The following is a 144,179-nucleotide window of genomic DNA, read 5'->3' on the forward strand; positions in this document are numbered from 1 at the left end:
GCTAGACCTGTGAGGGAGAAGCAAAGCCTGCCAGCATGAGGCCTCCAGGGACTTTTGAGCGTCCCTTTGGCCTCACAGACAGGAATGTCACATTACTGCTGCTTTATTCACAGACCTAAGCTGAAGTCAAAAACTTTACATGGTTGACAAGAGGTATCGGTGTCATCACACTCCTGTTGGATCAGTACCATAGAGACCAGCAAGCTCTGCTTTGCGTTGTGTGTTTCTTTGATTTGAGAGGGATGGCCTGAACTCTGGTATCAGTCTCCTGGTAAGATGTAGAGAAGCAGGAAAGGGGCAAAATTTGAAATACTTGTGAAATTAAGTGTCAAGTTCGGGACGTTCTTAAAAATCCGCACTTGTTAGAGATGGGTGCCAGAAGCTCAGGATGTTTTATAGCACACATAGTCCTGGTGGACCAACAGTTGACAGCAGGGAAATAATGAAAAGGACAGTTCAGACATCTGAACAAAAATCCAATTCGCTAGCCCTGTAAAGAAAGAGACCACATCAAAGCCAAGTTCACGTGAGAGCCAGATGCAATCGAACCCAAGCTTGTTTCAATGACTTTGCAGATCCCAACATCAAAGATCATGGGCTGGGCCTGATCTGGCACCAGCTCAGTAGAAGCCAAAGCTGCCGTCCCTGTGGAATGCCTCTGATGCCAGAGCAGCCCGAGCTGCTGCCCAGCCCCTGGCAGCCAAGTGGGTGGTGACAGAGCTGCAGTGTGTTGGGGACTTCTCCAGGTTGTGTCACAAGAGCAGAACAGGCCACATGCGCTGCAGTTCGGAAGGGTTCCATGTTAATGGGCTTCTGAACATCCTGCTGCTTTTTCCCACCAAAATCCGGCTTTACTGGCACCAGTAAAGATAACACAGCTTACAGCAGCCAACTATTTCCGGGCAGCCTGTGACATCTCCTATCCTGGTTTATTAACTTTCTCCTTTCAAGCTGTGTTAGCAGGAGCTGCTCTTTCAGCAGAATCATCGTGTGATGTCTAACCGACCCGTGTTTCTGGTGCCCGTTTTTGTAAACTGCACTAAAATCTCACTGTTGGTTTCCATAATATTATTTCTACTCGGATGAATTTTTATATAGTTCCAGTTGTTCAAAGAACACATCTGGAACACTGTAACCTTCTCCAGATACTTCTCCCTTAAAGTTTTATGGGAATGGGATGAAACTTTGTGAAATGCTGATCTGCCAGAAGCAACGCAAATCAGCAGTTACTGGAGAAAGTCAACAGTGCAAACAGCAAAAAGCTAACAGAGATTCTCAGCCACCAAGTTCTGATTCTGAGTTCAGGTACATGATCCTCTTTAATTTTGAATTAAAACCATATCAGAGTCCTGGTATTAAATCAGAATTTGAGTGGTAAATAATTCTTTAAAAAAAGCAAGCCCTTAATGTTTCTTGCAAAAGACTACGATCGTTGCTCTGATTTATGGATGTAACTTACAGCCCATCAGGTACCCTTTATTCAAGCGTTTTAAGCTTTGTATAGCTTTTCCAAAATTATGAAAAAAAAAAACAGCAGCTAAGGAATAATAACCCTTATTACCTAGTCTTCAAATATAAAAGCAAACTATATTCAACCTAGGGTATACAAACGCCCCTCTTCACCCACTGAGGTTAGCTGCAAGTTCTGTACTTAAAAACTGGTCATTAAGTAAATGCCTTATATATCTTAATTTCTAATGAAAAAATTAAGGCCTTTAATGTTCTTACTCATTTCAACTTTACCAAATAAACAGCCCCATCAAATATCACTGTGAATTAGGCTGCAGGGCTGGTAAAAAAGATGTTCTGCTGCAGGTGCATATAAATGTCCGTGGAAGTTAAGATGAGAAATACTACTACTTTCAGAACATCCAGTTATGATGATTGGCCACGTCATGGAGCACAGACATGCCTATAAGCACACGGTCTTGGATTTATAGCTGCTAGAAAGAAAAATGTATTGAGTGCAGAGTTCAATTCCTCATGTGCTGCTGAACAGTTTCAGATCAATTCTCTCTTCAAAACACATACAAATTCTTTATATTCTGCACAGTCACTGGCTGTAAGCCCACCCGATCCGGTGTGTAATTACCAGTGTGGGTTTTCCTGAAGGACCACTGATTTTTAGGGCACTGTTATCACCCATCCGCACAGGCGGCTCTCCCAACACAAAAATACACCTTCGCTCTTAAACACACAAACCAGGTAAGATGGCATAAGATTTATTAATATTCTCTTTTACTAAGGCACGTGACGTATAGAAATACTGAGGTACAAAGATGCAGTTTCCTGCACATGAGGTTTAAAACCCCATTTTGACAAAGTTGAGCTACATCTCTTCTGCTCAGAACATTCAGCTTTTAGCCATTTTTTTCTTTTGTACCAGTTCAACAAGCAGCTTGTATCTTGCTATGCACTCCTCCTAAAAGGAAAAACAAAACTGTTAATCGACGTTTGATATTTTACTAGTCCTTTAACGCTATACATGCTAGAAGAGTTAGGTTCTGGGGCTCCTGAGGCTGGTTTTGGGGTTTGGGTTGGTTTAAAGTTGTGCACTGAATTTGAGAAGGAGAATCTACATCTAGCAAAGAGTGGATTAGAAAAAATGAACTTGCAGTTTATCACAGAATCATAGAATGTTTTGGGATGGAGGGGACTTAAAGCTCATCTAGTTCCAAATCCCCTGCCACAGGCAGTGACACCTTCCACTAGACCAGGTTGCTCAAAGCCCCATCCAGCCTGGCCTTGAACACTGCTAGGGATGGGACAACCACAGCTTCTCTGGGCAACCTGTGCCAGTGCCTTATCACCCCCATGTTCTTACTTCTTAAATATTTTTATTATACATCTAAATTTACGTTTCTTAATGGATATTTTATCTCTTTAAAGAGCACACAAACCCAAGAAAATAGTTGCCTTGTACTTCTTGACAATGACTGTAAAGGCAATTATGAAACACTTGGATTTTAATATCTATTTCAGAACAGTCCTTCTGGTATAAATGATCCTGCAGGTTGGTGAGGACAAGCCCTAATGGGCACTAACATAGCAGCTACTGACACCAGATACTACTGAACAGCTTCAGAGCCAGGGAAACACTCCCTCCACGTTTCCTGCTCTCACACTGTGTTGGGCACAAATACAGTGGGGATTTTCTGCAGCTACAATGCCTGAGGCAAGCACACTACGCTATCACAACTGCTATGACATCTAGCACAGACCAACTATATCAGTGACAATGCTGTTTGAAAAAGAATATACTTACAAAAAGGACATTAGATTATTGAGCATTTAACACTTGCAGATGGATTACTTATTTTTGTTTGTTCATTGAGTTGGGTTGAGAAACGTAGTGTAAACGTGTAAGCAAAGCGGCTCACCAACGTTTGGTTACTAAGTTTGAATCAAAATTTGTTTTAAAATCTAATTTGTCCTGCAACTGAAGACCTGAAAGGCAGAGGAGAGCGAGGTACTTTAAATGGAACAGGAGGTATTTCAACATCTTCTGTAATAGATCAAGCAAACTGAATTAAGTGAAAATGTATTTTAAATAAAAGCAACAAACATGCCAGTAATGCTTCTTAGGTTGATTCTGTCTGGACCGCTAGGCTAAGTAAAGACCTCACCTTTCTGCACAGACCATAAGTTCTTAAGGTAATCACAAACTGGTAGAAAACACGTTTCCCCTCTATTTACGCTACAATTCAAACAAAGCCAAGTGTACCTTGTTTTTTCCAGGAACACACTTTGCTATTTTATCCCAGCGGTCCGATGTTCCCTTTGGATACTGCTGCAAGGCCATTTCAAGGAGTTTCTGTTGATTTTGAGTCCACAGTTCTTCTGGGGCACGGCTTTTCTCTCTTTTTCTACTCTCATCATCACTCTCTTCCGCTTGCTCGGTGTTACCAAAATCCTTCTGGCGCCTTCCCCTGCCCTTCTCTTCCGGGACCTCTTTTGTTGCTGGCACAGTCATTTCAGGTGCTTTGACAACTTTTCGTTTGCGGTGCCTAGTTTCACCTGCAGTGGTCTCCTTTTGATCTGTCTGGACATCCATCTGCTCTGGAATATGACTGTAGTTCCCCTCCTCCTCCTCTTCCTCCTCCTCTCTTTCTCGCTGGGTGATTATGTGGTCTGGCAAAGTCATGTTGACTTTGACATTCTTGGAGTTCTGGGCCAGCGTTTTAAGCTCGGAGAGCCTAATGATACCTGTTACAAGTATTGTTACACTTGTAGGTAAATAAATCACAAACAAGCAGGGAAGTGCTCAAACAGTAAATACTGGGAATAGTGCAGAGAAGAGAAAAAGATCTTCTGGATTAAGAGCTTAAGGAAAATGCTTATTGACAAATCAAGATACTTGTTATGAAGCAATGAACTTTGCCAGTTCTGAACTTCTCTGGTGTATGTGAAGTACTAATAAATTACCACACTGATACAAAGAAAGATAACAGCCTGAACAAATGAACAAACCCCAAAATAAACTGAGTAAGAAAGCCCGGGAGGATGCAGTTAAAGGGAAACATTCCCTCAGAATAACCGTCAGCTCTTTGCTTCACTCAAAGTAAAGCGAGGAGGCAAAAGTCCCCAAGGAAAGCGTACCCTGGAAGGTACAAAAGCACTACATTTGCACAGTTCTAATCCAAACACAGCGTTTCTTATAAGCATCACTGAGGATCTAGCAGCACACACCTGGTGTATATGCAACAGAATCCTTCAGCTGTTTGGCTTTCATGGTAACCTGCATGAAGACAACAAAAAAAGGGACTATTAAAAATTACATTATGTGGGCTATTGAAGAAGTCATTAGCATTTCACTGCAAAACACCAACATTGCACATACGTTAAAGATGGTGACACTGATGTTGTTCTGCTGGCCTGGTTCAGACATGGATCCCACATTGCCAAAAGTAACTTTCTACACTTACGTCCTTTCTAAAAAACATTCCTTGCTTATTAAAATGATGCAAGCTACACATTTCTATTACTACCACCATTACACATCACAGTCGATTGTTAAACCCTCATTTTCTAACCTAAAAATACCACAAGGAGACAGGGGAAAAGGAAACAAATGAGTTCTATCTATTAGTTTCTCAATACTGAACAAAAGAACAAAATAACCCACACAGGTCTGGGTTATGAAGCACACTAATGGACACAAATTTGGTCCCAAAATAACATGTAACAGTTTAACTGGCAAAACCAGCAGACACCTCCCAAGTCCTGATATTTCAGTGAGAAAAGTTTATTACTGAGAACCCAAAGGATGAAGAGCTGATGCGTCAACCCGTCCATGTACACCAAAATCTGTGTCCTGGGAGAAAAGTAACACCGGATTTAGCATTTTCATTTTAACTTAAGTAACAAACCAGGTTTTCTCCCCACCCAGAATGGGGAGCTTCCCCGTTCCAGGTTTCTAGACCTCAGTGCAGATAACAAAGAAATCAGGCTGCATTTCAAATTAAGATCCTTTTACTCACTTAGCATCTGCATTACATCAAATGATCTAGAGTCCAAAATTCAAGTACCACATAACAGCATGTTAAAATTAGAACTCAAAGAAGGATGCTTTTTAATTCCTGAAAATCTTTTATGAAGAGCTGATTTTGATTTCAGTTTTTTCAATATGAGGTCTTTGTGAAAAAGCTAGAAATTGAAATCAAGTGGTCTGAGCCACCCATATCAAGTAAAACTTACAGGCAGCACTCAATCAGAAACGATACTACCTGGGACAGGTAACCTGTGTTTCCTGCTAGGTGAACCTGGGACTTCAGATGTTAACATCCATTTAGTTTAAGGCAGTCTGCTGCCCAGAGGAAAATCAAAAAAATACAACATCTACAAAGTCAGAAACTCCTCCATGTGGAATCATATTTACCCACCATACGGATCAGTCAGGCCTTCATAGCCACAGCGCAGGCCTCTCCTGGTTTAGCTAACTACACTAACAGTGACCCTCTCTGTAGAGCAGGGGGTTGTACAGCTATTTGCTGGAAGGAGAAAATACAAAGATTCAGGGGTTTTGTCCTATGACAAGATTCATGAGTGAGTACTTCAATAGTTAAAATACTATGGTACCATTTGCTTCAAGTCTGTCTGGTTCCTCCTACCCACCTTTCTGCCTGTGAAATTGCAGTAGTTTGCTCTCAAAACAGGCAAGTGCTGGATCTCCTTAACGAAATGATGGCAAGACTCAACGCGGCAAAGTGGTCTATTTTCCTTACAAATTAAGCCTCATTTTCTGGGATGATTAAGGTTAAATACAAACTCTCTGTGAACAAAGGAAATCCAACTCTAATTAACCAAAACCTTTATCCAGGGGTAAACATCTGGCATAGAAACCGCCAGTTTCTACTGCTGCAGTATGATAAACTTTCAATTGTTAAAGAGAAATCTCAGAATACTAATATGAACAGATCCTTTTACGTGTCACCAACAGTCTGTGATCTGCATGATCCTGACTTTGAAACAGGATGGATCCTCTTTGAAACAGGTGATCTGCTAATAGTAACTGCCTTCCTTGAAGAGTTTATAGTCTAAAATAATCCAAATTAAAAAGTTTGTGTTCCATTTTCATTTTTAGCAGCGTCTCTGTAGGGCCACTGCTTTACAAGGCTTGGTGGAAGGGAATTCATTCTTGACTGCTGAGCAGAACGGACCCTTCGTGGTGCCCTGCTATGCATCTCTTAAATAGAAATTCAGTTTTATAAACTGGATTATAATAGAACATTTTGAAAAGAGAAGATCTTTTCATGCAAACACGTAGCTGATCCTCTAATGCTTACTGCCATGATGCAATGGACTCGTTGTGAATATGAGAAGGCATTATCTATGTTCATGTATTCCAGAACACAGTTTCTAAACCATTGTGCTATTTTTAAGAAGTTCTTTCCAAGATCTACAGCCTACTCGTAAGTCCAAGAAGTCGGGAAAAAGACAGAGGAAAAGATTCCCTGAACAAACCAGAGCAGAATAAATTGCAAACAAAGGCAAAGACAGGCAAACTGACTGGGCTGCTACCTCACTGGCAATGTTCGGTTTTCTCCGTGTTGAACTGCTGACGTTTTTGAAGGTTGGCAATTACCATTTTATCCTTCAAACTGAGACTGGACACCCAACATAAGGGTTGCATTGGAAGTAGTGTGATTCAAGTTTCCTTTACAAGACAGATGTTCCCAAATTAGGTTAGAGTAGGTAGCCCATGATAGATACATATTTTGCTGCATATTACATCTAACTGAATCAGAATCTAAACCAGCCCTCTGCATTAGAACAGTGAAGGATTTTTGTTTATTCCTAGATCCTAATGGCACTTCCATTTCACCATACATGCAAAAACTTCAGAAGCAACAGTCTTGCCACATGTTATCTTATTTTGGATAGCTTCAGCCATTAATAACTTGGTGAACCCAGATGTAGCATTTGTAGGAAGTTACTCCATTTGTCATATCTAATATTTCCAAGACTGTCTCTTTTGAAGGCATTAGGATGTCTGTCTGTATTTTGATGGACTTTCAATTTGAACATTCACCTGGTAAGCTGGAAATAAAAAACGTATGGTTTAGATATTGAAAACCTTCAATTTCAAACACTGAAAGCACCTTCAGTTGACATTAGCTTTGACAACTCATCAAGCTTCTTACAGCTTCACTATCATCATTCACAGGTTACATGAGAATGATTATTTGTCTATTATTGTCTCTCCCTCTTCCTTTTGTCAGATTTCCTCTCCATACAGATGATTTTGCAAGTCCTTTTCCACATGCTCTGTATGGTTCATGTTTACTCCAGCTCTTTGCAATTCAAGTACAGGTATCGCTTATCAGATTTGTTTGTCCATCAGCTTCAGCTGTCATTGCTGTTAAAGATGCTGACACAGGGCAAGAATCATAACATGCCAGTATTAAACTACAAAGGATTATTAGGAATCCAACCTATGGAACATAGGAAATTGTATTTCAATTTGATCTGTTTGAGATTAATCATTTCTCTTGCCACTCAGATTTGCAGACTCCTGTTGCTGGTTCCTCCATACTTTCTGACGTCCTTAATATCAGTTTAAGTTTCCTCTCCAGTGGTGAGCAGTGCTAGCTACCAGCTAGTTTTAACAGTGATTTTAAAAAAATAAATCACTAAGTTATACAACAGAAGCTACTCCACTGCTTTCTCTATTCAATTTCTTATTGTATCTTGCTTGTATTACCACTTTTTCATTAGGTAACAGATAATGTACTTGGCAATACCTTTATTCAAAGTATGATGCAGTTGTAGAATTACTCGTCCAGTTATTACTACTGATTGTTCTTGCATAAAGCTTTAAAAACCACAGTTTTCACGTATATTAAATAATGAGTATTATCATGCTGAGAAAACTCAGATGGAAAAAGGAAGCTTATAGAAGGTGGAAGTGAGGACAGGCGGCCTGGGAAGAATACAGGGACATTGTCCGGGAAGCTAAGGATCAGTTCAGGAAAGCTAAGGTCCAGTTAGAATTGAGTCTGACCAGGGATATCAAACATAACAGGAAAGGCTTCTATAGGTATGTAGCAAACAAAACACAGACTAGGGATAATGTGGGCTCTCTCCAGAAGCTATTGGGAAAACCGGCTACCCTGGATTTGGAGATGGTGGAAGTTCAGATATAGTTAGATATAAAGAAGTTCTTTACTGTAAGGGTGGTGAGGCACTGGAATGGGTTGCCCAAGGAAGCTGTGAATGCTCCATCCCTGGCGGTGTTCAAAGTCAGGCTGGACAGAGCCTTGGGTGGCATGGTTTAGTAGGAGGTGTCCCTGCCCATGGCAGGGGGATTGGAACTAGATGATCTTAAGGTCCTTTCCAACCCTAACTGTTCTGTGATTCTATGACTCTGAAAAACTGTGCTAAAAGCCTGCTGTTGTTGACAACAGCTTTCACCAGAGCATTAGCCAGCCCTTAAGAAATCCTGGGTCTGGGGACACCTTAAATAATAAGGATCAAGGCTGTGAAATTGATTTAAAACACAAGAACAGAAGAGGGCAGATTTCATATTCCTGCAAGTATCTGTAGTGCTGAACAGACACACTGCATTATTCTAAATGAATCAACTTTAAATGTTGCTGTCTCTATGCTCAAATAACCCTGTAGTCCATCAGGGAAAACAGAAGTCACAAATAAGTCAGACAATGCACAGGGGAAGAGATTTTCTTAGACATATAAAAATGACCAAAAAAAAAAAAGAAAAAGGTTGGATGCAAGCAGTCAAATTGCTGAAGTAGAAATCAAACCATCTTACTATGGACCTACAGAAAGAAGCTGCAGGAACAGTTTGCTTCTGATGACTCCCTTCTGAATTCAGTTTCAATAGCTCTTCAGCCACAAAAAGATCTTACTGAAAGCGAGTGGGATCAGAGGGATGATTTATGTGATGAAAGCCAGACAGAGCTGGTTTCCTCCTGGACTGCTGACAATCAGTCCAGATTACTAGACTAGTTGCTACTCAACAAGACACCTAGCAGTAAAAACATTCCTCTTCATGATCATCCAGATATTAAGTCTCATTACCCTGCACACCTGCCAACTCTTTCAGATGGGACAATCAATGCTTCAGAGGTGCACAGGATTAAAAGAAGTATTATCCAGAGTCATGTTAAAAGACCCATCAGCACAAGCAAAAGGAAATTTTGCTATCACATGCATGAGAAGCTCCTTTTCATCCTGCAGGGAAGGCAGGCATAAAAAAAAGCACAGAACTGTGACAGACCTAGAGGGAAAACCCTGTAAAGAGAGGTACAGTGATCTTCCTGATGCCAGAGAAACAGCCCTTTTGCAGAAGATGAAGAGCAATTCATCATTTGCACAGCATCAGCCACCAGCCTTCAGCTGACCCCTCCAACACCCTGACCAGCTCAGCTTCACAGGGCACACACCAACAACACCCTTGGCAATCTTCTGTGGGCAACAATCTACCTTCCTTCTCTGGATAGGATACTACTTTGGTTAGGGTTGCACCAGATAACTACAGAAGGAAGGATGTCACATTTGGGAAGCCAAGTGACATGGGTTGTCTTCTACAAACCCCACATTATTTTCTCAGAACCCAAGAGGTTTGTACTTCTGCAATTCCTTCTTGCAAGGAAGGATGACATGTTATTGTGCTACTGAAAACTGGAGGTCCCGATAGAATGGTTTGCTATTCTTAGCATCTTCCTGAGCAGTTCTCTAAATATTTACTAAAGCTGCCACAGTTTCTCAGCATCTCAGCATCAACTATCAGATATTTGCCAGTCCCAGCAGCAGTGTTCTGTTCACCCTCTTGTTATCTTCCTGCACGCTCTCTGTCCAGTTATGTTGTGCAAAAATACCAAGATCTGTGGGATTATGGAAAAAATGACATGGAGACAGCCTGTGAGTAGTTGAGGCTACTATGAACAGTAAGGAATTTCTTGAATCTCTGAGGCTAACTTGAGTTATAATCCCATCTTTCTCATAAATTGAAAGCCAAGCACAGCAGGATTTTCATGCCTTCCTAGCTGTGTCAAAGCAGTAGGTTTTTGCAAACCAAACCTTCCAGAACAGCAGGGAATCAACTGCCAGATTTGAAGTTCTCCACTTCAAACCAAAACACTACCTGCAGCACTGAGTTGTTCTTCCACTATAGATCTAAATAGCTTTTCACAGCAACCACCGTCGTAACAAGAACTGCTTAACCTAAGTCAGACAACAATAATGACCCTTTATTTTCATGTGACAAACTCAAAATTTGCTGCTTTATAAATTGCCCTCCCTTCCAGACACTAAAAGGGCTGCTAAAATTGTCTTCCAGTACTAACAGATCGGTGAAACTTCACATACTGAAGCATCAAGCCAAGTAATTCTCCATTTTCACAAGTATCCGAATTTGCTTAGACCTCAACTTACTAGACCTCTTGAAATGAGATGTTTCAAATCAGAAGATACAGCTTTGTTTTGGCACTGCTTATAACAGTTTGCTTAGTAGATTGTTACCACCTTTCCCCAAAGTATGTAGCACAACTAGTCTTTATCCATTGTTTAAATTACATGATGAATTTAGTGCTAACACAGCAAACGAGTATTTTAAGGACAATATGCTTTTATTCTCAAAAGAGCTAAGAAACATTAGTAATTTAACTGAATTTGCTTAGACCAACTAACAGCAGACTGCAACAGTACAGTTTTCTTACGGTTATGGATTTTGAAACTCTGTGTGACTCTCAACTGTGCCACAGCAGATGGAGAAGGGAAGCCACATCCTCAGAAATCTCCCAAAACCCGTGAGCTTAATTATGAGGCAGTTTAAGGGGTGGCCTTCAAAAAAGGCAAACTTGGTCTAAATTTTCACATGAGGAACACTGGCAGGTCTCCAGTTTAAGAGCCCAAATACCCAAACAGCTAATTTAAAGCAGCAGCAGAATTGCTCCTTCTTTCAGGACAGCTCCTAAATTCATGAACTTTTACATGTGGATCATTTCTCATATAGATGTATTCTTACTGGAAAGGTAATGAACTTGCATTTGTCAAAAATAGGCATATGAAGTACAGTGAGAGTGAACTCATGCAGTGAGACCTAAAGGCTGAAACTGTTGCTTGGGCATACAAGAGACACCACAAAATAAGCACCCAGACAAACCTTCTGCTTTCAGGTTTCATGACGATTCAGAAAGTCTGCTCAAATATAGCCACCTGTCTATTGTTTTGCTGTCTTACCTTAGTGTTTTTCTATACAGGCAGCAAAACCCAATCAGTCTGGTTTTGCAACACAAATGCATGAGATTAGTGACTGCAAGGGCAAACAGAATCAGTTTAAATCCTGTAAGACAAGTGAATGATATGACTTCACAAGTATGAAACCTGAGATCTCTTTGCCTTTAATTTAAAGAACCTGTACCTAATAATCACATTAAAGTCTGTTTGGCATGCCAGACAGCTTTTACTTCCTCTGTTATTTTTACTATTTGAACGTCCTTTGTAGTTCCTGAAATTCATTTATGCCTTTCAGCAAATATTTTCTTAACTTTTTATCTATAAAGATAGGTACTGTCCAGTACAATACACTTCTTGAATTTCACATCTAAGTGCTTCTTCTCAATTTCTGAATTCAGCAAAAGCTGACAATCGGCATTATAAATCTTCATAAGGCTTAGCATTTGTCAAATCAAACAATGTAATTTTTGCAGAATAGTAGACTTGAAACTCCACTCCATTCACTATTTTTGTTATAGGGTGTGCACACTGCTTAGGAAATTCAAACATAACTTTTAAATTTTGCTTTAAAAGGTCAATTATTTCCTTAAGTACTGGAAGAGAGGAATGAGAACTAACCCTGGAGCAACAAATTCAGCACGGAAAATGGGTCAAAGAACAGATGTTTAGAGGATGACAGAGAGCAGTTGTACAGGTAACCAGGTCAGCAGACAGGAATCCTGATTAGAGTTAACTGAACTCCATTTCCCTTTCATAATCAAAATACTTGAAAATCTAATTTATAACACCAGCCGACTGCAATAAAAATTACTTTAAAAGCTGTAGAAGCTTTCAGTTGTGAAAGCAGTAAGATTCCATTAGAGTAAGCCGGTTGAAAATCATCTTTATGGGAAGAGATTGCTAAATTCCCCATATGCACATATTAAAATGACAATTAGCAATTTAAATAATTAAACATACTGATAAAATGAGCACAACTTAACCTCATCTATTTTGGGTTGATTATTCATTGGCTGTTAAAAGATGTCTTCCTAGAGAGAGACAAGATAAACATATCCTGTATTTAACATGACAAAAATTAAAAGTAATAAGCCTTCTCACAGTACGCCTGCACCATAGTTGCAAGCTTAACCTAGCTCCAAGCTGAAAAGTACAGGAGTATGTTGCAAAGATATTTATGCTGGTATCACATGAGGCAGCATAAACAGAAACAGTAGAGCTGAAAGAGCTCAGGGGCACTACAGCATGGACATAGCAGTTTATTGTTGGATTTTGGCTGGCAGTTTCCCAGTGGCCTGCAGCACACTGTATGGACGTATCTATCTGGACTGGGAATCTGGCAGACATACCCATATAATGGGCCTTATAGTAACCTTTATTTCTGCAGTATTTTGGGAAATAACAATTAACAAACTTCAATGTATACAAAATCCCAATTTGAGTAGTAGTAGAAACAAAATCTGAAAGAACACTTTGTTAGGAATGACTGAATTTCAGAACAGTTAAGCTAAGGTATACTAACCAACAGTCACTAACAGTGACTGTCTGGCTTTAATTTTACATTTTTTTGAATGAGTTCACACATGCTTCCAATTGTAGGGAAGGTCTTGTTTCCTTCCCCTTTCCTCCTAGATAGCTTGCATTTGCTAGTCTAATCATAGACCATATGAGGAGAAGGACCTAACCTCAGGCAGAATCACTACATTGACGTTTCTTGCACATGTTTGCGTAACCTGTTCTAAAGGCCTGCAAATATGGAGACTCCACAGCAGCTTATTCCACTGATACATCGTCTCCATTGTAATTCTGTGCCCCTCCATGTCTAACTCTGGAGCCTGTGATAAAATCTGAGGTAATTACTTCTTACCCTATAAAATAATTACAGTGCACAAGCCCCTTTCTCTTTACGGTTTTCTTTCCATGTAGATGAGTATTTACATCCTTACTACACAGTTTCTTTCAGTTCAACAACATGAATTCCTTCACAGTCTTTCCCTGTAGGTAGCACTTTAGAGACCTGTTATTTTCTTTTATTCTCACCTGGACTCTCTGTATTGAACCGCTGTTTTAAGTGCAATACTGAAAGCTAGAGGCAAACTAAGGATTTAGATACAGGTTTACCATCCTCCTATTTGTATATTCTCAGTAAGATGCTTGCCTTTTTCACAACTATCTATTTGTTGACCTGTATCTAGCTCATTATCACTGCTAATCCCCACATTCCTCCTGCTTTTTAAGTTACCTCTAACCAGTTGTATGGCATCTTTCATTTGTGAACCTCATTACGATCTTGCTGGGTGTCCTGGCATGTACTTACTGTCTGTTTAACTACATCCTATTTTTTGCATCTTATTTTTCCAATTTGTCCTGACATTTCTGAATTCAAATCATCTTCCAATAGCTTTTTCTCAGCTAAGCGCTAATAGTTCCTCTTAGCTATGTAAGATTTACATGTGCTCACCAGATTCTGGGGTATCAAAGCCATGTTCTAGCAAATCAAGGATTTGTTCCAACCTGAACAAATATCTCAATGAGTCTGACACACGAACTTGGGCTTGCTTTGTATGTGAAAAAGCAGTATTAAAGCTACAAGCATTCTAATGAATCCCTTTGCTTCACACTGTTCCAAACCTCATTAACTTGATGGCAGGAGAAAAATTCAGAAATATATTTAAAAACCCTCCAAAAGAAATAAATCCACAAAACTAAGTTAAACCAACACCATGAAGTCGAAAGTTAACAAAAGCCAAGAACACTCTCCGTAAGTCACTTCATGCTGCTTAAAAAACCTGCCACTGGAAGCAAATACAGTTTGATGTAGGAGTTTACTTTTTTAAAAAGAGGAGTTTAAGGCAATTTAAAATGGAATTTCTCTGGGGTGGTTACAAAGAGTGAATTTCACTGACGCTTTTCTGGTCTATATGAATGGTTTCAGCTTATTTTTTAAAAAGTAACAAAATACTTTTCTAACCTTTTTTTGGCGAGGAAGAAAGCTTTGAGACAGAAGCAACAACGGAAAGATCATTTTGGACTGGATTACTTTGAATGTTTTTATTAACACCTATTTAGCTAATCTACTATTAAAATGGGTTTTAATGCTTAAAATGACATGGAAACAAGCACACTGTACCTTGCCAATCCTTCCTACTACAGTTCTCTCAACTGTGAAAGGAAAACCAAGCCTTACTGCTCAATACTTTACAGGAAAAGAAACAAGCAGAAGGTGGTCTTAAGTTTTTAAAAAGTGTTTCCTGTGTCACAGAAAATATTGGAAAAATAAATTCAAATTTGCCCTTTAACGTTTTTCTTTTTTTAAGCTCTAGCGCATTTGCCAGCTAATACACACGTCAAACTCTCTCTGGCTTGACTAAAGTTGCATTAGCTGTATGGAAGGGACTCCCAAACTCTGCTACACAAGTTATTTCAAATCAGCACCTCATACACCACAACTTATCTTCACTGCCAGTGAACCAGGGAACAGTTGTTTGGCAAGGAAATGATGCCTGCACATGCAAGCACCAATTTTTCTGTGCACAAAGTTTAACAAAACCAGATTTTTCTGCAGCTTCAGTGTAATGTTTCTTATTCAACTATGGTGATGCCCAAGCAAAGTAAGAACCCTTGCTGTAAATTTAGATGACTCCCCTATGTCATCCTCAACAATATAAAGGATAAGCTGTCCATCTTGTTCAACAGCTGAATGGATATATCTGAGGTAGTTCCCAGTTTCCACATCTCTCAGATCCAGACAAAGTGCCAGGATGCTTTTGTTTGTGTTTCCTCTTACAACCTAATCACTGCAAAAGTAGCAGAACTCTAATAACTAGCCTGTGTCAGGAAAGCTGACCTAGCACTATCAGCAGTCGGAAATTTTTAGAGAAATAAAAACTTGTGTGGAGAACACTTACATTAATCACATAGTGGGAGGTCAATGGAAGTAAAAAAGCATTACACTCAGACTTTTCTCCACAGAAAAAAACCTGGAAACTCCTTTTTTGTTCATACAGGGAATGACAGCTCTTAGAACATACCCATTTCAATTCTGTCTCCAATTCACTGAAAAAAAACCAAAACATGCTGCTCAAGACTTTTCCCCTTCTTTCCAGTACTGGATGTGTGCAAGTATGGTGGCCAAATATATTATGCAAAGGTTTCTTAATAAAGAACATTTTTACACCTGCATCAAGGAATAAAGCAGAAAATGGGTGCAAATGACAACTTAAGACAGTTTTAGTTTTGTGATCGGTGTATGTGGAACCACTCCACATGTTTGTGTTGTCAGTATTAAGCAAATTAATCAGTTTCTCTAAAGCAATCTCATGTCTTTCCCATGTACACAGCATACTACCAAGCCATGTGAAATATTTTTGCTGTTAATATCTACTTAGCAAAATGTAGCACCTTTTTAATAAAGCACTGCAGTAGTATGAATACTGCAAGGAGTAAAATAAACAAAACTAAACAGGATAAACAAAAAAAAAAGGCAGAATTTCATTTGCATAACAGGTTAGCAAGTTCTTGCTTACACCCACTTAACTGCAAATGATGTATGTTGTTCTAAAACGATAAGAATGCAAATGGCTTGGGTTTTGGTATGTATTCGAACTGTATAGATGCATTAAATCTTTAAAAATAACTTCTGAAAGTGTCTTTTTGTGATGATACCAATAGGGGTAAATAAACCATTTAAGACATACGTAATTTGCCCAGGCGGCTATAATGGGTTACATTTCACTCTAGCCAGAGGCTTTGTTTCCCATTATTTAAGATAATTCCTGAAATATAATAAATAAAGAACATCTAATCTCAAAATGTACATCAACAGATTTAAACATTATTCTCATTAACCCCTACCGAGCCTATAAAATAGGGTCAGCTGAAAGGGCTTTCAAATGGTCCTCAGCAGACACTACATCATGTTCTAGTGATCTATTGCTTGAAAAGGAAAAGTCTTTTACAGCCTAGCCCCTAAGGGTTTTAAGATCATAACACTTAAAATCCTTAAGTACAAGCTTTCTTTGATATCTGGTACAATACTATAAAATATGAATTAACAAGGCTATTAATCATTTTACACAACATTATTAACCATGCTATAATCCAGGAAAAGGGCCTGAAATAGTATCATATGTATAACTTGTTTTAAAGTTTGTAAAAATATTTCAGTTTAATTAATGGAAACCACCTGTCTAAACACCATTAGCTCATCTACATTTTTTAAGGACTGGCTTGAAACAGAAATGTAATCTTTAACCAAGTCACACAAACATTCGCTCAGTGAAAGGAAGTTGCTGCAAAACCTGAAGTGCATTGTTTTTCTGTTATTGGGTTACAGTAGCTCAAGTCTGTAAGCACTAGAATCCCCCATCCAGCTGATCAGTTACAGCTGTTAATTGCGGAGGGAGAGACTGGCTCACATCTGCTTCTTGCATAGTCAGTTAATGGTTCACTTCCAGGTCCTAAAAGGACTGCAGCCTCTCTCAAAAGACAATGTCAGCCCCCATATACGTCTGGTTCTACACTGCCCGTCTTGTTCTGGTTTGTCAGTCTCTACACAATGCAAATCTGAGTGAACTCACATCTGCCACTGATCGACCCAATTCGTGAGCAATCTTTTCCCATCGACCTGGAGTGCCCCCTGGGAACTTAACCATACTTCTTGTCAGCTGGCTGAGGTCCTCCTCTGTCCATTCAGGTGCCTGTAAAACATTTGTAAAACATTCATTACACTGGGATATTGGACATATTTCTGTGAGGTAATATAGTGAAAAAAATAATCTTCAAATGAATTCATCAAATCATGTAATAAAAGTAATCAATAGCTTCAAGTATCTGGGTACCGTCTCCTTGTGCTGTTGCCAAAAATGCATAAAGCCAACAGACTAACAGTAAGATATTAAAAATCCTTAACATTCAAAAAATGCATTTTGTATATTACATAGACTAACACATTTAATTTCTATCAACATTTATACAGTGTACATAATATAAAATACAGCAAAAATAAAAAGCAGTAACACTATTATTAAAGATCATGGGGTTTTGTAAGGAGAAAATTAGAAGGGCTAAACCCCAACTATAAATTAATCTGGCTACTGCCATAAAAGACAATAAAAAAATATTTCATTTAATATATTAGCAACAAAAGGAGGGCTAAGGAGAATCTCCATCCTTTAATGGATGGTGGGATGTGACAAAGGATGAGGAAAAGGATAAGGCACTTAATGCTTTCTTTGCTTCAAACTTTACAGTAAGACCAGTTGTCCTCCAGGTACCCAGCCCCCTGAGAAGGAAGACAGTAACAAGGAGCAGAATGAAACTGCCATAACCCAAGGGAAATGGTCAGCAACCTGCCACACCTCTCAGACACACACAAGTCTTTGGGGTTGGATGGGATCCACCCACCCAAGGGTATCAAGGGAGCTGGCAGAAGCGCTCACAGAGCCAGTTTCCATCGTTTCTCAGCAGTGCTGGGTAACTGAGGAGGTCCCAGTTGACTGGAGGTTAGCAAATGTGACCCCATCTACAAGATGGGCCAGAAGGAGGACCCAGGGAACTACAGGCCTGTCAGCCTGACCTTGGTGCTGGGGAAGGGTATGGAGCAGAACATCCTGACTGCCATCTCCTGGCATGTACAGGACAACCAGGCAATTGGGTCCAGTCAGCATGGGATTATGAAAGAGAGGTCCTGCTTGACCAACCTGATCTCCTACGACAAGGTGACCTGCTCAGGGGATGGGAGACCAAAGAGTGGTGGTGAATGGCATCACATCTAGTTGTGACTGGTCACAAGTGGTGTTCCCCAGGTCTCAGTTATGGGGCCAGTTCTGGTTAATATCTTTATCAGTGATATGGATGAGGGGATCAAGTGCACCCTCTGTAAGTTTGCAGCAACACCAGGTTGGGTGGGAGTGTTGATCTGCTGGAAGGCAGGAAGGCTCTGCAGAGGGACCTGGACGGGCCGATCAATGGGCCAAGGCCAGTGTATGAGGTTCCACAAGGTTTAGTGCTGGGTCCTGCTCTTGGGTCACAACAAACCAATGCAGCGCTATAGGCATGGGGAAGAGTGGCTGGAAAGTTGCCCAGAGGAAAAGGGCCTGGGGTGCTGATTAACAACTGTTGCTGGAAAAGGCTGCCCAGGGCAGTGATGAAGTCACCATTCTGGAGATATTTAAAAGACATATAGATGCAGTGCTTAGGGGTATGGGTTAGTGGTGCCCTTGGCAGTGCTATGTTAATGGCTGGACTCAATGACCTTAGGGTCTTTTCCAACCTAAACAATTCTATGATTAAACCACAGTTTAAGATGCAAAATTTTAGATACTGAGTTACTGCACATGTAAGATTTTTTCCAGCAAAACCAAAGAAAATGTCCTCATTTTTATGTTTTAAAAAGTCTCTAAATAGAACAGTCGTTTTAGCTTTCTGTCCTGTGTTTTAGCATTCTGGGATGATTCAGGAATGAAATCTGTAGATTCTAATATTCCATTAAGACAATTAAACAACACCCCTTCCCCACAGAAGCACAGTTATGCAACAAAACCAAACCGGATGCTTGTACCACCCCATAACCAGAAGACACAACGTAATCTGTTATAAATAACTGTCTTCATAACGGCCATATAAAAGTGAACAAAGCAAGGAACCCACAATTAGAACAGTTTAAGGCATCAAATCACACTTGCCTCAGCAGGCAACACACAGTAACCATCTTTGACATTTGCAGCATCTCTGCCAGTGACCGCAGAGCAGAATCTTTGTTACCATCAGTAGTTTGCCATTTTATTTATTTTTAAGAAATTCTTTATGACATACCTCTTCTAATCACCATTTCCGATAATGAACAGACACGTATCAAATGGTTTGCATTACAGAGCCATCAGGACAGAACAACAGTCAGAGGTGAGTGACCCCAGGGACCATCTCCACAACTACAGCAAAGCTTCTCCCTGACACTAATCCTGCCTGTCATTCTCCCACTGTGCTCTAACCACACTGACATCCGCTTGCCGCACTGCAAGCTTAACGGGGCCCTTCCTGACTTCTTACTGTCTCCCCCAATCAATGGTTCAAGCGTGCTCTTTTCACCATGTCCAAATGGCAGCTTCACTCATAATCAAAGTGCATCGCTCCTGTTAAAGGGCTTCCCGAAAGGCTCCACCATTTGCATTCATTTGCAAAGCAAACTACTTTTATTCACTTTGTTCTGCTATCAAGAGTGTTCCCTGAAGCAGATAAATTGGCATAAATACAACCTGCCACTTAAAAGACAGTAAATAATAGCCAATAGCAGCAAGGATTTCATCAGTCGTCCTAGTTTGGATCCATGTAGTCCTTTATTCAATGCTGAAAGCCTCAGACGTTCATATTTGGATAGTTTATAATACAAGTATAAAATGAATTATCTATGATGATTCAAATGCAAGATGCTTAAATAATGTGTGTGTATGTGAGAGATATCACACATACAATATGTGCATTATCATACAATTACACTCTGGCCTATGGAAGAAATGATAGATACATAGAAAGTCTCCACATTGCACAATCACATTACTACTTTTATTGTATTAAAAATGAAATATAGTTCATATATTTGTTATATCTATATGTAGACTTTATACTATTTCTATGAAATGTTTAGAAGGGAAGATTTGGGGTATTTAACATTCTAGTTAGAATAATTTTCACACTGGAATTTAAATAACCCAAAAATCTTAGCAGTCTTTTCTTTAAAAAATAATAAGATTTCACACCTCAAAAATAGCCTTAATATGCAGTTTGCTATAATTTTGTATCTAATTTTTATTAAAACTTTTGTAGGTATTTGTTGTTGGTTTTGGGGGTAGGGGGAGGTGTTATTTCTTTCTTTCTCTTATTTTTTAAAAAGTAAATTCACAGCTATTCTTTCTTACCATAACCAAAGCATATCTAAGCAATTACACACGGAAATCAAGATGATCTTTTCAGTGATGTGCAGACATCGGAAGCTTGCTGGTAAGTTTTATTTTCAGGCTTTTTCGGTAACCTTTGATTTTCCTACGTGCTTACAACTTTACCAACAATTTGTAAATATAACAAAACTCATAAGGTTATGTTCCTAAATAACAGACAAGATTACAATCATTCTGTGGATGTGTAGCTAATTACATAGCTAATTCACAGCACAAGAATTCACCAGCTATATTAAAATATCAACTTGTTAACCTTATTTCAAGCTGATGATAATTTTAGAATGTGAAGATCTTAAAACATTTATGAACTTGGAAAATCTTTGAAAAAGCTTTTAGGAAATCCACTCTTAACTGCAAAGCTGTAAAAGAGCTTTTGTGAATTTGCAATTCCTCAGCAACAGTTAATTGTGTCTTTAGATGCAACAGCGCCTACTGTGATCCAACTACTACAAGCAGCTACGAGGGTGGTCATGGTGTGAATGTATTCTCCCTGTTCTAATCTGTAGCCAACTGTAACTGTGAGAGTCAAATGAATGCATAAACATACTGCTTTGTCACCTAAAACCATGTGTGTCCAATATTACTGAAACACTGGGCCAAAATTCATCTCTACAGTAAAGCAATGGAAGACACCACATGGTGAGGGGACAGCTGTTGTTACTACACAAGCATTGAGATTTTGCATCAAAAAAGCCCCATTCTGGGATTAACTCCCCATACTGAATACAAAATTAAAAGTACAGAGTTATGGTCTACAGTCTTTAAAATGAAAATAAGCTACAAGTGTAGATATAAAAAATTCATCGCATTCCCATAAATAATAATCCTCTAACATGGTTTATTATACATAGCTGCCAGTATTGAAGGATTAGTTCATTCAAACACTATGTACCTTCTGTAGAAAAGAAATATGAATGTGGTTCATTGTGTGGCATCACTGTTACACGTGCATCTTTGCAGTTTTGTACTACCTCTTCCAGCACAACAGTGTTTTACACTCTTGGTATTTTTTCCTTAAATTTTAACAGCTCTATTTTCAATTACATTAAAAGAAGATTTTTTAGACAATAAAACACTTCAAGAAAACAGTCTGACTTGTTTAGACATGTTAACATTAATAAGTATAAAACAGTGTACTCTCTTATTGATAAAATTGGGAAGTGGCTAGTATTTGAGAGTTCATGAAGAAACTTCTATTTATGCTGATTTGACAATGAGATAATTACATTTTTTTTAGATTAAATTTTAAGTTTGGACCATTTTTTCCTGCCATCAATATACTATAGATTCAATTTAAATCACTGTTGTACAGAAGTTTGGCTAATGTTTTCAGTCTGGCTAGGACTCTGCTTCATCTAATTTTGGTGATTTACTGATCTGAGCATGTCTTGTCCACAATCTTGCAAATAAACCATGAGGCAGCATCTATTTAAAAGTATCTGTGCAAGCATTTGTAGAGCAAGGGTCCTAGTAAAATCCCAGACAGTTTTGCAAATCAGGAAACATTTAACTAACAAGAAAGTGGTGTTTCTATCCAGTTACTGGAAAAATAGAACGTAGAAGTTTTCATTATTTGATTTCTTGCCCATAATGTCTTATTTTTCTTATAATATTCTATATTATTACAATTCTTTGCTTTATCTGTAAGAAGTCTGAAGCCAGTCTTGCTGTACCAAGTCTAAAACACATCTAGCTGGCTGCTGAACCCTAATGATCTTCTGCAGTTCTAAAGATCTCTTGTGAAGATCTGAAGATCTGCTAAAGAGTATTAATGATCTGAAGTCATATTCAGAGCCACATGTTCATATAATCCTTTGGCGCTTCAAAGACCTTGCTCAAATCCAACTTCCATGAGTACTGTTTTTATTAAGTGAGCCAAAAAAAACAAAGACAGCTATACTGTCCCAGAGCAATGGTCAAGGTAGGCCAGTAAGCTCATTATTTGCGTTCAGTGAGTGCAGCTGTAGAAAACTTTACTATATACTTTGTGATAACAAAAAACATTATGTTTATCATTCATCCTTTCCAGTCTTACTCTGCTCTGAAAAAAACAGGAACCATATGCAGATACCAAGTAAAAGGCAGGCAAGCATATAGGTCTTCTATACTTCATCCTATTACTTTCCCAGACTCCAACTGGTTTTTGCTCAAGAAATTTCTCTAGGTTATTTTATCTATTTAGTAACTCCCAGTGAATCTGCCTTTCAGTGTTTATTTCAATCTCCCCAAAACCATGTAAAATTTCTGTATTTGCAGCATCATCTTCTTAGGGAGTTGCACATACCTGCTACCCATTATATAAGGAACCAGCATATTTTGTCTGTTCTGAGCCTGGCTCCTGCTAGCTTTGCTGAGACCTATCTCTTGGCTTTGAGTGAAGAACCAGCAAATAGTCTAAGTCTACTGACTCCCATGTCACTTACAACTTAGTTAAATTAGCTCTCTAGAGTACTCCCCTGTGAATTGTCTGTTCCTGGCTAAAAGAGTCCTAATCCACTCAGGTGCTTTCTCATGTAAAAGCCATTTTATGCATAATACTGCCTATCATGCCTTTTCCTCAACCACCTGCAATTCCATTATAATCAATCTCTTTGAAACAAGGTACAAAACTGCATAATCATAAATCTATACAGTGGAATTCTTCTGGTTTTGTCTCTATTCCCTTCTTAACAATTTGTAACATTTGCACTGGGTTTTGGGATGAGCCAATCTTTTCAATGAAGCCAGTACTGGCAACTCCTAACATCTCACTCCTCAAGGACAGGTCAGAGCTCATCATCTTGTGCATGAAGACAGGACAACCATTCATTGTATCAACATTTGCATCACTTCGTATTTAAATGCTGGGAAATTTTTCTGCCAGTTTACTGCCCAAGCAGTCAAATTCTTAAGATCACTCTGCAGTTCTTCAGGGTCAGTTCTCACCTTCTCTATTCCAAATTATACTATCATTGATAAACTCACCTTAAGGCTAATTTTTTTACCATGTTAGAATTTTTGTTATACATCACAATTCCCAGCAGAAACTCAGCTGAAGTTCACTGATAACCTTGCTCTACTGAAAAGAGCTGTTCCTGCCTCCATTTTCCATCTTTAACTAATTATTTATCTAGGATTTATCCTTCCTCTTATCCTATGACTGTTTTATTTCCTTATAAGCTTACAAGCCTTGTTAAACCCTTCTGGAAAACCAAGCAGACTTTATCAATCAGATAACCTCCCTGCCTATTTGTTAATCCTTCTATGAAGCCCAGAGGGTTTAAGGCAGACTTCACTTTATATAAGAACATTTTCAGGACCCCATGCAAGCCATTTACCTGGTGCAAGCCCAAATCTCCACCAGTAAGCAGCGTGGTCTCTTTAATTACAAACACAGCTGAAAATTTTTCTGCAGTAGGACAGTCTGTAGGAAAACACAGAACTCCTCAGGAGATATTTTTCTAGACCTCTCCTGTTTCAGAATGATTTCACAGACATTTCAATTAGTGCTGCCCTGAAGAATTCTACATAACCCCTTGCAATTCACCACACTGTAGACCATTTCCAGTACTGAACAGATCCTTGCAGATATACATGAAACAACTCTAATGACATTTTGCAGTAACAAAAATGTATCTGTTTCCTGTTCTTTAAGCATTACTCTAAGGACTTTCATCTTATCATTGCTTTGTCTCTGTAAGAAGCCTTGCTGACAGATCCTGCCAAAAGCTTTATAAAACCCAAGTACACTGCAACGCTCTAATAAGGCAGTATAACTTTTCTTTAAATTCACCCTGACTTTTTACTATTATTTTAAAATCAGCACATCTAACATTTCATTCATTTAATAATTTCAAAAACTTACCCAGTATGGAATTCATGCTAACCAGCCTGCACTTGCCAGAACTCTCAGTGAAGCTCAAAAACTGGTGTACAATTGCCATCTCTCATTTCAAGGCTCATTTAAGTATAATTGCTAAAATATTAACAGCAGTATTAAATTGATTTAGGTTCAACTAATGGTGAAGACCATCATTCCAAGCAATTTTTTATTTATCAACTTCAGATGAATGCTTCCACCTAAAACACTCCCTTTTCCACCTGCATTCAACACATGATGTCAAAACTCCCTAAACTCCTTTGCCGTAAACATGGGTGAAAAGGACTTTTAGCCCTAGCAAATTCTTGAAACTGCTTGATATTTTGATCATCCACTACTTCAACAAAATCCTTGGCAGTGCTCCTTCATCTACTTTCTTACAAAAAAGTAAGAATTATTTGGTCTTGGGCTTACCTTATTTTGGATTTACATTTGACTTGAAAAACTTATGCTCTTTTGCATAAGACTTTCCCTTTCTGCAGCTTTTTCCATCCAATTAAGGAGCTATCTTCACTTTTTAGTTTGAGACAAGAATAACTTCATTCCAGTAAAATGAGTATATTTGAGATTCTTCCACTGGCTACCATATTGATTACTCACAATTTTTTTTTTTTTAAACTTCAAGCAGACTGTTAATCCCTCCTAAATGCATGTCAACAGATGACTTATAAACACTACAAAAAAAATCCCAAACCAAAAACCGATTTTACTTTGAGAGTATAAGAATATTAGAAACCAAAATGCAAATTAAGTCCATAACTGCATAATGTCAATAAAACATCTCCCCTATGTTTTTAGGAAAACAAAAACAGTTGCCACCTATTCAGAAACATCAACTAAAATCTTTATTAACAAATATATTTCACAGGTTGAAAAGGAATTATTCAGCTTCCTGATTCCTAAGCTGTGCATCTATATGTACCTATATATATTGCTTATTTAATCTAAGCAGGAAGCCTGAGTGAATAATAAAAGTCTTTCACCACCAGCTTGCGCAGAATTACATGGTGCTGCCAGGCTCCTCCTTGACGTATAATAAGCCACACCTTAAGACTGAAAAGTTTGTGTTGCGACAGACTGACAAAAAGCAGGGGAGGAGGGTGAGAAGTGAATATAAACCAAGTTAAGAACCAGCTACATGAAGCAGGAAGTCATTTAAAGTTATGACTATATTCAGAAAGTTGCAGATATTTGAAAGACAGTAGTAATCAGACACCCAACAGAAAAGGTGGCAGAGTGACTTAAAAATGAAGCGCTGGATGAGCTATATTCTCAAGATGATTGCTATTATACAGCATTGATTCCAACGTCTTTGGGTTTTACTTCTAGCCATTGGCCCTTTTGTGTCTTCCTCCCAGACCAAATGGCCCTTTAATAGCAATTATTTGCTCCCATGAAGGCACCTGCTAAGTTAAAAGGTCACTCTCCAAGTATCAGTAGACACCATTTCCAATCCCTGAGTAATTTCTACAGATTTTCTTTGTGTCTATTTTCTTCCTTTTTCCATGTAAATCTCCAAATTACAAAAAGCTGTTCAGATCTGACCTTTCCTCCCCTTTCTTATTCATTATTCCTACTTTGAGAATTCAGAGCCAAGAGCAGTTTGTATTTTTTTTTCTGTGAAAGTACTCCAGTTCTTCATAAAGAATCTTTAGGGGAAGGCAATTTTGAGCAGTAATTTTCAGATTTGCAGAACAAAAACACCTTAAAAAGCATCTCTAAATTAGTTTAATAAAAATATTTTCTCCTCAACAGAGCTGAAATTGCTCTAAAATAATGCCTTGTTAATGACTAATCGCTGATATGAATGGTCACCTGGTTAAAGCCACATCACCGGGAAAAACAGGAGAGGCAAAAAGCATGATACTTCAGGATCTTATTGCAAAAATATTTAGGAACATGAGAGGAAAAGTGAGAAATTTATCAGATGTTTGTGGGCAAGATTTTGGTAGCCATGGTGGCCTCTCTGGAAATAGGTGAGAAGCTGCCCTGTGTGGGTCACAGCCAGCTCCAACAGACCCACTGCAGGAGACAGCTAAGCCTATCAGCCAAGCTGCTGGCACCTCTGGGGAAGTGTATTTAAGAAGGGCAAAGTGCTGCACAGCAGTGTGAGGAGGGAAGGAAAGTGTGAGAAACAGCCCTGCAGACACCAAAGTCAGAGAGGAGGGGGAGCACCAAAGCAGAGATTCCCCTGCAGCCCATGGAGGAGACCACGCTAGAGCAGACATCCACACTGTAGCCTGTGGAGGATCCCATAACGGAGCAGATGGGTATACCCTGAAGGAACCACAACCCACGGAGGACCCATACTGAACCAGGTTTATCTTGAAGAACTGCAGCCTGTGGAGGATCCATGCTGGAGCAAGGAAAGTTTGAGAAGGAAGGATTAGCAGCAAGGCACTATCAGAGACTGACCAAACCCCCCATACTCCAAGCCCTCCATGCCACTGGGAGCAGGAAAGAGGTAGAAGAATTGGGAAAGACTGAGTGGAGCCGTCACCTTCAAGGGGAGTAAGAGGAAGGTGTTCTAGGTTTTGTCTTCGTTTCTCACCATTCAGCTCTATTTTAACTGGCAATAAAATACTTTTCTCCAAGTTGAGTCTGTTTCCTCTGTGACAGTAATTGATTACTTGATTTCCATGTCTTTACCTTGACTTACGAGCTTTTTCACCTTATTTTCTCCTCCAGTCCTGTTGAGGAGAAGGAGTGAAAGAGTGTCTGGTTGGGCACATAGCAATCAGCCACAGTAAAGAACTAAGCCACTAAGGAACTATGAAGTAACAAATCACAACATCCTGGTTTGTATTTAGGAGCAGTTTTAGGAAGAATTCTTCAGTAATCTCCCCTCAAAACTACAGGAATAGAAGGTAACTGGCACCTACAATTGCTGTTGTTGGTTACAAGATTTAAAGTAAAACTCTGCTAGCAATACAGTAGTCTGCAAATTTACCTCCACAAGAAATAGAAAATTGTTATCAATTAGGTATAACAAAACAAATTGGTTGGATTTTGTATACTAACCAGTGATAACTTTAGGTAAAAGTTACTGATTTCTAAGAAAAACTTACTCCCTCAACGACTTAGGCACTTCTGAAAAAAATATCTTTTCTTTTTTCTAGTTTATAAAAAAGGGAAAATTTTCCATGGATGTCCACATTCTGAAGATGCTAGTGTCACCACTTTTAAATGGCGGCATGTACCGGTTGTCTTCACTGAAATACTGTAGCCCTTTTGTGATCACAAAAGTTCAAAAAGATCACAGATAAAAAGGACAATTTCATAAAACACAGATAAAATGAACACATATGCAAAGGACACAAAACCAAGAACAAAGTTATTAGAGCGTAAATGTCCTCATTTAAAGAATAATTATTCCCCACACAGTCCTCAAATAGTATCAGAAGCCTAAATCAACTAATGAACTTCCTACCCCTGTTTTTTTTTTAATGAGAGGTGTTCTGAAGAATAATTTCTATTTCAGAAGATATAAGTCATAACTAACATTTGATTCATAAGATGTTTCTCTCAGAATACTTTTAGTCAATTAAGACTGACATTACCCTTGCATTCTTTGCAAACGGAGTTAAAGTCAGTGAGCAAATGTATACCACTTAACAGTACAGAATCAGAATAGTTGAGACTGGAAGGGAAATGACTGGAGGTCATCTGATCCACACAGTGCTCAAGCAGGGCTACTACAGCCAGTTGCTGAGAACCACAACCAGACAACTTTTGGATACCTACCTCCAAGGATGGAGACTCCACAATCCCCTGGGCAACCCGTGCCAGTGCTCTCTCACTCACAGTAAAAAAGTGTTTCCTGATATTCAGAGGGACACTCACATTTGTGCCTATTCTTGTACACTGAAGCACATTCTTCTACCATGAATCACAAAGCCTTGTTAAAACAGTTACATTTGAGTAAAGGCATAAGTAATTTATAGGTTAAGAAATTAGTAATAAAGGTAAAAGTTTTTTCAAAGTCATGCTGCTTAAAATTCTACATGGTCTGAGGGAAAAAAAAAAAAAAAAAAAAGGGTTATCCATCAAAGTCAGTGCAGAAATAAACCCAAAAATCCCACAACTCCTCCATGCAGTCACAACATACCAATGGAGGGAAAAAGCCCACTACAATCACGTTGCTGCACTTCAGTAAATTTGAGTTCTCTTTTCAGAGGTCATCCTTCCTATGGTATATGGGACAACATTTCAGGAGCTACAGTTCTCTTAGTACATCTCTCAGTACATAATCATCACATCAGTTATTGCCATCCTTCTGCTTGCTCACAGGCACCAAGCTTTGAAAATCCTAGAAGAAAGAGTATTTTTTTCTTGTATTATACTCTTCCCTCCTTTCTTAAACAGATCCACCACTCATGCTCACATTGCTGTTTGGAGGACACTAAGTTATAAGGTTGGGATAGGAATTGCAAGACTTCTCCAGCAATGGTCTAATTAAAAGATACCAAGAACCCTTCCTGGTACAGAAGCTGCTGAGTCCTCACCAAAATGAGGTATATTCAGCATCTAATCAAGGCACGGGTCACTGCAATACAGGAACTTGTTTAACAGAAGGAAACAACAAGATGCCTTGAGGTTCATTCCAGCCCCAAGATCTAGATTTTCATGAAACAGGATTGGACACCACCAAAAAAAAAGTGGTATTTAGAAACTGTGGTCCTTGGCAAAGATCAGCATCTCCAAGAACTTTATGATAATACAAATGGGATGGCATTAAATCAAGTGCATGATCCTTTCAATTTATATACAGACTGGTATCTTATCAACTGGAAGTGACACAGAAAAAGCCAGGTTTACTCTTATTCAGAGCTCGGAAAAACAAGAGATAATACCAAATGAATGAAATGAGGTCCTTCCAGAGACACAGAGGATCTAGCTTTAGAAAACAAAAAAGCTCAAACATGTTTTTTATGCCAGGTTTTGTTTTGTTTAATCCAGAATGGTTTCTGATCCCGTTCACACCCCTGCACCCGATTACATAAACATAACAGACTAACACATCACAGAAGCAGGACATGAGCACTCAGGTGTTAATCTACCGTAAATCAGAGCTGGAAATTAGAGAACGCTTCAAAGTGATTTTCAGCATGCTAAAAGGACCTGGGGTGACTTGAGTTCAAAGGGGAAGAGAAAATCCTAATCCATTCTAATATGGAGCTTGCTCCAGAGCAAGTTCCCTCTAGTATTAATATAAAAAGACAACAGTTATTTGCAATGCATCAACTAAAATACCATATTCCTTTTAAAATGAGCTAAAGCCAAAAGTAGCAAAGCATCTGTCTCTAGCAATATACACCTGAAAAAAAACACTGCTCTAAAAGAGATGGTTTTGCACTTCAGGTTCTACCAGGCTTTGATTCTAAATATGAAGCTTTTTTAACCTATAGCTCTTAGTATGAACAAATACATTCATGAATGTTTCAATGTCCCTACCTACATTACAATAAAGCACTCCGAATATTCCTCCTATGAAGCAGATTTCAAACAAAAAAATAGATCAAATTATGTCATATTTTTATCTGTCTTTGAAACAAAATTGTTCTGTCATATTTACACCAAATTCAGCAAACCATAGGGGGAAAGAGGTTACTTCTTGCTGCATTTTCAAATTCAAATCTACTTTTTTATCACAGAAGCTAGAGAAAAAAATGTCACAATTAAATAGTTCATAAATATAACACTAAGATTATTATTTAAGTCAATGTAATTGAACAGACACTAAAATGTAGTTAATTGCATATTACAACTTAAATGGTAGGACTTGGCAGAAAGCATTAACTCATTTATTTTTTAATTGTTAGCTGCTTCAAGGCAATTGTTTTAATGCAGAAAAAAGTGAGAAGCTCTACAGTAAATTTGATTGTAGGACACTCAGGCATGCAGATCAAATAAACTATAGGTTGAAGAGGTAACTACGTTTGGCCTGTGATACGTTAATGTGGAGACAAATTCCCAAAGAAAGTGTTTTTCATTTAATTCTCTCTCCAAAAAAATGCCCTATTTGGATTTTTAAATGCAGTTGGAAAAGTATTTCCATTTGATAGAGAACATGAAACTGCAAATCTTCTTGAGTACACATGTCAATGAATTCTTCTAGAAAAGGATTCTGTAACTTTCCTAAACTTCAATATGTGCATAGGGTAGTGAATCCTCAACAGATTGCAGGTGGCAACTTCTTTTGTAATTACTTGATAAATTAAAAAAACTTTGGCCATGCTGTTAAATTCACTAGAGAAGATGAGCCCAAAGGCATGCAGATACATTAACGCATATGATTAGTCTTTATTAGTAAGGAGGGGTTTTCCTTGCAAAGTTATTATTTGTCTCATGAAATACTAAGCAGACTAAACAAGTGTCAAATATTTAACAGCAAAGGGCTGGATACTCTTCTTTAATCTGCTTCAGTATAACATGGCATATTATGGATATTTTGAAAACATTAACATATGGTATTAAAAAACATTCAATACACTGAACCACCCACAGTCTTACAGACTGTGTCGTAAGGAACAAGATTATTACTACATCCTGCTGACTGCTCACAGTGCTGTCCTTTGTTGAGTTTTTCTGTCTTGCTTCCCCGCACACTTTATCATAAGATAGAGATCTTATCCCAATAACTTAGGGATTTCCCCCCCCCCCTTCCACATTGGTCTGTTGCTGGCAAACTATTTCTCCTACCTTCATTCACCTTAAATAGCTTACCCAAAATCAGGTTTTTTTTTGTTGTCCCTTGCCTTTCTTTAACCGACTCCATCAGAAGTATTTCAACACCACAGTTAATGTCTAAATAAATTCTTCCTTACGCATCAAATTTATCTAAATTCTTTCACTGACAATGCTATCTTGCTCTGCCAGTAATCAGGTATTCCCTAAAACAGCCTGGATATTCTGACCTCTGTATTTTCAATTCAACTGCAGGGAGTACTCTGCATCCCCAAAACGCACACACTGCACAATTAAAAAGCAAATATCTCCATCAGTGTTATTCAAATATTTCTTCTATGCAAATTTTCAGTTCTGTTTTCCAACAGCCTAAGTTGCCATGTACCAACATGAGGCATGGGGGGAATCCGAGTTTTCATGAGCTCGTGGAACACAGATCTGTGATGGCAACCTCAAATAACCGCACTTCCAAAAGTAACCCACATTTTAAAATTGCTTATTATCATGAAATCATATGCATGTAATTGAAAATAAGGGCAACACTACTTCAACTGTTTAACATATAACCACTGAATTTACCTATTAAGTATCCAAATATAACCAAAAAGTCTGGGTTAATTAAAAATCAAAGTTAGCCTTCACTTTTTTCATATGCACAGCTTTTTCTTCCCATAATTTGTGGCCATTGGAAAATATATCATTTATGTCAGCCTCATTCTTCCTGTTCTCACTCTCTCATTACTGAGCAAATCTTCCAAACAAGGACAATAATGAAAAAGCCAAAGGCAGTGAAATATCGCTGATACTGGCAGATATCCAGTTTAGACCAGTATAGTTAAACGCCTTTGTCTTGGGTTCAGCTGTAACAGTTATTTTTTTCTCCTTCCTAGTAGCTGGTTCAGTGCTGTGTTTCAGCTTTAGTATGAGCACAATGATGATAACACACCAATGTTTTAGTTGTTGCTAAGTAGCGCTTACACTGATCAAGGACTTTTCAAGTCTCTTGGGTTCCACCAGTGAGGAGGAGCATGGGAAGCCAGGAGGACACAGAGACAGAACGCCTGATGCAAACTAGCCAAAGGGGTATTCCATACCACAGCACGTCATGCCCAGTATATAAACTGGGAGGGAGTTACCCAGAAGGGCCAGATCACTGCTCGAGTCAGTCTGGGTATCAGTTGGCAGGTGGTGAACAATGGTATTGTGCATCACTTGTATTTAGTCTTGTTTTAACTTTCCCCTTTTAGTTTTATATTCTCTTCCCTTGTTATTTCCCTTAAAATTATTATTAATAGTAGTAGTTTTACATTATTACATTACATTTTACATTCAGTTATTGGACTGTTCTTATCTCAACCCGTGGGTTTACATTCCTCTGATTCTACTCACCATCCCACCTGGAAAGAGGGGATAAAAGTGGGGGGGGTGTTAGCAAAAGGCTGCACAGAGCTGAGTTACTGGCTGGTTTTAAACCACGACAACCTTCCACATACACTAGAAGTTACTAACTTACTACCTAGATTCCCTGTTGACATTATTTTCTTTATAGAGCTGTTCTAGTCTGGATTTCCAATGTGAATTACAAGTATCATCTAGCAACCAGTAAAAACTGAAATATTGTTTTCTGTGTTGGGGGGTGTGCGTGTTTTAACAAAGTAACAAATCCAGGCACCCAGTCTATTTCATTATTAGATCGTGAAAAACACTAGGAGAATTCCAGATGGGCAGGATGCTGATGTTCCCTAAAGAGGTCTATGTAAAATATCTGAGGCTATACAACACATCAAAGCTGCTGTGTTTGTAAGTAAATACATGCTGAAGTAAATGCATGCTGTAGATGTATGCTTACTTTTGAAAGTCCAATGGCCGCAGCAAAACACAGATTTTGCATAATACTCAGCTGCATATGAAGCAAGAACCTCCACACCTTCACAATTTGCACCTGAAGGATAGTCACTGTGTTTTAAGATAATCTGCCTTTTGGGAAGAGCCATCACCAATATGACAAACAAGCCTCAACTGCTATGCGCCATTTCTCATATTGTGCCATCATTAGGAGTGCTCTCCTCTTTTGCAGGTTTGGGTAATTAATACATTATCCAGTGGCTTTTTATAAAGAATGGTTTGGGCCAAATAAGTACACTTTGAACTGGATGCAAATTAAATTTAAATATGGACACAACTCTGATTCATTTAAATAAAACGCAACTGTGCGCTCAAGTGTGTTGAACTGAGGGTTTGAAGGGTTCATCTTTTCAAGACTGCATCCTCACTGTCGAAAACCATACAGAGAATGGTTAATAACTAGATTTAAATTCTCTGAAAATTCCTATGTGGCAAAATGCTTATGTCAGGGGTATTAAATCATTCCTTGGCAAGGCAGGATTACATATTCATCTTTACTGGGAAAACAAAAGCCAAACATTTCTCACACTGCTCAGTTTATTTTTAGTTGTTAGAGTTTACCCTAGATTATAATTTCTGGGCAATATCTATAAATAAATTTGGCCAAACCCCACTATAGTCACGGCCTCAGGAAGAAAAGGAAAGCTGCAGCACTGTGCATTGTGAAAGGTAAGATGCTGAATCTAATCAGCTTTTAATTGGTTTGTCTGGTAAAAATGATATAAAAACATTAATATGTATTCACATTTATAAATTAAAATAGATTTAGTTGAAGCTGACTTAATTCTTCAATTTAAAGATAGCTAAACTTATACTACGAAAAGTAAGTAAGTATTTTGCAACAGTCCACACTTTTCAAACTCATGTTAAAAAGCTGAAAAGAGCAGCAGTGAACTGCACTACAGAAGTTGGGGGCCATAAACTGAAAATTCTTTCTGATCCCCAAATTGTGGATCCTGTGAAAATCCCTTTTCAGGGATATTTACCATCCTTGTCTCTCATTTACTGGCAAAATTACGAGGATACACTGTGCTAACACTGGACTACTCTCTCCCTTCTGTCAGATGGGCAGGAGCAAGCAGGGCAAGGTCAAAGTGATTAACCAGCTTTCACATCTTCCTCCAGCTTTTACCCCTTATATGTGCAACTACAGTCTATTCCTTCTGGTTTTCTCCTCTTCCTTTTGTAGTTCAGACAGGAGTGACTTTGTTTTGGGAGGTGACAGGGAGGGAGCACTGCCAAGGAAAATCAGGATTTCCATCACAACTTGACCCCAAGTGCACTAAATTGGAGCAGTCCCATCAGATGCGTTTTCTACCTCTCTCCCAGGCTAAAAGGAAGACAAAACCAGTGCAATGAAGACTAGTGTTTACAAAGGTACTGCACATCTTGCAAATTTATGTAAAATGGATATCAGCTTCAGGACAGAAGAGACACTGCCAGTGACAAGAGTCAGATTTTCAACGGTTGACTGGGAAAGATCGAGTTCCTGTTTCTTCTCACAGGTACGAGGTTTCTCTTATTGTCATTACCATTTCTTTCCGTGATAGACAACTATCATGTAAATCTCAGAACTGAAACATGAGTCAAGACCCAAGTTAAATTCAAGAAGTCCAACCTGAGTTATAAAAGGTATATAGAAGCTATATAACTCTAGTTTGGGCTAAACAGAGGTTACAGTGCTGCCCGGTGCAGAAACAGAGCTGCATTTAAAAAACCCTGTGTGTTTGTCCATGCAGATTAATACTTCAAAAAAATTAACATGAGCTCTTGAGTAGTTTTTCAACTGACAGACTCAAAACACTAAGGAGTACATACAGAAAACACACAGGTAAAACTAGTCAGACAATTATGGCAGCAAGTCACATCAATCCCTTCTTCTGGAATACAGATTTAGTTGAAAAACTACTGAAAGCTAGAATTTGACAACAGAGCACCTATAGCATGGTGCTGAAAACAGTGTATTATTATTACTGTCTACACAAGACAAGAACCTATGATACTATATTAATAGGACAAAGTTCAAAACCTCAATCAAGATCAGGAAGTACCAGGCAAATGTTAACTGTATTGCCTTAATTCAATACATATGCATGGCTGATTTATTTTTTAACTAATGTGTAAGAGCTCATATAACATATTGTTACTATCTTTACAGAACATCCTTAGGGAAAAATATGTATTTGGCTGTTTGTTTCCTTTGCAATCTAGACTGAAACTTGGTTGTGCTGTGAAACATACTGTTTCCAAAAAATTTTTCCCTGGCTGTCATATCAAATAATTTCTCTATATTATTTAGAAGCTTTTAAATATTCTCCTTAAAGGCTCATAAAATTACTTTCCTGCTTACATTGACTAAAAAAACCTCTCCACCCAAACTAGTTGTAGCCAGCCGGAGCGTGATACGTTCAAGAGCATAATATTATTAAATTACATATCCTATGAACACAGCATTACTTTCTACAAATAAAAGAATGAAGAAATGAAAAGTTTCCTGTGCTTTGTTAACCTATTCAATTTAACTAATAGGTTGGAGAGAGAAAGGCAGAAATTCCACATTCTTACATAGCAGTTGTTCAGTTAGTGTTTATTCACAGTCTTGAAATATTCCTGACCTATTTTAGGCAAAACTCCATAACGCTTACTACTTCTGGCATTTGTCCCAGACATAACAACTATTTTCTCTGAATCCAACACTACGAGAAATTATTTTCTTTAATTTGTATTTACAAGTACAATTTGTTCTTTGATGTGCATTTGCCTTAACACTGAGAAGACCAACTTGAGATGCTAGTCGAAGAATATACCACCATCGCCCTATAACTTTATCCTTCCTTAAGAAAAGCTAAGGATTAAAAGCACTGCATGTTTAATACTGCAGATGAAATTAGACTTCTCACCCTAATGAATTGATATTCACAGCTCAAAAGCAGAGGTCTTATTCTAGATCTAAAGATGTGGGTCATCCTCTCCAAGGAAAACTCAGTAATTAAAAATATTTTTTTTTTCTAAATCACATTTATTCTCTCCTTAAAGCTACTCAAGTCCAAAGTAAAGTCCATAGAGGCTTAAATATTTAAGACAGAAACCTGAAAAGAAGGTTACTGTCTTCATTTAAGGAAAGAAGACTCAAAGAGTACATAAATCTACTGTTTCTAAACAAAATAAAAATACACCACTTGAATAGAAACATACTAAATACCCTAATTTGCTAGTAATAGGCTGCTCTAGTTCAACAGTCACATAGAGAGACAAAAAGATTAGCCATAAAACAAACAAAAACATTGGCTTTTTAGTATGATCTTGAAAAATTCAAGGTTTTTCTAGTTTTCTTTTGGTCATTAGGCTGACTTGGTAGGTAGCAAAAAAAGAGAAAGAGAAATAGAATCACTCATACGTATGTATGGGACAAAAATTACATAAACAGCTTACAATAACCAAGGTGCCTGTTTACTGTTTCAGCCCTGTTCCCCACTTCCCACACTGTCTGAACTGGTATCATCAATATTTTATCAGTGTCATTCTGCTGCACAAAAGAAAAATGCATACATTGTTCTGTACCTGTTTCACCAACCTCAGGCAGGAGCCCTAGTATATTATACAGGTAAACTTAAGCACCTGTTTTTTTAAAAGTATGTGTATAGGACAAAAGTAGCTTTTTTATTCACACTAGTAACTCTAAATATGATAGCTGTAGGAGTTACCTATAAGACATGAACTTAGAGTTATTTTAAAATGCAAACCCCAATATAATATTATACTCAGGCTGAGTCCACAACATTCGCAGTGACACAGAGCATAATAACCCAGAGGAAAGCCTGGAGTCTTCTGCCTTAACACTTTCAGTATCAACCTAATGCAGATTTTTGGATGTTTTTTATTAAATGATGTATCTTCCCAGTGACACTATATTGCTTAAAAGTTTGGTAACAGAATACCAAGACTTTCACCTCAGGGTTACTAAATTTAATATGGCTCAGATCAACAGTCACTCAAAGTCATCACCATTTGATGAGAGTTTGGAGCACAGGTTAAAATGTATTATGAGCTTAGACTAGCTTCTAGTGAATAGCTTCATAACTGACACCAATAGGTATGGTTGCTGGCAGTCTCAATATAGAGCCTTAAATTCAATGGGCACACAGAGCGATTTACTTCCTGGAACTACAGCAATCTCTCTGGTTCAGGGCCAAAGTGCACTGGCAGGACACCCATGAGGAACCTCTGACTGCCAGCTGCTCACTTGTACCCATCCCAGGCATAAAAGAGTGTTAGAATACTAATGCTTTTCAGGTACTATTATTTGTTTCACTGCTTAGAAGAAGAAAATTAGTTTATTTCAAAACTACATGACCTCAGGTAGCACACTAAAACAGAATAACCCTTCCCCTCAAAGACCAATTTATTAAAACATTTGGTTTGCACAGTACCTTAATCCTGCTAAGATACAAACTGCTTGCTTAAGGAATTAACATTTTTTAAAAGCCTGGAAACTGTATTCAGGTAATCCATCATATGACGTCTGATTAGAACAAGCACCATGTTATTTGCTACTAAAGAAAAAGCATACTCAGATTTCAAAGCAGCACAGATGTGGGAAGATTCAAGGCAAAAGAGAGCAGGTGGCAGGCTAGCTGGCAATTATGAAATGTGCAAGATTATAAAATGGCTAAGATTTAAATGTCAAAATGATACTTTTTAAACTAACAAAACAATAATTTAGCATTTGTACAGCATTTTGCTTTTTAGTGTTATAAAGCAGCGACCTCCTTTGTCCATTTAAAGTTACTTTATATTATTGTTCCTCACCCAGCTTTCAAATAAAGCCTTCATGATTAAAAAGCTCACTCAGTTATCAATATCCTATCTATGAAACACAGTGGTTTGATGGCCCAGCTTGAGAAAAACAAAACCACAAACTGCATTTTAACCAGAAGAGAGCTCAGTACAAGATGATCACAGCTGACAGTTCAACAACTGGAAAAAATGGTAACTACTGCATTTCCAGCACCAACCAAGAAATTGTGTAAAAACAATGCTTACATATACTTTTGTTTCATGATACTTGTAATAATCCTCATTTAAGAGTAAAAAGTGAAGTCTAGCAAATGCAGGGGTTCCACATTATCTAAGCTTCCCAAGTTCTGGGCATAAAAATAGTTTTTACTACCCCTGCTTTAGTAAAATCAAGCCAGGTGCTCCTGCAGTATCAAAACCACCCAAATGCCAAGAAGTGCTGCAGGATAACATGAAAAACAAAAATAATGAGAAACATCATTTTCTATCCATACATCTCATCCAGCTGGAAGGGATCAGGCACTGTCTGTCTCCACCTTTATCTTCCCTCTACAGACCAAGCAAATATCAAAAGGTCAAAAGTATTCACCCCTCATTGAGGTAGAACTTAGAACTCTATCTTCAAGAAACGAATGAGTCAAATAATGATATGAAAGGAAGAGGAGATACCAGGGGGAGAAAATGAGGAATATATAAACCAAAAGGAATTATAATCCCAGTCCCACTGAAGACAACAATAAATCTCCCATTGATTTCTCAAGGGCCAAGATTTTCATGCAACAGCATCATTATTCACACAAACAATGAACTCTCATGAAAACAATGTGTGTTACAAATCATGTAAAATCAAATCAGAACAAACAATACAAGAGAAATCCCACTGGGAGAGAAATTACTTGGCAATGATTCATCAATAGAAGGATTCCAGAAACTGCAAATATGTATATTCTTGCATGAGTATTTGCAGAAAGGACAGAACAAGATCCGATTTTACAAAGTATGTCCTCCAATAAGTTTCCCTTTTCCTTCCAGTTCCACGTAATACATGGCACAATAGGGAAGTAACGGGTTAATGTAACGCAGTAGTGGCTACAAAACAATGCAATGGTGGCTTAACAACATATGCAAGGCACAAAACAATGCAAACTATTAGGAGTCCATAGCCATATTCCCTCTAAATTTCCCCTAATTCCTGACAAGCATACACAGGACATTTTTTCCAGTAAATTCTTGGTGACAGGTAAAGGAAAAAAAAAAAAAAACTCAGAAATTCAAACTAAGTAAATTAAGCTGCTTATTTCCTCTTAACAACCTGAAAGAGGCTCTGATCTGGAAGTACAAACATTCAGTGGCAAAACAAAAATAATTTTACAAATACACTTTTTCAGTACTTGTTTTGAAGAGCTTTATTATAAGAATGAGCTTTTAGTAATTCCTCTCAGTTTCATAGTCATATGTGGTTTGCATGAACAGTGTAAACAGCACCATATGAATATGCAATATAGTGCTAGGTAAGTGTATGATCTCCTATACTGAAGAAAACCCCTCACGAGTCTCATCACTTTATTTATAGGCTCTCAAATGCAATTGAGTCTGCCCACACTATTTTCAACAGATGAAGTTGAAGAATATGATAGATGGTGGAAGAAAGCCTTCACAAATGGTCCAGGTAACATGTTATAGTTATGTGCATCTCCAGTCTGAATTTAAATATCCTGGCCGCAAACTAAATTTGTATTACTTTCTCTCTGAATTTATGAAAGGTGGGAAGCAATGATAAATGATTATCATTTTACCTAAAATAGCCTGGAATGGATTGGAATAACAATCCACCCAGTTTTTACCCAACAGCTTTCCCTTTTTTGGTCTAAAACTCCACCTACTTAACCTTTCCTCACAAATATGATTTTCTAAATTTATTTTTATTGCTGATGTAGTCTTCTTGTTAATTTTTCTTTCTGAAAAGTACAACAACCAAAATTATACAAAATATCCCAAAGGTGGACAGATCACTACTGCAGAAGTGCAGAAAAATTACTTCCCAGTTCTGTAATAACAAATATTATCTATCTTTCAATAGTTCACTTTCTTTTAATAGTTATTCTAAGTAAAGAGTAACAACGTAAGGACATAAGTCCCTTTAAGGACATAAACTTCATGTGTTTGCAAACTAAGACAGAGGAGTAACTTTACAATGCTGTAAGCATGTTCTAGGCCAGCTATGTAGCCTTATGAAAACACTCCTCTATCTACATCCCTCAGTAGATCATTTTACCTTGCCTAAGAAGGAAGCTGTTTTCTTCTCTGTAGCCTGTTCCTTATCTACTTCAATACTTAAACCCTATGGAAACAGTAATCAATAGTACACTAATAGCTTCCATATCATATTCAGACACCAGATAGAAAAAACCCAAATGTTTCTAAGCAACTACCAATAAAAATTAGTAGACCAATCCAGAACACACACTAGTATGCCTAACTGCATTTTATATTATTTTCCATGCACTTTTACATTGCTGCCATTTCATTTTGAGCTGACAGCCACTTAGTAGGGAAACGCATATATTTTTATTTTCCTTCTTAAAAAAAAAGACAGTGTCTGCTCTTCAGTAGGAATGATACTTTACATGAATTCTGGGGTAAGGACTAGCCTACAGACTCTTCCGAATTTAAAACTAAAACTTCACCTCCCCATTAGAGATGGGGATTCTCATTTCAAGCAATTTTAATTAACCTTTACTTTAGGATCACCTTCAATAAACACTGAAGCAAATTATTTGTTCTATTCCAAAGCTAACCTCAGTTCATGACTAATCTTAATTCCAGCCTTTCTGCCCAATTCTTCTTGACCCATTTCTTTACATCAACATTTATCATTTTCTTCTATTCGGTTACAATATCCAACAGCTTAACTTCTGTCAAGTTGCACTTTATTCCTACACCTCCTGACTTACCCGGACATATCTTCCTAGGCTACCCGAAGTGATATTTGCCTCCAGAGCCACCAATTTTAAATTAATCAAATCCTTGACAGAAACACAAATATCTTTTTTCTTTATAAATTCAGAATTCCGATTATTGTCAACCATTAGTAGAATTTATTTTATGAAGAAAATTGTCGTTATCTTTCTGCAGTGCCAAAGCCACACTCCTGCTCTACAAATAAATTGTAGAGCTTTTATGTAAACTTAATGAAACAATGGTGAGGTAGATAATTCTGAAAGCCATAATCTTCTCTACATTGGCAAATCTACTTTACAGAGCTATTAAGTTTATGATAATGTTACTTGCTAGATTAATATCTGTCAGAAAAATGTTCAGACTCCTGTTAAAGATGGAACAATAAAAATCTGAATCTTTTTTTTCTACAGCTTTGATACATCTAAATTCATAATGTTAGCCTTCCAGAGTCTTTCTTCCAAGGACGCCAAATGTATTCCTCCAAACTGGAGGAAACGTTAGTAAACAGCTTACAGGACTGTAGCCCATGAACTGTTAAATCAGCTTTCAAAAATAATAAAAAAAAAACAAACAAAAAACCACCAAATCAACAAAAAACCCACAAAACAAAACAAACAAAAAAACCACCCCCTCAAAAAAAATTTTAAAAATAAATATAAATAATCACACAGACTGACTAACTTAACGACTGATCATTATGTAATTTTTTATCAAACTGGGCGCTCTGCATGGTACAGCATTTCCAAAACAGTAGCCCATTGATTGCAGGCACCTCCTAAAGTACAAGATGTCAATAGTGCAAAGCAGTTCATGAACAATATTAAATGAACTGTAATCATCTACACTCAGGGTACCAACATCAGGAACAGCAATTCCACTTTATCAAGCTACTTTGATCTTACTACTCAGCAAATGACTCTAAAGCCTCGTTGACTGTCCATAGCCCATATCCCCGAGCTATTATGAAAGAAAATAAAAAAAAAAAAGTAAACCAAAAAAACCCAACAACAGAAACCTACCAAGATTTCTCATGAGTGAAGCATAACAATCCAAAGAAAAAGTCTGATGGCAAAATGATATATGAAAGAGTAGCTTCTTCCTAAGACAAGCAGAACTGAGAGGTGAATGTTGCACAGCACTTTACTGCACACCCATGCAAGAAGCAGAAAAGGGAGGCAGAACAGGGATGCTGTCCCAATTCATATCTATGATGTGTGCTGAAGGAAAATACATCTTTCTAAACAAGAAAATATGTCAAATGACAGTTGGGAACAATTCACTTGTGGTACAACTATTTTCCCAGCGAGCTTATTACAAATCATATGACACAGACATTCTCATATTGACATACAAATGGCTCCTACAAGCTGCTACAGCTGGTAACATATATTTTCCATTTCTATGTACAGTTTATGAATGTGTTTCTCTCCACTACTGTATTAAATGCCGATGTTGCATTGTGGTAACATATTAGCTGTCAAGGAAAGGAAGCATGCCTCATCACAGTTTGTTCAGGTCAAACACTTTACTCAGACAGTACACCTGCAAATTGCCTGTTTGTCCCTAAAATGTTAACCCCATTTGCAACAGAATATAATTCAAAAAATAAACTCATCAATCAAAGTGGTAGGTGCAACACTGAACCTCCAGGTGTGAGCACAGAAAACCAAGTTACTTACCTTTTAATAACAGTTCTCTGATACGTTTTAATTTCTGTGACTCCTGTTTCTGAAATGCTGTAGCTACAACTTGTTCTCTTGGCAGTGTCTCTGAAGATACAACGTCTATATACTCTATGTAGGAGGTGCAAAATTATAGATGACATATGCCCAGTCTTACTCAATTGCTTAGTTTTCATGGAAATCCAAAGACTTGATTTCCATCAGAGGGGAATGTGGACTGGGATCCAGACAGTCAAGCATGCAACCAACCTGAGCTACTGTAAACAAAAATACACCTTTTCTTCTTTAATCATATGTCCACACAGGCTGGTAAGCAAACCTGGTTCACAGGGACGCAACTAACAGGAATCCAATCCATGGACACTTTCTTGAGTTAAGGTAAACAAAGCAATGACTCTACATATGCTCTTAACTCCCAGGCAACTCATCTGTAGAATTAAGGACCCGAGTTCTTACTCTAAGTGCATGAAAATATGCCCCAGCGGTTAAGGATTCAGAGTGCCAATCCCTTACACAAAAGTCAAAAGATAAGCATATTTGCAGAACGGATTTGTTACAGAAATATAACAGCAAACAGAATACAGATGTCTGTATTATTTATACAAAAAGACAAAAGAAACAGCAAAAGAAAGCTGACAACCAGGAAGTCATGAAGCTTAGGAATCCAGTAGTGGTAGATGATTAAACAGGTTATGCAAAATTCTAATTAATTTAGTAAAAATTTAAGGTCTGGCTAAAAATGTGACAATATTTTTCACAGGTTTGAAGGAGGAAAGGAGGAAGCACATCTGCAGCACAGAGGAATCAGACAAAGGGCAACAGGAACTTTTCACTATTTTGACACTGAAGTCAGTGTGCTGCCCTAACTCCGCTCCAAACACACTCATCATAGTCTTCAAAGCAAGGCAGGGTTTTGGGTTAGGAAGGCAATTTATAACACTTCTTTCACTTCTGTATCTCAGTCCTAAGATTAAAACTATACATTTTTCAAGCCTGTATGTTTCAATAAAATTTACCAGAAGATAATGACACTAACCGCCACTAAGAACAGTTATCTCTAAATAGAATGAACCTTAATAATAGGCCGAAGTCAAACTTTTAGGACTTTTCCATAAAGCAGATGAAACACGCAAAGTACATAAGGAGTTCCATGATCCAAAGATACTACAACTGGATATTAAGAGGCAAAGGTTTTTTCTTTCTTTTTCCTTTGCCCACCCCCCCTTCTTTTTAATAGAGAGGAATCTATTCTTGCAAGCAGAATGTTATTAACTGCTATTAAGAGAAAGAACCAAGCTTCATAGAACTTGACAGCATTATGTTCCACTAATTTCCAGTGAACAAGAACAGTATTTATATTGGAAACCATAGAAAGGTTTCATATATTTTAATCAACAACATCGTACTGTAACATTTCCAGTATCGTTATACAAATTACGTTGAACATGGATATAATCTTTTCCATTATGTCTCTGCTAGACAATACTTCTCTAGACTTCAACAGAATATAAATATTGTAGTGGTATACATACAATATTGTATTTTCCTAAGAGGTAGCAAACAAACCAACACTGAAAATATATAATGACATGAAAGATTTTGAACTTACCTTTTTTTTGTGTGTTCTGTTCCTGCCTCCCAACCAATCATCCATCTGTTCCTCAATCTCTTCAATTGAAGCTCCATGATCATATGATGGTATATATGCACTTGACTCCAGAACTGTGTATACAGGGAATTCTGATTTTGGTTTCTTGACTTTAGGCTTCTTCTCCCCTACACAAAAGTAAGAAAGAAGAAAAAGCAATGCTACTAATACTGCAGAGAAGTATAAATGAGGAGCAGGCTTAGCTCTTGAACTCTCTAGAACTACCACAGAGGAAGTGGCTTCAACTTTATTAAGAAGAGAATTCAGAGTTTTACATAATAATTTTGTTTTAATGAAAAGTAAATAGCTTAGCAGTGCATCCACTTAGCTCCTCTTCTATATGAACTATGCTTTAAAGGACCAAACAAGGAGCCTTTCAAAATCATGGTTAGCTCTCATTACTGCTACATCACCTGACAATTAAGATTAGTACAGGCAAAAGCATAGGCAGCTGTTAAAAGATTTTGGAAGTCCAGCTGGCTTCAAAGAAACTGGCAAAGGTAGAAAGGTGAGGTTTAGAGAATTCCATATTACTTTATGGTCAGCTGTGCTGAGTATAAGCTCCTGAGTCAATAGATAACTTCTCTGTTCTCTGATTTTTGTAAATACAAATAGCTCTGTTCTAGTATTTACACATTTAGAAATATTTAAATGTTGGACCTCATTTCTCTGATTACTCTTTCTTGCTCTCTCTGTCCTTCAAAGGATTTTAAATGGGAGCAGCAAACTCAAGAGACAGGAAGGAAGGTCAATAACGACCTAAACCCCAGCAACTGAAAACGTATCTGCTATATATGATGATCTCAAATGAAAGATTCAAGACTGACTGAAAATTGCCAGAACTTCAGGGAAGACAAGAGGATGAGGACAAAAAAAAAAAAAAACAACAAAAAAACCCTGAACACTCAGAAAGTATCCAGAAACCTCAAGTGTGCCAATGACTTTCTCATTTTTTCCTCATTGTTTAAAAAATATGCTGTATTCACAATAACTGGATGCTCCTGAAGATACCACAAAACCAAGAGTTGATCTAACAGCTGGCTGCAGCCAAAAGAGGAAAGTTCTACTCTGCTTCCACTCTTCTACTCTCCACTGTGTGCTTGTGTGCTCCTCTCTCTTCTATTTGCTTCAATAATCATCCAACCACTTAGAAAAGTAATTCAATTCACTAATCTAGTAGAAAATTACTCCTTTACACTCAAATGAAAAGAAAAAATCCAAGTCATTTAAAGGTGATGGGTAAGGAAAATGAGAACCACACTCCTCAGCAGCAGTGGGCCATTAGATCAGCTTATGTGCCTTTGCAACCATGCCCTAATACTTTTTGGAGCATCAGGGGAGAAACTTCTGTTTTTCCATGAAAACCTTCTTGAAAAAAATCCTAAACAGGCCAGAATGACTGCTCCCTATAGGCCCTAATGCAGAATTCCCATTTCTAACAGTGTATATACAGAAACAGCACAGTGAAAAGACTACAAAGACTTGACAAACTTCTAGGAACTGCATATTTAAGAAAACAATAAATGGAGAGAGAACTGTTTCATGGCAACTTCTCGAAGTCCAAAAAGAACAGGAAATTTATATAGAGCTGAAAGGTAACAGAGTGTCTGATGATCTTTCAAGCTTTTACATGTACATTGTTCTGACACTTGTTTTTTTGAAAATCTCTTTGTTTGTAGTGAACAAATTAAATAAATTAAATATTAAGTAAAAACTTGTGCACGGATTTCCTTTTCTTGCATCCTTCTATAGGTATGTATAGTAAATATCACAAAATGATGTATAGTCCCCAAAAAACAAAATTAAAGAAAGCCCAAAGTGTTAACCAGCATTTCTCTGACTGTTCAGAGGCCACTAAAGACAATACTGGTACAAAATTATTTTTGTCTATTTCAAAAGGTGATTTTTATAATCAAATCACATATATTAACTATTATCTAATAACTGCCACATGTAATAGCTTCTGGAGTCAGAGCTAAGATTTGCCAGGGTAAGTTAACAGTGGCTTCACCAGTTATTTACTTGCAAAAATATTTTAGGAAATTACCTTAAATGACAATTTCCACTACTGTATTTCAATCCTGCAAAATAATCAAGCACTATGTCTGTGTTTGCTTGGAATTACTTAACAGCAGAGACACACCAAGACAGTTGGATTTTCCTGTACCTCACATCCCATCAGCTGTTTCCTAATTTTCCCTCTCAAAATATGCAAATAGTTAAAGCCTGAATGAATGTAACTAACACTGAAAAATGAAAAGCCTAGCCTGTAAATAGGTCATCTAGCCTCTTTCTGTAGCTTTAGAAATAATTCTGTAACAGTATTTCCAGAAGACATCATACTGACTTTAAAATGAGATATCAAAGACAATATCTAGGCTTTCTTCAGGCATTTAAGTGACAGAGGAAGACCTAACATAGACAAGATACCCTGCTGTTTGCCGACTATCAAAGTAACAAGAAATCCGACCTAGAGACAATGGCTGTACAACCTCAAACAAGCACTCAACCAGAATTAGAAAACTTGTCTCTACTGTCTCCTGTGCATATACAAATAAGAGTTCAGCATACCCATTAAATACCACAATGGCTGTCTTACTTCATTAAAAAAAAATAAAATTGAAATCACAACACCTTTAACACTGAAAACACTTTCACCTCAGAATTTTCAAAAGCCACTTTTTAGAACAGGGAAGCACATGCAAGTGGTTGAACAGTTATCATAATACAGGATTTTAGACAGGGGATGTTCAGACCACTATACCACAGGTGGGTACCAATATCTAGCAGACTTTAACTATGACCAGAGTTACTAGTGCTCATCCACTTAAATGCAGACAAGAGAAACAGAGCCTCACTTTAAGCTCAATCAGTGAACGAATAACTTGCTTAACACCATTATTTTATGGGAACATTATGTAATTTAATTGCCAATTTACAGTGCAGCAACTTTTCTTGTATATTAATTAGAATAATACAACCCAGGCAACAACAGAAGGTAAATGGATAATCCAAGATCATAACCAGTATGGAAATAATTTTGTATCTACCACTCCAATGTAGAAAAGATGAATATTTTACATGGTTTATGACTTCTACAGTTCTGGTCCTTCTGTAGCAGAAGAAATTTTGGTTTATCACTTACTGAATTCACATGCTGCAAGGATACTACTTTTATGTATTTTTCACCTTTAGAAATATCAAGTTCTTTACCAAAAGACTGTGTATTTAACAACTTCAGAGTTAAAAAAGGAGATATAATTTGTCCCCTACATTTGAACAGCATATAAACATAACTATCACTGGGATGCCTAGACTTTAACAGATAACTATTAGCTAACTCTCTTAAAAGTACCGTACTTTACATTTCTAAAGGCTTCCAATAGTATTCCAATACTATTCTTGCTCTGGCTATACAACAGACTCAAAAGTCTGGAAAAAAACTTGTGCTAAGGTTTTGACAGTTTATTGAAAACAGTGGAGCAAACTATATTCAAACACTCATGTTTAAGAAGCACACATTTCTGTACTCAAAGTCAATGGAATTATATGAAAGCTTCACAAGTTGGAAACAGATTCGTACATCTGCTGTACTGAGACCTAAAAGGTAGTTTATTTTTGAACAAACTGACTAAAAACATGCTCAGTGATGAATATATCAACTATAAAAAAACTTCTCACAAGCTGTAGGTTTTGATCTTTCATCTTTTTCTCTATCTACCCTTCCCCAAACTTTCAAATCCCCCCCCCCCACCTCATCTCCATAATATGAAAAGATTAGAAATAAACCTCCAACATTTGACAGCTAATTTGTCTTCTAACAAACAAACATATAATGAAACACGCATGACTCTTTCAAATAAGCCTCCTAATGCTGTATGTGAGTGGAATACTTTCCATAAAATCTGAAGCAAGTTTTGTAAGGAGAGGCATCAGACAGCCTAGTTGAAACAACTGGAAAAACACATGAGCTTGCAAGTTCAAAATCCTTTTGGCAGGCCTGCCAAAACTATCAGTGAATCGGATGATACTTAGTTTGCCATAATTAGGCTTCAGAGGTAACAATTAAGTGATCAGAACATTCACACCCACACTGACCAAAAAAGGACACATTATATGAAGTAATTTTCTCTGAACCTGCCTGTCAGGAAATCATTACTGAGCAGGCATGTGAACACTGCATTTTGGCAGCGACTAACACTAAATACAATTATCAAATATCTTTGTCAATTATTTAGAAATAAAGTCAGCTTCAGTATAGTGCTACATTACATAAAATGGGTCAAAATGGTTTACAGTGAAGAGGAAAGTACACGAAGAAACAGGAACATGGACTGGCTGGTAGTCTAGGACCAATTAAATCAAAAGCATTTTGTAAATCACAGTTACAGATCTTATGCTGTATCTGCACTGATGATGGACTGTATGCAAGGAACCTCTGATGTAAGAGCTTGCAGTTCTGGCGGTTAAGCAATCTGAAATGAGCTACCAGTGCAATGGAACTAAGGTAATCTGTGATTCTGTAAACAGAATAACTAAAAGCTAAAGCTAGAGAAATTGGTACTGAAATTAAGACATAACTATGCAACAGTAAAATTAATTGTCTGAATAAACCATGAAGAACTGAAGGCATCTCAAGGCTTTCAAATCAATATTGTATCTTGCATAACAAGATTCTAAAAGCTGAAGTATGTCACTGGTACAAGTCAAACAAGACAAGTCACAAGAATCAGTATTTTTCACTGATTTTTACCAGTAAGGGTTTGAAATAAACACATTATACTAAATGATCTAGCGATGTCTTCTATCCCTAGGTTTCATGAAACAATATAAAATGCTAACAAAGGGGCATGCTGTATTCCAAGCCATCTGTAAAGGGAGAACCACTAAGCCTAACCAAACTTGATCAAACATATTATTAAAGGTTTTACTACAGCTCTGGATGTTTCACAGAAAGACATTTCTTCCTATAAAGCCCTATACAAAAATATAAATACCACTACAGCTACCATCATAAAGCCCAAATACAGAAAAAAGGCTTGTCATGCAGCCTCGGGGCTAGTAACTTCGTATTTCCATTAACCCTTGAATGATGGGGGTAAGGAAAAAAACCCAACAAACTACATACTATTCAACATGGTTTATAACTACAAATATGGATTGTTCCAGATGCCTTGTACATCAGGCCAAGAATTCTGGATTTACAATGCAAATATCTTTGGTAACTGGGATGCCAGTGAAGAGTTCACCTGCAATATCTAGCAGGTGTTACTTCTTTAGAAAGGTGTATTTTAAAAATAAGTTTAAGCCTCCATATTGAAGGCCAAGGAAAGCATAAGAATGGAAAGTTAGAGAACTACCAAGGCTAAGTATAAAGAAACAAAAATAGATGTGCTTCCACCCACAAGGGATGTGGTTGAAAGTAGTAGTTCATGCAAGAAGAGGACTGACAGAGTTGCTAGAATTTGTCTTGATAACTACTCAATTTATGTTTAAAAATTAGAGAGCCACCTGTCCTGATAGTGTATGCCTAAGTCTTCTCAGTTTAATGACTACTCAGTTTACTTAATACATACTCTGTTTTACTTTCCATGACTACAAAGAACAGGGCCATCTATTGTTACAAAATTATGCCCTGTTGCAGGGGTTATACACATGTGTAACAATACAGGAGAGGGAGAAACTGAAGTTTATTAATTAAAGCTTTTCCATTTTAAAATAAATTTTGTGTTCTGCTATCTAAATGTGAAAAGGGCATCAGAAAATGTAAGGCAAACCATTTCTACTTTTGCACATAAACCAGCCAGTTATCTGTAATCCCATACAAAACAGCATTTTCTAGAAACATAAGGTCTGCATTTTAAGTTGTTACGTTTTTGTAAGGTAAAGTTGCAGTATTTTTCCTGAGGTAGTAATGACAGTGTTTAATAGATTGACTTATTTTGCCAGCATTTTAGCAGGGTTTCTTATCACTTCTCAAAATTGTGCATAATGTTACCTTGCCAAAAATTACTTTTTCACACTCCTTATCAAATACAGCACTTTAATAACATGCTAATACTGTCCACTCTTTCCTACTCTGCAAATTGTATTTTCCTCCTTCAGTACTCTTTGGTTTTAGTTCAAGCCGCCTACAGAACATTGCACAATTTCAGCAGGGAAGCAGATAGACACGAGGGTAAATTAGTAGTTAAGTCATGAAAAAACAAGCACTGTAAAACAGCTATTACTAACCTGAACGAGCTAAATTTACTCAGATAGATGAAACTGTTACTAACTTTCATTCCATGAATGGTCTCTAAAATTAAGAGGAATGGGGGCAAACAAAATCCACATTTGGTGATTTACAACCTTTCTATGCTAATTGTGAAGTGACAATGCAGAACAATATAATGAGAAGCAAATTTAACAGATGCCTTGCATGCAAGGTTCAGTAAAGAATTATGTAACTTCTTTTGCCTACGGTAACATAGGTGCATCTCTTGTTCCACTTTTGGGAGTCCTATTTCTTAAAAAAAAAAAAAAAGGTAGCCAACAGCTCATTCTACTGCCCATGCAGTGCCTGTAGCACTGCTATGACTGACCAAATTATTTCCATGCCAAATTCCAATCTCTGCTAATTAAAGGTGGCTACTCTCCATCCCTCCTCCCGCTCCCTGCCAGCAAGCCTACCAAGGGAGAGTGGGATGCCAGCAAGACTGGTGAGGACTGGCCCCTGCTCACATGAGTGACACTGGGTCACCCAGCAGACATGGGCGTCATGCTGTGTCACACCCAGCAGCATGACAGGGGACAGGGTAGTGAGAGGTCATCAGTGACCCTAAGAGGAAATGTGCCAAACCCGCATCTCTCACATGTGGGCACTGATAATGGAAGTAACAAAAAAAAACCCAACTCTTGCGACATCTGGCAGACGGGGAATACTGAAAAGTTCACACGTGGTCTTTCAGTCAAACACAGGAGCGTGCACACACAATTTTAATGACTTTTTACTTTCACTTGCACTTCTGTTTCCAAAAACTAATCCTTTTTTTAACAGTAGTTCACAAATTTCAATGCAGAACATATGCCAGCTATTTTGAACAATGGCAATACATTACTACCTGACAATTTAACAAGTTTTTAATAACCCGAGTCAAGACCCGTTTCAAGGCCCATTTTGTGGCAGGTATCTCAAATACAATGGCAGGCCTCCTAACAAGCATTAAATGCACTACTTTGCTACATTTGGCCTGGGTCCACAATGTTCACCGAGGTGCTGAACGTCACCTATTTTCTTAAAATAGATTCAGCTACAGATAAATTGGGAATTATTGCTGTAACTGGGTATATTTGCTGATTTTACAAAATTAAGCTATCTTGTAAATATAAATAATGCAGCTGTATTTTAAGTGCCTAAAGGCTTATGCATACTTAAAGCTAGTAAATTATTATAGGGCACTCAATGCACTTGTCAGAATAAAGGAACTTAAAAGCATGCACTTAAGTACGGTAAATAAAGCAAGCACGCGCATACAAACAAACAAAACTTCTAAAATTGTCTTCAGAAGAGGGTAAGTTTAATCATTGTCAAAAGCAGATAACTGAAAGAAAAGGAAAAGTCACCTATAATTATTCTGAATACTTTATTAAGGAAAATGGTAATTGTCTTCCCTGGTCTTTTATACGAGCGTAAAGACTTTAAAGCATTTATTTCAATAACAGCATGAATCCATCTCTGAAGTCTGCATCCATGCTTTTGGAAATTCAAATTACATTGAATTTCTATCACAAAAATCAACTCAATTTGCAAAACAGAATTATTAAGCATATTTTAAAAAATATTTACAGACAAAGAGAATACAAGAATGTTCAAAATACAAGAGGTCACTTCTGAAAATTTATCCTTCAAAATCTATGCATTTGAGACTTCCCCCTCCTGTAAAGCAACATTTCTAGCAAAGCATGCTTTTGTTGCTGCAATATAACTATCACCTGACTTTCATGCTTCTGTAGGAACAAGCCAGCAGCCTACTGCAAAACTAGACAAAAAATTAAAAGCTTTTTAAAATTTATCCACAGTACAGAAATATATAGAGCACACATTTTAGATATAAAAATGTTCACACACATTCTGTGTAGTAGGTATATCATATTACATCTTTGTTTATTAAGACAGTGGTAAAAACTCACTCTGAAGTGTTTCAAGTTCAGCCTTAGCCAGGGCATCTTCTTTCGCCTTCATTTTTGTTTCTTTATATTCTACATATAATTGTCTGGCATCCTTTAAGAAAATGTTGCAATGGTATTAGCATCCTTATACAAACAAGTTACTCCAATGGCTCTGTTTTAAGTTCTCAATTAACCTTGCAAAAATTTTAAGATACATTTGTTCTCTTGAGTTACAGAAATTGTCAGTATAGAAAGTATTTATTGAGAATGTAGAATTTTTGTGTAATAAAGGTTCAGATGTAATAATGTAGATGTTACAGACTTTGATGCTCACTGACAACCTGAAGAGTAAAATGGTTAGAAAAACATTTCTGATCACTACCTATAGCTTTGTAAGAGGCCATGTAGCCACTTTGCTCACATCAGCAATCTGGAAGTTCAAGGAAGAAAGAAAAGTTTTTAATTAGAGTAGTATGTGGAGGGACAAAGACCATTGCTAGGCAGCAGTCATCTTAGTGTGAACCCACTATGGTAACACTAACCACATGTTCCAAAACCAAGCTTTGTCCCTTTTTATTTATTTCTTCCCCCAAACCAACTTCTAGATAGCAATTAAAGTGTTGAAAATATATATTGTATTTTGTTGGTTTTTGGTTTTGTTCTTTTTTTTTTTTTTTTCCCCAAGGATTAGATTCTAACCTGAAATCTATTTGGCAAATTTACACATAAAAAACTAGACCCCTGTCACAAATCTCCAGTAAGGTACATGCTTCCAAAATCTGATGAATTACTAATTATAGATTTGCATTGAAAGCTTTTCAATATGAACAACCAGACTGCTGAAGTAAGAGACTCACCAACAGTAAATCAAAATTACAGTATTATGTAAACCTAATTTTAGTTCCTTATAGCCAAAACTAGTTTTATTCTTGTTACATTAACAGTCCTGCTTTTTACATATAAAGGGTGATTCAAGTTTTTATGTAGAATGTATTGTAAATCATCAGTAAATATTTTTATAATTTCAACTATAATCCCACAAATTTGAACAAAATCCAGTCTCATTAGACAACTTAATAAACTTTGAAAATGAAAACTGAGTTAAGCAGTCACTGCTACCTCTAATGGTAGGAGTCATCCAAAAACATTGCTTCCTGTAAAGATAATGACAAAAGCTGTTCTTTGCATTGTACTGGCATCTAACCCTTCAAAACTACTTGAGGAAAATGAGAAAACACAGGACAGAACCATGATCCACCTCAGAACTTTGTAATGTTTTGGAGACATCTCACTGATACACATCAGTGTGCCTGAAGAACAACTCTGACAAATTCCCACAAAACATCAGTAAGATTTAATCTTCTTCAAAATACCTCTTACTCTCTAATTTGTCTTTACATTTGGGTACAGGGAATAGGAAGTTACATTTCTCTGTCAGGTTTATGTAGGAGACCACTGTGCACAGAAGAAATTTTAAAGAATTTACATAACTTTACACTGTTGGAACATAACAGATGAGAGCAACTCATCTCACACAACTCACCTCAGCAACACGCTTTCAGTTTTCGTTTTGGAGACAGGGAAGAAGGGGGGTTTGGTGGTTTTTGTAGAATTGGGGCTAAACAAAAAAACAAAAACAAAAACAAAAACAAAAACCCACCAAGTGTAGGTACAGGAAGACTACTGTTAACAGCAGATATGTAGACTTTGAGGAAACACATTCATTTTCTATGCTAGAAAACCAAATTAAAAAACTAGGGTCAGCATTGGTTTCCCTTTTCATTTACCTGAAATATGAATTCCCTACTGTATATGGAAACTTCCCTTCTACTCTCCAGATTTGGACTGCTTGCGTGATTAAGAAACAGAGACAGCCATAAATGTCATGGTTAACTTGTGCTGTAAGTTTGAGACATTTGTGCTGGGTGGCATACACAGGACTCAGACATACTGATATCCAAAAAATGCTTTTGTTTAAGGCTATGATTTTAAAATGGCTACAATTAACTGGCATTTAAATTTAACCCATTTGACACTGAAAGCCAATATTTGATGCTAAATTCTGGTGTAAAATCCATTATTGCTTGTGGGATCTCCAGACAGCAGGCACTAGGGGGTAACTGTCAATCTCTCCAGCATGTCAATCATGGAACAATTGGAAATGTGGCTCAGATGAAAATGAGACACAATAGCTGAACAATAAAGAAAACTATTCTGAAGCACGTAAATGAAATTTAGCAGTATTGTTGCTTTATAGATAAGAAATGGATTATCACTGCAAATGGCGTAATATGCAGGTAACAAAGGCAACATTAGTCTTTTATCTTATTTATCACAGTTTGTTATGGCTGGTACCATAACCACAAAAAAGGGGAGACTGCACATTTTGAATCACACAAAAATGTAGGAAGTAAAGCAAAGAAAAAAGAACAGAAAAAAAATCAAAATGGATTCTGAAGATTTGAAAATTAAATCCTTCCCACAAAAGCCTAAGAAATGGCTCTACAGGTTGTAAGGAGAAATTAGAAGACATACGTGAGTAAAGATTTTAGCCACAGACACAAACTAGATGGGTATTTGACCTTATACGTCAAAATTAAAAACAAAACAAAACAACCAAACCAAAACAAAAACAACAACAAAATCCACTGGAAGACAGTTTAAAACAGAAATTTGAAGAAAACTTCTGCCTAACATTTGTAAGCACATTTCAATATACTCCTTGTTAGTTTTCAATAGTTTCAGTCTAAACAGGAATATTCATTTTCAAGCATATTTGGGTTTGGTAGTCAGAGTATTTCAAAAGAGATTTATGTTCAGAATTTTTACTTTACAAAGTGATAAATTCTAGTAGTCATTTTGCTTCAATTTTAGGGCCCTAAAACCACTGGCAGTATAGGTACAGCCTCTTTCAATCTAAGGCTCCTTCCCCAGGATTCAGTAATAATTTTTCTTTTAGAAGATATTTCCCCAAACAGCTCAAAATATGCACATCAACATTTTAGACCTGATCACCATTAGTTCACCATTAATAGGTAATAAACATTTCCTATTATATAAACACACAGAAAAACAACTAGAACTGTTCTAACTAAAAAAAATCCACCTTACCTAATCAGAAATATTTTGCTCTCATTTGCAGGAGTTTGAACACGGATACATTACTTCTCTTCACCCTCAAAGCAATAATGCATATAATTAAGCAAAAAGAATAGTGAAGAGTGGTAATATGTGCTGGTCTTTTATACCATGATTTCAAATATACACTTTCCAAAAAGGAACAGAATGAAAAAAAAAAAGAGTATATCTGAAATGTAAAATTCTGCTATTAGTATTTCTAAATTGTATTTCAACTGCTGTGTATAGGAAGTTGCTGTGATTACCCTCATGGTTAACCAAAATATTTCAAAAAGTGTTAAAAATAAAAATCAACATACAAACACTGAATTATTTTCAATATTTTAACCATAAGAAAGAATGAAGAACAGTGAAAAAAAAAATCTGGTATTTTAGCTCCTTTTTATTTTAGTATCGTCTTGTGTCAATAAACTTAAGATTGCCAAGACAAAGCTGCGCTTGAGTTATACAGAAATATATAAATTCTAGATACTGGAAGTTTAAGGGTTTGGGTTTTTTTGATTGGGGGTTTGGTGGTGGTGACTGTTGTTTGCTGGTTTTAAATCAACAAATACATTATTTATTCAAACTGTGCTAATTCGGGAATAAAACCAGTTCTGAGTAAGACTCACTCACTTTGGCCTCTCCTTGACTCTTGGGTAGGGTGATGAGGTTTTGTTGTTTTGTTTGTGTTGTAGGGTTATTTTTCCCTCCAGCTAATCTTCCTGGCTTTGTGGTCTACCTCAGAAAGACTAGAGATTAGGAGAAACAAGGCAAACATTGGAAACAACCTGCTGTATTGGCCATATGTGAATCTTCATTACAGATTTCATGATAGAATCAGCTTCACATTTCAGTTCTCTGGGTGAGGGACTGATAAAAAACAAAATTTATCCCCTCAGAATTCACAGTTAACTGGAAACTTTCCCACAAGCATAATTAAAATCAGTATATTGAAATAATTTTATTTGCATTAATTCTCATTAAATTAATCTATAGAATTGAAGAGAAATATCTGTATGAAGTTCCTGAAGTAATTTTGGTGGTTTTTTGAGTAGTGTTCTTATACAATTTGTACGAAACCAGAGAAAATAAGGCAAATTAAAATTACTGCAACATCCACCCTTCAATTTGCTATTTCTGTGCAATAAAAATGACACCCATTATACCACAGCAAAAACACTCTTTTGATGGTTTTATAAACTAGTGATATCAACATGTTCTGGTAAAAAAATAATGTTAAAAGTTAAACATTATGATTTATCTTTATCTGTTGCATTTTTACATGTTTTTCAAAGGTAAACTAGCAAATAAATAGGAATTGCATTACTTCCTCCTTTATAACCATAAAATCATGCTTCGGCCTTGAAATAATACCAAGTGTGGCCAGGATTGTCAGCTGTGTATATCCTGTAGGCAGTTGAAGCATGGTTCCCAAGCCTTGGATGCAGGGTGTGCTCTGCAGCATCTGTTGGGTATTCCACATCCAGAGTGATGGAGCAAAGGTGGGCAAAAGGGGGAACTGAGGCCAGTGCTGCAAGGTCTCCCTAGGACCCATTCACAATCCACAAAGTCTCACGCCACAATAGAACAGCACCATTAATTGAGAAGCAGTATTGTCTCATACATGAGCTACTCTTGGAGCTATGCTCCTCTAATGTGCGTGCTAGGATATGCAGACATACAGTAAGTAATTCAAAGGAGCAGAACAAAATTCTCTGTTACAGAACAGCAAGCTATTAAAGGCCAATTTCTATAGTGTGTTACACTGACTTAAAACTTTTACTATGCAGCAAAGCACGTTTTGTCTCCAGAGTCTCAGTCAGTACTCTGTTAGACACAAATTATTTTTGCTCACTTGCATACACCCAGAATACTTGTTTTATCAATCACTCTCCTCTGACCTGCTTCTAAGCTCCTAATTGACCTCAGGGTCAAGAGCTTCATCCCTACTTTGGTTCTTCCAACAGCTGCAAAATAGCAAGAAACAGAGCAAATAGGCAATCACTCGTGCCACACATCCTGCAATTGCTCCCTCCCCACAATTTATATCAACAATGGTGCTGTACAGTAAGTTGGAACACATTAAAACCCTGTAAAGCTGGGTATTAAGGAGATATTTAACCTGACTTGAATAAATCTTCTCAAAAGATTTCATTTTAGGGCATAAGTTATTAAATGCAGTAAATTTAATTTTAATCTCACACAATGCTTTTATATAAAGTAATATGTGAAAACAAAAACAACCTACATAAATGTTTGCTGCCCTAAATAAATCTTACTTAAAAGCTAACTTTGCCAAAGGAGATGCCCTGCTGGCAAAGCCTCCTGAGTTTAATGACACATTGCCAATCCAGGTCAAAGCTGAACCATCTCTAAACAGGTGTTGAAATGTAATCACGGATTAAAAGAAAACCTGAGGAAAAAATTAAACACCTCTGGGTCACTAGTTTGAATCTATTCCAGGCTACTAAATCAGCTACAGTAATTACCATCTGGTAGTCTACATAAAAATAAATTACTGGCCTTTTTGTTTTAATTCACTTCACACTACACAAAGGTCTCCATAAGCAAAAGTTTCAATTGTAATTGAAAGCTCTGTTGAGAATTTCACTAGGTTATACCCGGTACTACTACGTACTGAGTTTGAACTGCCTTCTCGTTACTGGCAAGCCACCAGAAGTTCTTCCAGAAATTATTTAACTAATACAAAAATATATCATAGTGCTGACTAGTATTAAGTTGGTGTAAAAACGAAGACGTTCATTGCTAGGCTTTACCCCATCAAGGAAGAGAGAAAGTAGTTGACAGAACATTAACAAACACTCATCTTCAGTTTTCTGAAGGAAATATTTTGTGAAGAATAATTAACATTTTTTTAAAAGACTTTGCTTAAGTCTTATGTCTGCACATCCAAAGAAAAACCTCTCGTAAACTGATTTGGGAATAAACTGCAATTTACATATAACCATTCTACCACAAAATGAAAGTTCACTTAAAACAACCGTGTCCTCTGTACTACATTCACCATTTGAACTTCAATTCTTGCACACTATATTTGGTTGGTTAACTTTTTGTAAGAACAATTTTCAGTTCCAATAAGCATTATAATTGAAGTTGGGTGTTTTTTTATTTCTTCTGCTATGTATTTTCTTAAATATATAGACTTCTTCCTGGCCATTCTCATGAAAGAGGAAACTATAAATGACCTTAGAAACAATTCGTATTCTTTCTTTATCTTTTTTCTTGAGCCTACATTATAAGAATTAAACTTGATAATAGTCAATGTAATTTACACTCCACTTAATGTTTCTTTCACATCAGAGACATTTGATTTATGACACATTTTATGTATTCTTTTCCCTTTGCTTCTTAAAACAAGCTTAAAGATGCTGTTTTCACCCCCCAAATTTAACTAAACTAAATGTGTGGATATAAAAACCTATGCAATCTCTCTCAAAATACAATTGTCAACAGTTTAAAAGAAAGAAAAAAAAAACCCAAACCAATCATTTTTTAGTTGCTCTCATCCTCCTCTCACCCATTTTTCTTCCAGTTTCTTGACATAAAATGTAGACTACGATAAAATGGCATAGGCCATCAGAAGGGCATGCAAACAAAGCATTTTTCTTCAGTAAAGGCCCACCTTAATTATTTTAAGTGCCTCCTTCTGAAATCTGACATTTTGAAGAAGGAAGGGAAGTAGGAGAAAGATGCTCAATTGGATAAATGAGAGCCGGGCATGGGCAGAAGCTCAGCAACCTGAATCCTCAGACAGAGCTGTTTTTAGTAGAATATTCGCATTAACTAATGGGGGAGAGAGATGGATGCTAAGTAAAAGGAATCAGTACGAAAAATGAAAAAAAAAGTTTAAATTGATCTCTTGTGTTTTTTGTTTTGTTGAGGGTTTGGGTTGTTTTTTTTGGTTTTGTTTTGTTTGGTTTGGGGGTTTTTTGTTTGTTTCCTTCTTTTTTTTAATAAAGTTTCCTTTAAGGAAGAACTTGCGTACACAGGCAGGTGGGGTTTTTCCTTAATTTGAGTAGTAGTTCAGCAATTTCATTGTCAGGGCTTTGAAAAACTCAGTGGTAGAAGCAACACTACATTAAAAGTATTGCTAACTCTTTCCTGTCCCAAACAGGGTTCATTTAAATATGGATGCATTTTCAGAAGTTAATCTACAATTGGCTGGATTAGTTGTAGATGAATGACAGCCAACTTTGAAAATAATTTGTTTGCTCTTAAGTGACTGAAGAAATTATTTAGATTAACTTGATAAAGAAAAATCTGTAGCAGCCATCCTTATGTCAACCACTGTAACACCTTGTTAAATAATTTGCATGTGTAACTAGTACAAATTACACTACTCAATATCAGCATGAGTCTTATCTTCTAGATAAGCTGCCTTAGTGATTCTATTTATACTAAAAGTGTGAAACACTGAAATCTCAAGCCTATGTTAGTGTATTACTGAAGAGAAAAGCACTTACATTCAAAACAGGACCTCTGTACCAGGTTATAATCATGTAAGAACAGCCACTCTTTTGTTATTACCTTGGTAATTCAATTAAGGCAGAACTTGTTAAAACCTTAAATACAACTTAAAAGAAGCCCAGAGGTGTCCCTGTCCAGCTGGCTACAATATCTATCCTCTGCACTGTCATTTCAGAAAAGTCACCAGCATGAGGTCACTGCTGCTCTTATGCTCTGCAAATGAGGTAATACTTCTTTAAGTATTGTCAGCTAATAAGCTACAGTAATTTATTTCAGTTATCTGAAGTCCTGAATATTCCCAATATTGAAGGATACTTGTATTTTATTGCATTTTAACTTATGTAATTGGCAGGTCACCTTAAACAACAACAAAACAATCCCTAGAGTTAAGCTGTAGCACAATTCATGTACAGGACAGTTTACTCTAGAACCACATCTCTGCATCCTCCTTGCTCCACAGTTGTCCTGTCCTCAATTCCTCTACATCATGCTTCCCCTGCCACCAAATCCCTGCTTGTTGGTTTCCAATTTTCCATGAGTTTAGATAGGGTTTTTGTTTTTTCCACTCCTATTAATTTAATGGATTTAAGATCCACAACAAGAGGTATTGGCTAGGTGTCTACAAAGTGCAAAACCATTTTTGCTGTGTTCATCTTTTCTGCCTATTCTGGCAGAGACAGGATCTGATTTTTGATGAGCAAATCTGAAACCTGTTAAACTGACTTCTTAACAGACTGTTTTAAAGTAAAAAGTGAGAAAACTTCGATTGAAAGAAGTATTTTGAATATTTTACAATTAAGACAAAAAAAAGTTGGATAATTATGAAAATTCAAAAAATGCAGCAACAGCAGTTGCGGAACTAAATTCTTTTCCATCTGATTCACCAAAATGAGGGATTAACATCAAAGCTTAATTTGGACATAACAGTTGATTTAATTAAGCACCATCATTTTTCCTTTAAAAACTTGCAAAAAGGAAAGGTTTCTTTAATAAAATAGCCACACAGTGCTGGTGAAACTTTTAAAAGAGGAAGATACTAACTTTTGCATCTCTTTGCAGGAAAAGTTAAAGACTGAAAGACCAGACTTTATAATTTTTATAAGCCTTTTCCTAACATATTAGGAATTATGAATTATATGCTTTTTTCAGCTTGAACACAAACAGAAACTGAACACTGATGCTATTTCTACTTCAAAATGAATACTAAATGTTTCTGTAAACCTAAGTAAAATCCACCTTCCATTCACTGATCCATATTCATTAGTGACAAGGGTACTAAACCCAAATGGATATATTCAAGGCAAATGAAAAGAAAGACCATGTCATATTAAAAAAGTTATTCTGATAACAGATCTGACAACACTTACACTGGCTGAATATCAACTAAATTTTACAGTTTAGATTATTAAATCAAAACCACACAACCGTGGGCAAATCTGCCACATTTACTTTTATAAGTTACAACTATACCTTTGTTACTTTACCCTTAGTAGTATTTTCAGGTATTGATTTACATCCTTAACCAGTGACTTAAAAAAACTCAATCAGAAGAAGTAATTTCACTGTTCCCCCAAATTTAAATGACATTAATGCTTGCTGTGAAAGCACAGCATTTCCCTATTTGAGATAAAAATATTTTTGTTAACAGATCCCTCATTAGGAATACCAATGTCTTTTTACATGTATATATATCACCCCTCTCCATAATATATTCCTGTAATTTTGCCTAACAGGAACTGCTGCTGAATTCTCTAGCACATTAAGATTAATGTACATTTTGAATATAGTCATATTTTGATGAACTTATGATAATGTATTTGCCTCCAAAGAGTAATTTTTATACATATATATATACACACACGGTATGTGCTTGAGCCAAAAAATTTGTAAAAACAAGTGCTATGCATCTGATTATCCATAATAACACCATCAAGAAAAATAAAGTAATATAAATTAGAATCATTACTATTACCTGGAACAGCTGAGGTAAAGCTTTCACAGTGAGACAGAACCATATTCCCAGCTTGCATGGAAGTAAGTCATGCCACTGTGGTTTGTCCAGTACTCTGCAGTTAAATAAAATTGTGAGGTTTTCATTACTTCCGCACAATCATAAAGCCAGAACTTTACCATATCCTTCAAGATGATTAGCACTTGTCAACTCCTATAAAAGCATGTAGCTACATAATATTAAAAAAAACATTTTGAATATTCAATTAAAAATACGTAACAGCTCACTTCTAATCACCGCTGTATTTTACTCTCTTAAAAAGGGCTTTTCAAGAAGATAAATTCCTAACCCACATAATCACTTTAGTTTGAAACAAAAAAAAAAAAACAACCAAAAAAAATGCCCAACAACAACAAACCAAACCAACCCCTGGAAAAACCTCAAGCCTCAACGAAGTGCTCACAAGTGCTGACAACCAGATATGAAGACTGTAGCATAAACAAAACAATACATAAAAATTAATGTCATTTGCAGTTCACTGGAGCATTACTCACTGATGTCATCAGGAAAGACAACAGGCAGAATGGTCTCTGATCTCCATCCTGCATTGATCCAGTTCATGCCCCTGCTGTGTGAACTATTTAAACCCTTTATTTCTTTCTATGAATCAATAGAAGAAATGGTGGTATCTTTTGGAGCATCCAGAAAGTCACTATTTGCCTATGTGTTTCTTAACAAACAATGGTGTTAGCAGCCTTTACCAACAGGCTTGTTTTTAAATTAATAAGATAAAAAGCATTAAATAAGACAAGCATTAATACCCTATAAAAATTCCTTGCTTGGTATGGTAAACTAAAGCTTAAATAAATTGAAAATTGTTAATTGTAATAAAAGGGAAAAAAAAATCTTCAAAGACAGAAAAAGTCGTAAAATCTTCTAAAATCAACTTGTAGAAATAATATATCCTTCTATAAGCCAGATATCATTAATTCAGCCTTAATCTTCCAATTATTGTTGATCTGCTGAATAAACACCACACATGTATTCCCAAATCAAAAGCTGAGAACACATCTACACTGGCACGCTTTATATCAGCAATTGCTGCTACTACAAATACAGTTGTTTTTCTCATTAAGTATTTCAGAGATGCAAGGAGAACATGACAGAACTAAACCAGCAGCTCATAAAATGATTTAAAATGCAGAAAACGAAAGAGTTCCTTCCCACCTTTCATTTTTGTCTAGAGCAGCAAGTTTGGCTTCATCTGTACCCCTGCCGCCTGTTTTTTTCTTCTTCTCCCTCTTTTTTCTGCCAAGCAGTTCATCCTTGATGCAGAAAGAACTACGGTTACAGGTTATCATTAGCATGTAAACCACAAATGTTACTGGGACTCTTCTGTGAAGGGTAAACAGTAGAGTAGCATTTATGCAAATGTATCTAGGGGTCCCACATGATTAAGTAAAATGATCTATCTTAACAATAACTGTTGCCATGGTATCCAGTCTTTAAACACACATGAAGTCCAGTTCTGTCACTCATGTGTATCTCCATAGCAATCAAAGTTTTCTAAGAGGAGAAAGCATTCAACTTGCCTCCTTTCTCATTCATCAACTTCAATAATGCAGTGGAAAATAAAAAAAAAAAGTAAATAGATGCTAATGTATGAATATTTTTCAAGTTATGCTTAGTTTTTTTTCTAGTCGAACAGCAACAGATCTCTATATAACAAAAAATTTTAAAAAGTCAAAAAATAATGTGGTTTATACTGCTTACCAGTGCCTATCCTGTTAACAAAAAACCCAAAGCAAAAAAGTATTTAGCTAAGAACAAAGGCAAAGCAAGTATGACTTCTAAATGAATGAAAACTCAATATTTTTAAACATCTTTTAGGAAAGCCACAGACATGACTACAGTAGCATACGATTCTGTGCCAAAAGATGGCAAAAGAGTTTTTATTCCTCTTCTTCCTTCCAGTTAAACAAAGACCCATCTCTTGCTAGTAATTACCAACTGTAGAAAAGTTAAGCAGTTTTTAGATTACTATTTCTGTAGCTCATTCTATACTTATCACCATCTTAAATATTTTTTTTTTTTAAATGAAAAATCCAAATTCAAATAGAGGAAGTAGAAGAGATGCCCATAACATGCAAACTTCTGCAGGAAATTCAATACTAATAATTGAAGCAAGTTTGATTTATTACCAATACTTACCAGCTGTTTTTCCAGGTAGATTGACCAAACCACAGCATAATGACCCACTGTGAGTATAATGAACAGGAGTAATGCCAGCTCAGCATTGCTCATTTTTCTCACCCGCCTGTAGTAGAATACAGGCTGTCGCCAATCTGGTAGTCCATTGATCAGAATATCATCATACCTACAGTAGCAAATATAACAGGCTTTCATGGAGAGCTAAAAATTAAATAAGCCAAACCATCCAATTACAAAACAAAACAAATAATAATCCAAAAACAGCTTGAATAATATACACACAAAAGATCATTTGGGTTTTGTTGTGTTTTGTTTTTTAGTTTTGGTTTTGTTGGGGGGCTGGTTTTAGAGCAGTGCCTTGTTTTGTCAGCTGCTAGGCTTGCATCTGGAAACAAGCAGAATCCAGAACCAAATGCTGGGGAAATGTATCTAGTCTTTTGCAATTAAAATAAATAAATAAAGTGATTTGACTGGTCCTGCAACACCCACCCACCCTCCAGCTCATTCACTTCTGAAATAACAGACTCCTAGAAATGTAGCTGTGTTCTACCTGCCTAGTAATCAGTGGGCAGGTCTCCATGATAGAAGTAAATAACAAACCACACACTACTAAATAGGTAGCAAAGAACAAAAGTCAAACACTAGAGAAATCCATTTTTCTTTTACAAATTGAAAGCACAAGTGCTGGGGGAGGGGAGAGGTATTTTTGCTTTCGTTTTGTCCTTTAGTAGCACAATATCCATTAGGTAAAAATGCTGCCAGACTTAACATCAATTCTGTGTCAGATACGAATCTGAAGTTAAAGGCTTGATTTTGATGTTAGAAAACAAAGTTCACCACAGCAAGCTGATTTTGATTTTCTATTTGAAAAGCTGTCGCCAAAAATCAATCTATTTTAAAACTGTTTAATTTTACTAACACCACTGACTGTACAGAAACCATTTTCTGACAATTTGTCTGTTTTTCTTCACACAGATGTCTTGAAATATCTTAGTATGTCTGGGGTCTTTTATTTACAGTATGTTACCATCAATTTAAAAATAAACAAGCCACAGACATGCAAAACAGATTTTTCTACTTGTTAACTTTGAAGAGTAAAGTTTCAAACAAAAATCTCTACAGTAAACTCAAAAACCTGTATGTTCAAGATGCACAACCTGTTAATCTTAAATTGAACACAACTCATTACATATTCTAATCACACCATTTCCAGAATTAAATCTGCACTGAAAGGCCTAATTTGGTGCAACACATTGACCAAAATATTTTAATTAAAAATATTCTGAGTTAGTCGCAGGCCTAATTACAGGAATAGAAATAGAGCCTATATTGTCATGCAGGTCAGTAGAACTCAGTAGTAGGTTTTTCTCAAGTAAATTGACCAATCCAGGAATAATAGCGCAGCTGCTAAACTGCCAGTCTTGACATGTAAATCAATTTAAATGCAACAACTGCACTAGCTACTTCGATAGTTATTAAATTGATACCTTAGAGATGTACTAAAAAAATTCTCCACAAGTAAATTCATTTTTTTAAGCAGAAAAAGAGGCAATGCTTTTCAATTAAAAAAATATACTTTAATTCAGCATATCTAGAAAAGCTGACTTCTGGTAAAACATTTGTTCAAGCTGAACAAATGCAGAAGATTTAACCATGCAGGATTCTTCAGTGCCCTGAATGCTATCAGCAGTAAAATTCATATTACAAAATTCTATCTTCCATGGAAATTATAAGACTACTAAGATTAATATCCATTATTGTAAAATTTGAAGCAACCTTTTTCCTTTCCAGTAAGTCAAAATAAATTAACTACTGATGCCTTAACGCAAAATCTGGTCAGAAAAAAGCCTTATCATGTTACTTCAAAACTGAAACTTCTATGTAACTTTTTGTTCAAGAATTGAGTAAAAGTTTTAGCATTTTAGAAGCAGTAACGCATTCCCTAAACATTGTCAGGATACATGAAAATGTTTTAGAAAACAAACCCATTTTTAAAACACATTAGGTTGATAGATTTCACAACAGATGTTCTTCCTTTGAAAGCTTCAGAGAAATACATGTAAAATCATAAAAAATTTTTAATACTGCTATAAATTTATTAAGCACTTGCCTTTCTTATAATACTAAGGCTTGCTAATTTATGTACTGAAAATGTGGCTACTGATTAAATAAGGTCCAATACAACAATATGTAAAACAGGATTGCAAAACTGACGTTTGACAACCACATCCTATTATAAATTATCTGTTAAAAAAAATAAGAAAGCAGAGTCTCTTGCATTAAACACTTTAAACAGCACTCGGTATTTACTAGGCTACGTCCGCTGTTCTGAACAACAGTCTCCAAGGATTAAGTCTCAGAATCAATGCTCTATTGATTTTACTATCAATGAGCATTATGGCTCACACGACTGGCCATTTTAAGGGAAGATAGCTTCTATTATAACCCACTTTTTAGAATATATACTGTTAAAAGATAAATCACTGCTTTCAATAGTAATTAAGCTCTGTATTTGAAAAATAAAGATATCAATGATTTTCAGGTTTTCAACTGGAAAATGATCCTACTGAAACTCAGAAGCTTCCCATAATTTTAAAATCTTGATTTCCAAATTTAGGACATGGTCTAATTAAAAGCAAGTTTCTCATTAAAGAATTTCTTTATAGAATCCTACATTAGCTACAGAAGATAGTTAGTTAATCCATGTGCATCAAGAACTACATTCGAAATTTAATTACAAAGCATTCTTCTTTCAGCAACCTGTATTAATTGTTACTTTATGTAAGCGGAAAAGAAAAATCAAGCTGAAAAGGAAAAAGAAAGTATACCTGCAGTATTTTTTCCTCAGACATATGTATACAGAATGCAACAAATCTGGCATATGAGTATGCCTGCCAGTTGTCTGAAATGCAGCAGTCAGCAAGCTACAAAAACCCCAAAGTCCCAATACAGGAACAAAAAGACACACACAAAAAAAAAATCCCCTTTAATACATTAAGTTGAATTTATTTATTTTTTTAGAACTGAGTACTCTACAGACTTGTTAGTCTTGTACTCACGAGTAACTAACTGCAGTATTATTAAAATTTCACTCTTCTGTAAAGTTGCATTAAATAGTTTTTAGAGGTCTTAGTAGAATCAATTACATTGCAAGAAAAAAATTCCATTATCTGTAGTAGCTAATTACAATATCATCTATTTTAATATAATTATAATTTACTCTTCCCTCCATGTCATATTTCAAATAATTTAGAGATTTGATATAGTTTATATCCTGTAACCTTGAATTAATGAGATCTATTCTGAACTATGGGAAGACTGCACTGGTATTTTTTCTTTTGGGGCCTTTTTTCCTCAAGATGTCAAAGACATCCAGTGCAACATCAGCCAGAACAGTTTATACCTATGAATACAGACAATTATAATGAGAGCTAAGATAAACACCTTTCTTACTCTAAACAAGTATATCTTGATTCCTTTGCAAATGCTTCCTGTAATCAAGCCCACATTGTTACAGAGAATAGGCCTGGTAACTTATAAAAGCTCTTTAAAATGGTAACAAACAATGAAATTAAAATGTAAGATTTTTGACTAATTACAATTAATAGAAGTGTGTGAAACTACCTCCTTTTTCATAAATTAAAAATAATCAAAGGCAATAAAATTTATCATTGTCAAGTTGATTTACCAATAAATGCCCTAAAGTAAAATGTATTTCAGGAAACACACCTCTGTCTCCATTCCCCAGAGATAAAGTTTTACATAGAATTTTACACACCACGGTGTGCATACCAACATGAAACATGTTCTGCCACATGTACATTTAACTTAATCTTAAACACTTTATATTAAATAATGCTGCATATATATTTAATGTTAGAATATGAGAACGCTTTGGTCATGTATAAGTCAGTGTGTAAGATAAAATTACTAAGAGGGTAATACTATCATACTCTGTAGTTTTACTACTAATATTAGTATATTTCACAAGCAACTATATAACTTTCTCAAAAAAGCAAACCACATTTTAATTTGTAAGCCCTGTATTATAATTGTCACTAGAGGAATTGTGATGTTTTAAGAAAAGCTTCTGCCACCAGATAAAGTAAAAATTTACTGATAAATCTGAAAATACAGAGTTTAGAAAAATAATCACATACAGGTTGCCAACAGATCTGGCTTTTTAGAATGCTGTTTCTTTACACACAGAGTTAACACCTCTGCCATTCACCAAGACAAGGAGGAAAGGTCTAATTAGACACAGTTATATTGTTTCAAAGTGAGTTCATCATTCACTGCAAGAGTGCAGGACCTTATTCCTGCCTTTGCTGGTTCCACTCTGTATGCACATCAGGACCAATGACAGCCTACATCACTTTCAATATGAGCAATAAGAAGCAGGTACAGCTGATTTCACTGTTCAGAAGCAGAAGTCTGCAGCTCACTCTTCTCAAGGTGGTGCAATCCCATGCCCCAGCCCATTTAGGTGTCCAGTTGTGAAAGAATTCCCAGCTAAAATCCAAAATTTCTCACTGACTAATTTGTAAGAAACAGAACTTACTTCCTTCTCATCCCATCAGGTCTTTGAATTATTTCAGGTATAAAAAATACCACACTATCCGGGGTGGGGGGGAACCTGGCAGAAGGCTTTGTTACAGCAGATCCAAGTAAGCATCTCCAAAATCAGGATGAAATTGAGTTGATAAGCTCTGAGAGACAGAGGGTGCGGTGTAGTTTCTTCCCAGTACATGGGCATGACAGTAACCTTTGAGCCTCTTCACTATATCTATCACCTCACACAATGAATAGGCAAGTATCAACATCTAGAGTAGGAAGATCGCAAAAAAAGCAGTAATTCTCCCTTTTCTTCTGCCAAGAAACCCATGAGTTACCTTGTAACACAAACAATATTAGAGAGGGAGCAGCTCCTCGCACACTTAAGATTTGTTTTAAAGACGTACTATAACAATGCCTTACAGGGTACAGGACAGACCACCCTCCATTTAGAAGCTCAACTGAGAGTTTATCATTAAGAATGTCAACTGTGTAATATATCTGACCAATAAAGGTTTTCTCAAAGCAATGACACCATATAGCTATGCTACTGTATATGTTATTTCTAAACTCTGCATATTATTTCCAGAAAATTCTCTGAAGATAAACTATTTAATCAACTATAGAGGCAATATCAACCATGCATCCACACTGTGCAAGAAAGATATGCCACTACGTACAAAACAAGTTATTGACAGTGAACTCAATCTAAGTGAGAACAATCTACCACTGCTTTAAGTTCTCATTTGTAATCACTGTGCTGCACTAATTAACAAGATTCTTGTAAACAAGTTGGGTTAATTCATTCATATTTGCAATGCATGCAAGGCTTAAAAACCTAAGTTTTACAAGCTACTGCATCACAGTTCCATGCAAAAAGCTGCTATTACAGCTGCAAGGAAATTCCTAAAGATGCCAAGCTGGAACTAAGTTCCAGAAAGGCAATATCAGAAAGTAGATGTAAACAATGTTATAAACAAAAAACTGGGAAAATTTGGGGGATAACTCACTTTTCAAGTGGTCTGGAACCACTTAAACTAACATTAAAAAAAAAAAAACCAAAAACAAAAAACCCACCAAAAAAACATTCCTTGAGTAGAACCTCACAATGAAATTCTCTTGAGAGAAAACAAAAAAAAAAAACACAAACCAAAAACAACCCCACCAAATTTCCAGAAGTACTTCTATTAAGTACATTTTCATGACACTTCAAGAGATGATTATCAAAATGTAGATAATCTGTACTATAAAACCTGGACTCCTGCCAAGACATCTACAAAGCCAATAACCCTTCAAGAAATGTCTCGTGAAGCCCTGTTTAAATACTTGTAAGCCGAAAGGTGATTTACTATAACTCCAACCCAAAAGCAAAACTCTTTCAAGTGTCCCAGATAATCACTAAATGCTCATCAGCTCAAAAGAATAAAAAAAAATTTTAAACAATCATCCAAAAAGCAGCTCAGCCCCAGGTTCTCAGTGCCTAATTCTATCTCCTCCAGGTACTGCTGCACACACTCCTGAAGCAGCAAGGACAACTATTACTTATTAAAAACTTATGCTATTTATACCAAAGTTTACAGTATTATTTATAATACATCTGAAAGAAAAAACAGTTAACTAAGCAACAGAAAACAATGCTGAAGATGTACACTGGAAATAATCCCTAAATATCATGCTACAAACCTCAAGATATAGATTTTATTAATACAATGAGATACAACTGTCAGCTGAATCAGTGGCCTGTATTTTCAACCATTTCATTGTTTTAATAAAATAAGCAATGAGAATTAACACAACTCAACAAGAAGTGATATAATTGAGTGTTAAAAAAACTGCTTCAAATAACAGCAAGCTTCTGAAGTTGAGATACCAGTTCTAAAGGAGTATAACCAGTATATAACACAAAAATAAACACCATCTTTCACTTTAAGCTATGCACAATCTTTAATTAAACCTAAGAATTGCAAATGTAAATTATACAAAAAAAATCATCTGAAGAGTTACAATTAAGTCAAATAGGACTTATATATATCACTGGCACAAATGCTTTATTTAAGAAACTGTGTGAATTAACTCACCTCTGCCTCCTTTCTTCATCCTTTAAAACCTCATAGATGGCCACCAACTAAAACAAAACCAGAAAAAGGAAGGGGGGGGGGGGAAATCACACACACGAAATACTTTACAAACTTTGAATAGTAGTATCATATTTTATGTTTGCCAGCTAATGACCTTTGCCAATTTTCACATGCCCCTGCAACACTGAAAAGCAAACTCAATATGCAAAAGAAACAGTGACATATTCATACACAAAGTATCATCAGATACACAAACAACTCCTACAGAAGCCTTGTTTTTTTCCCCTCCTTGCATCTGTCAAACTGAGTCTTGCATCAGTTACATCTTAAAAATAAAAGGTATAATTTGTTTCATCCTAAAGATGCTACTGAAATTAAGTAGCCTCTATTTAGTCATCAGAAGTATATTTCTAAAGGTAGAGCCGATCACAAGAGTCTCGCGGTTTCACTCTGTAAGGATTCAAAAGGCACATATTCAAAAACTAAAATGAATAAATGAATGTTTTCATTAATTATGCCCACATATGGCTTGCATTGAGAACTGATCAGATTTTTTCCCTGCTGCTTTTGAAATAGGTATTTATAAACAGCCTTACATAAAGTGCAAAACATTACCCTCCTAAGAGTACAAGTGTGTTATGTTCAAATTAATGTTAATAACAGGTAAATACTAATTTAGGAGTTATTCAACAAGTTAATTCTGAAAAAGTGCACTTGATTTTAATCAATATATCAGGAAAAATGTAATTCAATGTTCAGCTTAGTCATTTCAAAGGTGTACCATTGTTCTTACTGAAACACACTATCATAAAAAATTCTGATTCTATTTTCCCTAAAAAATTTATTGCCACACATTGCACTTACTTGCCTAAACTGTGTCTCTGCATTTTCATCTTTATTCTTGTCTGGGTGCAAAACCAGTGAAAGCTTTCGATATGCTTTCCGAATGTCTGCGGACGAAGCATCCTGAAAAAGTAAAACAAAGCAAACGATCAGAAACTAATTCTCAGAATTTGTTAAGATGTGAAGACAGTCAACCAAGCGCAGGAACTAAGTCAACATAATTTGAGACATCTAACAACCAAACCATGCAACTAGCCTAGCCTAAATGACTGAATGAAACAGTCATCCAGACCAATTCATCTTTCAACTTCCTTCATTACCATACATCCATTACAGTGATATTTGCCAAAACTTCCAAGCACTTTCTTGCTTAAACACTAACCCAGGCACCTTCTACACCACTTGAAAGTTCAAATAAAACCTCAAAATTATTGCATCTGCATATCTTCAAGACAGACATCATTTCAGGAAATTATCATGCTCAATTTCCCAAACTCAGGACTTGCTCTGAACTCTTCCCTTATTAATATTTACATGTAATTCACCAGTAATAGGACTTCCATTCAACTTCAGCTTCACTGTGTCTAAAGAATTGTATTTTTCTAAAGTAGCTTCAAATTGCAGTCTTGAAGCTATACTGTAGCACCGTCATCAATCTTTATCTTAATCACTGTAAGAATTGCACACATTTGGGGAAGGAAAAAATAAAACTCAGAATGTAAAATGCATCAGTGAGGTATCAAGTTAACTGCACAATGCACAGATTTCTGAATGAATGACCGCTATTTAGTACATACTATAAAAATATCCAGAAATGGAAGATTTCAAGAGTTATATTATGTAGTATATATGTGTTAAACTCAGCAGAAAAGACACAAAGCATCATATTGAAACAGAACTACTTGCATTCTATTACTAATGTCTCCAAGGCAACATTTTAGAAATCAACTGTTTATCTGACGATTTTTATTCCTTGATTTTGTATATATTGTTCCCCAGTATATTCTCTCTCTCAAAATTACAGTGTCAATAGGGATTAAAAACCACCAAAACCCAGATCTGAATTAGCTGTGAGAGGAACAGAGCTGAAATAAGATAATAATTAACGCAATACTATAATTAGTCTGTCAGTCTTTTTATTACAAATCATTATTTTCATTTTAAAATTTTCAGTTTTATAACATGAGGCTATTATAATGCTGTATACAAGTTTGGGCCAGGAGTGAATATTAGCGAAAGACTGAAGGAGGGGAAGAGGGAAAGGATAAAGCGGGGGGGGGGGGGGGAGCAAAGGCAGAATTTTCTCAAATTCAGCTTTGAAATGATATTTTAAGTAAGCTGGTATTATCCCCAAATGCGAGACCAAAATTTCCAGAGTCTCTTCTCCGCCAAAGAAGGAAGGTGCTTTTATTAGTCGCAGGAAGATTTCTCCTGAAAAGACTGCATGTGCATTTTTCATTTTTAAATTTTCCAACATCTACTTCTAAGGCCTGGGACACCAAAGCAAAATTCCTCTGGTTAAGTACCAGCTTGCTTCCAGCTTCATTGCTGCTAGGGAGCTGTTTCATACTGCCATTGTTTTATAGGTTTATTTTTAACTCCTGGTGAAGTGGAAGGAAGAGAACAGTGACTAAGTATCTATTCTAAGCACAAAGAAACATTAAATTCTTGAGATGCAAGCTTAATAGAATTAGATTAAATAAATGAGAAAATGCAAAGTAAATAAACTTTTTTAAGTTAGAGATTGAGAGCATCATAACCTCAAGATATGTGTATAAAAGTATAACCTCCAGACTGTGTATCTAGGATAAAACACAGTTTATTCCTTCCCTACCACACATTTAGATGTGCTTGGTATTATTTATGGAACAGTCACAGTGAACAGTTAAAAACCTGATAAAAGCACATTAAAAGGTTGACCCACAGAATTCTTCCAATTACTTCGAACAACAAACAAGTAAACAAAGTTATAGTATTTTCAGTTGTATCCAAACAATTTAAACTTCAATTTTGAGAGCAGCATAATTATTTGTGCAAAAGATCAGGACAAAAGGTAGTTTATCTGTTTCATGCTTAAGCAAAGCATGAGATGCCAATTCAGCTCTGAAAGAATAAAGTTGCTTAAATATTTATGTTGACTCACCTTCAGAAGCTGAAACAAAAACTTATGAATTTACAAAAATAGATTGTTCCTCTTAGTTACCAGGAATAATTTAGAGATACTTTTATTTCCCTCATCTACCAACCCAGTCAGCCACTTCATAAACAATGCGGGCTTGTCTTCAAGATGAAGTATTTCAATACTACTACTGCAAATAAAAATCAGGAAATAGTTTACTGGCCATAGTTTTAGCTAAACCATGAAAGTGATCTTTATGAACATATCAGCTAATTGTAATTACGCCCTAGAAGGTTGAAAAGGTGATAATAATACTGACAAGAAATTAAATATGGGATATTGCTGTGAATGATTTAATTACAACTGGTCCACATAAATTTCTGCAGCAACAATAATTCTGCCTGCTAACCAACTTCTCCACAATACTGTCAAGCACAACACAGGAAAAGGTTGTATGTTCCAAACATTTTGCTAATTAATGCTACCTACAAGTAATGTTGGGCATCTTCAGGCAAGGCTCCAGATCCTCTGGGAGTTGCCCTGAACAAAAGTGGTCGGGCTTTCAGAAAAGCCTCTCTTCACTTGAGAACTTCCTAGCAGTGTATGACCCTACATAAGCTACAAAGAACGATTATTTTCGAATTAATAAAGAAGCACCTACCATACTTAAGTCAGCTGTTCTAAGAGACTTTCAATTATAGCTAACTGACTTTGTTAGCAAACTTCAGGAACACTGCCATAAAGGCTGAACAACAAAACACCGAGTTAAGAGTCAATATTTCAGTCTATAGAAAACACTATTTCACATATTAGGGCAGAAGTCCAAAGATTTGAGAGAGAAAGCCATGACCACATTAAGGTTTTCTGCGTTTTAAAGAAAAAGCTCAGAAGACATGTTGGATGGCTTTGTTTGCAGAAATCTTCATCTTAGTTACATTTAAGGAGGGAAAAATAAAACCTGTATAAGCATATCAGTTAACAGCAGAAGCAGCAGGTAATCTTACAGACAGCTAGTGCATTAAGTGATTTCTCCAACACTGTGCTTCAGGTTGGCAAATTTTACCACCAATTAAGGCAAATGAGCCTGTCACACTGTCTCCCTCATATGGATACAAACATCAAAAGCACCACCTGCCTTGATAACTATCTCTTCAAAGCAATATTGTCCCATAATGCTTCAAAAGTTGAACATCTCTTTGCACATCCATTTCCAGTTAACGGATCTTACAAGTTGAGAACTACTCTCACTGCAACTGCAGCACACACTTCCATATGCAAGTCCACTTTCATATGAGAGAATGCTGTTCAGGAGGAAAAAAGGCAATAATCCATCTTGTATATTTTGAAACAGGGAGCATAACACAAGCACTTATATTAAAAGATAATGCAAAATGAATGCTCTAAGCTAAAATAAAACCTGACCAGCTGTCAGCCGCAAAGCTGGAAAAAATGCACATAGTAGACAACTCAATGGAGAAGGTATTTTGTGCTAGATTTAGTTCTCAGAAATACCAAACTGCAAGACTACATTTAGACAGGCCACAGTCTGGTCTCTTATGCATGCAAATATGCAAGTACTGATGAGGGAATTTCTTAATTGCTAACACTTTATTGAACAAGCAGAGTGTCCATGTGACTAGTTACATGACTTCGAGGTAGACTGTTAGAAGTTCATCTTTTCACACTGTTTCATGTAATCCTTTATACTACAAAAAAGTATTTTAGCACACAAACAAACTTACCATTTGAAGGGATCAACAGCGTATCAAGAGCTAAACACATTTCTTAAGGTACTCTGTTAGAATATTTTTGTCTAAAAGGTAATACACATCAGATTCGCAGAGTAGGGAGAGGAGAAAACTTTCTTATCACTATTTCTGCATTAACTTTTGGCAACTTGTTCAATTCAGACAATGAAAAACACATTACTAAATTTTACTTTACTCAGCATCATTTTCATTTGCTCTAGTATTGTGAAGAAAAGTTCTATCATTAGACTACAAATAACAAGGAGAAACAAAGAAAGAATATTTTCACAACACATATAAGAATAAATCACCTAACCAGGCATTTGTCTCATTTTTAAAATTCATTTCTTGCTGAAAAATGTATGAAGATTCAAATCCGGTCTCCTCCTCTGTCTATACAAATTCAGACTCACACCTACAGAGTTCACTTCCACCTTCACAATAAACAGAACTGGCGTATTACAGTACAAGCATATTACTCCACTACTTTCTTTTCCAATGTAACTATGATTACTAATGAAGCTAAAAAAAAAAGAAAAAAAGAAAAAAAAAGCCTCATTGTGGTCCCAAGACAGTTCTTGGTGAACACATATAAGATATTGCCATAGGCAAACAGTGATTAGGTCAAGGGGAAAAAATAATCAATGTCTACATAGTTTTCACTTACCAACATACACAATTCAAAACCCAAATTGTTCCCTTGAGTGCAATGCAGTTATACAACAAGACTTAGTTACTTACAATTTAGCAACTGCTTCTAACACAGTAAATGTGCTTGATTCATCCTGGGTTTTAAATATGCCTGCTGATGTCTTCAAATAGGTGGCATGTATCTTTATTAGCAATATATCTTTATTAGCAATGGGAAGGCATGTGGTCCAAAGGGCCAAGTATGAAGATAGAAATCACATTTCTATTCACCTGCAATCTGGCCAATCACTTGTTAATGGGTGAAAAGAGAATGACATCAGTATGTCTATTTCATTGCAGCGCTGCTGTATAACTGTGTAGAATTTTCCACAGCGCGTGTTACTGAAGCTATACAGCAACCAAAGGTGACAACTGCATAGAGCACCAGATGACTGTATTTCAAGTGTGAACCTTATACCTGTAAATAACCTCTGCACAAGCAGGCCTTCATGAGGCCTTTTTCAGCTTTCCCAAATTATAAGTCAGACTTATATAACTTGTGGGGTTTTTTTTATTCAAGAGCAATTAAAAAGGAATATTCTTTCCTCAACAAAATATTCCATTCAGATTTTTTTTGTGTAAAATAAGGGGTATAAATCACTATTTTCCTTTTGGTAACCATCAGGTATACAAGTTAAAGTAGAACAGTACAGGGGAAAAAAAAAAGCAAACTTTGTAAATTCACAATCGTGTATTTTTCTTCCATGATTTGAAACTGCAGGATGCACAGACTGTCCCGCACAAAGTCACAACACAAGCAGGGACAAATAACTGGAGAGAAGCTACACATGTCTATTAAACGTTGTGTCAACCCTGCTGCTTTATAGCTATTTTCTTGTGAAGTCCACAAAAAACTAATATCCATAACCAAACAAACACAACTGTAGGCCAATAATTAAATATCCACAGCCCTCATTCCTTGAGCAACATCAAGGAACACAGTGTGACCCCCTCTTTAAGTGTCTCATTCTCTTAAGTGGTCAGAACACAACCACTGCTGTTCCACAACTCTTCCCTAGGTAATTCTTATGGCAGAAACGATACAGCTGTGACACTTCTTCCAACCTGATTCTCACCCCTTAGTTTCACACAGACTGACACAAACCTCTTCAACCTGATGGAAGGCCATTCTGACTGGAAACTTACCACCAGAACTGTACAAGTCAGTGGCTGGCCTTAGCTCTAGACTTCGCTCCTTTTCTCTCTTTTATTTGTTTTTTAATTAAAAAAAAAATTTAAAAAAGTCAATGAGACTTTAAGAAACAAACAATAAAATTCAGCATTATCAGCACCAACAGCCTTAAATGTCACAATACAGATGACCTGTGCACAACCACAAGCATCCTCATTTCCCCTCACAGCTTTTTTGGGGAAGTAACTTCCCTTTAAAGATAAAATAAATAAATAAATTTAAAAATATCACACCTGTTACCCATGCTGTTTCTACACAAAGAAACTGCTCAGTAGCACCAGAAGGAAAAGCAACAGCCACATAAAGCAGACATACCCATATCTAACATGGTTGCTCCTGCAACAGCAGCAACACAGGACTAGGAAATAAAGGAATCTTCATCCATATCAAACTTGATTAAAATACCATTCCCATATTTGCTTCATATCCATCCACTGCAACCCAGTCTGAATTTAAGCTCCCATGACCAGGTTAGTTCCAAGAAGTACACCTGAGTTTGCCAAGTTTGCACTTGGAAAAAAACGTACAAGGGATACAAGAGTCTTATAGAAAATTCCAGCGATGGGAAGGACCTGCCAGCAATTCTCAAGAACCTAACTCTAGCAAAGAAAAGCAAGTGCCTCCCAGAAGATCAAGCATTGTCTCTGAACTTTCACAATTAACAGATACCAGCTGAGTTTTGGCTTACATTTCTGGTTGCACATCCTTTGTTTAATTCATCCTTTTTTTATACAACTTCTTTCTAAGACACTCATCTTTTTCAAGAACATAAATTCAGTTAAACTCAAATTTGCTGCTTCTCTACAGATGAGTGCTCCAAGTATACCCAGGCAGAAGAGATCTGCTCCAAGCGAAGCCATGTATCTCACAACATTCCATTGATTTAAACTGAATAACAGCACAGCAGGGAAATACATAGGAACTAAAAATAATGCTAAAAAGGTGTTTTAACGCTTTCTTATGTTGCTAAGTTTTAAAGCAATTCATGAAATGAAAATGAACACAAACCAGCACAATGTATTCCTGTGAGCTTCTGATAACTGGCACAATCCCTTCACTGGCATGTTTGTTTCCAGGGGAGTGTGTCAAATGAAAGAAGACTCTGTTTTCAGCCTGGCGTGCCAAATGAATGAAAATTCTGCTGCCTCATGCTTGAAAAACCAAAAAAAGTGATCTCCTCAGCACATGTGCTCAATTATATGGGTTTAGGTTTTCTTGACCAATTTGAACAACAGTATTTATATGTAATTTTTTTCTTGTGCTGAAACTACTTTAGCTTTTTACCTTTTTTACTCAGGTTTTCAGAAACTGATTACGTAGGAAAAATTAGATTGCCCAAGAGACCACTGTCATGTATAACCATAAGTTATGTTTTAACGTAAGCTTTGTCTTTGAGATGCAGAGAATACTCATCAACTCTCAACATTTTTAGAACTGTTGTTCAAATTCAAAATGGACAAAAGCTATCGAACAACAACAGCAGACATTATTCAAGACCACAATGGCTAATTTGAAGTCTTCCTATTGTTATAGTTTATGTCCATTTAGGTTTTCATTCTGGTAGTTCAAAAGGAAGGAACGAGTCAGTATCCTTTATTTATTTCACATGTTTCTCCAGGATCACTAGGAGATATATTTTGACTCAATTTTATAGATTACCTTTACTGGTTACATATTTATATAATATATCTTATATAATTTTTATACTATATATAGTTGTGTGTATTTATGTATACCTGTGTGTATTCTCGTACAGGGTAAATAAAGCTGCTCCTAGGGAGTTCTCTTTAAAATCTGCCTATCATACCAGATTTCCAGTATACAGCTCTCGGGTAAAAATATCCCCTACAAAATTCCTGATCCTTCAACCTATTCACAGCAACTAAATTGCTACAAAAACAGACCACTACTTTTACAGTCCAGGCTGGCAGGGAAAACAAAATGTGATCGTAGAATCACAGAATAGATAGGGTTGGAAGGGACCTTAAAGATCATCTAGTTCCAACCCCCCTGCCATGGACAGTGACGCCTCACACTAGACCATGCTGCCCAGAGCTCTGTCCAGCCTGGCCCTGAACACTTCAGGGATGGGGCAATCACAACTTCTCTGAGCAACCTGTTGCAGTGGCTCACCACTCTCATAGCGAAGAATTTTTTCCTAATGTCTAACCTGCAGTGTCTAAATCTTGCTCAATGCCTTTGCCCCTAGATAGCACAGGCCCCTGATTTACAAGGGAGGCGGCACTATACCCAAGGACAGCTGAACACAGTCATTGTTAACCACTGTGGAGAATCTGTACAAGGTGGCGAAGATTTTGGGGTGTTGGATCTGACAAGTTCCAACCAACCATTCCTACAATGTAGTGCCCCAAATACCCTGCTATTTGTTTATATAGCACTCTTGCTATATTTCAACTTTCATACATTTTCAACTTCTTTCCAGAAGGTAGGGAATTAGAGGAAATTAGAGAATCAGAGACGTTGCATCCATACCAGGCCTCTACCTCCTCCTCCTTTTGCTTATCCTGTTCTCATTATACCCTTCCACCAGAACTGACATGCCTGACCCATGCACTCCTACACAACTAGCCTGTCTTTTCAAATAACTGTTTCACAGATCTCAATTTAAGCATAATTTTTAGAGGGAGATAACTAATGACCACAGATTTTGGTCAAAGCAAACCAAAGATCAAAACAAATAGAACAAATAACCCCCCTGCAAATTCTTTAGTCAATTCCTATGCACATGAATTGCTGCTGTCACTTTTGTGACTACATCTTTAATTTATTTGTGAGCTCTAAAACTTCTTACACTCTTAGAAAGGTGTTTATTGCCATCCTTTCTGACATCCACAAAATGAGGAAAGGGCATACAAGAGGCAAGATATAAGATGCATGGCTGAAAAGAAACTATTATAAAGCCATACAGGAAGCCAGCAGAGAGCAACTCTCTCCAACACAGTTTTCAAAAACCTACCCATTAACTTCTGCATCAACACAACATTTACATAGTGAATAATCCCCACAGGCATTACCTTTCAGAATAAACATTAAGTATTTATTAGCCACTTCCCCAGCCCTATCAGCAGTGAAGGACACCAATTTATGGGCCCATACACCCACAGACATCCATCACACACACACAGAGAAGCCGATATAAAAATACATATGAACAAGTGTATCCACCCAGCAGTCCTGAATGCTTACACAATGCTCCGATCTGTATTTGTAATTGTTGCTCAACTTCACAAAATATTTAAGAACACAGTTAAATAAAAGCTATTGCATAAGCTTGGAATGAAAGTCATTTTCATATCTTAAGTAACATATATTGTGTCCAACAGATGACAAAAACATTGGTATGGTGAAGCTTCTCTTGCAGGTGCAAAACAAACCAGAAAGAAAATAAATCATACCTTGAATAGATTAAAGGATCTGCCAAAAATGAAAACGTGCATCAAACAGGATTTTATGAGGTCTGTCCCAGGTGCACTGATACTCAGTATTTTAACCAGGAAGTTGAATTACAGAATCACTATTACACTGGTAGTTAACACTAACCTGGGAAAACCTACAAAGATGCTGTCAAAGAGAATTAGAATTTTGAAATATTTGGACAAATTGGAGAATTGTTCTAAAAAAAAATATGACATTATTTCTTAAGTGGAAGACTAATAGTGTACATCTGGACAGAATTCATCAACTACACAAACACAGGATAGAAAAAAGCAGTTAGGCAGAAATGATCAGTGAATCACAAGCTGAGCACGAGTCAGTGGCATGATGGCTTTCTGTGTAGCACAGCCTGAGACACGAGCAGTGTGGCAGGGAGCAACCGTTCCATTTCACACAGCAATTGTAAGACCTCAGCAGATTGCTACCTCCAGTTCAAACAATGCATTAAAGAAAGCTATAAGCCTGTTCAGAAGATAAGGAAAAAAACCCTGAATAATATGGGGTCTAGGAGACAAAAATAGTGACTTGTTCAGAAAAACTGAAAAAAACAAGAGCAGCTTAAGCCTAAAAGAAAGGCAGCTGACACAAGGAAATAACATCTTCAAATACATTAAAGGTAGCCGGGAAGAGAAATGGAATAATTGCCTGGTCTGATCTATCAGGTCTAAGCAGTAGCAGTCGGATAACAGGACAGGGAGATTCAAGTTAGGTACCAGGAAGACTTCCTAGAAGCATCACTACCATATCACTGGAACAGACTGCTGATGCCTCCTTTACAAGCAGGTCTTGCATGCATTTATCAGGCATGACTTAAATTTAACCGGTTCTGTCACAGCAGGGTATAGTAGGTCACCAGCAGCCCAATATTTTAGAATGTAAATACCCTTTTGATGATCAATTTAATAATAACGCTGAAAATATTCCAACTGGATTTACTTTATCTGTTTCTGCAGTTTTAAAGGTCCTGGCTGAAAGACAGTATTCTTGTCACACTGAAGATGACAGATGCTCATGCCAGAGGAGAAAATGAGATTTTCACAAAACCTAAAAGAGCTTCAGAAGGAGTGGCAAGTATCAAGAGGCGGCAGGAAACACTTCTTTGCTATTAAGTCCCATGGGGCCCTGCTCCATGACTTGGTCTGCAAAGCGTTAGGTTTATTTTTCCTGTTACAGAGCAGTTACTCTGAACTACTAAGAAAGTCATCCTGTAGGAGACGATCACTAGTAAGTCATACACATAATCTGAGTTTATAATACCTTCTCTGTTATCAGCATTAGCCTTGAAAGATAGTATGGAACAGGAACAGGTATGATCAGCACAGTTCTTTATGAATGTCAGAGGAAAATAAGGACTAAACAGAAGACAAAAAGCAAATGGGGATTTCTACAAATAGATTTTTTTTAATTCGGGCATTCCTTTTAAAATGTCTCATGTTTTGTTTATTATAAATACTTAATTTCTGCAACAAAACCACCTAAATTAGGATATAGTAAAGCTGCTGTAGTGAACCATATCCAGCTATAGCAGTAATAATTTTTTCCTCTATGCAGAAAGCAGAAACACCTCTCTGAAAAGCATATATCTGTTTATTGTATGTTTACAATATATTTATATATTTATTTAATGTATTTCATATTTGCTTCCACCCTCCTTTTCCTGTTGTTACCCTAGCTTCTGTACCATACTATGATGTTTCTGAAGGGTTCATTTCATAGAAGCAATGTTATTTTTCTTGATTTACAGACACTAAAAATAGCCCTGTCCACTGAACTTGAGCTTTGAGATCTGGGTGTTCCTGAGCCTGCAGTCTTTCATATGCTTGTCTGTCCTTCTAGAGCCTGGAAAAAAACATGAAGCATTTACCAAAATCAGTAAGTTTTTCATCTCGCTGCTAAAAAATTCACATTGTTCGGTTTGGATAAAGCTACTTTTCTCCAGAAAATAACGGTAGTTAAATGAAATGCATGAAAAAGAAGATCTCATGTGTGAGGTGGTTGTTTTCCATGAAAAAAATCATATTAGGGAACATTACTTTCCTCCTCCCTCAAGGAGAAATTGCTCCATAATTTATTTTTGGCATATAGAACAGAAAATGTCCACAAATCTTGAGATCTTAAAAAAAAAAAGAAAATGTAGCAGCAATTAGGGGAGAATGGAGGAATTATTTTTAACTTCAAACCTAACTGATCAGAAGTAGCCAAACGCTGCATATTTTTAACCACAAATGCGTCATTACAGACTATGTCAAGGTAACTTTGAGATTCTAAAGGAGACTAATACCACTGAAACCCCTAAAATACATTTACAAACTTGTATAAATTTATTCAAAATGTATTTCTATGTTTTTCTAAATGCATCACTTTAAATAGCTAGGTTTATAAAGAACTACCACCAGCATTTATCAAATTCTTTCCTTCCTTATTTAGAATACTTTCTACTGAACTAGTTAGGATTTAGCCCTACCCATCATGTAGGAGAGTCACATAATGATCCCTTTATACTCATTAACTACCATTTTAACGAGCTATTACTACCTCGGGACTCAGAAGACCTCAGGGAGGTTGTAACATGCCACTACCTATATAGTAATTCACTGCTGAGTTAGTACATAGCCTCCTTGAAAGAATATAGGAATGCCCTCTATCACTTTCTGTAGGACAGATGCCAGCATCAGCAAAATTTCTGTGTGAAAGACACATCCCAGGCTGAAACTTAACAAACACCTCAGTTAAACTCCAGTAAGCTTAACGTATTATCTATTGCTGTGGCCCACCACTCTCCTAAAAGTTATCACACTCCTAACAAAATGAAAGCATGAGCATTGTCTGTCCACCTTGACTCACAGCTGGGTAGCAGAAAACATGGCAAACCTGGTAAAGGGCCAGGGCATGAGGCAGGGGACACTAACATCCCAAAAGACTATTCAGAAACCCGCCAGAGTCTGTCTGAGCCATAAATTAGCCAGCTGGTATTCAGAGGTACCTGGATAGAGAAATCACGTTTAGCATTAGGAACCATCAATTAAAATTCACACAGGAACTTAATTTATAAGCACCTGAAACCTAAATAAAATTAAATTTTAAAAATAATCTCATATTTTAAAAGCCGCATATATGCGAGGACCTGTGACAGAAATGACTTGGAGACAGCCCTTACTATTAACCAGCAATTTTGTATGGAAAACTGGTATTGTGGCCACTAAAAATGCTTATCTGACATTATTTCTAGTGAGAATGAGCCAAATAATCCTTAAGGAAGATAATTACCTCTCAAGATTTATGCAGCTGTGGGCAGATACTGTTACACACAGTGGCACACTGTTCCCTGAATTGCCCTCTGTGTTTTTCAAATCAAAATGTTTGAACTGAACCACAAAGGCCCAAGCAGGCAGAAAGATCATTCCCCTGCTTTTCACACAGCCATTCCCTGCAGGCAGTTACTGCTCTTCTTTTCCAGTACTACCTTGGAGGCAAGGTTTGCATTAGGGAAGGAGGGGAGCAATTCATACTGATCCATCAACGGCTTCTCCCTTGGCCTGCCAGAGCTGGAGGAAGGGCAGAAGACGCTGATTCTGCCCAAACTGCAAGACCCTCACAGTGGGGCATTCCCCTACAGAAGCAGCCAAGGGAACAGGCACATGCCAAGCTTCTGCTCTCACAGCATATCTACAGCAAGGCTGCAGCTGAACCAGATACTCTGAAAGCTCAGACAAGTCTAGAAGAGACAGAGGGCAGGTCTGCACAAGGAGGAAAGGTTGAGATGTGTTAAGTAAACAGTTCTCCAGATCAGCTTCAAGCATTCTTCAGTTAGGTGAATGCAACACCCCACCACCTCATCACTACAAAAGGCAGTGGGTTATCAAACATGTGTATGTGCCTGCTTCTCTCCTTATGCAGACATAAAAGCAATTCAGCAAAAACAAGCCTTTTTTTGCTGAGAAGCTGAACAGTGTCATCATCAGAGGGCTGAGGGAGGCAAAATAATAGCTCTCACCCAGTGTTCCCTCTGAAGTCACAAGTGAAACAGATTGGGAAATCCTATCTACTCCTGACAGAAAAGTAAGTAAAGGCAGGAAGGTAAGCTCAGTTTTTCAGCCACTGATATTAAGTCAGCAGTTGTATGGAGCATATTTGCCTCCCATCATCTTCTAACCATCCACCATCACAAGCAGAAGAAACAGGTAAGAGTTTTCTTCTGACAACCAGTGTTTTAAGGATTGCTGCTCAGACTGGACGCAGTACAGAGAGCAATAGCCAACTGCAAGAACTACCAAGTTGGGTGAACAGAGCTGGTAGCAAGACAAAACTGCAAAAAGGGGAAAAGACTAAAATAAAAAGGGAAAGTATGCCTTTTTCTGTGCCTGTAAAATTGAAGAATCAGCAGTTGAGTGAGCAGCAATAAAAACTTGGAACAGGTTACATCCCATTAACTATGCTACCAGAAATCTGTCTCAGCCAACTGCATGCAGAAGATAGTGCCTATTACCCATTCATTTACTTGCCTCTCAACATGAGATTACAGGATTATCAGCATCAGAGATAACAGTGAAAGTCAGAAGATAAAACCGAGGTCCTACTGTCTCAAGTAGAAACACTGACAAACATAAAATATTTCAAATGCAAAAGCTACAGAAAAAAATATTTTGATTGCAGGACTTAAGTGAAGCAATGACAAATCCTTACATGGGTTCTTCCAAAGTTTTCAAGTTATAAAGTCAACTCTAAAAGAAAGACAACAGACAACCAAGAATGTATTTAGAAAGTAACTTTTGACACAGATGGAAGGACTGAAACTTCAAGTCTGTAAGCTGCTACATGTTAAAAAAGCATTGTTACTTACAATCCTGCAAGTATCATAGTAGGCCAAAGCTGCACTTCACCGTCTCATAAGCCCAGCCATGAATCAATGCCAAGAAATGAAGAAGGATTCCAACAAATGCAATTTCTTCCTTTCGTAACTTGTCTTTTTTGGTAAGGAAAAAAACAAACAAAAAAAACACCAAACAAACAAAAAACAAAAATCCTAGCAGAAATATTGCAAAACTATTTCTGAAAAAATCTGTCACAGTTTAACACAACTGGACAAAACAACAGAAATATTTACTGCAGGGTGAAGCAGGAAGAAAGGAAGAAGGGGACTAAAATTAGTCTGTCTCCTAGTCTAGCTCCCCTCTTCCAATTAGTTCCAAACAGACCCTGAGCCAACTTCAGGCAGATGCCAGCAGTGGAAGCTGTATACCCTGTGGCAATGTCGACAAAGAGCGCACTGTTGGCAAACAGACCAAAAGGATGAAAAATTTGTTGAGTTCTGGTTTGTTCTTTGAACCAAGAGAAAGGATGGTACCATTTTTTTATTTTGCTTTTCTTTTCTGAGCAGCAAGAGGAGCTATTATTAATTAATGAGGTTGTTAAAAGGCAAGATTTGAGTTTAAATAAATCTAAAACATAAACTTACCGTTTAAAAATTAAATGTGATAGAGAACACATGCTACAGACAATAATGAGTATTCTGAACAGGTAAAGGAGATTTGGGAAGAACTCCATGGTTCCCTGAAAAGGACCTACAATCTGTCACCGTTACTCCTGCCACTCTGTCTTTATGCAACGTACAGAAGATGACTGCATACCCAGTGAGCAGCTATTCAGTATTTTTCTCCACACATTTGTTCATGTGTGGCCTCATTTGCTCTTAGCTGCATGCTGTTCAAACACGTTTGGAAGCTGTGGTTATTTGTTTTGAAGGCCATCACAATGGCATCAGACCGTCAATAATATTATTCACCACTAATATCTTAAGAGACAAGCGTGCATTACTTTCCCTTTTTTATAGATTGCAAAATGAGGCACAGATTAATGCAAAATCTTCAGCAATCTCAGGTGCTAATTTTATCTCAGACATGATTTTTCCAAGTGCTCAGTATCAAACAACATTCCATACATTCACGGCACAGACAGTAATCGTCTTCAGCTGCAGCTGCAAACCCTCAGCATTTCTGCATATAAGCCCCTAGTATCTCAAATTATGCAACCAGAATTGCAGAGCACTCAAATCAATTAGTCACCACTTGGGAAAAGTTTCGTTTAAACGACTTGCCTAGCATCACATAGGAATTCTGTGGCAGAGACAGGAACAGAATCCAATCCTCAAGGGCACTTTTCGTCTAACTGGCTTACCCATGAAACCATTTCCCCCCTCCCCACGATCTTCTCCCCCACTCTCTACATACCCTCAACATCTACAGGTTAAACAGTTTTTACAGACAACAGTCTCTTTCAATACATAAGCCTGAAGCTGCACTGGGGCCAGATCTCTCCCTGAGCCTGAATAAGTAAAGACCCTGTAGAATATAATGTAGTGAATTAAAAATCATCACAATGAACAAGCACAAAGAAACCAAATTAAGATTTGAGACATTCTGAAAACTGACATTCCCTAATTTTAGGGTATGCACTCCTGGAAATTTGTCACTAGTCTTTAAAAGCAATATTAATGTACATAGCTGTTGTACAAAAAGAGAAACAAGTAGATTCAAAAAGAAGAAAAATATTTGCATAAGAAATGCAGACCTGCTTTATAATACAAACTTACAAGCAGTGCTTTTCCCCCACACCCTTCAAATAAACCCAGCTCTCTGAAGAATCATTTTGATTCTAACAGGCTCCACTAAATTGCAGAATGATCTGGCTAGTTATCAGCTTGCTTATTTCAAATTACAAATCTTAACACAAATATAATATAAAAATGGATTAGTCCTTAAAACAATTAAAGCATAATGTTTCCGAGAGATGTGCAGTAGCAGACGGATATCTGCAGAGAACAAAAAACCAGCATATGCTGTATCATTTTAGAAGGGCAGGGAGAAATCAGTAAACCAAGTGTATCAGTTAGGAAGGGGAACAAGATTGCACATATTACAAGCAGATGAGCCCAGGTGTAGACATACAGTTCTGAAACACACAGTGTCCAGGCAACTAATGATTCTCTTACAGGAAAGTGTACATTTTGTCTCAAAAGACCCACAGGTATTTATCAAGGACTTTCTGCAAGGCATATGTATTTTTATCACCAGAGAAAAAGCAGCACAAGACCCAGCACTTTGCAAAATCTCTGCAGTGTAATGAAAGTAATGAGATGCTAAAAATAATGGCAGCCACATGAAAAACTGGCTGAGGGGTTTAATTACTAATTCTGTTACGGTACAACAAAGTTCTTCCTTAATAATTCAGTAGAACTTCTCTACACGAGGGTACTAGAAAAGCATAAATGGAGATATCTACTTTCAGACCACAAACAACTGCAACCATTTTTAATCCACATTAGTTGGAATCGTGTTGAAATATAATTTGAGGCACATTTTCAGAAATTATAAGTAATCCAGAACTGTTTTGCTTTTGTGAATGGCATTGTTAGCATTTATCAATACAAGACATACTTGCAATACTTTCGTATCACCTCCGCCTCATTTTATCACCACATCTAATGTCAAACACTTGACTAAGAATTCTAAAACCTTAGATACCCTGGAAGACAAACTCCATCAAACTGAATAAACATGAATAATCCAAGTAATTCCTTAAAAAAAAGGGAACAAGAATCTAAGCATTTGTAGTCGTATTTCTGAAACAATACTTCATGTATATTTGATGTAGTTTTCCTGCACTATGCAAGAATAAATCAAAACATAGAAATATACTATTCCCACATAAGGCAATCAAAATTTGCATGCAATTAACACAACATTGTTTTAAAGACTAAAATTCCAACTGCGCAAGTTTACAGGAATCCTGGGACTCATGCATGTATTTACATGGGAGTCAAAAACAACTGCTGCCTAAACACTGGCAGAATTATACTCCCAAATAAACTGACAGGCATGCTAAGCTTTTATTCAATAATATTTATAGATCTAGAGTCAGACTTAAATATCCATGAACTGAAAAATTACAGGCACCTTTACAAGCAAGACAACTTTACATATGGAGAACTGTTCATCTTACCCAAGAAAACCTTTCTGTTTATATTGATCCAGAGTTGCACGAAAGAGCCTTATTTTTAGCATAGCAAGCATTCCTTGAAAAACTGAAATGAGGAAAATTTCCATCATCATCTTCACTTACATGGACTTTACACACAACACATAGGTTATTACACAAAATATGTACACATACAGGTTGTGTTTTTCACCTAAAAAAAAAAATCATCTCTTTTCAACCCATAATGTTTGACAAGACCAAGCAGGGATGGGGGGTAGAAAAGCAACTCTCAAAAATGAGGAAACAACAGAAGAAAACTGGGATATGGTCCACCAAAATACAACTATAATTATTCTCTATATTTCTATACCAACATTTGTGCAAAAAGTGAAAAAATATTTTAAAGACACGTCAAGGATATTTGTTCCATCAATGGCTGTTATTAATAGGATGCACAAATAAAACCAGACACAAGAAGTAAAAAAGCTTTAATGATAAAACAAGAATAAAGGAATTCTGATTTTTTTTTCTTTCTTTATTGAAAGAGTCTCCAAAAATCTTTAATTAGGTCTGAAATATAGGTGAATATCAAATAAGGGCACACAAACAAAAAACTTGCTGCTCGCTGCATTAATGAGTGGCAGGCACAATGAAATTCAAATTCTGAAAGGCTCTCTTACGGCAAAATAAAACAAAAACATTAAGAGGTAATCCTATCAGCAACCTTAAGTTCTTCATATTTATTCTGCTCTCATTGAACACAAGAAATATGAATCATTAGTTTTATATGATCAGTTTTATCAGCTTTTTTTCCTATGTTTCTATGATTCTAATAAAGTAAAATAAAATTGTTTATAAGATCTCTCCAGAGAAGGGAAACTTCTGATTATTTTCATGAATTCAGTAGTTTTAAACAGTGAATCTTTTTCATCACTATTAAAAATAAGCTCAGACAAAAATGAACTCCACAACAATATGAAGTCTTCAGTTATGGCATGGTATTTTTACTTTTAAATGACAAAGTTAAGTATTACTTACAGAATTTTTTGTTCAAAGTAAACACTAGCAGTGAATCCAGGAATATTCAAATAATTTTTGTCCATATATTGGTTGCTAATTTGCGCTGTTTCATGCCTTTTCCAAGAATTCACTTGTTCCTTCAACCCAAACAGGAAGTAACCATTTGAGATTTGCCCGGCAGTCAAGGATAAATAAAAATACCATCAATATTTTTTCTTAATGCCACCAAAGAACCTCAACATTTTAATGACAAACTTAATATAAAGATATAACTAAGAGACAATCTCAGGGCAAAAATGACCCCAAATGTTAACTCAGTAAAAGAGAAAAGCCAAAGGATTTTTAAAAGATCAATATGAATTTGCCAGAATTAACAGAGCTGAAACCTAGAAATTGAGACCTTTACTACTATCTGGAACTCTTAACCAGATAAGGAGAAATAAAAATAACACATTGCTTCTGCAGAATTCCTACTGCTGCACTGATTAATATAGGAACTATTTGCAACAAACTAGTTGCCCTCCAGGAAGTGCAAGAGTTGCATTAAACCCACAGCCTTTTCCCCCCTTTTGTAAAAAGTTTTTTCTTGAATAAAAGATTTAACAATTGTGTGCAGTCATATAACATAAAGCCCCGAATGAATCAACTGCCCATCAGCCAGACACGTTTACACCTCAGGTGAAAAAAAAAAAAAAAGAACAACCAAACCAGATTTTTTTAAAGTTACATTTGCTAAAATTCTTGACAATCACCTAGAATAATAAAATGTATTTTGCACAAATATACATATTCTTCCCATATCTGATTTTTGTCTATTATGCTGATCAAGCCTGGCAAGCAGACAGAGCAAGATTAATGTTAACTTCCTAAAACAAATTGATTTCATGTTCCAAACGCTGTGATAATTTTCCTTGTATCTTTCAGATTTCAAATTTCCCTAAACTGAATAGTAGCAGCTGGAAAAGCTTGCACTAGGTTCTCTTAAAATTGTATCGCACCACAGTAGCTAAGATTTTCCACTGACATTAAAATAGATGTAGCCAACCCATATCACACAATGAAGTAAAATTCCATTGTTTTCTAACAAATCTTACCCAAAACAGCATTGACAAGAAACTCATTTCAATACTGCTTCATGCAACGTGATGAACTAATGCCAGAGATGAAGAAACACTAAGATCTCACCAGGGCATTTCCAGCAAATGAGTCTCCACTGGCTGAAACAATCATTCTAAGTACTGCATTATCTTCATCTCTGTCTTGTAACCCTTTCTTTTTAACACTGGAAAGAATGTTTATTTGGTACTTATTTGGTAAGATGAACTTGAATTTTGCCTAATAAGTATGCTCTGGCTGCCATTATATTAAACCAGCAACAGCAATCTGTCAATTAGACTAACAGATGCCACCTAAGACTAGAAATAATGCCCTTAAATGATTTGTAAAAATAAGAATGCTTTTTAATAATAAGAACTGCATCTGAAACCAAAGTAAATATTTGGTAGCTCCAGCAGATTTTCCCTGATTTTCAACTATGAGTTCATGTAGTACTGCCTCTTACAGAACTAGAACAATGCTGCTAATTATTTAGATATTTCATAATTATGCTTTGTTGATATTTTCTAAAATTAGTAACAGGCTGTACATTCACAAAACTTAATAACCCAAATTCTTTTTTGGTATTCATTCAAGAATACAGCTTCGAAATATTAACTATGTGTATTTTTAACAAACAAGCTCAATCAAGTTGCTTGCTATCATCTGCATGGATGTTTTTGATACTCATTCAAAATCACTTACATGTCAAAGACACTGCATGAAATTGAAACCTTTACTAATGCCAAGGTTTGACCCAGGATCCAAAATAAATCTGCATGTACAGACCCTTGTACCTACACAAAGCACCAATTACTTCAAATAAGGTTTTGTCTGTGTGCTAGAGTCCACCCATGTGGAGCCAATTACTATAGCAGGGCCATTATATGGTTCATTTCCCCATACCAGCTTGGCAAGAGATGTACATGGGTGTAGGAAGTGCAAAAGAACCTTCACTAATAAAGTGCCTCAAACACACATCCATGCATTGTAATATTATTGTTACAACAAACACTTCTTCACTGGGACTAGACCATGCAAACCAGTAAATACTGCAGGGCACTTCCAATTTGAAGAGTATTTTCCCCGTTTCTTTTTGGTCCATCAGTAAAATCCAATTATCTTTTTTTTTTTTTTCCTTTAAAAAAAAAGCCTGAATAATTATGCTGAACCTTAATCTACGTTCACATTTCTAACAATACCTGAGAATCCCTAAGAATGTTGAGAGGCTGTAGGATTTGAACAGAAGGTGTGAGGAAAACGGCACAACTGCATGCTCTGTAAGAAGTATAGTATGTTTATAATAGCAGAAGCACTGATATTACTTATTGATTATGTCTGGTATCATCCCATTCCTAAATGGGAAAGTTGTTTTTTTGAAATAATTATTATAAACAGGAGCAAACCACTTGAGTATAAAAATCTTTTCCCCATTGGAAGTACTAAAGCTCCATCTAGAGGCTTTTCTTCCTCGACTGTCATTTGTGGTATATGTAATATCACCTAGAAATGTGAACAATATTAAATGTCAGAGGCTTCCTTTGTACCTCCTCTTTTGTTATTCATAATGGGTTCTTGCCCTGAACCTTTGCCTGGCAACACTAGCTCCTTCACTGCCATCAAGTGGTAAGAAACCAAAACTGAACTTAAAAACGTAAAATCTCAATCAGATTAAATGATCAGTATAGTACAGAGACAACTATAAATACTGAAAACTGAAAATCCTTACGGTTCTTTTCATTGAAGTTCTGGTGTACCTACTACCAAGCACTACAAAGCCCCAAGCAATAAATTCAGCAATGGCTTCAAATCTGGGTTTGTAAGGTTCCTTTTCACTTCAAATTACACAGAATAAAAATCAACATCCATATTCCCCAACATCACATTTAGAACAAAAAAGCATCACAACAAAAGAATTTTTAAGCAATAATGTATATAATGCTTAACACTTCAAAAATATTGATTTTGGCAATTATGAGGAATTCCATAACATAATAAGGAAGGAACAGCACAAACATCTTCTCAGATTTAGTGCTGTCTATTGGCAGTATCTCAAAAGAAAGGGCAAAACAGCAGCCCATCTCTTCGGCAATGTCTAATGCAGCAAGTATGCAGCTATGTCAGTCTCTCCCTTTGTGCTCCACAGCTGTAATCAACTGTGGACATTTGTTATGCTCTATGTTAATGCTCTACAATCAAACCCGACCTACACAGAAATACACACGCAACACACCGAAAATCTGGAAGGGTTTGTCTAGATCAAGTAAATAAGAAAAAGAACTAATGAAGTAACAGCAGAATGGAGCCAGGCTGCATGACCTTGATTACTTCCATTTCAAACCCTTGAGTGACTTACAGTACAACTACTCCCATAGTTACCCATCACTCCCACATACAATGTTTGAATTATGGAAATCCCACAAGGTCTTCACCACAACTAGGTATTTTGTCCACGGAAGAAGATAAAAGTACAAAGACTTCTTGATGTTGTCCTCTTAGACAAAATAACAGCCAGCACATTCAACGGAGCTTACAAATTCAATTTCTGTTACAGAAATTTAAAAATTAAAAAGAACAGTTATCACATTAAAATGAATAGGAAAAAAAACAACATTCTCCATACTGGTAATATTCTATGCCTTATCAATACCTCATCAGTAAGTACAGAACTGTTGAACGATTTCTATCAAATCCTGGGTCTACCAGCCTTCAGATTAAATCTGTGTTGTGCAAGTACTGGATGGCCACTTACCTACTTCTAACTGAGAAGAGCCAGCTCTCCACACAAGAGACTGCTCACACAAAGTAGTTTGCTAAAACTTCACCATTGGGAAAGCAACCTCCAGACAGCCAGACTTTCCAGCTGGAAAAGGTCAGTCTGAAATATATGACTTCTGAATTTTCTTGGCCCTGGAACCCAGCCTGCTCCTCCAAAGACACTTTGTTTCTAAACCAGCAATTTTCTAACAGCGTTATGAAAAATCCTCCTTCCAAATAATCACTGCTATAACCCTCCTACCTATTGAAATTGAGACCACATCAAATATTTGTTCACGAATGATTGGAGAATGCCACAAATTCTAAAAGTAGGTATTATGAAACTTAGGGAAAAGAAAAATAGGACTTATACTGACATGTAGAAGTAAAAATGGATCTTCAGCAATCATACGGGAAAGAAGAGACCAAACACTGAGCAAGCAAAGAAAAAGCAAAATAAAACCCACATCAATGACTATAGTATGTGAGGACTGGGGGAGGGAAGGGGGGGCGGAAATTAAAAAGGCAAGAATAAGAAAAGGGAATATACAGAGGACTGTAACATGCAGCCTGAAGCCACATGCAGCTTTAAGCTCAAGGCAACACTAAGTGCCTGTTGCTTGGCAATTCAATCTCGAGGTCCAACTGAAAAGACAAAACCAATTTTAGACAGTCATTTTAGTTACAGGAAGCATAGGGATTAAACAAAGAGGCTGTTCTTGAAGTAACTGAAATGTAAGTTAACCAGGGTGCATACAACCACTTTAGCTCCTGAGCTGAAAGAAAGGACTGAATTTATGATGAGCAGTGAAAGCCACAGTAAAATTTCATGGCAGCAGGAATACATTTAAAAGCAAACCAACCACACAATAAAGAGAAAAGATGACCCCCAAAATTAAGAGTGACAAATGGAAGTAGGAGACATTGGAGATTTGGGGGGGGGGGGGGGAGGGGGTGGATGGAGATAAAAACAAACAAACAAAAGAAATCTTCAGTTTTTCTTCCTGAACATGATTACATGTAGTTCAAGCTGATTGCAGATCTCTCAAAAGGATGTATCGGATACACTGATAAGAAAATGTAACCAGAGGAAGAGTGCTTAAAAGTTATAGATATCCCTGATTGATAACTAGAGTTCTCCACGAGAGGACAAAAAAAAAAAAAAAAAAAAAGAAACAGAAGATAAAGTACAGTAAGTATATTCTCAAGCAGAGCAGAGAAGACTGTCAGACTCTTTCAGCCTCTGAAAATCAGAACAGCAAAAAAGCCTAGCACAAAGCCATGGGAAGTGTCATCAAGGAAGAGAGAATAATTATTAGCTCCAGGGGCTGCATGGACAATCACCGTGGACTCCAATGCAGAAGGTTCTGCAATGAATTTACAAAGCCCTAACAACGCTCAAGCATCACAAGCCAGCTCAGCAGTTCTCAGCTGCGGCCACCAGGGACTATATACTGCCCTCATTAAAGCAAAACACTTAGCGCGGTCCCAACAACAATGCTGTCTTGGTGAAAAATAAAGCTCTAGGCATAGCGAAGAACAAGAAGCCATTTAGGTAACGGTCTCGTTCTCCATCATTATTCTAGAATTGACAGTTTGAAAACGGGGATTTAGTTTGGAGGGACAGAAGACAAAATAAATAAAAAATATCTCCATGATGCCCTGTAAGCAAATGGCTAGTGAAAACTGTAAACCTGCTGCCAAACATTAACCTAGAACATGAAGCCTAGGTAGGCAGGTCTAAACAGATCTGCTATGAAATCTAGAGAGGGATAAAGAGACTAAAGAGAGAAAAGATCTGCGCATGTCATTCATTTTAATGATTTGTTTCTATCGTTTCTGGGTAAAGGAAATAACAAAGAGCAACTCAAAATATGCAGGAAATCTAAGGACTCATCTGCTTCCATTTCTGGGCCACAGGTGTTTATGCTAGGAGTATCACTGGGTCTCTAGGATGACAGCTAAAGCCTAAAAATTAAAGATCAACTCATATGAAACATTGTCTGGACCCAGCTTTGTCAGAAAATGGGGCAGGCTTCCATATTTCATCCAAACAAAACAACCAAGGTTCAATTTAAACAGAACCAGTGGACAGCATAATAAACAAAATGCAACTTAAAATGTCATGACAATATCAGCAATCGTTCTTTTGAAGAGTGGCTCCTTTCCTTGGGCTATATCAGCAACTGCAGTACGTTTTCCAGATTACTGATGCTTGAAACGAAACAATTTTAGAACATTTACACTAGTGCACATGCAATGATTCTTGCTAAAATCACCAATTTGATATTTAACTTCAAAAAATTAATATAGAAGAGCTCAAGCCTGTTAAATATTCACTAAGAGTGACCGTAAGAACTCTAGAATAACCTGGCTCCACTGGATTCTCCTGCTTTCTGCTGCCAGCGTGTTGGGACTCAAAAAATTGCTATCACCACACTGCATCTCACTTGACTAAGTGACAGATTTTGCAGTAGTATAACACATCTAGAGTATTCTTTCACCTCTTGTAATGATTTTTTTTCCTTAACCATGTCATTACAAGACAGAACCTTGTGCAAACGAGTCCTGTTTTCAAGGTGCCAGTATATGAATCTGTTACTACTGACATTCAATAGATCCCAGAGCACAAGCACAGGGCTGAGAGACAGAACACTGTTTTCTAAACCAAAAAATTATCTCAAATAGTCTTACCATGGCCTAGCACAGAAACTAGCAGCTTGTATATTAATTGAGTCACACACACAAAAAAAGAAAAAAGAAAAAAACAACAACCCACCAATCTATATTTTCTGGGGGGAAGGAATCCATTAATTCCCACATTCCACAAGACACTGGTTTTCTTTCATGTTTTATTGTATCTGAGTAATCAGTGTTCTTCAGGGGATCTTTACTCCTTTTAACTGCCCCTTCAGGACTCATACCATCTCATCTTTCATTATATAACCAGACAAAAGATGAAGTTTTTAGCATTATTTTCCACCTTTGCCAACTTACACCAGATACCATCGTTTTAGGCATTCTTATCTTCATGCTTAAAACCATTAACAGATTGGGGGTGGCGGGCAGTGGAAAAGTTTTTTCGTGTTGATTTTTTTATCCACCCACCCCTGCCAGTGAAGTCTAACGGGCACCTCTGCTTGAGCAAACTACCCCTTAAGAATAACCAAAAATAAGCCTCTTACTAAATTGTTCCATGAATCTGATGCTCAGGTGAAGAATGGAAATGACTGCAATATGTGCACTTTAAGGCTTGCAGCCAAACAGCCTGGGACTCCACAAGCAGCCCTCATGCAACTTGGTGGGGAGTGTTAGGTTTTATGCTAATAGCAAGTTCTACTCTTGCAGCTGGAATGGGAAATACTCTGTATATTTGTCTGAGCTGGACTGCAAAATATTGAATACCTGATCAAGATACAATTCTATCTTGACTGAGAAATCAATTTCAGAAACCAGCCTAGCCCAGTTCTGTCTTTCCTGGCCATAGTATCAATCTGATCATTCTAACCAGCTGTCATGTAAGGCTCTCATATCTCATGACAGCAGACAGGATAACCGATACCCTGATAATAATGGGATATTGTTAATTCAATGACAGCGTCTTTGACTTAATCTGTTTGAAAGAGCACAGAGGCTGTAGGAATGCATCTCCCATATTCCAGAAGTGATGAAACTCACATTTTACAGCTTTCTGCTTTCTTTTGGTCAGAAATTTAAGAAGTTACCACACCTCTGTTAACAATTTTCTAAATACCAATTAATATTTTCTTTTATTAAAAAAAAAACCACATTTTGAGGAAGGCAAACACATAGAAGACAACTGAAATTATGTCTTAAAAAGAAAATATGGATATCTGTATTCAGTCTTAAGCAGTGTTCATATTCACAAATACATTTACAAGTTAAAAAGAAAAATGACTGCATACAAAAACTGTGCTAAAACCTTGAAATTCAATACATTTTATTCATTACAAGTTTCACCTTTAATAGGTTCACTTACAGTTCCTGTATTTCTAATAAGTTCCCTGCTGTAAAATTTATTTTGGCAAATTTCTGTCTTTTAAAAACTTTTAGAAGTAAGGACATGTCTTAAAACCTGTGTATCTATCCAAGTAAACTAGACTGGCAAGTCATTCAATTTGCAAAACCCCTTTATTTCTTTAAATGAAATAAAAACCAGGATGCTACCCTACAGACTGCTTGATGATGAAACTATGAGAAGTTTCATTCAGGAATAAAGCTACAGCCATGCAATTTAGTAATTCATTTAATGAGTCTTTCTTGTTGGAGATGTTCAAGAGATTACCGCACCAACATACTCTTTGCAGTAGATGTAGACAAGTCGCAGAATCATGGAATGATTTGGGTTAGAAGAGACCTTAAACATCATCTAGCTCCAATCTCCCTATCATTGGCTAGGAGACCTCCCACTAGACCAGGTTGTTCAAAGCCCCATCCAGCCTGGCCTTGAACACTCGCAGAGATGGGGCAGCCACAGCTTCTCTGGAGAAGGAGAAGAGCTAGGTCAACAGAGGTTAATATAACTTGAAATAAATACACAAACATATCACTCCAAACAGACAAATTAGATGCTAAGAAGTGGCCAGGATCACTGCTTTCATCTGAGATTACTGAATGAAACTTATATACAAAGTCAGAGGCAGGCAGGTGACAAAAGGTAACCCAGTACTGCAAAAAAATGCCACCAGAGACCAGGCAAGCTAACAATGAGATTCCAAACCACATACACACAAAACCAACCAACCAAACCAACAAAAAAAACAAACAAAAAAAAAAAAAACAAAAAACACAGCCAAACCAAACAGGAGATATCCTGGGAATTACAGACCAGAAAGTTTATCATCCATCCTTACTAAAGGCAGGAGGGGCTACACAAATAAACTTACTGTAGTCAGGGTTAAACGTGGTCTGTCAGAAAAGATATTGCATAGCTTCTACAAAGAGAGACAGCCTCACCAACCCACCTGAGCCATTGGAGTGCATCAGTAAGAAGAGAGGAGGCCCAGCACCCACAGTACAGTCCTATTATGAAAAAGCTTTTGACAAGGTTCTACACCAAAGGCTATCAAAGAAACCAACTTGCTCCAGGATGGGAGGAAAGAGTCTTACAAATAGAAAATTAATGAACAGGATACAAAAAAGCAAGGTTTAATGGCCGGTTTTCAGGGCAGAGAATAGGCAGCTGAAAGGTCTCCTGCTGGGGGATTGGTGCTGGGACTGGCTTTATTCAGCACTTTAAATGACAACCTGAAGAAATCTCACAGTTCATAGGTGACACTATACATTTTGGGTAGATACCGGACAGTAATGAGGGAATGCCAAACCAAGCGATCTGGCAAAAAAGTGAGATATAAGAACCAGTATAGGTAAGACCAGCACCTTAAACTAAACCATGCCTACACAGAACAGAGCTCGGAGCTGGCAGCTAGAGCAACCCAAGACATGTTGCTGACAGTCCTCCAAACCCACTGTAGAGCACCAGCTGAAAGACACCACCAGAAACACACCTTTTAATATTACTGATCACAAACTGGGGGTTGAGAGGTAAAGGGAGCAAATGGGCTGCAAAATATGGTTAGGTTCATATTGCCCTGGTTTTGGCTGGATAGAATTTCTTTCTTAGTAGCTGGTGCAGTGCTGTATTTCAGCTTTAGTCTGAGAACAATGCTGATAACCATCAATGTTTTAGTTGTTGCTAAATAATGCCTTCTCCAATCAAGGACTTTTCAGTCTCTCACACTGACAGTGAGGAGGGGCACAAGAAGCCAGGAGCAAGCAGAGACAGGACACCTGACCCAAACTAGCCGAAGGGGTATTCCATACCACAGCACGTCATGCCCAGTATATAAACTGCGGGGAATTATCCAGAAGGGCATATCACTGCTCAGGTCAGGTGGGGTACCTGTCAGAAGGTGGTGAGCAATTGTATTGTGTATCATGCGTCTTTCTTGAGTTTATTCCTCTCTCTCTTTTCCCTTTTATTATTATGAAAGTATTTAACATTATTTCAGTTCTTAACTGAACATGCAGGTTTTACCTTTGTCCAATTCTCCTCCCTATCCTACCAGAAGGTGAAGTGAGTAAGCAGTTATATGGTACTTAGTTACTGTCATCTGGGGTTAAACCATGACAGTCCTTTTTGGGTGGAATGCTTCAAAAATTTCCATTCTTGCACAGCAGTCTATCCTAGCTAAAACCAGGACACACATGCATTCCCCAATAACACCATCTGGCTTTATTATTTTTATTCAGTAAATGCAAGGGTTATACAGAAGCATATATAAATAGCAAGAAACCAGCCAGAGCTCACTGACAGCATCCAGCACTCCTTTGAAGGCATTCACAGAGCTTGTGCATGACGTGGAGGGGAGACCAAGAAGACTAGCAAATGGAAATAGGCCCTCACAGGGACCAGGATATGTTCCTTGAGACACAGTACTAGACTCTTATTAAAGATTTTAAATCAAGACCAGGCAAGGATGTTTAGTATTCTCAATTGCAAATAGCACTTTTTCTTTAAATTACATTATTTCTTAACTGATACATGGTTATAAAAAAAAATTCTCTTCAGAAGCCATACTGCATGACATCACTAAGGAAAAGATTATTTAAAAAGAAAACAGAAGTAGGTATCTCCAGTGACCAAATGAATATCCAACCACACAAAGTCAGAGATCAAAACGGTATCTAACTACACAGAGACAGAGATTTTCAACCAATGAATTACAAGGACCTGGAAACCAGGAAGCAACTGATCTACTTCAGCTATTGTCCTTAAACCTAAGTTCACTAACCAGAAAATTAAGGTCTTTATAAATCATATCCATCTGGAGGTAAGAAAGGTAAGTGTGTGAAAGGCATAAATCATCATGATTGAGGAAATTAGTAGGTCAGTAACTCATTGATAGATAAGTCTCCATCTGTCCAGCAGAGGATTGGATTTTTTTTTCTTTTTCCAAAATGAACACAGCTTTCGGGTTAAGCACCTATTATTATTCAACCAGAAAACATAAAGACTTGCACACTTTGGTATGGGAACTCTGTACCATGCAACTGAACATGAATGCAAGTTACACCTAATTTTTAAATATAGTACATAACTTATGTACAGAGGTTTCTTCCTTCACCACTGTGAGCTGCAAAATGCAAGTGACTGGCTCATACCCTCAATCTGTATTTCCACTGTCGAAATATTCTCAGCAGATAGAGGCCAACATTTTAATTCACTAATTTGTTTTGAATGCTGCTGGTCTAGCTTGTAGTGTTGGAAAGCTGCTGGAGCAGAAATATAAAGAGGACAATATTCAGTAGAATAGAAACTACAAACCACACAGCTTTCAAACTGACCAAAGAAATAATTTCTATTCTACCTAACAGATAGACAGACTCAGGATGGAAAATAAGCTTATTTCAATCAACTGAAAGAAGTGTTTGAATTGAGTAAGATTTCCTTTCCACCAAGTAAGATTTTAAATAATTCCTAATAGGAAATGGGAAGAGGTTTCCATATAGGATGGATTTTTACAGACTTTTTTCTGCTGTAACACTGTAGTACCACTGTTACACACAACGCTAAGTAAAGCGATTGCTAATATGATTGGAAACTGTCACAAATTAAATGGCATACAGTCCTTCTACTCTCCCATCACAACATCTATATCACATAAAAGAACACTACAGAAATGGTGATTATGAACTATAAAAGCTAATCTAAATCAGTTTGAAATTTAATAAAACATTGATCAATCAAACTGTAGAATTATCTGCAATATTTTTCAGAGTAGGTAAAAAACAATTATTGCCTCTTAAAGGAGAAGCTATTCACCCCAAATCAGTGCAATAAGGCTACTTCACAGCTTTCTCAGGTTCTCATCAGCACTGCCTTTTTTTCAACAGGCAAAAGCACTTTTCAGTGCTGGAGACAGCAGCATTTCAAAATTATAGCCCATGTATAAAAGTAAGGCTTCCGTAGTTCTTCCTTTTGTCTTTAGTCAGAGAAAGATTGCAGAGTGACTTTATTTCAACAGCTCCTACACATCTTCTGGTTTTCTCTGCAGATTTTCCAGATTAACACTGAGAAGGAAGAATTTCACATCCAGCAAAGACAAGGGACTGCTTAGGAGTTATCTTCGCTTCTCATTCCACCACTCATTTGCTTGACATCAAGAACAGTTTGTAACGCCGGTAAACTGGGTCGTTCCAGAAATCTGCATTTAGCAGTCCATCAGATTAGAGCCCAGTAATATACAGTCCTACTTTGAAGTGTTCCATTCAAACTGTGTTACTGTTTGCATAACTGTAACATACACCACATGTACCACACATTACCACACACATAAGATTGTAAACAATCACTATTATACAGACCTAACAACATCCAAACAAGGTTGATAGACACAAAAACAAGAAACAAAAGAAACCCCAAATCTCATAGTTTGGGGAGAAACAACAATTTTAGGCTGCAGGAAGAAACTAACAAAAAAAAAAAACCCAAACCTACTGCTCAGGAGCCCAAAATTGACAGAAGCAAACTTTCAATGGGTCCAGCATACAGCTAAACAAAAGCACAAACACTAACAAGTCAATCCAAAGCAAAACTGCATGTTTTCATATGCTGCATGAATTTTGTTAGCCCCCTAGGATGCTGTAGAAAACCAAAACATTTCAGATATACATTAATTTCCTCCTTTACTTCATTTTAATATCAGACCTATTCTTAGAGATTAAAATCCCTTTGTTATCGCTTATACTTTCATTCTTCCTGGCTCAGCTGTGCAACAGCACCATGGCCTTTTTGTTACTGGCTCTGCTGAGAGCACAAGGAGCACCACCCCAACTAAGGGACATTTGATATGCTTAATTCCATTCTTTTAATTTTAACAAGTACTTAAAATAGCACCAAAGATACCTCCAAATATCTTCCTAGTTTTCTCTAGATCTTATTAGAAAACACTGTTAATGTTAATTGTAAAAGAAATCCAGACAGAGCATAAAATGTTTATCATTCAACAGAATGAAATTAAGACGGCCTCTAGGAGTTTTCTTTACACATCTTTACAGGCAAAGATGATGATCACAGTCCACAGCAGTCAAGTAGTGGAAAGCCATTTACAAAACTGTATGTTAGGCTAACTGTGTGGCTGTTCTGGATACCAACATAGGCACATAGATGAGAACTTCTGCAAAGGAGATGAATTTGAAACAAGCATAAAAACCTACAGCCTTGCTTAAGCACCAGAGGCCACCAGTACAGGTTAGCTACCATTCCTTGCCAAGAAATTGGCCACTCCTTTCAATGAATTACAGGTCAAATAAAAGAACTTCTAGGAAGAAAAACAGCTCATTTGCAATTTGAAGATTAAGCTATTATGGATACATCCTTAAAGGATTAGTGAAGTGGGAAGTATAGAGAGGAAGAGCTGAAACATTATTGCTGCTGCAGACAGAAGGGAAAAAAAAAAAAGAAAATCAAGATTGCTTGTTTTATCCGTCAGGACTGCTTGTTTTATCCTTTTCACAGTGCTTTGCATAATGTCAGTTCCCTTGGGTTCCCAAGCACAGTAGTTTCCTGCTGCTATATGTCCTTTTACGCAGCAAAAAAGAAGAAAAATATAATCTGAAAGAAATCAAGGAAGTATCATATGAATGAATTACCAGGGAAAGTTAACAGTAAATGTCTTTAAAACTACTTATAATGGGAGATTCTGAAACACTTTTGTGTCTTCAAGAAAGGAACCAACAATGAAAGCAAAAAAACCCTGGATTTCCTTGGACAACATCCAAGGAGAAACTTAACAAGAAACAATAAAGAAAGCCTATTTTTATGGAAAATACAAGTTTCACAAGTCTAGATGTCTCGATCATTTTTAAATGAGGCAATTGTGAACAAAACCATCAGGGAACGTTATGCATACCCAATACATAATGTAATCCATTCTGTAAGTGCCCCAACATGTATCAGCAGCTTACCTGGAAGTTCAGCACTTAGAACAAAGTGAAATTAAAACCAAAAAACACAAAAACCCATATCCTGCAACATCCTCAGTTACAAATCTGGGCAGTTATCCTTAGTGCTTCAATATGGTGACCCCTGTGAGCAATTAAGCTACTCTGTAGTTCAGAACAACTTTGTTTTAAAGTATCCAAGCAAATAATCAGAACAGTGGCTTCACACGCTTCTAATAATTAGCATTTGTTATGAAAAAAGTTTCCAGAACCACTGGAAATCTCACTTCCACATACAACTTAAGTAAAGGACTCAAACAGAAAGTTTAAAACCATGAAGGGATGGACAATTGTGTCTCAATAACACACTGAGAAAAAAATACACAATTACTTTCATGGAATTAACTGAGACTACAGCTAAAGCCATTAGAAACAAATCTGGATTTTCTAATGCTTTTTTTTGTTTGAACTAGTGCAATGGAGTTCATCCCTGCCTCAATGTTGATAGTGTATTTGGGGGCTTTTTTGACTGCAAGTACCACAACAGGAGCCAATTCTTAAGGTTTAAAAAATAAAAATTTGAAGAACCCCTCCCTCATCCATCACTTAAACCTCACATCCATTATTTAAACCTAGGAATTACAAAGATCCTCATTGTCCACATAAAGGTCTGCTACTACTATCACCTAGTCACGTATTACAGGAGTTATTTATTTTTTACAGTTTGGGGCAAGAAACTTAAAACATACTTCATCTTCCCAACAGAGAACTCCGACGCTGTGATTAACAGCACATTAAAATCTAAATCCCTGCAAAACTACAAGACCTGCTTAATACATATTTTGAACAAGCAGTAGAAAACAATCTTGAAACAGGTTTAGACCATTAGACATGATGTTTAATCACTAGCCCAACAACTTGATTCCTCAAAGGGGAGGAACTGAGGTATCAAGCTGTGACATGGCTCCATGTCACTTCACAGCATAAGACTGTCAGAAGTCACAGTGAATATCCTATTTGGCATGCAAAGACAAAACAGTCTCACAAAACAAGGCAAGAAAAGCCTACAGCTCATAGTTTTGACACAATCATCTGAAAAAAAGTGATGTCATAATTGCATACATGTCTCACTAAATCAAACACTTCCACAGCTTAGAAGACTGAAGCAGTATCAGCAACCTAGATTTTCTCTAAAACATTTGGAGATGATGCACACTCCATGATTTAGTAACACTGCACCCACATATGTTAACCTTAAAAAGCAGCAGGGAGGAGGCCTGCCTTAAGTGTTAGAAGAGCAACCAAAATAAGTCTCTGGAGTGTGATAATCCGTCAAGAAGTAGAAAAAAACTTGAGTTTCTGGGCTACCCTTCCTCAGTTCCCCTTTCTTGTCCTCCTTATCTGCATCTTGCCTGTCAGAGAAGACAGAAAACCTGTGTGGGTACAGGTAGGCTGCGCTTGCTGAGGACTTGAGAGCATTTCTTGAACAGGTACAGCTCTCATTCACATGCCTCTTCCCACTTGGAAGGATCACTCCAGGTGCTCAAAGTGCCCCAAAAGCTCCACAGCAAAAATACCTTTGTCTAGATTTATTATTTTGTTTCTGGACAATGACCCATTCCAAGCCACAGCTATGGCAGTGCCAGACAATAAATAATAGAATCATGGAATAGTTAAGGTTGGAAAGGACCTTAAGATCACCTAGGTCCAACCCCCCTGCCATGGACAGGGACACCTCCCACTAAATCATGCCACCCAAGGCTCTGTCCCACCTGGCCTTGAACACAGCCAAGGATGGAGCATTCACAACTTCCCTGGGAAACACTAACATATTCAGAGATTGCAATTTTTTCTGAAAAACACATTACCAAATCTATGTCCAACAGCTTTACTTATATATAACATACGAATTCACAACTTCAGAACTGCAGTGATGTACATGTTGCGTGTCAATACACTTACATAAAACAGACCACACCAAATCTATTACTGAGAATTTTCACAAGTCTCCCATAATGCCTTGTAATACCGTAAGAGCCACACAGTTTGTTGTGGGGCTCATTTCTGCTAAGGTTCTTACAGAGGAATGCCAAGAGGTAAATTCAACATCAACCATTTACTATAAACTGAAGTCTTAAAGGTGCATCCACATCAACTTTTTAGTGCAGATCAGAAGTGCACGTGTAAAGCAAACTTCCTTATTGTAGCTACTAACTGCATGTCATGAAGCAGTCCTGGAGTGGATGAACTTTTGGATTTCTGTGGTGGATTTCTTTTGGACAGAACTGGACTGTCATATGTAAAACCTGGAGCACAAGCAGCACACTTCAACACAAACAGGCACTGAGCCCATGCAGCCAGCCTGGAATTAGTTCAATGCCAAAAACAATCAAAGTAAAAAAATATTTTAAAAAAATCCCTGAAATGCAAACAAGTACAGACACCAATTCCTCAGCACCAAATACTGAGTTCTACAGACACAACCCAGTCAGACCGTGCTATTTGCTAAGGTACACAACAGCTCCCCTGTTCCAGTGCTCTTGAAAGGAGCCTATTAGTCCACATCCAGCTCATCTAGAGGGGTTGTGGCTTCCTGCAGCCAAAGAAATCCAACTCTTTGGTTTTCACATCTTGTACTTTCTTGGGGTTGTTCACATACCAGTGTCTCACATCCTGTAGGACCAAAATCAGGTTCCGCATGCACAGCCTTGCCTTTGTGATGCAGCATCATCTAGCAAACCCATGATCTAACAATGAAATCAATACAATGCTCTTAGTTCCCTACAGTAAAGCCACATGAATGGATTAGAGTTTGATTCAAACTAAATCTCATGTGTCACAGGAAGGCATAAGCAAGTAATGGAGAAAATACCCCTCTCAACATTTTTGGGGGTTATATATTTATCCACAGTGCTGGCCACCAAGCCCTACCTGTGTGTTAATTCTCCCTCAGGAACTTGAGCTCCCAGGCCTTCTACTACCTCAAAGGGCTCTTGTATGAAAGCAAATACAGAGTGAGTTTCTCCACTGCACGGGCCTAGCAGAACATTTAATATAAACCTCTTCCCTTATCCAATTACCCAGTAGAAGCCCAAGCCTTAGTCAGAAATTCCTTGATACATAACATACTGCTCTGCACAGGCCAATTCCAGGAACAAAGCTAATGCATTTTGACATATCTTCACAAACATTTCCTAAAAATGTATTGATCAGATCCCTTGTATCCAAGAACAGTATCACAAAGTCGCAAAAGACATTCAGAGGCCCGTAATGCCTTCATTACTGCAAGCCAAAAGTAGAGAACTAGGTGATTCTCTTAAAGACATAAACAGTCATAATCAAAAGCATATTTTGCGAGGAGATCCACAGGTTCAACTGATACCAAGCTGATTAATCCAGAGCATATCATATTTATGCCATTATCAGCTATTGAAAGCTGTAAGAGACAATAAAATTAACTTGATCAGTTCATCTGTTCACTAAACAAGCTTGTAGCTCCCCAGATCTTCCTGGAATTTTTTCACAAAAGTTGACATCACACTTGCATGCTCTCATTCTCAGGTAACAGGGTAGTTTTATACCCTGCGAGTGTGCATAGCCTCTGGTTTAATTCTGCTGCTTCATGTTAGTTTTTAGATGAATACTATTTGGTCCTGATCCCCTTGTCAGTTTGAAACTGGCAATACTGAAGTGAATACTGAAATAATTATTACATCTGATCTGTCAAGAGTTTAGGATTCTATTTTCTTCAGTAACCACTTGGGGGAAATGGAAATGTAATCTTTTCTCAAGCCAAAGGTTATCTTATCTCCCCATTTCACTAGGTCAGCTTCTTGAGAATAACAAGGTTCTAAATGAGCCATCTGAATTAAATGCATCATCAATTTAAGAATCACCCAGGAAACAGAAAGGTAGAGCAAATTCTCAAATTGTTCAGAACAGCCATAGTAACAAAGTAGCAACGCAGAACTTCTCATATATGCTATGCTACCATTAGATCTAATGGATTAACATGGTATCCTTGCACAAAACTCAGAACCTTCTTAATCTAGGTGCTCAGCCCTAATACCGTGGTTGGACAAGGGGACCCCCAGAGGTCCCTTCCACCCTCAACCATCCAGCTAGCACCTACAGATTTGCCAGCCAACCCCTTCTTGCAGTCAAGCACTGAGAACAGTTATTCTAAGAGTCAAGACAGTCACAGCCTTACTCTTTCCTCTGTCACTCTATGTTTATAATAAAAATCACTTCCATGAGATCACCCTCTAACCCTCAGTCACCCAACTTGGAAAACACTACAGCAGCTTCAAAGCTAACACCCTGCCAGTGCTGGATGACAGCTAGCTGACAATGTCAAGAGAATTCCACAAGTCCCTTTAAAAGACGAAACGCAAAATCCTTACTCATGCAAGCATAGAGTGGCAGCTAAACAAAACAATAAAAATCACCAGTCCTCTCCAATCCCAAGGAAAAATCTGCAGCCAGAGGCTTCATGGTAGAGAGCTACAGGACTTCCCACAACCCCTTCCGCACCTTGTCAGCTGAGGTCAATATCAGCTTCTGACATCACATCAGAGATTCAACAAGCAGCTGATACCACAATTCTTCCATCAAAACCAAAGCCGCTTTAATGCCTTAAGGAAGCATTGGAATCCTATCCTTTATTTTTTCAAAACACAAGATGACATGTTTAGAAAAATTCTGGCAGCTATGATATACTACTGTTAACAAACATGGTCAAGCATCCCTATCACAGATGCAGAAGATACATCCTGCATAAAGAAATGCTACTTTTCCCAGGAGTACATGAAGGGATTATCAGGACACAATACAAGGCAGTGAACACCAAGAGCAATACAGGAAGGGAGGGAGCAGGTAGAAAGCAAGCTTTGATGAATGAAAGGTAATGAAACAGTCCAAAGGATTCACCTGAGCACAGGGAATAAAACCATTAGCACCAGAACTACAAAAAGTTAATCACAGCATTTTAGTCGAAGGCATCCCAACTAAAACAATAGTGACATACAAAATAACCAGTAAGCTCTATTAAACCACAGCTTTTAAAAATAGCAGAAAACATGAAGGAATACGCAAACAGCACAAAGAGACATTATGGTAAAAGGCAGCTACATGTTAACACATCCAAGCTAGGCTACAGCACACCGGAGATTTGTGCACTTCCCTTGACCCTGTTATGAGACCTGTTACCCTTCTCATGCAGTTGCAGCTATCTAGAGAGCCACTGCAAGTCAGAACCCTGCTTCAGCATCTTGTTTGAAACTTCAAGTACAGGTCAGAGGTGGAGAAGCAAACAGCAGGAACAAACGATTCAGTGTGGAAGAACCTGTAAACCTACACAGCACCTTCCAATGCTTACAAGTTCCTATTGAAGCTCAACTTCAATACTATAAATTCTATTACTGTACTCACAGGTATATTCTGCTCTATGAACAAAGTGTCTAATATTATTTACACTTCCAGTCTTGGCTATAATTACATTATGAGCAACTTGCATATACTTACAACTAACAAAACCTTGTTTCATTTGCATTGCACTTTCAACAACTTTTTCCCTGCTCGCACATCACAAGTAATTCAAGTTCTCCATTAAAAGAGTAAAAGCATGAACTAGCAGAACATTTGCTTCCTAAAAGTGATATTATGTATTGATAAACACATAGGTCCACAAGGTACAGATGCAGCCCTACAAAAAGAGTTTGCATACCAGATCTGAACATCACTAATCAAAACAAACAAAACTGTGTTTCACTACATTACCTAACACTAAAATTGCCTTTGAGAAATTAAAACAGATTTTTGGTCTCATGAAAGTGAAACCTGGGTAGCAGTGTTTGCTGTGCTGTATATATGTGGTGTTCCATAGTACTTAACACCAGATGTTTAAGAAGGAGTAAAAGAAGGAGATGAAACTGATTCAGAATCCCCCTAATCATCATTAACAACCACAGCCAGGAGTTTCCAAAACAGGACCCTTAAATTGCAGACACCTTTCCTCTCTTTGTAGGCAGGGCCTTAATAAAATGCACCTGGAAGTATTGCTACTATTCTCAAAAACTGTAAGAACTACATCAGAATAAACTTTCAGGTTGTCAGGGAAGCCATTCAAATAGCAGAGGTGCTAAGAGACAAAGAACAAACAAAACATCTTTTGGGGACACTGGGTGAAGTAACTATAAAGAATTACAGACAGTTATTGAGAGGAATACCAACTGGCAGAAGACAACAAAAAAAGGAATTGTAAGATGCACAAAGAGAGATCAAGCAAGATCACACACACGCAGCAGAGCATCTGGAGATGAGGAGGGCTGTCAAGTGAAAGGCAGGACAAGCAATACAAGCTAAAGATGCCAAGTGGCTGCAAAACCAGCAACCACATCTAAAACATACACAAAAAACATGCGATGAAAGTTTTTGGAACAGGAGTTCCTGTCTTGACTACACATGCGTAAAAAAATATCAGAAGGTGCATAATAAATGCTTTAAGATAATCTTAAGTGTTGCCTAGCAATGAGAGGTAAAAAACATACATAATAAACAAAATACAACTAAAGTAAACAATCACCAAGCCACTATCAAAGCAGTCTACCACATGGCACACAGGAGAGAAAACAGGAGACGTGACACATAGCAATGCACAATCGTGAGAAGATACGGGACTAGCAGCTATTGCAGAATGAGGGAAAGATGAAAAACAGCCATACCCAGGATACACACGGAAAGTGGAAGAAGCCCACAAGCTACTTCAGTCTAGATGCATTTGGAGAAAAATAGATATATTCAGAAGAGCAACGCAGTAAAACACACAAAGGTGAAGCGGGAGAGGGAGGGCTGATTTATGGTGGGGCCAGAAGGAGAAAAACCACAACAGTCTTTGAAGGAGAAGAGAGCCCCTGCAGAGGGAGAGAAGAGGCTGGGAAAAGGACTGGAACTGGGGCACGGGGGGGAGGTGGTGGTGGTGGTGTCCCGGACCGCCGCGGCAGAGCCAGGCAGCCGCACGCGTGCCAGGGACGGAGGCGGATGACAGCGCCAGGCGAGAAGGCGAGGTGTCGGCAGCTTGCCCGGCACCCTGTGCCGCGGGGAGCGGCGGCGGAGGGGGGAGCCAGCCAGCCATGTTCGGCGGGGGCAGGGACGGCGATGACAGGCGAGGCTCGTGCCCGCGGGAAAGGCCCGCGTCTATGGGGCGGGCCCCGGCCCCTCGCTCACCTGCTGCACCCCCAGGAAGTCGTAGAAGTTCCGCGGCACCTCCTCCACCAGGTCGAAGAGTTCCAGGTCGCCGCTGTCCCAGGCGCGGGCGCGGGGCGCCGCCAGCCCCAGCAGCGCCAGAAGCGGCAGTAGCCGGAGACGCGGCGCTGCCCACTGGCTGCCCATGACCGCGGGCCCGGCGGTATCGAGGACGTGGCCGGGGAGGCGCCGCTGGGGCCACGCACGGCCCAGCGACAGCTCCGCTCTGACGGGAAAGAGACAGGCCCGGCCCTTCCCAGGACGAGTCTCACAGGGGAGGGGAGGGGGGGGCAGAACGCTCTCAGCCTGGCCAATCGCCGCCTCCGCAGGCTGTGACGTCGGGTACCCCGGCAACCGCTGGCGCTCGCGCAGTCAGGGGCTGTGGGGGAAGGGCGAAGGGGGCGGGGGTAGCGGGCGAGCTGGCGGAGGAGCGGCGGGGGCTCGTCGGGCCCTGGCACGAGCCGGGTGCTTGCGCCCGCGCCGCGCCTCCTGCCGGCCCTTCCGCCCACCGCTCCTTCCCGCGCCGCAGCCCCTGCGGTCACCCGCGGGCGGGCACGCGCGCAGCCCGCGCCGAGCACCCTTCCCTCCCGCAGCCGCCACCGGGACAGGCTCGCGGGTTCCGTTGTCCGCCGGCGCACGCAGCAGGGAAGAGGCGGCGGGAGAGCGGCCCCGCGTGCCCCCCGGGCGCTGGATTCCCCTCAGACGTGCGCTGGGGTTATTAATTCCTTAAGGATGCGTTCGGTTATTGGAGCTGGCTTCACCCTAAAATCACTGCAGTAAATTGCCGACAGCGGATAGTTTTTTCAGCGGTTTCCACTGGACCTTTCGTGCTTTCCCTGCTTAAAATTAATACAAATGCTAGGTGAGAAATAAAGAGACTGAGCGGCTTAACAATACAAATTATCAATGTCAAATCACTTGTCCGTGGTACGTCCAGACTGCTTGGAACACCCCGTCTGTTTAACCAGTTAGGCCTGGTTAATAACTCACTATGAGAATCTTCAAGAAAAGACAGTTTCACACACCCCAGAAACATCCATGAACTCAATCAAGTTCTGAAAACATTTTTTTTTTCAATAAAAAAACCAATCCCGAATGCAAATCTCATGCACCTGAGGTCACTGAAGAGGAGCTAACTGCCATTTACAAAATCACTGTACAGTAGTAGAGCGCTGCCTTGGATACTACGTGGGAATAGCAAGATACGGCTTTAAAATATGCTCTAGTTAATTCAGAACAAGGACTTGAATCAACATAGCCATTATCAATTTTCCAACTCATAGAGTAGTCTTAGGTAGTCTCTTCTATTGAAACTGTTCCCTTTTGTATAAACTATTTAAATATTAATTAGATTGGTATTTAAACTCGTGTTTCCATATCCCACGTGCATGCCCACTGCGCTGATAGGATCACGATTCTGCCTCTGGCTCTGTTTTCTGAAAAGACACCTAAACCCATTTGCCAGGAAATGATAATTTAACCAACAGTGTCTGATGTTTTAAATTCACCCTTCTCGAAAAGGAGTGCTTAACTGTTCATTCTGATCTTCTTACAAAAGTGCTTCTCCCACTTGATCAGAGCCAAAAAAAATAATCCTTTTCTAGAGAATGCCAAAGTAAAGGGAAAACCACGGGCTAGTTAATTCATCACTCCTTTGTTTTGTTGGAGTAACTGAACCTGGTATAGACCAGTTTCTTCCCTTGTCCTTATTTTCTTAATCTGTTGTGTTTTGCACACCAGTATTAATGGGGTAAATTCCCTTTGTTGCCTGGTGTATCTACGTTCTCCACGCTCTGAAGCCTCGAGCTTTATTGCACAAAAATACCAGCTTTGGATTCAAAGAGTTACTTCCTCATAAGGTTGTAGAACAAAGTTTAAAGATGCAAAGTACCCTCAGAAACCAGGGGCAAATAAAGAGTTCAGAAAGGTGGTATTATTTTTAAACCAGGATAAAGATTTTTCTTTAATATGTGGGATTAACAATACTCCATCGCTCTTAATAGACGTTTTCCAAATTCTTCCCTTCTGACTCATTCTGTATTTTCCATATCTCCTTCGTCTTGCCTCATTAGCTTCTAAGCCTCCTTAGTTAAGTTGACCTAGTGCAATAATCAACCTCAAAGAGAAGCATTTGTTATTTCCATCTTATTTTTCATCATTCAGAGTTTTTTATGTAGAATGACCCCTTTCAAAATCCACCCCTGGCTGCGCTTGCTGGAGCTGTTAAAACAGCCTTCAAAAAACCTGATAAAAACAGATGATCCATTCTGTTCTGCTGGGACCCAGAGAAACCGTCCTAACACTGACAACCAACTGCAGGTAGTTTGTGTCTTCAGTCCTTTGAGAACAAGAGCAGATGATAGCTATTTTGAAAGAAACGTCTCAGAATTCTTCAGATAAATCATGGTTTCTTTCAATCAAGAGAAATGCGAATTTGGAAGGGGTAATAGGGGGGAAAAGTGCACTAATAATGGGATTATGGTTATTTAAAATCCATATTTAAGAGTTATCTTACGTTTAAGTCAGCATACTTAAATTATTCCAGTCGGGTTTAGCAATGTGGGAAATCTGAATATTCATTTTTATTTTGATGTTTAAACCATTGGAAGAGCAGGCCTGATACTGCATGTAACATTTCTAAAAAGGATTTATTCTTTTTTTTTCATTTCTAGACTATGAGATTAGTTTAAATGTTTCCATAAAAATCATTCTATGTTCCAAGAATAAATAATGAAATTTTGGGAAGAAAATGCTGAAAGTGCTGTTAAAACGCTACAAGCACCACCATAACAATGACACATTATCATTTTCTGATTCCTCTGTTTTCCTCTTTAAAGTCATGAGAAGTTATTTTTTCTTGATGAGTCATTATAGCCCTTCCCCCTTCTCCAATACTTCAATTAATCCAAGTCACACTAAGCTTCCACAGTATAAAATAAATCAGTTCTGTCTCCCGGTTTCAGAGAAAGCATTAAAACACAAACCAAACTTGATAACAAGCATTGCTGAATGTATCTGCTGTGAGCCTGCAAAGACACACAAGAGATCTCCAGTGACACATGCAATGACTGGTGAATTGGGTGACCAGTGACAAAAATTTAGATCTTAGTCCTGTGAACTCGGACACAAAGGCAGCACAGAAAGTAAAGGCTTTTTTGTTACAGTCTAAAACTACTTACTTTGGGAGGTATTCGTATTTGAATACGAATTCGTATTTGAATACTCAGGCATGACATTTAAATGGCTAGAGGATCAGAGAAAGGGTTTTAATTCTGGATGTAATCTCTGCAGCAGGCAGCTCCTTTAAGAGCTGTGAAGGCAAGGATGGCATTTTCTTTCTCTGCCCTGAGTTTTTCTGCGCATGCAGGCGGGCATCACTGAATCAGGTATGTTCGGTCACGAAGCTCTCCTTTGCAAACCGTAAGGGAAGGATGCATACACAGAAATAATTTGTTTAAATAAATCTCTGTTTTGATGCTAATTGGCAGTAGCACCCAAGGCCTGAGGCATGAACCGGTTATTATTAGCATTTTTAACAGCACTGAAAGACCAACATGCTTCATAAGCCCAGTAGGATTCACAACAATCATATTCTGCATAGCTAAACAGGCTGTGATTTTGATGTCTCAAACAGAAGATGTCTAGGGGACCTTATTAAGGGACCACCCCTTTGCTTCCTAAAGACAAAGCCTTATCTCCAGCAATTGGAGAGCCTGACTGCTCTGCAGTCTATTCCAGTTTTCTATTCCAGCAGTTTAGTTCAGGTGCTCGGTAATACAATTTTTGTACAGTAATAGTAGTTTTCTCTGTTAACAAAGCTGGCTTAAGAGTTTCCTGCACCCTCCCCCCAGCCCAGGCGCTTGTTCCCACCTCAGCACCACTGTTTTCTGCCTCCTCAACTGTGCTAATTCAACTCTGTGGGCCACATTATAAATCAAATGACTGAAATGATCCAAGTTCTTCCTTTAAAAAAAAAAAAAAAAAAAAAGCTGTTTGTGTATTCATATATACACATACACACACACAAACTCAGATTTATTTCAGCCATCCAGTTTACAGCACAACCCACAAACAGCTGTATCGCAATCCAGGGGACAGCGAACTGTGATGAAGGAGCAAGAGCAAGAGGGCAGAGCAGGCAGGAAACTGCCTGGCTTAAACTGGCTTTCCCATTGGAAAAAGCCCTTTGTATAACTACACCCGGAGAGCTGAAAGCAAGCTGTTCCCTGAGCAGTGAAGCTGAGCAGAGCAGAGCAGAGGCAGGAATTCTGTTTCACAGCTGACAGGAACGTTTGAGGACTCGCACCGGAAGAAAGGGTTCTCCTGCAAAAGCGAGGAGGGAGGCAGCAGTAACCTCGCTCCAAGGGATCCCATAGTGCTCCATCCCGATAAACAAGTGGTTATTGCCTTTTTAAGGGATTTCTTTTTAAAGCCAGCTCATTTTGCAAACGCAGTTTAGAGTGTAGCCACACCAGCAGAGGGATGGAGTGGAGACCAAGGGAAGGTAGCATTCCGCGTAGCAGTGGGAAGAGAAGGGGGACAGGATCACTTTATAGGAACCCTGCCCGCTGAAAGATCTGTTAGGAATATGCCATTTGTGTAGACCAGCTGTTACCTTAGGCCAGACATAAGTCAAAGTAATAAGAAAGAAATGTGGGAATGGAAAGAGAAGTAAAAGCAACAGAGCTAAAATCAGAAAGCTATTACGGTCCATCAGACATGAAAGAATATTATTTAGGAAACAGCTAATCCATGCCTGGTCTGGTAGCTCAGTCCCTCTTTTAGCTACGTTACAGGGTTTTTTTTCTCTTTTTCCTCATGTTACATCACTAGTGCCAAAACCCAAGCCCCTGCCTACTGAGCACGCCATACCCTGTCACACCGTTTTCCAGACTGAAAAGCTACCTGAAGCCACATTAACATCATGCAAGATGACTCACAGACTGTGGGATGGGAGAAGAAGGTTCCTCTTCAGGGTATCAGCCACATCCTAATAGGATATAGCCAACATATGAAAGCCTTGGTCATTATAAATGGCCTTTTTCCAGCATAAATGCATAACATTTTGCTGCATGACACGCCAGTAGTCTGTCATTTTATTTTAATATGTATTTTCTTGAAGAACATCAACATGGGGAGGCAGAAGTGCAGGAGGCACACAAATTTAAAGACAAAACAAAATCAGTGATTAGAAGGATTATGCTGTCTTTTTAAACAGAGTATTCTTGACACCTTTCAAAATGATCTGTGGCTTTAACTGCAAGTGGATTACTTTCAATGTCAATTTAGTTATTACTATTCCAAGAACAACACCCTGGTACTCTATTCACATATTGAGATGCTCAGCATACGCAAGCTGAAAACCTCCAGACGATTTTTGGAGAGATGTACAGCTCTTTTAGAATTTTTATCCAAGGAATGTTTCCCAGAATGATAACTCTCACTGTATGGATAACATTGCTTATCTCCAGAGAGAGGCACAACTTTAGGATGCTGTGCAGACAAACTTAATTCCCACTGCCTACAATGTAAGAACATGGAAAATCAGGGATTCACAAGGCTATACTATGTTCTCAAGACATTTATGTTAACCCTTCCAAAAAGAGCAAAATGAGAAACATGATTTTGAAATGTTGAAGGTCTCGTACAGTTTTTAGTATGATATTGATTCCTTTTGTTCTATTCTGCAGTGACCATCAAAGACTGATAGGGCTTGTTCGTGACAGGATTTTTCTTAATTGTGTGACATACCAAGCGTTGCTTAGCAGATTACTTTTACTTGTGTTCACTGAAGTGATTGGCATTTCTTTTTAATTTTAACTAATTTTTTCTAAAAGTGGTTTGTGGTATTTTTCAAAATTAATTCACCACCAGGGGGCAAAGAACTATTTCTCAGGAGAGAACATTTGATCTCAGTTTCATAGATGCATGACCCTCCCAAGGTCCTTTTCTACTTCACAGTAATCGCTGGTGTGATTTAAAAAAACCAAACTGTGCAGACCCAAAAATCGACCAGAGGGACATCTTCACCTTTTTTTTTTTCCAAGTTTGACTGCTTTAACGTTAAAGCAATAGCTGGGACAGCAAATTGGAGGACCACAAAGAGGTGGTACAAGATGGCTGCTGCATAAGACCTGCTTTGGTCGTCCTTGTGCGTATGGTTTTACCATATCTCTACCAGGTCCCACACTGTGATTGTTTTGTCTTATACAGGAAAATAAGAGCTGTCTAGGCATTAAATAAGGTAAAGATAGCAATTCAGTACTGAAACCAGTATTCTAACACTTATCATAGAATCATTCTGTTTCAGTTGATTTTAATTCCCTGCACAATGCTTTCAGAGCTGTTCTGTTCCTGCTTGTCCCTCCTTGTATTCATTGCTTTGCCACAGAAGAGCTGATGTTAGGAATAATTAAAAAGAGAATTTGATTTGGCGGATGAGAAGAACAAGTTTAAATATCCTCTGAGAATTTTCTTATTGTTACGAAGATTATACGGTTCCATTTCTCAGTATGTAACACTCATCTCCCATTTATTAACCTGGTAGGGTATGTATGTTTGTGACATTTGCTAAGGTACCCTCCCGAGAAAGGAAGATACTAGTACCATAAAACATCGGAGTAGAGAAAAACAGTCAGGCAAATCCAAAACCAAAACCACATCCATAAAATAAATTAGTATGTATAGCTATGACCATGGATAGAGAGACTGTGCAACCAGAAACACAACATGCCAACAGTACAACATAAGAGCTTGCTCCAGCAAATGTATGTAGGAGTTAATCATGGACAACATTTGGTTTGTGGGATATCATTTCAATAAAAGAACTGAGTCTGTTCAGAGAGTGAATTGAAAGCTATGAGAGATGAGCATAAACTACAATATTTACTCAAGACTGATGTTTCTGTACCACAGGGTTTTTTGTTGGGTGGTTTTTTGGTAAATTGCTGTCCTGTTCAAAATTGAGAATAATACTTTAAAATTTGCTCATGATGTTCAAAACTTTTCCTTAATAAAATAAAGTTAAATTTCAAGTTACATAGTTTTCACATTTCAGGTTTGCATTAACAAAGTTGGCAGACTATGGTTATACAATGCAAAACCAGCAGAACTGACTAAACATATGAAGGCCATCAGTATGACATACGCGTACACGTCTTTTTAAGAAAGATCCTGTAAAACCCCTTCAAATTCCATATTAAATATAACAGTGCACTTAATTGTGGTTGGTAATGAAAAAAATCCATTGATGTTAGAGGAATTCCAGTCTATACGGATACCAAAAAGAAATTCCTAGGATGTCCAGACTGGACTGGATAATCACAGTCATACACAGCAGAAAAAGTACATAGCTGGGAACCAATATAAGGAAATAACGATTGAACTACGCCATGATTATATTTACCAGAAGGACACCACAGCTAAATATGCAAACACATACCTGCTAAAATAAGTATTATAAATGTCTGGTACAGATTTTCTCACATTTATCTGATGTTTACATCTTGGACTCACTTGCTTTTACGAAATTAAAAGTTCAGTGTTAAACGTATCACAGCATCTTGCTGCTGGTAAACTATATTTGAGCTTTCTTCAAATAATAACATAAACAGACAAAATCCTTCCTCCTCCTGTACAGTTCTGACTTCCATTTGTTCTCAAGGAATGTATTCAGAAAATAAAGCAGGACATGCTGCTTTCATTACAAGTGCACAACGTTATTTCCAGAAAACATATTACTGGCTAATGCACACAGTTTGCCAAAATTCTGCAATATAACTTCTCACAAAATCCCATCAGCCAGTACAATTTCTCTGTAACTAACCTCTCCATTAAGTTGTCTTTAACACGACTTTAACAGCTCTCTACAGTATGGGGGGGTGGTTGTTGCTATTATTAGATTTTGCTGTGATATTAATTTCACTCACTACATCACAGGCTAACCCAATATAAAAGGAAAAATAAAATTTTCTTATACTAAGAGCCTGTCACTGAAGGTAAAAGGTGTCCCTAAATATGAAGAGCCCAAATGATCCATTATCTTATGGAAGTGGATCACCTCTGGAGTTCTCCTGAAGCAATGTACTTTTAGACAAAACGTGTCTGCCTGGGAACAGTCATTTACAGTCCCCCTTAAGTATTATTTGTTACTTAAAATACTTAACTTTTACATTCTAAAATTCAAATATCTGAGCTTGTCTTGCTGCTTACTTTTTTCAGAATCACTGTTGTCATGTAGAAATATCTCATGTTCTGTCTATGCCCTTTAATCACTTTTTCTTCCTCCTGTATTTGCATTCTCTCTCACCTCCCCTGTGTCTACTGTGTTGTGCTACCAAATAAATATTAAATATGTCGTACTCATTTAGCTCTTCTTAACCAGGCGTTCGAGTCACATAACAAATACTTCTTCTGTGGGCAAATATTAGACAAGGAATATGTAATATAGAGTGTTATTTAGCAAAATATATTTGATGAAGTCTATCAAATGTGAGGTATAAATATTGACTTCTCCTCCATGTGGCATGTACAGGAAGAAATCACTTAGTGGATGCTCCTGATACATATTCTTAGTCACTAGCAGGCTGAGAAGATAGTTTGGCGAGCAGAGAGTAGGAACTTGTGCAGTGGTGTTATCTGGATCCACTTTTATGTGAGTCATCCTAATGAGTCATACTTGCATCACAAAGAATCTAAAAGTTACAACTGAAAAAGACTGTATTTAATAGTTTGCCCATAGCATGGCAATCCTCCCAAGATCAAAACTATCTGTGAAAACTGGGAAAAGCAACCACCTTTAATAGCTGTGCTAATGGATATGATAGTTAAATTACAGTTATTACACTAATTCGTTTCACTTGTGTTGCAGAGGCCAAACAAATATTCTCTTTTTTTCACCCATAATGCAAGCTTCAAAGCTCTCTTATATCCTGCAAATATTAAGGAATTAGACATCAAAGTTCCTTGCATGCCTTTAGGATATCTTTGAATACAAATATTAATGTTAAAGAACAGCCCTCTTGTCCTTACTCTATTTATCCCAGATTTGCTTTTATAGTCAAATTCTATTTTTCAACTTCATTTTTGTTATAAAATATTTATTTGGAAACAAACATCAGACTAACACGGTTTTAATCAGTGCTAGATCAAAGTGCTGTTATCTCTATCTACAGGCCAGGGAAGAACTCCATTATATCACTTAAGCGCCATTTAGAGCTGAGTAGGTGATTTATTCTTGCAGCATGTTAGAGAAAAGGGCAGGAGGAATTCTCTCAGCGGTACCTCCTGCTGGGTGGAGGCTGCCCTCCCACAACTCACACGTCAGTGACAGATAATTTATGGGCCACCAGCCATCAGTGAGTGCAGTCCTATCAAACACAGGACTAGAGATCCTAAGTATAAAGCCAGGACGGCTCCAGTTAGCTGCATTGCATGTTCACACTGTTGCACATGCACAGCAGATCGTACACACAGCACGTGAAGGAGGAAAACTGGGCATGTCCAAATGCACTGCAGTTGTGAGGCTAATTGCTATCAACATGCAGGAGAGCTTGTGTCCTACAGGAGGATCACACAAGACACAGAACTTTCATGTTGGATGCTCTGTGTTACAAGGGATGTTTATCAATCCTAGCTAAGGCAAGGCGTGGTGCCTGCTCTTCCCTGCCTTCCGTGGTGTCAGCTTTGCCTGCTGGGAGCTCCTGAAGCCCTGGAGCTGCCATCCTGACTGCTATCCTGGTTTAGAGACCATCGGCAGCTCCTTGCAGTCATGCTCCCCCTTCCTGGTACCTTCCTCTTCTGCTTTGCATGGCCTTCTTTATGGGCTCCTCTCCCTCCTGCTCCCCATCCACCCCAGTGTCTCCATGTTACCTTGGCTGCGCACTCAGCCTGGCACCCATGCCAGCATCAGCCTTGGATGTGCAGAAGGGACCTGGGCATATCTGTCCTCTGTTGTCATTTCCACATCAGGGCAGCACCTGGAGCTGGGGCCCCCACTCCTGCTAACTTTTCCAGGAGAAAAAGAAACTGATTTAGGTCACGCAGCTTGGGAACAAGCTTTTGGTAACCTTCCAAAGACTACTCATAGTGGACAAGTTCTAGCCAAAAGTCCTACACTATCATTCAACTTTCCTTTAACAAGAGAGCTTTTCCTTTTAAAGGACTGGACTTCGGGGCAAAACCATCCTGTTCTGTCAGCAGGTCCAGCTGAGAATGGGTGAAGTACTCTGGCCATGAAAAACAAGCCAAAGCAGGTCAGTAGATGCGCCTGTGACCAGCTGCTCTCTGAATGGCTGACAGAGATGAGGAAGAGTCCTCTGGATGCTGTGGCTCATGGCAGGTATAGGAGCAAACCCGTCCTAGTACTTTGCTGAAGTTTTACATTGAATACATTCAAACACAAGAGGTAAAAAAATAACAAGGTTTCCTCCTTAAAAGATTAACTGTGGGGTTTTTGGTCTCTGTTTTGATTTTGAATGATTTTTACTAATCCCTTGGGTTCATATATGACTGTTAGTGTTGTCTGGTTCCCCAGGAGCATTAAAAATGTAACCTAGGGCTTTCTGCAATTAAAAGCAAGCCAACTTGCTACAGCTACGCCCCAAATTCAGGCCCAGTAGCTGATTCTGCCCCTAGTCTCCACACTACTTTTCCTGTTCCCACTGGACACAGGACTAGAATTCACTAAAATGGTGACACTTCCATAACTACAGTACTTCCCTTCTGTGCCAAAATCCCATCACCTCTGTGATGTTTTTAGAATACAGGGAAATTGAAAACACAGCCTATCTGGAAAGGAGCATGAGTGCAGCAAAGGGTCCCTCCTGAGCTGTGATCTCTGCTTATCTTTATAGGAAGTGTTAAATACTGTTGTAGTCAGCTTTCTAAAGTTTCACTCCATGGCTCAAGGTTGAAGGTAATAATCTGTTAATTTACATTAAAAAATGTATTTACCTCTTGGAAAAGAATATTCAGTGAACATTTTGCAATAGTATGTACAGGATTAGACACACCATCGCCTCCATATTAAAAACTGCATGAAATAGCAATGGCAGTCAAGGTAAACTGTTAATGGTGGTCATGATACTCTTTTGGCTATCATTTATTGTATAAACCTCAGTTACTGCATGGTTGATTCTGTCACTCTTTCACCCATATTTTTGAAGGCTATCTCCTGAAACTGCATCTCACTTCAAAAATTCCTAGTTACAATTGTCAATCTACGTGCCTGTAAACAGAGCTATGTCAACCTAAAACTGGTCAGTTTAAATGTCTAAATTACAGCCAGAGAGCTGTAATTCCAATGAAAAACCCAGGGAGGCAGTTACCATTGCTGCTTTCTTTTTGTACTCCTCTGCTATATTTGGAGTTCCGTCAGATTATGCTACAGTTACTATAAAGTAATTTTTCCCAAGTGAAAAGACTCTTCACAAACTATTGTCTTTCTTCCTGTTTTCATTTTTGCCAGCAAGTCACCAAAACATTCATTAGGAGGAGAGAGAAGCAGCATAAAGATTTATTTTGGAGAAAAGATTCTGCAGCTGAGGAACGAGCAATTTTACTGTTTTCTGGCTACATTTTGCCTTTTTCCCAAACAATAAGTGAAACAAAATGGTGGTTTCTCAGCTGTGATGATCTTAGAAGTACAGTATTTAATGAAATCTTTTTTATAAAGTATTGTACCTGTAGTCTTTGTGCTTTTTGTAGATCTGAGGCATGCCAAGTTTCACCTAATTAGACGGAGGTCAGTCATTCCAGAACTGAAAGCGGTTTTCTGGATTATCTCCATAAAAAACAACACTGGATAACTTAACTGAATGTAAGCACTTATAAATAATAAGGTATTACAAGCCAATTTTTAACCTTGGGCTTTTAAATTTGGTGCATAAATATACAATTTCATTCCTTCCTCATTTAACTTCAGAGACAGTTTTAAGTACACAGCACCTATGAACATTAAATAACACTCATGGTAAAAGGCACTTTAAGAAACGTTCTGGTTTGAAGTAGCTCTTGCTGCACTCAGTGCTATCCACCAGAAGGAGTAGAACACACAGATCTTTCCCCACCATTAGTTTTTCTTTAGTTATAATAATGATTTATTGTACTTCTAAATCCTGATTTGGATTTCTGTTTCACTGCCACCTCAAAAGATGATGTAGTACTAGCAATGGAATAGGTACACAAGTAGAAAGAAGGATAGCCAGTAACGGATGTCTTAGAGAAACCAGCAGCAACTACACTATGTCTTTAAATTTTCAGAAATACACTAGAAAATTGAAGCAAAGCAGGGCAAGAATTCTTTCTATTCTCAAGAAGATGAAAAAGTGGCCTAAAAAATACTGCTGATCATCTGTGCCAGATTAGACGAATAGCCTACATGCAGGTGAGAAAGCACAGGACAGCTGAAGAAATTAAGAGTAATCTTCAGTTACAGGGAGGTAAAGTTGAAAAGGTATCAGTTTCCTATCAGAAATCAGAGAGGAGATGTGTGATGCTTTATATGTATTAAACTGTATATCCATTAAGAGATTCAAATGCAAAACAAAACTGAAGACCACAAAATACAATCAAAGTGGATCTGCAAGAACTCATATAAAAGATTGCACAAAGGTTTGAAATAAAATATAGACAGAAGCAGCCTGTGGGCAAATCCATTATGTTCTTAAGTAAAACAATTCTGCAGAAGTCTGCAGATGAAAGCTGAAGAGAAGGAAAGAAGAGCTAGGAAGAATAAATCACAGCAGAAATTTTGCAAGGATTGCTATGTGCAAAGACTGGATTATCACTTTGAATATGAAAAGACTACATACTATTTACAGTTGGAGACAGCACACAAGTAATGCTATGTTTGAAGTCATAGAGAGACTTTTGAAATTAAAATCTAATTTTGTTGAATACAAACAGGAAAAGCTTCTCTCAGGAGTTGTGCTGTGGTGAATGTGAACTGCAAGCCAAGGCAAGACAAAATTCAGAAAAGTTAATGTTTGCAACTGTAAAAAATGAGGCACTGTGTGTTTTTATGACTGGAAATTTTAGATCCTAGATGATAAAGGAAGTACTGAAGAAAAACACAAGTCCACCAAGCAAAAATACAAGGAGAAAGCAGAAGATAATGAAATGGATAGTTGAATAAAGAAGTAATGTAGGAAATGTAGCTTATCTGTAACTTCTTCTTTGAGGTATGTGGTTGAATGTCATTCATACTGTCAGTTTAACTGTATCCGAGCACGGCCAGCCAGATATCTTTTGTCTTGGTGCAAGAGACACACTATCAAAGGTATGCTAGGCAGCTGTCCTGGAAGCATGTAGTTTAGGAACAGTTGGTAGAAGTCATTTGCCCAGCTAAGAGAGGATTTTATCACTACTTAGAAAGGCATTTAGGATTAATATAAAGGCTAAACTATAAAAGAGGCAGCATGCAGCAGGCTGTTTTCTAAAGGCTACAATCTCATTTTCCTCTCCTGACTGAAACAACTGTAAGGCTGATTTCACTGAGAAATTTGGAAAGTGTCCTACCAAAGAGAGAAAGACAAGCTTACACGGTAGTGAGGAACAAGCCCCTGGTGGGAAGAAACTTTGGGGACCTTCAAAAACAGTCAGTGAACCCCAGCGGAAAACCTTCCACTTGTTGACACAACATGGATATGACTGCCAGAGGCATCTCAAACAAGCTGATCAAGAAGTCCTGAGCTCTAAGTCATCATCAGGCATCAGCACACTTGCCGCATGTGCCAGCTGAAATCTTCACTGTGGTTTATCAGGGTATCACTAACAAGAATAAACAGGTAAACTGTAATCCAGAGAGCTGTTGCCTACTGCTGACTGGAGGCAAGCTCAACACTATGAGGCCTTGGCACTGAAAAGCAGTGTGTAGGGAGCTGTACTAAAAGCTTGGGAGTACTGGAGAAAAACCTGCTTTAGACCATGGAAGAATCACTACAATCATATATTGTCTTACCGACTGGCTGACTGTGATCACGAAAGAAATTTCTGGGAAGGCATACTCCTCTAACTGAAAAATCAGGAAATCATCTAAAAAGGACTATAGAGACCAACCAGCTCTAGGGCAGAAACACTGATACCTTCCTGTGGATATTGAAGGCATAGGGGACAACATCTGGCTGAGGTAGAGGATATTCTCCAAGTTGATTCAGTGGACGTCTTTATAGGGACATAAACTATCCTTACCAATCAAAAGAAGACGTAAATTAATAACTTGATTGGGATTGAAAGGGCTTGGTCTATGCAAGGAACAAGTCAGTCTAAGTCCACACAAAATTCCTCTGGCTGCATTAGGATGGAGGAATAATGTGATAACACAGCTCACTAACTGTAAAATTGAGTGAGAGACTTTCAGTCTGCTCTTGTGTGTTGGAGAACAATGTGAAAGCAGAACTGTTTTAAAAGGACAGGTCAGTGTATAAGGAGCCTATGATATTTGCCTTGTGCTTTTGCTTATGGAGTTAGGAGTTTTTCCAGGAATAGTTAACAAAAGAGAGGAAAGCCTTCTTGACTCCCAGGGAAGATGAGGAAGTCCTTGTGAGCTGGGTCTTCTGATTTCTCTTCTAAAGAACTATCAGTGTAAAGAAATGCTGAACTTACAAAGGTAAATGCTGTCAAATCAACAGCCAAGTCACTTAATTATACAAAGGAAGCTGATAGACCCTAGGAGAGAAACAGAAGCTATTTGAATTAAGAGTCAGTATCACATACGAGGACCTGTCTATAAGGAGAATGGAAGGAACAAAGCAAGTACCACTGTGGATCTCAACAATGTAAGAGTCACTATTCTGGAAAGTCTTGTTTGTTGCTGATCTGAACCAGGAGCTCTCGGAAGACTTGGTCTGAGATAAGGGTAAGAGCCAACCTTTGTAGACCTACATCTGACCAAACTATATCTTAAGAGCCAGCAGTCTCTTTGTTAAAGGATTGTTTCTTCTTTCTGGTTGTAGAAACATGAACCAATCCAAGAGCTTTCAGATTGACAGTTTGTTCTCCAGGCTGTTTGACTTTGTAGAACCCTCTGATTTCCTCATTAAGTGTTCTCAGAGATAATACCTGTGATCCCCACATGTCGAAGACTTGAATCCAACTTTGAACATCTTGCCAGGGATGTGCACTTCCCTAGGGCAGTTAAGACAAAAGCAGCCATCAGAAGTGGAAAAACAGGTTTCCCACAGAAAGTCTATGCCAAGTCTATGCCAAGAAAGGGAAGTAGGTAACAGCTGGTGAAGGTTTGGCCAAAAGGAAGCTGAAAATTTGTGCAAAGTTTCTACCTCTATGTATTTATACTTATATGGAATGAAAAAAAAAATCTATACTTCATATTATTGGCATATGCATTACGCGTATATATAAATATGTCTATGTGTGCATATATACATTCTGTAGAGAAGCTATTTTGGTAAATAATTATATATGTACAGAACTTAAAAAAGGATCTGGGGTCTTCTTCCAAATGGGCTTCTAGGATGGGGCCACAAAATCCTTCAACATTGAATGCCTGGAGTGAGAACAGGCCTCAGTTTGTGCATCTCCGACCTGGATAATTTTGCTTCCTTATCAGTACATGAAAGTATAAAGACATATGTAGATAGATACTCAGAAGAAAAAGCCAAATTCACAGCAAACTAACAAAAAAAACCAAACCAACTACAGACACAATAAGATCATAAAAATACCAGTAAAGTATGCCAAAGAAAAAGACCAGAACCTGATGCTAGAGATTAAAATGTTGAGCATAGCATTTTCACTTTGTAATCCTCATTGATTAGAAAATTGTATCAAAATCATTTAAAAGTGATTAAAAAAAAAACCAAACTTCATAACTGCAATCTCTATTTAGCTCAATTAAATTACAGAGCAGAATTCTTGAAACTGAGATTGTAATCTGCTGTAACATCTAATAGAAATCAATAGGACCACGAGGTTATGTAACCATCTTTACTAAAACCTGTGGAAATGCAAGTTTTTCATAAATATCATAAAATCACTCTGGTAAAGTATATTTAAGCAACCACAAGACAGCACATTATATATTTGTATAAAATACATAACAGCAAAATAGGGGCTCAAAAGGCAGTACTGTCTCATACAGATGGTCTTGGTCGCACACAGGCTGCAGAAAGGGAGGAGATACCCACAGCCCCATATTATTATTAGCTACAAATTATCCATTTCTTCCGGTGCAAAAAAAGGAAATGTGTAAGAATTTAGAAATTCCAAAGTAGAAGAGACTGTAAAGAAGCCAAAGGATAATCTGCTGATATGAGCTAAAGACGATGCACAGAACAACACGCAGGTAAAACCCAGATGCTTGCTTGCTCTACAAGAATTCAAGTGCAGGCTCCATAAGACAGAGAAAACCAAACTGACATTGACTGAAAACTGTTGAATACCCATTCTTCTTTCAGAGGGGAAAGGTGTACAGGTGGCTGGCCTTTTAAAGCTTTCAGCATCCTGCTTTCAAACAACCCATTAGGGTCACTAATCACTAGCTGCCTGACAGAATGGGGGTCTTTCTCTCTCCCTTGCAAATTTCTCCACCCTTTATGTGATAGTTTAAATTTTACTTGTAATTAGAACTCAATTCTGCTTTCTTTACTAGCACATAAGAATATGGATTACGTTGCAAAATTTAATACACCCAAAAGATGAAAATGTTAGCATTCACTTTCATGTTTCTTTTTTCTTTGGCTGTAAAATGGGATAGTGAATTTAACAGTACAGCTCACGAGTCATTAGGCTTCATTAAGATTCCCACAGATTGTATTATTTAGCTACCAAGTGTTATTATTTTTATCTATCTCCCTCTGATGAAGGGATTTAGTATGTCTCTCAACATATTTCTTATCACTTTTGTCTTTTCTTTTAAACTCAGACATTCAGAGTTCTGTTTCTTGAAAGCTCTGAGTAATATCTGGGTTGATAACACATCTCATTACTCTTCTAAGATAGCTCCAGGTGTTTTCTGCATACACTAAAATTAACAGTCTTCGGTTTAAATTACAGTACAACCCAAAGTCCAATCTCCTTGGCTGAGAACCGCAAATACAGGCACTTCATCTTGTGATGTGGAGGAGCCTGCAATTTATGAGTCTGGCCATCTAAATTCACATTATGCTAGAAGCTATCGTTAAGGCTGTGAAGACAAATATTCAACAGTTAAACACCAGAATTAAGGCAAATTCCATAATAGCATTCATTTGACATTAATTTCTAGGTACAAAAGTAAGAGTTCTGCACTAGGTGCTTAGAATTTCACCTGAATATTGAACTTTCCTGCGTCAGCACATATTTTTCAATTCTCTGTGAAGCACACTTCTGCATAATTCAACACACCCCCCCCCCACACTTCATGAATGCCATGACAAGCCCACTGTACTCCCTACACGTCTTTTCTCAAGTAATTGAGTTTATTATTTTGATGCCAAAATAAAAAGGAATTTATGCAGTGTAGTTTTCTCTTGTGCATAGTAATATTCTAGACTATGCTGACAATTTTAGGGCTTTAAATCACCAGAAGAACAACTAACAACTCTTTATGATACCGCAAAATGCCCGTATTGTACACTGACTGTAAAAGGCTGATGTGAAAATTATAGCTGAGGTTTTATCTCTGGGTTTGGTTTTTGGTTGTTTTGGGTTTTTTTCATTTAATGTGTCTGTTTTCAGGCTACTTACAGATGGATTTCCGCCACAACATAAGAAGCAGTGGCAGTGGTTGAACAGAACCTTTCTTTACAATAGAAGTTAATGTTCTTCAGCTTTGGCTAATTTTGAAATCAAGGAGACTCCTTAGCAAAATAAAAATCATAAAAATGTTTATTAAACCAACTAAAACATATAAATAAACATCTTAAATGTTTTGAGCTTCTTTTTCCTGCTGGCACTGCTTTCTTTGCAAAGTTTGATCCAGTAAAATCTTTCATGAAGGAATCCCTAGCAGGCTATAGGGATAAAACGTTTCTCCTACTTCCTGGTTTCCACCTCAGCATTATCAGGCTGCGTTATCAGTCACCTTGTTTTTAACCCTAAAATCCTCCCGTTATGGAGCACCCAGGGATGCTCTATGAACCATTCATATCCCTAGTTGAGTTCTATTTTACATACCTCAGTGGGCCTTAAATGATATAGAGATGCTACCTTGACCTTTCACACATTGTACAGGTCTGGGAGCATGGGTGGATGCCCTGTTCAAAAACATCACAAAGCCCCACACAGTGCAGAGAACCTCTCTCACCCTTCCTCCTCAGCCCTGGCAGGAGGACCCTGGGCAATCTCCTTGTAGACTGCCTTGCCACCTTACTAAAGGCATGAGGAATGGGAAAGTAAATACTTATCACAGAGCTGTAAAAACATGATCCAAGATGAAAGTTGGAAGCTAACATTCAAATCTATATGCCTGAGGGGGGATCAGATTGCCCACATCTGGATTGCTGAGTAAAAGCACCTTTTTGGCAATCTTGAATTTAGATGAGATTTTTTCCAAATGCTGTTTTCCATCCCTAAATCTATGGGGCAAGCTACATGCTTCATTTAGATGAGCAGCTTTTGGGCATGAATGACAACAACTGTTCATATGGATTTTTATTATGCAGATTAAATACTCTCTAATTACACATAGTGGAATACTTCATAACAGTCTGCTGTGTTATGTCAATAATCCATTACGATATGAATAGATGCTTAGTAAAACTTCTGCTGAAAGCAAATGAGTGCTTATAATCTTGTTGGAGAAAGCACAACAATCCTACTAACAAGAGCCCAGTGGGATTGCAGGGTTATAGTCTCACAAACTGCTCTTGAAATCCAGAGAAAGGTCCTGTGGTGCTGAAGAGACATAAATGAAAGCACAGAATATCAAAACTAAACTTCACTTTTTTTCCAGATTCTTTGTTCATGTCAGTAGGAGCAGCTCCACTAAACCCCTGTGGTGCTTTATCTTTTGTTCTCACAAATGAATTTAGACCTATTTTATAGTGGGCTTGGTTTCATCATATAGTTATTCATACAGTGATAACTTGTGAGTATCCTTCAGTTCAGGTCTACAAGGGCAGTTTGAGAGGGGAACCGATTCTGGAAGAGGTTGGAGGGTATGGAAAGTTACCCATGCTCTCTTTCACTATTTGCTGTCTCCACCACTCTGGCACTGAGTCAAGCAGGCAGGAACACCAGTTAAAAAGGGACAGGAAGACTAAAAGGAGAAAGCATGGGGGATGTTAAAAAAAACCACGATAAGCAGAAATAGACATTGTAAAAGATTCCCTGACCTGAATCCTAAGTGCATACAAACCAAACATAAATCAAATATAAAGTTATTTGTAGTTTATATTGGCTGACCCAAGATCAGCAAGAGGCATTTACTTAAAACCAGTAAAACTCATCAACTGCTGATGTAACTCATCAAGTGCTAATGTAACCATCCTGTAATTATGAAGGAATGGCAAAGCCACCCTACTGCGCAATCTTCTGTGCCTTTCCACCACCCTCCTTGTCTATCCAAACAGGACAATTTCTTGAGGAAATTTTCACAGAGTAGATCAGCTGCTACCAGGCTGAGGATCACAGGATGTACTCCAAGAAATATTACTGCCATAAATAGTTCTTTTCGTACTGGTGTGGACAGAGCATCCCAGATGACATTTTACACTGCAGCCACTGTCACTTGAATTAGCATAATACTGGATAAGCAACTTCAGTGTCAAAACCAGAATTAACTATGTTGTAAAAGGTTCTGATTACACCCAGTGGTGATTTTGGACCAGATCACTTCTGTGAGCCAGCTAACAGGATGGCTCTGTAAGCAGCTGTATCAGCCCAATATGGGGAGCAGTAAGCTTATCAGCAGAGATAGATGTCTGAAGAACAAGAAGCAGGGGGAACACCCAGGGCAGCTGCTTCTTAAGTCAGCTTTGTTTTGGTTTTTGTGTGTGTTTGCATTTTATGAAACTCTAGATATAGGAATTGAACAGATCTCCAAAACCCAAACACACATTTTGCAAACAGAGTATGCTCCATCCACGTGTAGTCTGGTGTGACTGCAGCATGTGTGCGCTACCTCACCCCAGGCTATAAAAGTATTGTCCTTTGCTTCCAAATCCTGTGTGACTGCACTGTGCATCCACTGTCACCAAAATATGCTTTTTCTAATCAAATATATGCAGATGAAGTTTCTCAGAATTAACTGCTCTGAACAGGTAGTGAGACAAAGCAGCATGTGTCATGGTTTAAACCCAGCTGGTAACTCGGTACCATGCAGCCAGTTGCCCACTCTGCCCAGCTCCCCTCCATGGGTGGGATGGAGATGAGAATCAAAACAATGTAAACCCCACAGGCTAAGTTAAGAACATTCCAGTAACATAAGTACAATATACTACTACTACTACTACTAATGATGATAAGGGAAATAGCAAGGGGAGAAAATATAAAACCAAAAGGGGAAAAGGAAGAGAAAACATTAATAAACAGAAGTGATGCATACTGCTCACCACCCGCTGACTGATACCCATCCTGACCCAAGCAGCGATAGATCCCTTCTGGGTAGCTGCCTCCAGTTTATATACTGGGCATGACGTGCTGAGGTATGGAATACCCCTTTGGCTAGTTTGGGTCAGGTGTCCTGTCTCTACATCCTCCCGGCTTCTTGTGGCCCTTCTCATTGGCAGAGCATGAGACTGAAAAGACCTTGATCAGGGTAAGAGCTACTTAGCAACAACTAAACCATCAGTATGTTATCAGCATTATTCTCAGACTAAATACAAACCCCAGCACAGAACCAGCTACTAGGTAGAATATTAACTCTATCCTAGCTGAAACCAAGACAGCATGCCACTTCTGTGTTTACAGTGACTTGTCTTGCTTCCACACTTGACTCAGAGCAGAGAGAGAGATGGTGACCAGTGAAACTGGAAATAGCCAGACAAGAAATCTTAGAGCAGAGAGTGATGACAAACTGGGGTGTGGGAGGCAGGGGAGACTGGATTTAGAGACTAGTTGGCTTTAGCCTGCTGGGAACACAGTGCTATTTGATGAAGAGCTATGTAAAGAGGAGTGACTAAGTACTGCATTTTGTTGTTCATTAAAAAAAAATATATCACACATTAAAGGCTGTAGAAGAAATAGTCATGAAGTGAGATCTGCAATCACAGGTAGCATCTGTTATGAAATCAAACTAAATTGGTTGGAGGAAAATGTTTTGGGCAAACACTTTTTTGGGTCTTAAATAGACTCATCCTCGACATTAGGTGTGAGTGCAAAGATTCACTGGCCATGCTAATCAAAATTTAGACACAAGCTCATAACAGACTGGAGTTACACAAAACCTCAGCTGTGGCACATCCTAATTTTGGGGTGTTTGATCCTGCAACCTTAATAATGCTGTCATTATTTATATGTGTGTTATATGCCTGTATGATCCCCAGAACTGCTCAGAGCAAATGCCAAAAGGATACCCCAAAGTTTCAAAGGAGTAAATTTCTGGCAAGTATTGGGAAAAAAAAACAAACTTGTTTTTTGGTAAGGTTGATGAGTGTATTATGCAAAAATAACAGGGGAGAAAGGACAGATGATTTGGCTGCTGATCCATCATTCATTGTGTTCCTCTCACACAGCAGGTAATGCATGTCAATCGTATTTCATTAGCAGGAAACACACAGCAGTTGGGTGGATCTTTTCACTGGCATGAAGATAGATCACATTTTTGCTCTTACCTCATTAACCTTTATTGCTGGTGCTTTAGTTTACCGAAATAAAGTTTGCTACTCTGCAATCCTGTGTTAATTAAATAGAATGTTCTGAAGGTTGTCTCATTTCTCTGTCTTCCCCTCTTTCACTCAGTATTGTAGATTGTTACTCATTTTGAATAAAGCAGTCTCCAGATGAAACAAATAAAGCTTATTTACAATCTAACAGCCATAAAAGTCTACACAAACAAAAATTTACATGTTGCTTGTCGTTTGATTTCTAAGTCTTTAGAGCATACATGAACACGGCTTGTTCTGCAGGGAGGAACTTACTTCAATTTAATTAAAGTTGGAATTCCTGCTGTAATCATATGAATTTAAGAGTTGGGGCTTCAAAAAAAAAAAAAGCATACTAAATGTTCCCAGACGCTCAGCTGAATCATGAGTTGTCAACACTCAGCTGCAGAGCTGCATGCTCCACTGTGAAATTGATTTTATCACATGGTTCCACAATGCATCCTATGGGGTTGTTTTGTTTGGGTTTTTTTTCCAGTTTTTCTATGCATTTTTAATACATTGCCTGCTTTGGTACAAATTAATTTCCTTTCAGCAAATTCTAACTTTCTAAAGCTGATCTGACCAGTGTCAAACACCTGATATTTAATTTTCATCAGCCTTCTAGGGAGATTTTTTTCCTCTTAAGTGTGGATATTTTTCTGTTACAATTATACACTTCTGAGGTACGCGATTCAATCTCAAAATATGAGTAGTTTCAGGCTAAAAGTACATCTCTATCGTCATAGAGAAGATACCATTTTCTTACAGGACTCTATGCTTGCTTTTGTCACTGGTAAGTCAGTAGCAGATATCCACCATTTAAACATTCAGACTTTCATTAATAGAAGTAACATCCAAAGTTATTTTAGAATTGGTTTGCTGCTTAAACTCAAAGATCAGGCACATTAATTCTATTGACACCAGTGTAATTCTGTACTGTAACATACTTAAATATTTCACAGAATCATGGTCCTACAGAGACAGCCCTATAGGTGGAGAATTCAGAAACATCCTAACTCTAATACAGTTAAAATTTTATTAAAAAGTATTATTCTAGATATGTGTTTTATATATATATATATGTGAGATATATATATTATGTATATAAGATATATATATGTGTTATATATATTATACATATGTGAGAAAGAAGTTTTTATCGTTACTTGCTTGAAAAGAAATATACATTTATATCCTAGGATATACATACACACATGACTAACTGAGTTTTATATAGACTGTATGGATTGTCCAACCAAACAGTTGCCAAAACACAGCTATTTTTCAATGAGTGGATAAACCACACTCCCTATTTACTTGGATAACTGGCTAAATGACATAATTTAGCTTCATATTTTAGAAAATGAGGGGTCTCTATTAAATAATTACAGATAAATCATGGACCACTTGAAGGACTGTAAACAATTAATAATGATAAATAGGCCTCTATTTGTTGAAATAGATGCAAAGAGGTATCTAGGGAGATGCTGAAGAAGTCAGTGTTGAAACAAATTTACTATAATCATAAATTTTCCAAAAGGGCCAGTTGATTAAATGAGTATACGATATTTTTAAGAATTTCAAATGTAAACAAAGATGTGGGGGGAAGAACCATGGTAGTGAATAGAAAGTAGCAACATGAGGTTACTCATCTGAGATGTGAGATAATAATACAAGAAAGAGTTATTACAACCATAATTATCTTCCCCTCACACAATTCTCTTCATATATAGTTACAGTTTAAAATACATTCAAGAACTTAAGACACTGTTGTCATCAGGAGCCTAATACACAGAATGTTAAAATGGAGCCTTTCCTTTAGAGTCAGTAACTTTCAGCCTTAAAGAACCTCTGGATTCGGGATGGCTTTAATGTATGGAATAGTAGAAACCAAAATATGTTAAAGAATACAGAATAAGGATAAGGTAATCAAATAACAGCAACTTCTCCCTGTAGCAACACGGTAGCAGTATAATTAAGTCATGTGAGTATTTATGGACACAAGTTAGGATAACATGCTTAAATTAACATATTACTTAGTCTTTTCCTTCCATAATAACATCAGTATACACAGTTCTGGAGTTATTATTTAGCATGTGGACTTCAGAAAACAAAGTAATTTGTTTTCTATGGATTTTCTTCATGTTGGAGGACAGGGTTGTAAGAAGCCGAACAGCTGAAGAGAGGTCTATGTTAAAATACAAATGTTTGAAATGTAACTCTCAAATAATGCAATTTTCCTGACTCTGATGTGCTAAGCATAATAAATGAACAAGCACACAGTACTTTATGCATCAGCAAAAATAAATCAGTGCAAAGTCCCTGTAATTCATGTGGTCAAGAAGACTTATTAGACAAGGTCAAATTGTATGAAAATCAGTCTTCGTAGACTGAATCTGATTTGCATTAGTAGATAAATGTTTACCATAATCCCAAATGAAGAACAAGACTATGCAGTAATTCCTTCATCCACGCTCACGGTCTGTCATAGCTAGTTACTTATGTAGGCTGTGCTTGTTCTTGGTTCAGCTAAGGGGAGCTGCACAGAAATGCTGCTCTAAGCAGAGATGCACAAATCATTTTTGTCCAGCTCCGGGGAAAACAAACCTGTTCTGAGTTAACCTGAGGATGTTTTTTAATCAATTAAAACCAAATCGAACAAAATGTATCGTTTTCTTTTGTCTTCTCTTATATCCCTAACAGGGAAGAGAGCTGCCCTCCAATCCTTATTCTCAGTTGACCAGATGAGGAATTCAACCTGATCTCCCATTTCGGAGAGTTGACATGGACTTCAGTTTGCAAGTCATTTGTCACCCTGCAAGAGACCTCTTCCTCAGTTATTTGAGCTGCACTCAGGTGTGCCTATAAATCTAATCTGAAAAAGCTTTAGGAAATGATTTAGCAAATGCCAAATTGATCTATTTATATCAGTTATTTGTTTTCTTTCTCATTTTCTTAATCTGAAGCTATCTGCAAATTCAACTCACACTTGCAAATAACTTTGGCTATAACAAAAATATATATATACAAATACAACAAATATAACAAAATAATGTTTCCTTTGGTGGATGAATAAATCATTGAAAATCCTGAATCTCGAGTCTAAACATAGAATCACAGAATAGTTAAGGTTGGAAAGGTCCTTAAGATATATTTATTCCCCCCCTTCCCCTTCATTCCTGGTCTAGGTAGAAGTCAAAACAGCTTGCAGTATAGTTGTAGCTTAACACTACATACAATCCCACTTCCTAAACCGCTCTAAATTGTGCTGCAGCAGAAGGCTGAGGGCTGTTTCAAGTGTTAATTTGCAGTTCACCAAGAGGTAGAAAAGCCTTCGGTGAGAGGAACTCACATGAGGGAATCCTTAGGTATTTTTTAAGGCAGCTTCAGCACCCAAAGCAGCCAGTCACCAGGTCCAGAATAAAACTTCCACATCTCAAGTGCAGCTTGAATAAGACTTACAACCTCTTTACACTTTCTAATAAGTTTTTCCACATTGGGCTCGATGCTGTTTTTTCCTACAGTGGCTTTACACCAATGTAACTACTGATGGGAAATAGAGTTACTCTGGATTTCACCTGGCATCAGACCTCTCCGAGTATGGTGCTCTGTCAACAACTATAACATAGTCCTGGGTCACAGTCAGGCACTGCCCTCATGAACTACACGTTTGACTTGTCATACAACATTAGCACCGGGAGACACTGCACATTTGCTCTCAGGGAAGCCAGCAGGACTGGAAGGTGCTCATCACCCTCAAAGGATGAGGTTGCTGTAAGCACCCACCTGCTGTAAATATCTACGTTCCAAGCCTACCCCAGAAACAGCTATGCTGACTTTTCAGTCCTAACCTTTTACTAATTAAAAAGCTTTAAAACCTGAACTGTGACTCCACGTTTCTCAATTCAATTCAAATAACAGGGCTTTTTCACATTTGGGCCAAACTCTAATGCAAGCCGTCTGGCTGCGACACAAACAGTGGCCCCGTGCCAGTGAAAAGCAGTATGTGCTGTGCTGCAGTCCGAGCAGTCTTCCTGGGAGGCTGGAAAAGCCTGGAACAGCTGTCTTAGTTTAATTTGCTTATTCTTTCCAGAGTTTTTTAATACCACCAGTACTTACTGATCAAAACCATGGTAAATAATTAGAACCGACTTTAAAAATTAACTAGAAGTAACAACACGATTTTACAGAACACTGGCAAACTGACTCTGGAGAGCCCAGCCCATGCAAGAGTGCAGATATTGACCTTCCTTGCCATCTTTCCCTTTTTTTCCCCTCTTCCCCTCTCTGTCACCCCTCCCTCTTCACTTTTTAATTCTCTGTGCTAAACAAAAGGCAAAGACTTGCTAGTCTGACTAGCATATCTGAATCACTTCCCAGAGCAGCTTCCACATAGTCCCTTGAACTGGCTGCCACATGAACTGATCCACCTCCTCCTGGTCTGGAGAGGACTCTAATTCCACCTCTGACGAGCACTCCACAAGACTCTGTTGGATTAAAGGGTTGTAATTAATGGAGCTAGAAATCAATTGAGAAAAGGCAGTTGGCACCTACACCCTGCAAAGTACACCCTATAGAACTACCTCTTTGTAATTAACAGCCTCCTTTATGCTGCTTAAAAGACTTTTCCCAAAGCAGAGGAATCAAATCATTTCACCTGTGAAAACAGGCACCTTGTGAAAAGCAAAACACCTGACATGGAATTTAAGAATATGGACCATCTCTGTTGTTCTGCTAACAATTCCTGTGCCGCCTCCTCCTCCCCATCCCACAGGGGAGAACCAGCAGGGTTAAAGCAGAAAAGTAAAATAAAAGCCACCAGCAGGGCTGATAACAACGATTCCACCTACTTTCTGCTGAATACAATCATCCTGGCTACATCCACATGTTTGGTAATCACAGCTGTGTTGCTGTGTCCAGGCTTAGGCACGCTAAGCCAAGTGGCAAAGATCAGGTACCTGCAAACAGTCACCTCAAGTTGACTTTTCTTACTCTGGTTGTATCCATGCTATAGTTTGGCAGGAACAAACCTGGGCTTAGCAGTCAATACGCTTTTGTATCACCTCTGGTACTCCCACCGTTTTGAAAGCATTGCCAGAACTGCTCTGGGTTGGCTAGAGAAGGCAGAGCTCTGCCAGATGTCTCTTTAAATGGTAAAACAGGAGAAGATGGAATATGGCTTTAACATCTGACGTCTGTAAAATCCTTACAACATGAAATGTATGCCTTGAACTACAAGAGGGCTGTCTTGGGTCCTGGGCAACTCAGGAGCCTAGTTTTTTATTTTATATTTCCCCTGCCCAGACACCCTCTGAAGACATATGTTCTGTTCACATAGAAAATTTATCCTTCAAAGAACCTTCCAGATGGTGACAGAGACTTTAATCTGCTCCGCCCTTCAGATTCCCACATTCTGGGCAGCCAACACAACTCTCAGAGACAAGCTCTGGAAAAGAGAGAGGAAACCATGCAGGAGGTGTAATCCGAGATGTAATCCACCAGCTGGTAGACTAGGCAGTGAGATGCTGAGGGCAGGATAGGTCTGGTAGGTGGGTATTGAGAATGAGTATAGAATCATAGAGTGGTTTGGGTTGGAAGGGACCTTAAAGAGCATCCAGTTCCAACCCCCCTGCCATAGGCAGGGACACCTTCCACTAAACCAGGTTGTTCAAATCCCTGTCCAACCTGGCCTTGAACGCTGCCAGGGATGGGGCAGCCACAATTTCTCTGGGCAACCTGTGCCAGGATACACAAGGCCCAGCCAGCATCAGAGTGGTCAGAGTGAGCCAAGCCCTGGGGAGATGGGGCTAGGCTGTGAATGCCAAGCTCTGCTCTGGGGCAGTGTTCAGCCTCTGCCTGAATTTCTTGACCAGACACCCCTCAGGTTCCCTCTGCCCTGGGGCCAGGCTGCAAGCCAGGATCCAGGCACCACATCAGTGCCAAGTTAACTAGCAGTGCAACTCTGTATTTCAGGTGTTGCCCTTCCAGATCCCCAGTTCTTTCACAGAATACTGAAATAAGTGTTGAAATAAGGATCTGGTACCTTGCAGGACTCTTGTCTTTAAATTTATATCCATGGGCAGTTCTTTAACTACTCAATCAAGGCAGAGGCAGATCAGATCTCCCAACACTACCAGTGCCCACTTCTGTCCTCACAACACACACATACCCTGCTTTCCAGTTAATTTATGTGGGAGGAAAGACCCTTGGGAACTGGCCTTTAATACCACAGCTGTAATCTGCTCTGAGGCCAGGACAGAGAATCCTACTTAGGGATTTGATGTTTGCAGAGCTGTGGGGTAGTCCTGTCTGGTTTCATATTATCTCTATTTTTTTTGTTGTTTTATATTGCCTTTCTCATATAATTTTTAAAAAATTAAAAATATGGAAGTGGTTTTTTTTTCAAATAAATGGTAAAATTTACATATTGGTAATTACTTGCCTAAATAAGAGATCAGTACAAATTAATAAATTAAATTATTCATCTGCTTTACACTAGAAAACAGGAAAGCTACTGACAAATTAAACACTGGACTTGACGATTTTCTATTTTTCCTGAAGTATCAGAGCACAGGAAGAAACCACAGAATTTTCCCCGGACTTATACATTTGAGAGACTGCAATTGCTCTGCTGAAACATTTGCTGTTCAGCCCCACTGCTTCCACTCCATCACTCAGTGAATGAGCCCACCATTAAATGTTTAAGACAGAAATACTTGATCCTTTTTTTTCTTTCTTTTTTTGGCTAATCAGGATCATTCTGGTTGAAACCCCACATACCTCTCTAACAGCAAAACTTCTGTTCAGATATCTTGAGCTTCTGCCATCTCCTCCAGATTTTCTGCTTGGCTTGAGTGGGGTGGGCTGTACATTCAAACCATGTACAACAATATTTCTTACAGATGTCAAACATATGCAGTAGGAAAATCAACTGTACAGCAGGCACAGTGACTGTGTAAAAGTTACTTTTATGTTAAAAGAATTCCCTTTTTACAGGGAATAGAAAGGGCTAGTAAAGGACTTGGAGCTGCAGGAAAAAAAAAAGTACCATTCCTTGCTGTCACATTTTTGCTGTGCTCAGAGATCAGGACTGCCTGTGCACGGGCTTTGCAAAGAATCATAACAGCATCAAAGAATTATGCGATTCCATCAGGAATTTCTTATTACAACAAAATACTCTTATAAGGCTGGTTTTTGGTTAACCACTCACTTCAAGTACACGAGTAACTCTTTTTTTTAGGTCTTGTCTTATTAGATGCCAAAGTGTGTTACCCAATTGCTCTCTTTGACCACAAGTGTTTTTTCCTTTCCTTCCTTTGGTGACAAACAGGCGTGATTACATTTCTTCACATTCACTTGAGAAGAGAGTAAGACTGGAAGCAGTTGGCTGGGGAGGCAAGACATGCTTCTACCTCTGATGGCTGTGAAGTTCATGGCCTTGAGTCCTTTTTGAACCATGGGAACAGTGACCTTGGCCAAGCACTCTCTAAAGTCTATACTTGTTGGAACAATCTGTCAGAGTATAACCCCCCAAAAACAGACAACCAGTGCCATATGGGCTTTTGAGAGTGACTGCAGCAACTTTAAACCAAAACTTGTAGTTGAAGAGGTGGAGCAGAACAGAACAAATTAATGTGGTGTGTTTCCATGAGTGGATAAAGGTATTGCTAATGTTTTTTCCATAGATTCTGAGTGAAGGTAGCTTGATCTTCCAGCTTTTGAACCTTGTGTGGGGTCCAGCTTTTGCTGGCCATTCAATCTAATCCTCAGTTTGCCACGCACACCTTAGAATGTATTATGAATTATGTGCTCCCTTTATAAAAGGTCTCTTCTTCTGACTGATTTTAGTCCTTCATCGCTTTGTAATTAAAGGGTCTGCATTCAGCCTTACAGTTTACTGTTATGTTTCCAAACTGTACACAACTTTCACACTATACACTTGAATTTTCTTGCAAATTTCTGGCCCAATAATTATTTTTTTTAATAATCAGTTCAAAGACAGAGACTTAATTTTCGCAATATAATACAGTTTGTATGCATACATGTATTCCTTGACCTTATTGCATGTCTTCTGTGTGCTAACATGAAGACCGTATCTCAACTGAGGTCTTACAGGAAAGCAAACAATTGAGTGCTACGTATTTGTGCATTTATCTAGTAATTGCCTACAGTATATGACTGACACCTATTTCATTCATACTGTCTCGTAATTAATATCCCACTGCCTGTTTATGCTGAAAGCTTGTCTGCTGAAGATTAATTTTATAAGATTCCACATGAAAATGTGGTGTTCGCCCTGATAGAGCAGGCAGGAAGGCAGTGCTGCTGGCATCTACACTTCTGCCCTTCGTGTCTCAGTTCTCATTCAGCCGAAGAATAGAAACACAGCCTTCATCATAAGACCCTAGGAGATCACACCTAATCAAGATGACACAACTCCCAAGCACGGATTATGGGATACTTACAGAGAACTCTCAAGTCACTTCATAGCGATTACACAAGTTATGCAAATACAGGGAAAAATGAGAAATTTATCAATGTGTTTGAAAAAAAAACGGAGCAGCTCTCCTGAGTGCAATGAAAAGGCCAGATCAAAGCAGTAGTTCATGAGTCAGAGCTGGCTGCCAGGACTGTTTCAGCTGGCATATTACCTCCCAAGCACCTCCACATGCCTGAACACTTACTCTGTAAACTGTCAGCCTGCCTGTGTCAGAGGAGAACCCTGCTCTGATGGAGCTCCAGAGATCAGCTTACAGAGATGCCCCAAAGCTGACATTGGCTCCCAGCACTGAAAATGCTAGCTAGGCTAGGCTAACCCAGCCCAGGCTGGATATTTATAAATGACTGGCATACTTTCTGCACCTCTTCGTCACCTCAAAATCAAGAATTACTATAATATTTAAAGATTATTTATTACTAAATGCAACCAGAACTCCTGTTTAGAGACCAAGGCCACCTGGCACTAACAGAACAAGACGGTCCCGACTCTGTACAAGCTGAGCATGTTCCCTGGATGCAGTCTTCTAATTGAATGAATATCAACAAGCTGACTTGACTTTCTCTGTGTAAATCCCATGCTCCAAAAAGAAGAAAAAGGGACCATGAATTATATCTATTTTGCTGTCTGTCAGTGGTGGAATTCTGCAAACAGTGTAGCTGACAGCAGTCAGACCTGCTGCAACACTGTTGTGCTTGTGGAAGAACTAGGAAATATTGAAAATGCACAACCTGGGCAATATTTTTTTGCATATTTACAGTCTTCAGATCTTTATTTCTCTGAGATGGCAAAAGACATATGGTGAACTGACATCAAATTTAGCTCTTTATGTGCAAACCATTCATTTTTTATTTCCTTTTGCCAATTTAGTTGGAGGAGCATGTTTTACATAGTCATGGCTGAGAGCAAGTGAGTCAGTTTGGTCTGATGCTTGTAAATCTGTCAGAATCTCACTAACAGCTATTCTTTTTTTACCCCAGCATTATCCCTGTACAAATAATGGTTAAGCATTTTATTCTTTCCAGCCTCTTTTCCTCTCTCCCCTGACCCCGTCCCCACTCTAGTAGCTACTGCACTCCACAGTGAGCTGGGTGTTTCCTCCTCTTCTCCACCTAGTCCCAACATCCTCTTCTATCAGGTTTTCTTTCTCAGTTTCTCTCTCTTGTAGGGTGCCCTTTTCACTCTCCTTAAAAGTGAGAGGTCTTAGACTGCAACTAAGTTGATAGAGATTCTTTCATAACTTGCTATCAACATGAAATATACCTTTGCTTTTTGGATTCTAATGAGATATGGGTAAATAAGGTATTTGCATTATTTTATCTCAGGGCTCAGGCTTTTCTGAAGTTTTCATTTCCTAACAATTGTTCTTTTGATATACTATAAACAGAAAGCTATTATTTTGGGACTGTGACATTATCTGTACATCAGTAGACTATATGACTCCAGCACCAAACAATGGTGACCATGGTGGTAGTATTCAGTTAAAGTAAGTTGCAAGTAAGACTGTTAGCTTTCAAGTATATGTCTGGTTTTATGCTTTTATCTTATAGTCCAATGGCTGATAGCACAGGAAAAAACCCAGAGAAATATTCCATGAAATTCTATTGATTTTTTTTTCCATTCTTCAGATGGATGTACTGACAGTTCCTGTTGCAAACACCTCACATTCTACTTTCTCCAGAAATAATGCTTAGACTTACATAAAAGTTATAAAGAATAAAAAAGATATATAAAATATATCTATATAAAAGATAAAGTTATAAAGCAAGATAGGTGTACAAACAGAAAAACAATTTTAACTTTGAAGACAGTTATCTCTGATTCTGAATAATATGTCATAAGATCCTGTGTTTTAGCTGAAATTCAGCTGCATCTCAAGTTCTAAAGGCGCAAAATTGTCCCCATAGCCAAATGAATATTCAGTTATTTGTATTCTTCATACTTCAGTGTATTCTTCATTCTTCAATGACCATAACTAGCAAAGTGGTTCTGAAAAGCTCCTCAGCTGTAGCTCTGTCCATGCAATTGATTACAGAACAGATGTGCTCCAGGAGATGCCCTCAGAAAGAACTGCCACTGACCTAGCACTCCTTCTCCATTGTCCAAGTCAAGGAGCAAGAACTATTACCATCCTAACCAGGAAAATAAGCAATATAATCAATACAGGAAAGCTCTGCATTTTCTCAAAATGAAACAAAAGGTATGTATCTACATTTTCAGTTTCCAATATGCCGATGTATACTGGCAACTGAAAACAGCATCCTAAGTTAACAGAGTGGAAGCTGAAAGTTATCCTTTGAACTGGAGGTCATTGTCATGACAGAGACAGACTTGATGGGCAACTATATCTAGTAAAAGCTCATGGTTTGAATATTTTGCTAAAATGCCCAGGTACCAAAGTAGTTAATGCAAATGCAGCTGTCATAATTCAGTTTCAGGTTTTAGCATTCTGCTGAGATGAGTGTTCCCTATTTTCACACTATCTGCAGACTAAGGGAGACAACACAGCAACTCTCTACTGTCTGCCAGTGTTTTGATGGTTTCCCTCCCACAAGCACAGAGATAACACCCAGCTCTCTGCAGCTGCACCGCGAATGACAGCAGCAGCATCACAAAGCTTCACTGAAATCTGTGGAATGTTCGTCAGTGAAAAATAGCCAGTGAGAAACTGTGACAGGTATCACACTGGTAGGCAGAGAAAAACACCTGAGAAGTCTGCAAATGTACCTCAGGTTCCTCTGATTAACATGCTGCTGTTAGCCATCACGCTGCAGATAGCAGTGCTCCTCGACTCTTTCTTGAACCTGTACCAGGAATGGATTTAGAACAGGGAGAAAGAAAGTGATAATTAAGGGAGCCTCAATTCCTTCCTGAACCTCAATACCTTCTATTCTAGTGCTGGAGCTGCTTGTGATGCTGTAGCAGGAATGAGTGCTACCTGCTACCATCTCTTACTCTCAAAGAAAGACCATCTCTGCCCCATGTCCCTTGTGACGATGCTCATGATAGGGCTGATGCTCTGCCACTGAGGAAACCCCACAATGGCCAGAATGGAGCTTAGTCTTGGCTGTGCTCTCTGGAGGGAGGGGAA

The 144,179-nt window shown here is 37.9% G+C and overlaps 1 protein-coding gene across 1 annotated transcript; it reads right to left on the bottom strand.

Annotated features, from left to right (window-relative positions):
• Nucleotides 1–2,206: 2,206 nt before the first annotated feature.
• Nucleotides 2,207–111,054, bottom strand: DNAJC1 (DnaJ heat shock protein family (Hsp40) member C1). Its single transcript, XM_057432619.1, has 12 exons — nt 110,831–111,054; nt 71,611–71,712; nt 70,747–70,793; nt 64,115–64,280; nt 63,131–63,228; nt 61,925–62,018; nt 52,366–52,456; nt 44,155–44,321; nt 17,280–17,399; nt 4,690–4,738; nt 3,725–4,206; nt 2,207–2,422 (listed from the first exon to the last, which is right to left on the bottom strand). The coding sequence occupies exons 1-12, from the start codon at nt 110,993–110,995 to the stop codon at nt 2,354–2,356; spliced, it is 1,650 nt and encodes a 549-aa protein (XP_057288602.1). The 5' UTR covers nt 110,996–111,054; the 3' UTR covers nt 2,207–2,353.
• Nucleotides 111,055–144,179: the final 33,125 nt, after the last annotated feature.

This window comes from Pezoporus wallicus, unplaced genomic scaffold (assembly GCF_028554395.1).
Source record: "Pezoporus wallicus isolate ANWC-B61680 ecotype Strahan unplaced genomic scaffold, APGP_CSIRO_Pwel_v1 scaffold_2584, whole genome shotgun sequence".
Taxonomy (NCBI): domain Eukaryota; kingdom Metazoa; phylum Chordata; class Aves; order Psittaciformes; family Psittacidae; genus Pezoporus; species Pezoporus wallicus.

Excerpts from the sequence above, each read along its gene's own strand:
- DNAJC1 (XM_057432619.1), bottom strand. The coding sequence starts at position 110,995 with ATGGGCAGCCAGTGGGCAGCGCCGCGTCTCCGGCTACTGCCGCTTCTG. Across the intron at positions 71,713-110,830 it reads ACTTCCTGGGGGTGCAGCAG|GATGCTTCGTCCGCAGACAT; the intron begins GTGAGCGAGGGG and ends TTACTTTTTCAG. Across the intron at positions 63,229-64,114 it reads TCTACCTGGAAAAACAGCTG|GATGAACTGCTTGGCAGAAA; the intron begins GTAAGTATTGGT and ends TTCTGCATCAAG.